We start from the raw sequence: 103,594 nt of genomic DNA, 5'->3' as shown, positions 1-103,594 counted from the left end.
ACTCTATCAGAAATACAGCAAAAAGAATAATGTATATCCTGTTCAATAAGGTGAACATAATATGTAGAACCAGGGTTTATGGTAGGACCAGGGTTTGTGGTAGACAGCATGGAGCTGATTCCTGTCAATCTTTTCACAAACTAATTCCTGCCAATGTGCCAGTTAATGCACCCAACTTGAAAATAGACAGCACAATGGTTAGCACTGCTGCCTCAGTGCCAGAGGAAAACACAGTAAAAAGTCTGACAACACCAGGTTTTAGTCCAACCGATTTATTTGATAATAGACTCACGAGCTTTCGAGGTTTCCCTCTTCGTCAGGTTTCGAAACCTCGAAAGCTTGTGAGTCTATTATCAAATAAATCGGTTGGACTAAAACCTGGTGTTGTCAGACTTTTTAAACTGTGTTAACGCCAGTCCAACGCCGGCATACCCACATCAGTGCCAGAGGCACAGGTTCAATTCTGGAGATGGGTGACTGTGTGGTGTTTGCACGTTCTCTGTTTGCGTGGGTTTCCTCTGGGTGCTCCCGTTTCCTTCCACAATCCAAAGACGTAAGAGTTAGGTTGATTGGGCCATGCTAAATTGCCCCTTCGTGTCCCAAGATGTGTAGGTTAGGGGGATTAACAGGGTGAATACATGGGGTTACAGGGATAGGGGCTGTGTGGAATGTTGTCAGTTCAGGCTTGATGAGCAGAATTGCCTCCTACTGCACAGTAGGGATTCTATTATTCTATGAGAATGCAATAGTGGGAAGCAAAACTTAAGGTATCATTGTTTATGGTGAAAACCTATTGACAGACAAGAGATTACATTTGAACATTTGTAAATTAAAACAAAACAAAATTCAGGTTAGCCAAGACCTGAGCTGATACTAGACTAAAATACTAATATATTGTTATTAATAAAGGAAAATCAATTATTTGCAAAGTTCAACAGGATTTCGGTGCAACAGTAAATGAAAGAACATAGTAACAACATTATTATGAGTACATAGAACTATCATTTGGTGAAGCTAAATTTTTAAAATATTTGAACTAGATTTTGAACAGGATTTTTTATTTGAAGTTATACTTTTAGATATACTGAAACTATTAAAGTCTGAAATATAATACTTATTTTTCCAAATTAGGCTCAGAAACAAAAAGTTTTTATAAACATCCTTATATCCTACTTAAGAACTTTGCAAGCACAACCCACAAATTCAGCATTACAATTTAAAACTGCCAACAACATTTATATCACACCTTTATTGTAAGAAATTGGCCCAAGGCATCTTACAAAAGAGTAAACAGACAAAAATCGATACTAAATAAAAATGACATTTTAGTCTGGGGTGACTAAAATGTTTGGTTAGTGGTAGGTTTTAAATGAGTGTCCTAACAACTGCAAAGGAAGAGAAATGTAAATGGGTATTTCAAAAGCTGGAACGTAGTCTCTAGAGGCACAAGCAGCTCATTCGGGACTCATGTATGGCTTCTAATCGTGATTAATAGGATTTGGTTACTTTTTCATTTCTTTTTTGCATCCATCTTACCCAAGTATTAGTATGCCCATCTCCTGTTTTCAGCATTTACTAACAACTTCAATCACCATAATAACTACAATTTCCTTTAAAAATGATCCATTAGTATCTACAAACATTTAAATAGATAATACATACAATAACATTTTTGTAGAAGAAATGCATTCATTTAACTATATTCATTATTATTGGCATTTGTTTGTAGCTCTTAAGATAGAAGATTTTTGACTAAATTTTTTTAAAAAATTGCCAATCACTGGCTTAGATAGTATTACATAAAGGCAGACAAGATTTGCTTTTCATACCATCAGGTCTCTCAAAGTGCCAATGAAATACCTTTTGAAGTATTGCCATCAGTAATGTAGGAAACCTGGCAGAAAATATGCATTCAATTTTCCGTAAACAGCAATTAGATAGTGACCAAATCTTATGATCTTTGTGATGTTGATAGAGGGATAACTGTTGATCAGGCCTCTGGGGGTAATCTTTCTGTTCCTCTTGAAACAGTGCCATGGGGATCTTTTATATTCACCTAAGCAGGCACCTGAAAAATACACCTCCAACAGTGTAGTGCTTCCCTCAGTACTTCACTGAAGCATCAGTTTTGTGCTCAAACCCTAGAGTGACTCAAGGGAAGTGTTCCCAACTGAGTCAGATGTGTCATGTGTCCAAGTTCAAATAGGCACAGTGAAATGATTTGGGGGGTGGGGGGGGGAAGAGGGAAGAGCATACCTAGAATTAAAACCTTCAGCCAAGTATTTTCTAATATTTGTAAATCATAGGGGAGTGAGAACTTAAAATGTTACACACTTTCTTGTTCTTTGCGTCATTTTTATTTCAACGAGGAGAAACTTTGAAGATTGTAATTAAGTCATTGCTTTTGCTTTTTGTGCTCTTTTCAGTAACCCTAGCATTCAGATTGGAGTCAATGGCATCACAGGCTAATAATATTGAGCACTCCATATTTTCCATTTCCTTTGCGAAGAGAACCATTGTATTATTAGATAGCTCTGGAGGTTCAATTACAGTGAAGTTACCAAACTCAGGGAAGGCCTGATTTTAAATATTTAGTGTAAATGCATACATATTTAAGTGTGAGCACAGGGATTGGAATTTAAATCTTTTTGTCTGCTCTTTGATGGAGTCTTCAGTTTATTAGTTTAATGAAACTTGTTGTCATATGCTACAATTAAATATAATCTATACAGCACAGTGTGTGCATGAAGTGTGCTTCAAATTCTTTACCGGTTACAATACTTAAAGATTTAAATGTTAAGATAACTGTTATGTTCCAAAAATGTATTCTGTATATTTATAAAAGACAATGTACAAACCAATGGAAGAAATTCTCTTCACTGAAAAGATTTATTGAAAAATAAATTTTTTTCCTGCTCATCAAAACTGTGGAAACAATTTCCAAGCTTGCAAGTGCAGCTTTCAAAGCACACCTTATTTCGATATATGCCACTTTTGCAAATATACAGGAAAACCGTTTTCTTACTTCACAACACTACGCATTTGGTTGAAATTTTGACTGCCATGAAATGTATATATAGTATTTTTACATAAGTTGATCAAGCAACTTTATTACCTTTGAAAAGGCACATAATTTACATTACATGGCATCTTAGCTACAGGAAATGTTTAATATTTACAAGCACAACACAAAAGCAAAGCAAGTTACAGAGCACCTAAAAAATTAAATTATGTTTTTTTATGTACAAATGTGCAAACTTGTTTGGATAAATCTGCTGTTAATGAGGTTTAGCTGCTGTAAATTAACTATATGTCACTGATATTTCATTTCCAAAAGCCATAATCTTTTTTTAAACCATAATCAATGTTTTCCTAAAAAAACATCCTTTACTACAAACATATATTCCTCAATCGTTGATCAACATACCTCATTCACATGATGGAAATCAATGAAACAACAATTCGGGGTACCAACATAATCGTTAAATTTTAAATATGAAATGAATATGTAAATTTGTGTATCAAATATTCTAAAGGATTTAAAATCATTTTTCAACAGCACCATTATAATTAATCAACCATCATGTTGATACCCCTTCAAGGTTTACGATATGATCAATACCAGTCAACTAAAAATAACCCTGTAGACAGTTTAAAAGCCACATTTGTCATTTAATCTGCAATAATTTCAGACCACTGTCAGCATGTAAAGAAAAATTGAACAGATACAATTTCAAAATAATTTTCCAAAACAGAACTTCAGCTACAATTATTTCTACCACATTTAGTGACTTTGTTAAATGTGGCCTGGCCTGATCACCTGCTCAAACACTTTGCTTCAATTAAATAATTTAGAGAGATGACTAGTTCTACTGAAGTTTTATAACCTATCCAAACAACTTGGTGAGAAGAATGCTGAATTGAAATTATATCATTTATTTGCTGTGTGGCTACAAGGGTTAATATCCTGCCTAAAATGTACACACTCCTGAGCCTGAAAAAAAAGTGCAAAAGGTATGAGACTCCACTTCATCTGTATAGTAAACATGATTATACAAACAAGAGGTTTTTAAAAAACAGTTTACATCAGGATATTTCTATACAAATTACAATAGCAATTATTTTTCGAACAGGAGGTTGCTACTTAAAATGCCCATTAAACTAATTTACTCATGGCCTGAAGTAAATCTAATTAGAATCAATTGACACTGGCTATAGAGGGCAGTTAGCTGATAATACTGCCAGCATGCTACTGATGCTCAATAAAGCCAAAAATACTAACAACATTTGTTATAAATATTTTCTGGGAATCCTATTTTATTTTCTAACAATTCAATTTTTTTGAAATTCAACCATTTAAATCAAAACTCAAGCCTTGATTTAAAACAACTAGTGTTACGTATTTCAAGCAGTTATTACTGCCAGCTACGGCAGCATATGACCTTTACTCTAAATAACGGACACGATTAGCCGTGTTTAAAAGGAAATCATGCCTGAAAGTACACCAACCAGGATTCTTTGCTTTCATTACAATGTTTCATTACTATGAACATTGTGGTGGATCTTTTCTGAACTGAAGTAAGCCATTTCATTGGGATTGTATATTTGGCTTTTTGCTGAACTGAAAGTAAACCAGATCTTACTAAACAGTCTCTTAGAACATGTTCATTAGCCAACTGGCATAAAATTGGTTTTTTAACTGATCTCAATTTTCCATTTGTAATGTGATTTTCTGAAATTAGAAAATTTACCAGTGTGCCCTCAATTTACACATGCTTATTAACCTTTCAAAAAAAGTTTCTGTTGTAGATGCCATTTAAGAAAACCTGAATAGTCCATCATGGTTTTGTTGCTTGTTTTTTTCCTTTGGCTAGATAACATTTCCTTCTTAACATATTCACTTGGGCCAAGTTTATTTATTCTCTTCAAATGAATACTGCACTTTTAAATAAGAACACATTTTCCTTCAATATCCTTTGTGAGGGATTCTTTCAAAAATTAATGACCAAATGTTTGGTCCTTATGAAGACCCACTGTCCCCTACCTTTATGCATGATCTAGTTTGCATGGGGATAAGCTATGCACATTCTGCTATACACATTCCTGACACAGGGCAACTTGTCCTTTCATATAGTCTCTGCACGGACAGATCCTTTTATAGTTTCCATTTGAACCTGCACAACTGAAGAGTAGCAAATCACTCTGGAAAAAGCAGCGTTTCTTGCTTTCATCATAAGCCGGAACGACAATATCATTCACAGATTCAAATGACAAGCATTCAATTCCAAACCTGGATGTAACAAAAAATATAACTTCATCAACTATGATTTACAATACACTTATGTTTACAAGTAATATTTCTGACAAGTCCTCTCAATGTATATCAGGGTGTTTGGTTTGGGGGGGGGGGGGGGGGGGGGGTGGTGGCACATTGGCACAGCTGTTAGCACTGCTGCCTCAGTGCCAGGGACCTGAGTTCAATTCCCAGCTTGGGTCACTGTTTGTGTGGAGTCTGCATGTTCTCCCCATGTTTGCATGGCTTTCTTCCAGGTGTTCTGGTTTTCTCCCACAGTCCGAAGACTCGCTGATTAGGTGCATTGGCTGTGGTAAATTCTCCCTCAGTGTACTTGAACAGGTGCTGGGGTGTGGCAACTAGGGAATTCTCACAGGAACTTGATTGCAGTGTTAACATAAGCCCTCTTGTGACAAATGAAAGTAGGCCAAAAATATTAATACTATTAATTGTATAACCTATTATTTGTTAGCCATTGTGAATGATGACTAAATACGGTAAATATTTTTCACTGAAGAAATTGGTGATTGAATTAACTAAGGTATTAATAGTTTCACCCAGTTTACTTCTATGTAGTAAATCTTCAACTGATTAAACATACTTACTTTTGCAAGTCACTGTCTTTGTTCAGATGTTGAAAGAAGGAAGGTTCACATATCAGCTTATTCTCTTGACAGATTTGCTTACAAGATTGCCTAGGAGCCGCAATTTTAACTTGGAGCACAGTCAACGGAGGCCACATTACTTGACCATGGCAGAAATCCTATAATAGAATTGAACATTGTGACTATCACAAGATAACCACAATATCTGCTCAAGTGTTTAGCAAAAAATATTTCTCCCACTGACAGGCAAAAATAATTAGGCAGGTGAGACTGAAAGCAGTAAATATTATCACCTTTAAATTGCTACATTTAAAAAGAAAAAGTGCTAACTTTTATTTTCAAGTGGATCAGTTTCATTTTAATATATACATAATTAAATTACTTTTGCATATTTGCTTTAAGTAGCAGCTAAGTCCGAATAACTTTTGTACTAGGGGCAAAGAAAAAGTCACCTCTACCCAATCAAGTGGTGGTATTTGCTTATGTGACAGACACTTGTGACAGCCACTCAATTATACTTCTAGCAGGAAAACAAGTGTATCTAGATGCAAAATGTTGATGCAGAACACCACCTGAAGTTTACTGTGGTTATGGAGGGAGATTCTTAGATAATAAGAACAGAATTAAAATAAGATTTCTGGATTAAAAATTTCTTTAAGCAAAATTAATAATGTCATGCTTTCAACTACAATTACAGAAGCCATTTTAGAACATAGAACATTACAGCGCAGTACAGGCCCTTCGGCCCTCGATGTTGCGCTGACCAGTGGAACCAATCTAATGACCCTCTAACCTAAACTATTCCAGTGTTATCCATATGCCTATCCACTGACCATTTGAATGCCCTTAAAGTTAGCGAGTCCACAACTGCTGCAGGCAGGGCATTCCACGACCTTACTACCCTCTGAGTAAAGAGCCTACCTTTGACATCCATCCTATAACTACCACCCCTTAATTTAAAGCTATGTCCCCTTGCGTTAGCCATCACCATCTGAGGTAAAAGGCTCACTGTCCACCCTATCCAATCCTTTGATCATCTTGTATGCCTCAATTAGGTCACCTTGTAACCTCCTTCTCTCTAATGAAAATAACCTCAAGTCCCTCAGCCTTTCCTCATAAGACCTTCCCACCATACCAGGCAACATCCTGGTAAACCTCCTCTGCACCCTTTCCAATGCCTCCACATCTTTCTTATAATGGGGCGACCAGAACTGTACACAATACTTGAAGTGCGGCCGCAGAGTTTTGTACAGTTGTAACATAACCTCATGGCTCCGAAAATCAATCCCTCTACCAATAAAAGCTAACACACCGTACACCTTCTTAACAACATTATCAAACTGGGTGCCAACTTTCAGGGAGCTATGCACATGTACCCTGAGATCTTGCTATTCGTCAACACTACTAAGAGTCCTTCCATTAGCCCTATATTCTGTACTCCTGTTACTCTTACCAAAGTGAATCACCTCACACTTTTCCGTATTAAACTCCATCTGCCACCTCTCGGCCCAGCTCTGCAGCTTATCTATGTCCTTCTGCAAACTGTAACATCCATCCTCACTGTCTACAACTCCTCCAACTTTGGTGTCGTCAGCAAATTTACTAATCCATCCTTCTACATCTTCATCTAGGTCATTTATAAAAATGACAAACAGCAGTGGCCCCAAAACAGATCCTTGAGGTACATCATTTTAACAGCTTTTATCAAGTATTTCAATCCATCCATTACAAAACAATGTAGCAAACATCTCAAGTGAATCTTATCACATTCCTATATTAATTACAACAGTGACTACAATTCAAAAGTATTTTCACTGCATCTTGGATATCCTGAAGTCATGAAAGATATTACATAAATCCAATTCAATTGTCATTATTGGCTCAATTGGTGCTACCAAGCCTGTTAGTGGTTTTATGACAGCTGATTTCAGTCTTGATCAATTGAGATGACAATATTGTAAAATGCACTTGCAAGGTATTAGCACCACAACCAGAAAAAAGTGAAGGTGATTCATAGCAAAGGAATTCATGTGACAAGATGGAGAGAAGACCAGACAATAGAAACAGATGAAATTACTACAGGACATGAAATGCTGAAGAGTCAAATTTGACCTGTGTTTAAAAGCTACAATCAAAAAGAAAAGACCGTTTAGGGGATGGGTAGAGTCTCTACTTCCTCATCTGCTGCTGACACCCATTCATTGAAATCAGGTGTGGAAAAAAGGTGCAAACACTGCCCAATTTTTAAAAAAATACAAATTAGATTATTCTGTAGTCCTTATATTTAGTGTGTGTTATCCTAGACATGACAACAATAATAACTAACGGCACTAAAGAAATGAGAAGGAAGGAGAAACAATGTAGGTATCAAATCTGGGGGAGAGATTGTGATAATGGCTTTGGATAGAAGAGTTTGAAAAAAAGTTGAAAAGGTGGTGAACAATTAATAAGCCAAAAGGCAACAACACAGGAACATTTAGATCAAAACAAGAGATGATGAGCCAGTGTGACAACTATAGGAATTGGGACGGTTGGGCTTGTTTACATTTTAAACTGCCACTTATTTTTTTAAGCTTGGCATGAATTAGTTTGGACAGTTTGAATGGCGGAGAGGAGTGGCGAGGAAAACATGTCAGCAGGCATTACAACACCATAAGCTTCTGCTCCATGGTATGGCAGTGGCTCTTGAAAGTTCCCACAAGCTTTAAAAGTTACAGATGTTGAAAAAGAGGTGCAAAAAAATCCATCATCTGTTGGCCCCAATTGATATTTAGCTACAAATAGGCAGAGCTTGCACCCTGGATGTTCATATAGTTGCACTGGACCTTGATTGAACTAATCAGTAGACCTTAAAAGGACTGCTACAGATTATTCAAGTAGTCGGCTCTGGAAACTTCTATATGCCCAAGAGCAGTAGGAATAAACTTTTGAGATCCACAAAGATTTCTGTGGAAATGGCTCAGTGCCTTCATTCTACGATACTGGGGGTTAGTATCTGATAGAAGCTTAAAGAGGCAGCTTTGCTAGTGATAATTTCAATAGATGGGTCATTGGGTTGGGGTGTGCTAGCTCAAGTTGGAGGATAACAACTTTATTGGAGCTAATCGTTCCGTTGCTCAGGTGGATTTTAGGAAGATTTTGAAAATGAGAAGAATCTCATGGACCTTAATGTACTTTCTTAAACCTCAAGGCAGGACTTTATGTAAACAGATAGATACACAAGCAAAATATCACAGATGACAGATGTCTGAAATAAAAACAAAAAATGCTGGAAATACTCAGCAGGTTTAGCAGCATCAGAGCTTGAGGTAGGTCACAGAACTGAAATGTTATCTCAAGTTCTCACTCCGCAGATACTACCAGACTAGTGATATCTTTGCTATTCTGTTTTCTGGCAAGATGAAATATTAGCATCAGTCACGGGAAAATAACCAATTCAGTTTTGGTTGGACAGTGGAAGTGTAGGAATTGTGGTTGTTTTTTTCTCTTGATCTTGAACTTCAGTAGCAATTTGAAAACAAGAACATACCTAATACACTGATTTTCTACTGTACGTGGAGCATGAAAGGGAGGGTGGACAGAGTATACAGCAGTTCCTGTTCTAAAGAATTATGGTTACTGAAGCACAAAGTCTTATTATCTCAGTTCATCAGAACAGAATGAGCTTCTTATTTTACAATTTAGAAATTGTTCTAGCCAAAGCTAGTATCCTGTTGGCAGCAGAATTGAAAAGGGAATTAATCATGCTCCTTTAAGGGGCTGCATTTCCATAAATAGATTTGGGAAATTTTGATAATTTGTTTCCAAATATTTTTAAACCATCATTTGGGTGAACTTAAGATTATTGCTCTGCCAAATAAAATAAAATTGCTATGTTCTTTTTGCTCCTAATTGCTGGAATATACCAATAGTCTGCTCTAGGAAAAATGGCATATGATAGCTTGCAATGTTGTACAGCTTCCTCATCAGCTGGTAGTTAGCCTGCTGAGTAAAGGAGGCAAGTTGCCAACAACGCTGAATGCTCTGTTCTCCTGCTTCTTGCCTTGGAAAGTCTACTCTAAGTATTGTCTAGTGGATAAAAAGACTAGACATTTTATCGACTGAAGTTTTGAAACAAAGCTCAAGGACAAAAACTTGTACAGACTCTGATAGGCCCCATTCATTCATTTAACAGATACCCCATGCAGGAAGTGCAGAGAAGAATGACTGAATGGGAGGTCTTATGGCCCAGTGGGCAGTGCCTCTGTCTCTGAGCTGGAAGCTCTGGGTTTGAGTCTGACTCCAGGTCAAGAAATCTAGATGGGCTAAGTAAGGTGCATTCAAAACCTGGCAAACAGGTAGTAGTAACCTGCAAATTCTTTCAATATGGTTACGGCAGGCACGCATTGCGCATGTACAACTGAGTCTAATGCTTCCAGAAAAAAGAAATAACATTATTCTCAATGCAAAATCTGAACCAATGGTGAGGCTAATGCTGTCACAAGGGAGGAACTTCGACAGCAACTTCCAGAATTTGCATAGTTAAAAATGGAATTGTTCCTCCAAAGGCAACATTATAACTATCTCACTGATAGATCTGGCACTGAAAACTAAGTAATTGCATGAAGTTGCTACACTAAAACCACTAAATACACAAGATCAGGACTGGTGCATTCAGGTGTAAATCAATTTTCATTGGTGCAATAAAAGTCAATTACTGTCAAAATCTCTCAAACACAAAATTTTAACCTAATTCCATCAGAATTGAACTCATGTTGGTCATTAAAACAAAATAATTTTAGTTTCTTTGTCCATTATCTTTCTCTATTTCACTTTCCATACATAATTTTATAATGGATTGAACATTCTAATTTATACTGTCTGATTTGGGCTGCTTAGTGAGGATTCTTCAATATAATGTTGTAGAACCACACTGTTGCTTGCCTTCTTTACAAATTCCTCAGATCCCAAGTAGAGGAAGTTACAATGTAAAGATCTTTAGGCATTGTACACAACCACGCAAACTCTTAAAAAGTTTGCATGACAAATGATAAATCAGCTTTATTCTTTCGCCACTGACTGCAAAATCCAGGCCATTATATAGGACTTGAGCTGAATAATATCATGGGAAATGTATTATTCCATTAAAAGGAACCTATTGCTCCCATTGCATATTTTGAACAAGTAAAACAATATTTTAGCCAAATAGAGCAATATTTACATTATCATGTAAATAGCTGATGATTCAGATACATTCATCACCATCCCTGGATATGCCCTGTCCCACAAGCAGGACAGACCCAGCAGAGATGGCAGCACAGTTGGGGAGGGAATCACCTTGGGAATCCTTAAAATTCCATGCCCATCACCATGATTGGCTTACTAACACCACTACTGAATGAGTCCTGAAGGATATAACTGCCAGGCTGGGCCTGCAACAGACAGTGAGGGAACCAAGAGACAAAAGACTTGATCTTGCCATCACCATATGTTGCAGATGCTTATGATCATGACAGCACTGGTAGAGTGACTATTACATAGCCCTTGTAGAGATGAAGACCCATTGAGGGTACAGCCCATTGCCACCACCATGCCAAATGGGATTGTTTCAGAACAGATTTAGCAGCTGGAAAATAGGCTTTCACAAGATTCTGTAAGCCATTAGCAGCAGCAGTACCACACTGAATGACAATTTGTAACATCATAGCCTACTATTTCCCTCATTTAATGATCAACAAGTTAGGTTCAATGAGGAGTGCAGGAGAGAATGTATCAAGCTTACCCAAAAATGAGGTACCAACATGCTGAGTCTACAAAAGGACTAAATTACACACCAAACAGCATACAACAGACATAAGGGATCCCACAATCAATGGGTCAGATCAAAGATTTGCAATCCTGCCACACTCAATCATGAATGGTGAGGACAATTAAACTAATATCGGAGGAGGTGGCTCCACAAGTAACCTCAATCTCAATGTTGGGGGAGCTCAGACACCAGCACCGAAGACAAAGCTAAAGCAAATGCAACCATTTTCAGCCACGCCTACCAAATCACTGGTTCATCTTGGCCTTCTCCTCGGATTACCAGTGGCATAAATATTAGTCTTCAACCAATTCCACACTGTCAAGCAGTAGCTGAAGGTACTAGGCCTTGACAACATCCCGGTAATAGTACCGAAGATTTCTCAGGAACTAGCTTTGCACCTACCAAAGCTGTTCCAGTACAGCTACAACACTGGCATCATTGACAATGAAAAATTGCTTAGATATGCCATGCACACAAAAAGACAGAGAATCCAACCAATTACCACCCTATCCATTCACTATCTGTAGCAAAGTAATGTTATTGACAGGGCCATCAAGCAGCAATATCAAGTTCACTAATGCTCAGTCTGGGTTCTGCCAGGGTCACAGTTCCTGACCTCATTACATCCTTGGACCAAATGAGGTGACTTCACTGGTGAGGCAAGAGTGACTGCTCTAGACATCAAGGCAGCATTTGATATTGACAGAGCTCCTTCCTGCCACACCAAATTGGGGGAGGGGGTACTGGGAGAGAGCATCTCCATCGGCTGGAGTCATACGAGGCAACAAAGACTGAAACAGGACCAAAGGCTTAGGCAAAAGTGGCAACTGAGGTTTGCACCACAGGAAGTGCCAGGCAATGACCATCTCTAACAAAAATGAATTTAACTATCTTCCCTTGATGTTCAACTGTATTATCATTGTCAAATCCCCCACTATCAACATCCTAGACAGAAGGCGGGGGGGATTACTACTGACCAGAAACAGCTAGACCTGTCCTACAAGCACTGGGGTTACAGGATCAGATCAGTTGCTGGCAATTCTGTGATGAATAACCACCCACCCCCACCCCCCAAATCTGTCCATCATCTACAAGGCATGTGTCATGACTGGAATGAAATTCTCTCCATTTGCCTTGATAAGTGCAGCTTCAACACAACCTAAATGCCACTCAGGACACAACAACTTGTTTGTTGTCAATGCTCTGGATCTTAGCTGGGATTTTTCATATTGCAGGAGGCAAGGCTGTTGGTAAATACTACCTTTTATATTGAACAGTATACTCCTTTTATACAATGCAGAATCAGTGTGAGGCTCTACATAGAGCTCTCCATTATCAGTTGCCATGTGATCTTATATCAGTCAAAACCCGGCTTGCAGGTGCAGCAGGTGGTCAGGAAGGCGAATGGGATGCTGGCCTTCATAGCAAGGGGGATTGAATATAAAAGTAGGGAGGTCTTGCTGCAGCTGTATAGGGCATTGGTGAGGCCGCAGCTGGAGTACTGTGTGCAGTTTTGGGCGCCGTACTTATGCAAGGATATTTAGGCCTTGGAGGGAGTGCAGAGGAGGTTTACTAGGCTGATGCCGGAGTTGAGGGGGTTGAGCTATGAGGAGAGGCTGAATAAATTAGGCTTCTACTCGTTAGAGTTTAGAAGAATGAGGGGAGATCTCATTGAGACGTATATGATGATGAAGGGGATGGATAGGATAGAGGTGGAGAGACTCTTCCTGCTCAGAAAGGATAGTAGGACTAGGGGGCACAGCCTCAAGATAAAGGGGGGGCGGTTTAGAACGGAGTTGAGGAGGAACTTCTTCACTCAAAGGGTGGCGAATCTCTGGCATTCTCTGCCCGTTGAAGTGGTGGAGGCTACCTCGCTAAATATTTTTAAGACGCAGGTTGATGGGTTTTTGATAAGAGAGGGGCTTAAGGGTTATGGGGTGAGGGCGGGAATGTGGAACTGAGCCACGACAGATCAGCCATGATCTTATTGAATGGCGGGGCAGGCTTGAGGGGCTGGATGGCCTACTCCTGCTCCTATTTCTTATTTAATCCATATTTACAACCCTTTACACTACTAGTACCACCCCATTCATCGTATCAAATATTCATTTTCTTCTCCGCCAGCACACTATGGCAGCATAAAGAAGATGCAGTGTAGCAACTCACTAAAGCTCCTTCAACAGCATCTTCCAATCCTGCGACCTCCACCACCTAAAAGGATAAGGGCAGCAGATGTGTGGAATTATGACCTGCAAGTTCTCTCAACCACGGACCATTCTAACTTGGAAATGTATCACCATTACTTCAGTATCCCTGGATCAAAATCTTGAAACTCTCATCCTAATAGCACTATAGGTATCCATTCACAAGATAAACTGCAGTAGTTCAAGGCAGAGATGCACTTTCTCAAGTGCAATTGGAATGAGCAGCCAATGCTGGCCTTGCCTGTAATGCTCACATCCCATGAAGGATTTTTAAAATGTCTTTAAAAATCCAAAACACAACTTGTAGTTGAATAACAACTTATATTTCATACATTCTTCACTTATCGTGCTAATATGGAGCAAAATGCAAAATATTGCAGAGGTTAAACATTCTCCATAGGTCAGGCAGCATTGGTGCAGGAAACAAAAGTTAGCATTTCAGCACAGGCTGTCTGTAATAATTTCCGAGGCCAGTATTCCATCATCAACACCCTTTATTTACAGTGAATAAAGCAATGCTTCTGTAGTCACAATACACTAGTCAAATCCTTGAGACATACAGCAATTGATCTGGATAGGGACAGCTGGTTTTAAACTCCTGACACTCCTTTCCTAATTGGCGAACCACCATTCACTCAATAGGAGAATTCATACTCTACAAGGCCCATGGGGAGATTGACTGACAAATCTCTATACCCTCCTTCGCTGTCATAAGAGTCAACACCTGAAATTGTAACTCCTCTGTTCTTCCCACAGTTGCAGCCTGACCTGAACATTTGTGTTTCATTTTATATATGCTCTTCGACATAAAGAGCATTTAATTTAGCTTTTCTGAAACCACATTATGAAAAATACAGCCTTTATTCAGATGGATGAATTAACAGATTTTTCGTTAAGTAGGAATACTGAGGAACAGCATGAACAGCTACAAATGAAAGCTTAAAATAGTTGAAATTTAAATATTCAAAAGAGTTGTGAAAGTAATTTTCAATATTTCATACATTCGTACAACATGCAAATGAAATAATTGTCATATCGGAACTCAATGAAAAACAATGAGTCCTTCTGAAGAGCATTTAAAGACTGTAATTATCTCAAACACTGTTCATTTAATTACAATAAAAATTCAGCCACCAATTTTATACTCAAAACAGAAACAGTGACTCATCTGATTAAGTAGTAATTTTCTAGGAGGATTTCACTTAAGTCAATATTTCTAGTTTGCATGGTAGAAGAAATATTACCTGATTTTCAATAAAAGCACTGACTCTCTGCAACATTCCTTCACAGTTGAATTCATAGGGCAAATATGGCTCAATCTATAAAAACGAGAAAAAAGTCTCTCTGATGAATACTGGCAGCAGCAAGCACAACCGGGTCAAGTTACCCACTGACAGATGTGGAAATAACTTATGCCCTCAGAAGAATATAATACTGTGACTATGGTTAATTTTATTTCTCATTTTGTACAACCCAAGGCTAGACAGAAGTGTCAGTGAAATAGCCCATTTGTCATATTGTGAAAAAACGTGTGCTAGAATATTAATGAGATGACGATTACATTTCAGTTAAGATCCTTTCAGCCAACAGAGAAAACAGTTTTCATTTCAGCTGACCAGCTGGATTTGAATCTTGATCCCAAAAGCAAAAGAATTGAAGGTCAATTTATTGCAGCCTCCAGTCGTATTGTATTTGACAGGTTTTTCTTCTCATCTATTCCTCTCAATTCACATGGCAGTGACATCCTCATGTAGCTCACCTAGAAAGCCTAGATGGATTATTTATCTGTTGAAACAGTAGAACAGAATCCTCTCCTATCCTCAGCCAATGTTCACACAGATGCATGTTGTGGCAGTGGGTCACCTCAGAGTGATTACACAGGAAACCTGGTTGAATTTTCTGTCCCTACCTTGCTGAAAATAAATGCATGGGTTCATATTCCATAGTTGGTGGACTGGAAATATGTAATCAAGCAGTTTCTTTCTATCTTCATATCATGTTAGGGCCATATCTTGTCACTGTTAACCTTAAAATCATATGGGCTATTTAGCAAGGATGAATTTACATTATAGAAATTATATACATTATAGAACATTACATCCTCAGGATTTGCTTCCCAGTGAATTACTTTTGAAGTGCAATCACTCATTATGTAGTGAAATGGAGTAGCCATTTTACACAGCAAAATTCAACAACAGCAAATGAGATGCATGACATGTTAATCAGTTTATGTTGTTTCTGGCTAGACTATTGGGAGAACTCCCTGCTCTTCTGAGTGTCATGAATTACAAACAGTAAAGAAAGCTATCAAAATAGTAAACTAATTTCCACTCAAGGATACATACAAACAAGGAGTAGACCACGCAGCCCCACAAGCCCTATCCTCCATTCAATAAAATCCTGGCTGATCTGATTATAACCTCAATTCCACAGTACCACCTACCCTCAATAACCTCTCAACCCCTTATTAATAATCTATCGTGACCTTAAAAATATTCAAAGGTTCTGCTTCTACTGCTTTTTGAGGAAGAGGGCTCCAAAGACTCTTGACATTCCAGAAAAAAATTCTCTCACCTGATTAAATAGGTGACACCCCTACTTATAGATTCTCCCATACGAAGAATCCAACATCACAGATCCACACTGTCAAGGCCCCTCTGGATCTCGTATACGTCAATCAAGTCACCTTTTATACTTCCAAACTCCAACAGTCACAAGCCTAGCTTATCCAACCTTTCCTCACATGACAACTCACCCATTCCATTCATCGATAAAACTGTCTCTGAACTGCTTCCAATGCATTTGCATCTTTTCTTAAATAAGGAGGCCCATACTATGCACAATACTCCAGATGTGGTCTCACTAATGCCCCTTATAACTGAAGCATAACTTTTCTATTTTTTATTCAACTCCCCTCACAACATATAATAATTACTTGTTATGCCAAATATTTTAAATTTCATACAAGTAAATTATTTGACTTATATACATTTTGTTTGCACAGTTCTACTGACTGAAAGTAATGTACCGTATACACAGAAATAAATGATTGATCTTGTACAAATACTCCACACATGACTTCTGGCCAAAATGTCATTTTTCATGCATTTCATGTACAAGTCAACCCTAAATTTTGGCCAAAAACCCAAACACATTTGCCACTGAAGTCAAACTCACTCTGGTACAAACCCATAGAATAACATGCCATTGAAGGCAGTTGTTCAGCTCTTCATATTTGTGCATGTCAACATGTGCTCTCAAGGCTATCACCTCACTGGTATGCATTGTGCTCCCACCCTTTTATATGGCAACATGATATCAAGGAGGAACCAGCTGACATGCAGTCCAGTTTAAATTTAAAAGTCAGATTGCAGAGCAGACAAATAATTGTGCAGTAGCTAAAGAATAAAATATCAGAGAACATTAGAGATTGGAAGAATCTCTCTCAGCAGTTTAAGCAGATGCCTAAGAATAAATGTGCAAACAGAGAAAAGCTTTGCAAGTGGCCACAGATAGAAAATAAGTCAAGATCACCAGAACGCATTTTCAGTTTCTTGTGGATCTATCCAAATTTTCACTGAAACAAGCAAGAAAATTAGGCACTGCATATTTCAAAGCCAGTCCTGGATTGTGTACTAGGTTTAAGAGGAGAAACAATTTTGTACTGTGACAGAAGATCAAGACTTCACCATCTCCCAGCAGAACTTGACGATGGGCTTATTGCATTTCAGCAGCTCATAAACATTGAGAAGAGTGGATACAGAATGGTGTGTATTGGGAACAAGAATGTGACTTCCCATGCAGTTTGACATGCCAGCCAGTCAAATGGCAGGAGGAAAATAAGAGAAAATAGTACGGGTGAAGACAACAGGCTGTAGAAAAACTGAAATTGTTTAAAATTTGCTCGATGAATTCAATGTATACAATCTCCATGGAGGTTATTTATTTAAATACAAATTAAATTTTGGCTACTTTTGTGCTATCTTTGGCAGGAACAGTCTCCAACCTGGCAACTCTTTGATGGGGAGATGATGGATTTCAAATATGACTCACTATTCTTTGGCTAACAAAGCTAAAATTTAACTGATTTGCAGTCTTCTTTCAACATGTACTTATTTTTCAGAGTTAATGTTAATATTACCTTCTGATTAAGAATGGCCTTCACTGCATGTTCCACCTCTACAGGGTCATCAATGTTAACAGTCCAGACATGAGGTTTCCCAATAAATACCTCAGCATATGGATGCTGTGAGGTTAACTGCAAGAACAAGTTGGGCTAGTTAGGGCGGTGGCAGAATTACAATAAAAAGCATAATAATTTGAATTTAGATAGTATCTTTTAAATGTAGTAAATCACAAACAAAATCTGGCACATAGGGAAACACTAGGACAAATGACCAAATCAGACTGAGGAGCAGCTTAATACAGGAAGCTGAATATTTGAAAGAAGTATAAATACCCAAAACCAAATTTAAACAAAATAGTGACATAGGTCTTTCAGTCCCTAAAATGTAGGTAGGATATACTATGGCTGAAGCAAGCATCTTTCCAGTGTATTTTTTTTTAAATACATCAGTTCAGAAACAATGGGTGACATCTGAGTTAGAAATTTTTGAGCTAGTGTTATCTAGACTTGCCACAACAGGGTTTTACAGATCATCTGACATCTAAGGGAACAAGGCAAGTAATTGTGCATTTCCTTAAAAAAAGCAAATTGAAGTATTCTGAAATGATACAAGTTTTGAATAAGGAAGCTAATTTTGAATGACAAATTCAATATTAAAATCAGGTATAGAAAGGAAAAGAAATAAATATTGGATTAAGAGCAAGGCATACAAGTAATATATATATTTAAAGTTTCTAATAATTAAAATCAAAGTGAATGTGTTATAAATAAGTTTGTGTCAGAAATGCTGACAGCAACTAATTCTTAACACATTAAAATGATATTTAGGCTCAATGCAACTTAGTGGGGCATATTTACTTCATACCTACAGTTTAGTAGTTTCACACCATTTAACGTATTTGAATGGAGATGCAATTTTTGAAGTTCATAGCGAATCTCCAACAGCAACTTCTCAATTTTCACATTTAATCACATAACTGACCTTGCCTGAAGAAGCTGTGTCATTTGTACTTAAATAATAGAGAGCCAAAATCTTTATCATTATTTTGACAGCAACTTTTGGGCCCTGTCATTCAATTAGATGTAAAAGGCATTTAGCAATTAAATGAACACATTTTAAAATAACTACTGAATTTATTATAATATAGATAGCTCCTTTCAAAGTTAAGTTCATTAATCACAAGTAAGCTTATGTTCATATTGTAATGAAATTACTGAAAATTTCTTAGTTGCCACATTCCAGTGCCTGTTTGGTTTTATTGAGGGAGAATTTAACATGGCCATGCATCTAACCTACATATCTTTGGACAAGCACACAACAGCATAGGCCAAATCCAACATTTCAAAGCTCCACTTTTTTTCCTAATCTCATGTAAATCTTACCTCTCTCAGTGTTGGCTTGCCTTTGAAAAATTCAGTGTTCTTACTACTTTTAGGTGGATTAAACCGCGGATTTAAGAAAGCGCATCCATTAGCAATGGCTTCTAGAGGAGCCGGTCCTTCGTATGGGAAACCAAGGCCAACAAACAACTGTAAGAACAAAACAGCAAGTTATTTCATCTCTGGTCATTCCTTTCAGAAAATGTTGTAAAGGACTTAAGTTTTAGAGAAATGGATTTTATACAAAACAAAAAAACATTAAAGAAAAAAGAAAAACAAAAAACATGAAATAAAACATTGAAGATAAAGAAAAGCATAATGTCTCTCAACAATATCAATTTGATCTTTAGAATTTCAGAGTGATCACAAACATACTTGGAACAATGAGGCAGACAAAATGACAAACGTTTGCTAGCCATTTTAAAGTAGGCCTTAATGCTAAAATTACAACAAGGGTCTTAACAGAAACTATTTTAAAAGTGTGCAGAAAATGCTATAGGGATGAAGTTTAAGCTAAAACACTATGCTGCAAAATCTGTAGAGATTTTCTTTAATTTCCAGGAGAGAAACTGCAAAATTGCAAATACACTTTGCACTCTATTGCTAAGGTTTTTTGAAAAATTTACAGTGACTCTCCTTTGTTCGTATTTCAGAGTTACTCTTCTCCCTCTTCCCCAGTTCATCTTCAGACTTTGTGTCCCTGAAACCAAACACATGTTTCTTGCAACCCTCCTAGTTATCCCATTCACAGTGTTTCTTCTACCCCTCCCTCCCCAAAGTAACATTATTTGGCCTCTCTCACCCTACAATTCACAAAGAACATTTTCAGACTCTTCCTCCCCTGTTCAGTGATACTGACAGTTTTCGCTAATTCTTGACTCAGTCATACCTGGAGTTGCTCCTTTAATGGTACTATAGCTATCCGGGAGTTAGAAGTGGTTTTAATGCTAACTTTTTCTAGGTATCCATTGCTCTAAGATCATAACCATTTGATGTTCAAGTTAAATCAAGTTTCAAATGGCTCCCGTTGCCTAATGGAAATTTTAACTTTCGTGTGCATTTGGGGCACCATCTCCCCTGCCCCAGAACTTGCAAGTTATCAGCCTATAGCCAATGCTTTTGTCAAACAAGAACAGTTTGTCTACAGAAGTCTTTTTTTAAAAAATCTATTATTGCCCGATATGTTTTTGAAGAATGAAGTACCAGTGCTATGGAACTTCTAATACACTGCTTCTGAGATCTGAGACTGAGTAAAGCCCCAGCTGCTCTGTCCGAAACATGTGCCTTAAAATTCAACCATATTGCATTAGCATGGATGGCAGCTCTGACACATTGTAAAATTGTACACCTAAGATTTGTTTTGTGACACCTAGGATTTGTATTGAAATAACAGAAAAATCATATTGGAAACTTTACAGCCAGCTAAAAAAGGACACTTTCAATCCATTAATCTGCGTTGGGGAATCCATGACCCAAAAGCATAGATATGTTCACACTGGTGCTCATTTACTTGGGAGTGTGAAAGGCTTGAATACTGCTTTGCTTCCTGTCTGCACAGTAGCATACTTTCTGGTGTGTTCTCATTCATGCACATATGAACGTACAGAATCATGCATATACAAAAGCAGCCAAATAAATAAAAATTGGCCTGTAAAATTTTAATTTTCTATATCTGCTTGCTATGTGTATACATCCATCATTTTTTCCTCAGCATTTTGAACATTAGAAGCAACAACACCGTGTCACTGTTTTGTTTTTGAATAAACAAAATTAGTCACAAGTACACAGTGTGATTAAGATCAGAAAACATGCATCAAAAAAATACAAGCTGTGATGCAACAAATTTTAAGAGGTCAGAGAAAAACAAAGAAAAGTGTTTAAAAGCTGTACTTGTGCAGAGAACAGAAGAAAACTTAAATTCATTGAACACTTTCCATGGTAGGTCTGACATTTACAAAATGTTTTTACACTTTACCCCATTATGAATACAAGAATTATCTATTTTTAAGCAAGTTTTTAGATCATATTAATAAATTCACCTAAATGCAATTTGAAATTTGGCTTACTTTCCAAAACATAGGAACTTAATTACTCCTATTGGCATAACACTTCTTTCCAAAATATGTTAAAAGATTCCTGTCTGTTGGTTTGTTTTGGATGCCAGATAAGGCATACTGATTTTGTGCCAAGGCTAGGATTGGATCCAATTAAGCACATCACTACAGATTTTCAGTTTTTGTGTGAAGGCCATATAGGAAGAAGCTCCCTTTTAGCACAATTGCAGAAGTTTAATTCATACCTTTTCAAATTTCCTTCTTTCAAATGCTTTCAATGTCAGTCAGCAAATGTTACATATGGGTTAGACAACATGGATTGCAATTTTATTAGTTGTTTGGCTTATTCCCATCTCATAAAAGGGGTGGCAAATTATATACTCTATTTAGTATGTATAGCACAGAAACAGAATCTTAAGGTTCAGTCCAACCTGCCTACGCCAGCATTTATGTTACACTTGAACCTCCTTCCAGCTTTCTTCATCTAAGCCTATCGTTGTTATCCTCTATTTCCTTCTTCCTCATATGTTCATCCAGCTTTTCTTTAAGCGCATCAACACTACTTGTTTCAGCTACTCTCTCTGGTAGCAAGTTTCACATTTTCACAACTCTTTGGACCAGTCTACCAGCCTCCTTTAGATCCTCACCAACTCAGTCTCTTCGATCTATGTGCGAGCTCCTATCCATATTCTGCATGGTAAAAACAAAGGGCAGGCCTTTGCTCTGCTTCAAGTACAAGAATAGCTGCCTCTATTTCCCTGATTCTTAGACTCACGTTGGGTCATGAGGTTCAGTGAAATCTTGGAAAAACTGTAATCCAATACCAGAACAGACAGCTATGGACTTTTACTTCTTAAAAGCTCTTTCATGCAACTTAACTCTCACGAATACACTGGTATTCAGGTTAAAATGCTAATTAGCTGACCTTTCGACCCCCCAACTCCATTCCAGCTTAGAGTTAAATGGACAGTTTAAAGTATAATAATTAATAAAACTTGACATTTCTAACACCTCCCTGAGTGTCCTGGAGACAATGTTTTCTCAGTCAGCACAGATACTCTAGATATTGTCCACAGGTGTGAATAACTTGCACCTTCTTCCCAATAAATCAACCTTCTTTTGAAGGAGCACTTTGAATAATTTAATTAGTCCATTACCAGATTGAAAGAAATATTGATTTGTCTGTATAGAATTGATAAGCCAAAAATGCTGCCATAAAAGCTTGCCTCACAGTCAATTTCCCATGATACTGATCATGGAGTTAAGGCCAAGTGCAGCCAGCAGGTGAAGTTCAGTTGGAGGACAAGGATAATTTTATCAGAGCATGCAGATGTAATTCAGTTTAATTTCATATGTCCTACCCTTTTGTTTTGATTTTTGTAAATTTTAATTTTTGTTGAAATTTTAACAAACTGTTATAAATTCATACTTTTACTAATGGTGGCATTACATTCATCGAGTCAACCAGTTTCAGAGAAGAGTCATAGATTCAAAACATTTCTTTGTGCACAGTTGCTGCCAGACCTACTGAGTTTTTCCAGCATTTTCTGTAGGTGGTGTTATCTGGATTATAAACTGAATTAAAAATTGAGGGAGAAATTATTGTACATAAAACATGTAAACTCAACACAGAGTTGGTGATTTTGGAATGAAGATGACAAGCAAAGCGCAAATAAATCTACTAGAGGATAGTATACTAAACAAAGGATTGATGATCTCAATTCTAACAGTCTGGATAATAGGGGATTATGACCTGTCCCTAATGACAGATGATGGAGGCTCTTCTATATTGTGAAACATGTATTGAAATATCACCACCTCTTTTTTCCAATTTCACAAAAGCCAAATCTTGGAATTTTTATTTTTTCCTTTTTCAAAATTAAAAATCTGCACAGAGGCTGTAGCTTAAAATGCCTTCAAATGTATTTCAGTTTTATTTGTAAAACAAGATAGTAATTTCTCCATGCAGGAAACCCTTCTTCACTCCCAAGTTGCATCTAAAATAAATTGTAATTATTCAAACTTTAACAGCCAAAACTCTCAAACTCTCATGCATTCTAAAGTTCGCACTACAAATAAAGTTCAACTCTAAAACAGCAACTCAGTGAGCTTATCAAATTGTGTACGTATCAGCTTTTAGTTCTAATACGAGTTTCTCAGTACCTTTTTCCTGGGACTTGTTTAGTATGTTTAGTGTGGCTTCTACGTTCCTCCCTCCCTTTCGCCTTGATTCATAATTATTTCTGGGATCTTGTTTGTAGGCTCTACAGTGAGGACACTAAAAATCTGTTTAACTTGTACACCATTTCCTTATTATCCATTACTAAATCCCCAATTCACTCTCCAGAAGACTAACACTCTTTACTTACTCTCTTTTTTAAAATATATGGCTTTCTCCCACACTAACTTCTCCCTATTATTCTTTATTCTTTGCTGTTTTTTTATATTCTGTCCATCTTCTCATCTACCTCTAATCTTCACAGAATAGTATGATTTTTCCTTCAAGTCATTCCCCAGCCTGATGTCACTTCCAAATGCATTGTCCCCTACTCACTTCAGCATTTTGAAAGGAATTACCTCTAATACTTTTGTACATGGCTCAGTCTCCTCCAACACTCACTGCCTTTTTTCAACAGCACCTTCACATGCAAGATGTAACACCTGTCCTTTCACCTCCTCCCTTTCCACCACCAAACACCCTAAAAGACTCCTTCCAAATTCAGCAGCAATTTACTTCTACATTTTTCAAATCAGTATACAGTATTCGCAGTTTACAAAGTGGTCTCTGTGTTGAGGCAACTAAATGTAGACTGGGCGATTGCTTTGCAGGACATCACTGTTCACAACACGGAGCTTCCTGTCACTTATTTCAATTCTCCACCTTTCTCCCTTTTTGTCCTTGTCCTGATTCTCATCTTTTAACTTGTCATTCCACAACTTTCTAGACACAGAGTTCAATGAACTTCAGTTGTAACATCTGCCCTCATCATAATGTATGTAATTATGTAGTATAATTATATAATTATAATTATATAATTATGTAGTCTACATAAATGACTTAGAAGAGGGAGTAGGTGGTGTGATCAGCAAGTTTGCTGATGACACCAAGATGGCAGGGTTGGCGGGTACAGAACTGGATTGTCAGGTGATACAACAGGATATAGATAGGTTGGTGCAGTGGGCAGATAGGTGGCAGATGGCATTTAATCCTGACAAATGCGAGGTGATGCATGTTGGAAGGAATAATGCAGAGAGGAGCTATGTGATAAAAGGTAGGCCGATTAGGAGTATAGACGTACAGAGACCTGGGAGTGCAGGTTCACAAATCCATGAAGGTTGAGTCACAAGTGGAGAACGTTGTTAGGAAGGCTTATGGGATGTTAGCCTTTATAGGAAGGGGCTTAGAGTATAAAAGCTGCCGTCTAATGCTTCAGTTATACAGAACGTTGGTTAGACCGCATTTGGAGTACTGCGTCCAGTTCTGGTCACCTTATTACCGGAAGGACGTGGAGTCTCTGGAAAGGGTGCAGAGGAGGTTTACCAGGATGTTGCCTGGCATGGGGGGACTGGGTTACGAGGAGAGACTGAAGAGACTGGGGCTATTCTCCTTGGAAAGGAGGAGATTGAGAGGGGACATGATAGAGGTATATAAGATACTGAAGGGAATAGATAGAGTTAATAGTGAGAGACTGCTCCCTAGACTGGGTACGAACACAAGAGGTCATCACTTAAGGGTGAGGGGGGGGGGGAGGTATAATTTGGAGGTAAGAGGAAGGTTCTTTACACAGAGAGTTGTGGGGGTCTGGAATGCGCTACCGAGTAGGGTGGTGGAGGCAGGAACGTTGGACTCGTTTAAGATGCAGTTAGATAGGCACATGAGTGAAACGAGAATGGAAGGATATGGTAGGGGCTATTAAATAGGGTTAAACCTCGGGAGACACCGGAAGGGCAGGCTGTATGATTAATATTTTTTGTCTTTATTCCACAGGTGGAGGTCCACCTCGTGTCAAGCGAGGGGCATGCACACGGCGGGTCGTGCGTGGGCTGCTCTTGGAAGTCCAGGAGTGGCCTAGTACTTCATGTCGGTGTGTGTGCTTGATCCTGGACCGATAGACGGGCTCCACAACAGCTCAGTGACTAGCACTGCTAGCTGTGCAGATACATGGATTTGGGCCTGTGTCTGTGGGAGTTTGCGCATTCTCCCTGTGGTTGCGTGGGTTTCCTCCGGGCGCTCCGGTTTCCTCCCACACCCCAAAGATGTGCTCTTAGGCTAATTGGTTTCCACCAAATTGACACTATTTCTTCCCTGAATCTGACTGAGTAGGGTCCCATTCGTAGACATGCAGGGTAGAATAGGTGTAGGGCGATGCGGCGGCGCGGGCTCGTTGGGCCGAAGGGCCTGTTTCCCATGCTGGGTTGTTCTTTGTTCTTTTTCTTTATCATGTTTAGTGTGGCTTTTTTGCATTTGATTTTTGCCTTGTTTCTTAATTGCTTTACTATGCATTTGGACAGCTGCGTATCCAACCATTCATGCCTTATCGAGGCATCGTTTGTTATTCATTACTGCTCCCTACGGCTTTTGAATAACACATATTTAATCAATTTCTCCTGCCCTCCAATCTGTCACAGATTTTTTCTTTTGTTCCCCTTCTCCACCACTCCCTTCCCTAATTGAAAAGGGAAATCAAGAGAAAAGGGAAACTATCAACTTCTTAAGGAAAGTAAGTCTGAAACCAAGATTGGAAAGATTCTGGGAGAACAAGGCTGGTTGAAACCATATAAAAAAAAGACAGAGCCAGAGTTCAGATGATGATCCCAAGTGGTGTGGTACAAGTAAGGGAGATTCGATCTTAAAGAGGACACAAGTTAAGTATACAGTTGTGTCTATTTTTGCTACTTGAAGATACCACTGGCAGTTCTATGCCAAACTGTCAAGTAGACTATAGAGAAGATTATGCTGACGTGTTCCATTTTTGGTGAAGACTGTCTCTATGGAACGCAAGTTCATTGTGTTCTGATGTCTGCTGGGGATCCTGCTAAAGCCCAGAAAGAGCTGGAATTTTTCATGAGGAAGACAGAATTTAAAGGACAGCAAGCCCTATTTTCCCATTACAACATACTAGTTTTTTGGTGCATCAAGTTGGGAGATGCACGTGTCAGCCATTTTGTGGGATTCACGCATGCGTGTCTCCCACCGCCAGAGAGCAGGCGCAGTCAAGACCACATTGGAATCTGGTGGGAAGATCAGGTAAGAGATTTTAATGTAATTTAAATGTCAGTACTGGGCCCAGGACTGAATTCTGCAGGCCCGATAGCATCTCCCACCTTGCCAGGAGTATTTCACTGACAGGATTGAGAGTAGCTCTCCACCTTTGGGGAACTAGTAGGAAACCCCCCATGGAATAAAGAAAGTGAGCAATCAGGATCCATCTGGGTATGGGCACAGTGCCAGCCTGTGCCTCCTGGCACCACCCAAGGGCCAAAGTGACCATGTCTTAGGAGGAGGCACGAGCGAGTGGCAGCATTGTCAGAGCCCTGGGCTCGCCAGCGATCAACTTGGCCAGCAAAAGGGGAGGCTGACAGATCATGGTCAATGCCAAACGCAGAAGCCTGGAAATGTCAGACTCTGCCGTGAATAGGTTCCATCCCCGAGCTTTTAATGATATTTACAATTGTGACCTCTGCATTGCACAGAGTGTGGGAAATTCAAATCTGAACTCCCACTGAAAAAACAATGATTTACACCATTTTTCCCGCCAATTCAGCACTTCAAATTTTTTTTTGGTCCATTGTGATGGAGTCTGATGCATGTTGAGTGGACTGACGAGCCAACTCAAAAATTGAGTTTGTTGTATCTGCCATTTAAGTCATAATTGAGAGTTCATAATTGACCACAATTTTCCTGTTAGTTCTTGGATAACAGGTTCTGATTCTGGGATTTAGAGTATTGATTGTTACAAGATATATTGGGATTTTCTGGTCCTGCCTGCTGTGGAAATCAGAGGGCAAGACCGATCTAATGGACCAACAAAATGTCTATTGGCTTTGGGCAGGAATTTCTAGTCCCATGGTGGGCAGGACTGGAAAATCTCACTCATTATATTTACTGTTTGCCTCTCATAGGGCAAAACATCTTTAGTTTTAAACCATAGAATCTTGTGGCTTTATTCTTTTAATAAATAACTAGGACTTTTGCATTTCTTCTTGAAAGAAAGTGGTCACACCGAGATAACACATTTTTACCTTTCCTTGGTTCTGATAAAAAGGTCATAATCTGGAAACACTTATTTTCTTTCCACAGGTAGCACCAAATCTGCTTGGTATTTCCAGCATTTTCTGTTTTTCAGATTTCCAGTATCTGTAATAATTTGCTTTTGCATAACAAAGGTTTTTTATAGAAGAAATGATTGATCATGTTGGAGTCAACAGGTATCACATGATGTGCACAACCCAGGAGGTGGAACGTTGGTTGGGATGTGGGACAATGGATGGAAAATTGGGTATAGCATAATCTTATTATGGTGCTTACTTATTATAATAGCACAGCAGCTTTTCGGTGTTCAGGTTGGTTTAGCATTATTACAGACATATAGCTTGGGCTAACACTTTAAAGTGGTCCATTATTGCATATCTTTTTCAGCCTAGTGTGAACCTCGCAAAATGAAAATGTAAGCTCAGAGAAAAGCGTATTTTCTGTACCCTGTTAATAATAGAAGAATTTTTGTATGTTTCCTTTGGTGTGGGATGAAGGTACAAAGGTTTTCAAGAATTATTTTTATATTGCAAGTGCATTAAATTTATTTCTGAAATACCATATGCAAATAAGATGCTGATTAGTGCCAAATATTAAATGAGTAAAGCTCAATTATAAAAAAATTAAAACAAATTGATAATAAAGGCAATATTTCCCCCATTTGTGGACTGCTTTTTCTCTCACTGATCTGCTTCTTTCAATATAATTTTGTAAATTCTGCAATGAAACCCGTTAAGAGTTCAATGTGGATCAGCACAATACTAAATCTTAGTATATTCATTACTTCTCTACGTAGAATACAAATCACTTACAACATCAAAATATCACACTATATACCTTTGTTTCTCTTAGGAGAAGCTGAAGGTCACGTCCACTCAGTATCCCATGGTTTTTCACATAGCTAGGAATATGGGCAGTGCTAGTTCCATGAACAGTGCCATGAACCTCTGTGTAACTGTGAATTATATCCAAGTAAGACCTTCTGTCCTGTGAAGGGGAAGAAAACCAGTCTGATTGAATGAAACAGAAAGCAAACTAAAATAATATCTCCTTGGCCATTAAAAGTGAAATCTTGCGAATTTATTGCAATAATTTTTGTATAGCTCCTGAACTTGAGGAATTTAAGTGAAAAATGCCTGGAATGCCATCCATGATTATAACTGAGACATTGTGAAACCAAGCAGCCAAATTGCACACAGCAATGTTCTTTCTATAAAGAAAAAGATGATAACAACCAGTTAAGGTGTTTATCTATGGAATAAGTATTAGCCATATACTGAAGAGAATGCCCCAGCTCTTCCTTGAAATAATGCCATGGATCCCTGGTATCCATTTGAGGGAGAAAGACAGCATCTTGGGCCAATGCATTTGAAAAACTAATTCCAACAGTACTGCACTCGAATGCTAAATCCTGGATTTTGTGTTTAAGTCTCTGGGGTGGAACACATCTAAGTCAGAGATGAAATTGCTATCACTGAAAAATGTGTACATCTGGGGCTGGATTTCCATCCTACAGAGATTTCCTGACATTGCAATCCCTCACCTACCCAACAGTCTAAATCTGGTGAAGGGTTTGATGGCAAGAGGTCTGGTCACTGCTGAAGCACAGTAAGTAGTCTCACAACACCAGATTAAAGTCCAGACTTCTTACTGTGTTTATCCCAGTCCAACACCGGCACCTTCACATCATGACTGCTGAAGCAGCCAGGTTAAACAATCTGCCTCTGTTGAGGTAATGTTGACACAGTAAGAAGTCTGACAACACCAGGTTTAAGTCCAACCAATTTATTTGATAGTTTGCCCTTTCGGGGCAAGCTTCCGGGGTTTGCCCTTCATCATTCACCTGACGAAGGGCAAACCCCAAAAGCTTGCGAGTTTACTATCAAATAAATTAGTTGGACTTAAACCTGGTGTTGTCAGACTTCTTACTGTGTTTACCCCAGTCCAACGTTGAGACAATCTCAAAAAAAATTACTTCCAAATTATGAGTGTATATATCAGCCCCTGGTCAAGTCTTTACCAAAATAAGTTTAATCAATGTCCAAAACAAATTATTCTAAAAAAATTGCACATATTTCACATCTGCACTCCCAAAGAATTTGTTGGTTTGTTTCATATAGAATAGAACACTACAGCACAAACAGGCCCTTCAGCCCACAAGTTGCGCCAATCATATCCATACCTACCAGGCCTATCTATAACTCTCAATCCCATGTACCCATCCAGGAGTCTTTTAAAAGACCCCAGCAATTTCACCTCTACCACCACCAATGGCAGCCGATTCCACACCACCACCGAATGAAAAACTTACCCCCGACATCATCTCCGAACCTGCTTCCGAGCACCTTAAACCTGTGTGCTCTTGTAGTGACCATTTCAGCCCTGGGAAATAGCCTCTGAAAATCCGCCCTACCTATACCTCTCAACATCTTATAACCCTCTATCAGGTTGCCTCTCAACCTTCGTCTCTCCAGGGAGAAGAGACCTAGCTCCCTCAACCTATCCTCATAAGGCATGCCTCCCAATCCAGGCAACATCCTTGTAAATCTCCTCTGCACCCTCAATAGCTTCCATATTCTTCTTATAGTGAGTCAACCAGAACTGTGCACAGTACTCCAAGTGGGATCTGACAAGGGTCCTAAAAAGTTTCAGCATTACCTCCCGACTCCTAAACTCAATCCCTTGATTAATGAGGGCTAGCACACAATACGCGTTCTTGACCACATCCTCCACCCGCGAGGCCGATTTAAGAGTCCTATGGACCCGGACCCCAAGGTCCTTCTGCTCCTCAACACAGCTAAGAGTCCTACCCTTGATATTGTACTCCTTCATCCCACTGGACCTGCCAAAATGGACCACTACACGTTTATCCGCGTTGAAGTCCATCTGCCACTTCTCCGCCCAGTCTTGCATCCTATCTATGTCTTGCTGAAACTTGTGACATCCCTCCAGACTATCCACAACACCACCAACCTTCGTGTCATCGGCAAACTTACTAACCCACCCCTCCACTTCCTCATCCAGGTCATTTATGAAAATGACCAACAGCAAGGGTCCTAGAACAGATCCCTGGGGCACTCCACTGGTGACCGAACTCCATGCAGGAAAAGACCCATCTCATGCCTAAGTAAATGGTTTAGGAAAAGTAATGAGGATTGATGTAACAACTTGCTCAAATTTCCAAGCAAGCAATGCTCATAAGTGGCAACAGCTGCCAAAATAAATTTATTTAAACAAACGTCTAGCTGGCAAGAATCATACAACTTTAAAAAAAGGATATTTAAGCAAATAGTTATTGCTATTCCTATGCTGGGGAACTCAAATTTGATGGAAAAACATTATAATGCTTCAAATTTACCAAGTATACTTGCTAAAATCACATGATTATGTATGATATCACCCACTGGGCCTTAGTTCGCCCATCCAAAAAAAGACACCTTCCTCGGTAGCATCTAATTACTACTTAAGAGTACATCTTTTCACTTCAATTACTCTGTCATGTACAAGTATATTATGAACTTTCAGTCAATTATTCTAAAGACTGGATGTACACCGTCTGTAAAAATGGCTACTGCAAATCATGTAGCCTTTGGCATTTTGAGGGTCTTAAGCAAATATCTAATTAAAATAGTCATTCATTGTAATTCAGAGAATTCATGCATCCCTTTAAAGATGAACCTGATACATTAAGTTTCAGGGTGAAACTGTATTTAATGACAAATGTGAATGGATCCTATCAACCTTCCATTGTCTGCCGATTGTCTAGCTTGGATGGGGGAAACTATATCAAACTCAAGGTGCCAAATGACTACACAGGATCATTAGAACCAACATATACCTGTGAAAGTCACATGATGGGAAACCATTTTGTTGTCTGTTAAAAACAAGCAGCTGAGTGTTCCAACAAAAACCATTGAACTAGCTGCCATCAGCAAGCAGCCAAATAAATTAACAGTTTGAAAAGTCAGGACCCCAACTGACAGGTCTCACAAATCTGTTTCATTTTTAAAGTTCACATGAGAACTAACCTCCAGGAAATTCAAGTACGAGAAACCTCACTGCCTGTTGAGAATCCTTGTTTAAGGCCTTCACTTCAACTTCAAAACATTGACTGCGTCTAAGAAACAACAGGCCTGCCACAAATGAAACATAATAAACTGTACCAGCAAATTACCTTCATCTGTATCTAATCTTTGCGCATGAGACACGAGTGAGTGAAATGTTGCACTAAATCCAGAGCATGTGATAGCAACTTATTTTTAAACTCTGAAAAAAAGGTTTGTTGTTGCAATTAGTTAATTGGGATACAGACTCCAAGGATAAGAAAAAACCACCTCTTACATACAAACATATTGATCACAGGCATTAAAAGAGGAACACAAATTCTGTGACAGCTAAGTTGATTGTTCATTGTCAACCTCCTGTTATTAGTCCCAAATGGGTGTTTGAATCCAGTTCTTTTCTTGTCAACAGATCTTACTTTGTGTAGATGAAGTGTGCATGGATTATCAGAAAGTATCCAATCAAGCATCTCAAGAGATTTGACTGCTGATCAGGAAACAAGAGTTGCTGGGATTGGAGACTGAAAATGTTCCACCCCAGAAGTTAATCCTCTTGGAATAGTCAGGTTAGTGGAGTGGGATAAGTAGTACAAGATGCATTTTAATACGGTGAAATGAGGTGCTGTAACATGTTGGGAGGAAAGAAGTTAGTAAGTTTAAGAAGGTGTACGCTGTCCTGGCCTTTATCAATTGAAGGATCGAGTTTAGGAGTCAGGAGATAATGCTACAGTTTTATAAGACCCTCTTGGAGTACTGTGCTCAGTTCTGGTCACCTCATTACAGGAGGGATGTGGAAGCTATTGAAAGGATGCAGGGGAGATTTACAAGGATGTTGCCTGGATTGGGTGGCATGCCTTTGAGAATAGGTTGAGGGAGCTTGGTCTTTTCTCTTTAGAGAGACGAAGGATGAGAGGTGACCTGATAGAAGCGTACAAGATGTTGAGAGGTATAGATCGGGTGGATGCTCAGAGGCTTTTTCCCAGGGCTGAAATGGTCGCTACGAGAGGACGTAGGTTTAAGGTGCTGGGCAGTAGGTACAGAGGTGATATCAGGGGTAAGTTTTTCACTCAGAGGGTAGTGGATGAGTGGAATCGGCTGCCGGTGGTGGTGGAGGCAAATTCAATAGGGTCTTTTAAGAGACTTCTGGATGAGTACATGGGACTTAATAGGATTGAGGGTTATAGGTAAGCCTAGTAGGTAGGGATATCATTGGCGCAACTTGTGGGCCGAAGGGCCTGTTCGTGCTGTAGTTTTTCTATGTTCTATGAAATACAAGAAATTGGATTATATGTTTAATGAAAAAAATGCTGAAGGACATGGATAAACAAATGAAGGAACTGAGATATTGAGTTCACTGAAAGGTTGAATGCTGGCAGCCATAAGGCACCACAAATTTATTTTACAAAATTAAGGTATAGAAGACGAGAAGAAAGAAATGATAAAATTATACAACATAACAGTTAAACCACAGTTCGAGCCCTGCATGCAGTTAAGTGTGATGTGTGAAACTTAAAAAATGTGATGTGCTCAGCAGTATTATAATTCAGGTCAGAAATGCCAAAGTATTTTATGAAGTCCACCTGGATCATAAGTTTTGCACTTTGATAAAAAGCACTCCTTACTGGACCTTTTGAATCATACTTGAAGTGAAACATGCTTACCCTAGCCAAATTCAAAATTTATTTCAGAATACAGTTAACGTGTACAAAAAAAATTAGCAATAACTTTTACCAATTACAAACAAAAACACTATGATATAGTACGACCCACAACAAATATATTTAAAATCTTGCAGCAGATTTTCCACTCTAGAAAGGCCAGGAACTTTGTTTCCGGCTAACAAAAGAATTTCCGAGGAGCAGAGGGATATTGCTTTCCAGCTTGATGTCCACCCCCTTCTAAACTAAAACTGCTGCCAGCAACCAAATTAAAAGTGAAACCTCGAATTCATCATGAAGAAAAAACTGTCCAAAATACACGACCTGCCAACCAGCCTTAATCCTAAAATGCAAGGTTAAAAACCAATCCCAAATACCTGATGTCCTTGGTAAAAATAAACAAAACCCTATGTAAGTCATTGAAGTAGCAATAAAGGGAGTACCCCAGAGAGCCCGGCAACAGTGGAAAAAGCTGAGGCTGAAAGAGCTGCAGAGAACAATTTAAAAAGATTTCTTAAAAGGTACACCAACATCACACAGATTCAACCAAAATGATGCAAGACAGGAACTACTTTTGAACAATTTAAAATTATACAGATAAGTGCAACCAAGAAATAAGACAAAGGATTAGGTTGGCTGAGGATGCATTTCAAAAATATTGTAGAATCCCACAGTGCAGAAAGAGGCCATTCGGCCCATCGAACCTGAGCCAACCACAATCCCACACAGGCCCTATCCCCACATCCCTACATATTTACCCACTAATCCCTCTAACCTACGAATCTGGGACACTAAGGGGCAATTTCAAATGGCCAATCAACCTAGCCCGCACATCTTTGGACTGTGGAAGGATACCAGAGCACCCGGAAGAAACCCACGCAGACACAGGGAGAATGTGCAAATTCCACACATACAGTGACCCGAGTCAGGGTTCGAATCCAGGTCCGTGAAGCAGCAATGCTAGCCACTGTTATGCTGGAATATGAAAAAGGTTACAAACTCAAAATTAGCTATGAAACAATGCTGTGAATCCTGGAATGCTGCATCACACCAATTTTGAAATGCAGAACAGTGTTGAATGATCAGCGAGGCAATGTTGCAGTGTTGTGGTTTTTGGTGCAAATAATGAGGATATCCCAGACAGTCACTAAAAGATGCTAATAAAATTGGGGACCAAAAGAACTCAACTGACCAAAATCAGGAAGGATAGTTAAAATGTCTTGGACAGGTAGTAAGAAATCATGATTTAAATAGACTGATGCTGAAGAGAAAGGTCAGTTTCAAGAGTGATCAAGGTAGATGAGCAATTTTTTTTTTTAAAAAGAGCCTCACAAATTGGACGAATCTACCACCAATGAAGATAATCAATGCCTCTTAAGATTAACAGTCACCAACATCCTTTTAGGGCATGATACCTGAAGAGGGATACAGAATGTCCAGCACTGAAATAGGCTATTTGGTTCAAATTATGCCAGTTATGTTCCACTTAAGCCGTCTCCAACTTCTCACAACTAAAATTGACCATCATAGCCATATACTCCTCCTTCCTCAGATACTTATCCAGCTTCTCTTTAAATGCATCTATACTATTCACTTCAATCACAACATTTGAAGGGACTTTTAATCCCGGAGCACAGAAGGTAAAAAGGATATTTTAGAATGTCAGAGTTTGATCACAAAATATAAAAAAAAACTTTGTCCTATCAATTATTTTAAATACCTTGATTACATCACTCAATATTCTAAACTTAAGAGCATTATTCTCCTAATTTAACTTTTGATTCTAACATTCTGATGTATCTGCTTTGTATCTCTTACAAAGCAGCAGTTTCTTTCTTGAGAACACAAAACTAAATATAATATTTCTGAGTCGACCATAAATAATCTGCTTTCAGAGTCTGACAGTGGGGGCAAAAAAAAAATCAATTTGAATATGTAAACAGCTTCCCATCTGCAATGGGTGGCCATTTAAAGTCCTTTCTGTCTGAAAATTGACTCAAATGAAAGTTGCGCAAATGAGTGCACTAGATTTTTCTTTGCCAGTTGCCTTTTATTTATGCGCAAAATTAGATACCAGCAATTGATAATTTCCCCCATGCACCAAGAATTTCAACATACTAGTAAAGGCAATAGAAAGCAGGCATATACAACGGCTCAGAATTTGTTTCTATTATGGCCAATCTAAGTTTTCAGTCAAACAAATTTAACTTGGTTAACAGTTCTTTTCAGTAAATATATTTACCTTCCAAAAATGATCCACCTTGCCATACACAAGAGACTGATTCTGTCTTTTGATATCATCAAGATGACTAATATCACTCGCATTGAGGTGTTGTTCAACCACAAATCCTAGGAAACTGTTGTCAGGTGTGTGAGCTGCAAATGCCAAATAGCACAGATTTTATAGTTTTATCTGAAATAGTTACCATAGTTTAGAAGAATCTGGCAAGGGTTATTTCAAGCTAGTAATTACCAGTTAACCCAAAAATATTCTTGGGCATTCTTGGCAATGCCAAACTTACTAACTAAATAATAAGTGCCTTTAGTGAAATTCAGATAGTACATTTAAAAAAAAACATGTAATACTGTGCAATAGAGACTGTTAACTTAAGCAATCCAAATACCAATAAAATCAACAGCAACTAAGAGTACTTAATCAGGAGCTCTGTAATAATTATTACAATTGTAAATAGGCCACGTCCCGAAAGCAACCAATACATTCAAGTCAAATCACCAGATCACTACATTCAAATCCCTCAATTCTTCTCTGCAGATCTGCCAAAACATTTATTTTAAATTCTATACGCTCAAGTGATAAACATTAAATGTACTACAGAAATACTCCATATCCTTCAAATCAGAAAGACCATTTTACCATGAGATACACAACTATACCAAATGCTACAGAACTAGCTTTAAAAAATATTTAAACATTATCTCATTCACATTTCATAAGAACATAAGAAATAGGAGGAGTAGGCCATCTGGCCCTTCGAGCCTGCCCCGCCATTCAATAAGATCATGGCTGATCTGTCGTGGCTCAGTTCCACATTCCCGCCCTCTCCCCATAACCCTTAATCCCCTCTCTTATCAAAAACTCAAAGATTTCATTCAAAGATTACCAACTTGCACATCAATAATACTTAATATGAACCCAATCAACCATGAGACATCTTTGAGAGAAAAGGCTATAAAATTAAGTGGAGAATGTGCAATGAGACCTGCATGCCCTCATATACCAGTTGCTAAAGGTAAGCGTGCAGGTGTAAGGCAGCAATTAATACGTTGGCCTTTTTTGTGAGAGATTAGAGTACAGGAGTAAGAATGCCTTGCTGCAATTATACAGGACCTTTGTGAAGCCACACCTGGGTTAGTGCATGCAATTTTGGATTCCTAATCTGAGGAAGGAATATATTGCTATGGAGGAGCGCATTGAAGATATACCAAACTGGATTAGGGAAGCCATTAATCTTCATGAAGTAATTGCAAACGACATGACTTTTGCTTTGAGAGATTTGGGCACTGTGATTTAATGCAGGCAAGTTATGGTAGGTCCAAGCTATGAACATTTAGGGACTTTTTATTGTGAAGCTCTGTTCCATTTCCAGGTGTCCGACTCAGTGTGGAGGCCAGGCTGATGCAAATACAGTAAAATTTCTTTGTGCCCTCTTCCCACAGGTGTGGGAGAATTCAATCCATCCTCTCTCAATATTGCTTCTCAAAACTACATACAATTATGGCATATGTATTTATCTGATTTGATTTGTGTGATCAAGATAAAACTAAACTAAACTAAAACTAACAAAAAATACTGGAAGTTAGGAACAGAGAAATTATGAGAAAATACAAAATTTCAAAAGAAGAGCTTTGGGTATCCAAGTAACAATTATAAGTTAGTGGGCAGGTAGAAAATACAATTAAAAAGTATAATCAAATGTTGGTCTCATACAAACGGTAGAAGTTATGCTAGTTACATAAGGCTCTGGTTGAATCCCATGTAGAGAACTGTAATCCGTTCTGGGCACTGAATGAGGAACACCAGAGGCCTGGACCAATGCTCTTGGGCACGAGTTAAAATCCTACATAGCACTGGTGAAATGTAAATTCAATTAAGTCAGAATAAAATGCTAATTTTAATAATAATGATCACGAGACTATAGTTTGGGTCATCAAAACCTATGTAGTTTATTAATGCCCTTCAAAAGGGGGAAAATCTACCATGCTTGACTGGTCTGCCTACTTCTGACTCCAGATCCACAGCCATGTGATTGACTCTCAACTGACTTCTGAAATAGTATCTACAATAGCAGATGTAGGGGAGGGGAAAATAGAGCATGCGAAGGTAGGAAATAGAGGAAGAGTGTAGTCCAACGGCAGTAGTTCCCCTCAATTCACCAAGTCCTTCAGTCAAGGAAGTGCTTGGTTAACTGAGTCTGGCCAATAGCTGTTATTCAATTTTTCCAAGTCCAATAAGGCTGTTAGCTCATTATCATATTTAAAGCTCTAACCTAGCTCCTTGGATCAATTTGCCCATCTTCCAGGCTCAGTTAAAGCCAGAAATGAGTGCCTTAGTGATGGTTAAGTCAGGCAACAGAATTCTGAGACTTTAACCATCTCCCCAATTGACCTAAACAAAACCCACTCCATTTTTCAAAGTTAAATCTCAGCACAGAGTTTGTAATCTGCAGGCAGCTTAAGAACAAAAGAACATTAGAAATAGGAGCAGGAGTAGGCCATCCAGCCCTTCGAGCCTGCCCCGCCATTCAATAAGATCATGGCTGATCTGTCGTGGCTCAGTTCCACATTCCCGCCCTCTCCCCATAACCCTTAATCCCCTCTCTTATCAAAAACCCATCAACCCGCTTCTTAAAAATATTTAGCGAGATAGCCTCCACCACTTCAACGGGCAGAGAATTCCAGAGATTCACCACCCTTTGAGTGAAGAAATTCTTCCTCAACTCCGTTCTAAACCGCCCCCCCCCCTTTATCTTGAGGCTGTGCCCCCTAGTCCTACTGTCCTTTCTGAGCAGGAAGAGTCTCTCCACCTCTATCCTATCCATCCCATTCATCATCTTACACGTCTCAATGAGATCTCCCCTCATTCTTCTAAACTCCAACGAGTACAAGCCTAGTTTATTCAGCCTCTCCTCATAGCTCAACCCCCTCAACTCCGGCATCAGCCTAGTAAACCTCCTCTGCACTCCCTCCAAGGCCAAAATATCCTTGCGCAAGTACGGCGCTCAAAACTGCACACAGTACTCCAGCTGCGGCCTCACCAATGCCCTATACAGCCGCAGCAAGACCTCCCTACTTTTATATACAATCCCCCTCGCTATGAAGGCCAGCATCCCATTCGCCTTCCTGACCACCTGCTGCACCTGCAAGCTGGGTTTTTGCGACTCATGCACAAGGACCCCGAGGTCCCTCTGCACCGTCGCCTGCTGCAGTTTTTCGCCACGTAAGTAATAGTCCTTCCTACCATTATTCCTACCAAAGTGGACCACCTCGCACTTGCCAACATTAAATTCCATTTGCCATTTCCTGGCCCATTCGCCCAGCCTACCTAGATCCTTCTGCAGACTTTCCACACCCTCCACACAATTTGCCGTTCCACCAATCTTGGTGTCATCAGCAAATTTCGACACCATACACTTGGTTCCCTCCTCCAGATCATCTATATAAATGGTAAATAGCTGAGGCCCCAGCACCGACCCCTGGGGCACTCCACTAGTCACCAACCGCCAATCCGAATAGCACCCATTGACCCCCACTCTCTGCCTCCTATTTGACAACCAATCCTCTATCCACGCTAACACCCTACCCCCAACTCCATGTCCCCTGACCTTCTGCAATAACCTCTTGTGAGGTACCTTGTCAAACGCCTTCTGAAAATCAAGACAGACCACATCCACCGGCTCTCCTCTATCCACCGCCCTAGACACATCCTCATAGAACTCCAGTAAATTTGTCAGACACGACTTCCCTTTAACGAAACCGTGCTGCGTCCACTCTATCAAGCAATTCCCCTCAAGATGGCTCGCTATTTCCTCCTTGATGACGGATTCTAACATTTTACCTACAACAGATGTTAAACTAACCGGCCTATAATTCCCTGCCTTTTGCCTGGCACCCTTCTTAAGCAACGGCGTAACATTAGCCGTTTTCCAATCTTCTGGCACTTCCCCGGAATCCAGCGACGTTTGGAAAATAACCACCAAGGCATCCACTATCACCTCCGCCATTTCTTTCAGAACCCTTGGATGCGTTCCATCCGGTCCTGGGGACTTGTCCACAATCAGCCCCTCCAGTCTGTCGAGCACCGCCTCTCTAGTAACAGTAATGTCACTGAGACCCTCCAGTCCTACCACCTTTCCATCGCTAACACCCGGCAAATTATTCACGTCCTCCTCCATGAAGTCCAAAACAAAAAAGTTATTCAAGACCTCAGCCATATCCCCATCCCCTACCACTAAGTCCCCCTTCTCATCCTCTAAGGGTCCAACGTTCACCCTAGCCAGCCTCTTCCTTTTTATATATTTATAAAAACTCTTGCTATCCTTTTTTATATTAAGCGCTAGCCCAGCTTCATAGTTTCTCCTACCCTTCTTTATCAACTTCTTTCTCAATCTTTGTTGACATTTAAACCTCTCCCAATCCTCTTCTCGCCCACTACTCTTAGCTACTCGAAACGCCTCCGCTTTTAATTTAACACTTTCCTTCACCTCCTTCGTTATCCACGGCTTATTACCTCTCCTCCTACTGTCCTTTTTGACCATTGGAATAAATTTCTGCTGAGCACCAAGAAAGATCTCCTTAAAGATCCTCCACTGTTCCTCAGCAGACCTACCTTCCAACGCGCTCCCCTAGTCCACATTCGCCAATTCTTCTCTCATCCTACCGTACTCCCCTCTGTTCAAACAAAGGACGCGTGTCCGGGAACCCACTTTCTCCTCCTCCTCCATCTGCACCAGAAACTCCACCATACAATGATCACTCTCCCCAAGAGGATCCTTCACCGCAAGGTCCCTAATTCTACCCGCCTCATTACATAACACCAGATCCAAGATAGCTCGCTCCCTCATCGGCTCCAACACACACTGTTCAAGGAAACTATCCCGGCAGCATTCCAAGAACTCCTCCTCGAGCCCACCACGTCCAACATGGGTCGACCAATCAATATGCAGATTGAAATCCCCCATAATTACGGCCGTCCCATTCCTGCACGCCGCACTTATTTGCGCGTTAACAGCCCGCCCCACCTCCAGATCATTATTCGGGGGCCTATAGACGACACCCACCAGCGTCTTCCTTCCTTTGCTGTTCCTAATCTCTACCCACAACGATTCCACGTTCTGTTCTTTGGTTCCTATATCATCCCTTGCTACCACCCTGATGCTATCCTTAATCAGCAGAGCTACGCCCCCGCCTTTTTCCTATCGCCTATCCTTCCTAAACACTTGATACCCCTGGACATTCAGCTCCCAGTCCCTATCACCTTGCAGCCACGTCTCTGTAATGGCCACCAGATTGTATCCATTTGTGCTGATCTGCGCCACCAGCTCATCCACTTTATTCTGAATGCTTCGTGCATTCAGATAAAGTGCCTTCATCCCAGCCTTCACTTGGACCCTATTTGCCGGAACGCCACTAACCATACTCACGCCCCCTACTCCCTTTATTATTGGGACATCCTCGGCCTCTACCCATACCTGTACCCTCTCCTTAACTCTAGACCCCGTAATGCCACCTACCCTTGCACCCCCCCCCCAATTAGTTTAAAGCCCTGTCTGCAGTCCTCTTTACACGATTCGTCAGGACTCTGGTCCCAGCCTGGTTCAGACCAACCCCATCCCACCCAATGCCCCATAAATGCAAACCCATTCCTCCCACACCACTCCCTGAGCCACCCATTCACTTCCTTAATCCTATCAACCCTACACCCGTCTGCACTCGGTTCAGGCAGTAGCCCAGGGATAACCACCTTGTTGATTCTACTTTTTAATTCCATTCCCAGCTTTTCATACTCCCTCCCCAGATCCTCAGTTCGCATTTTGCCTACGTCGTTGGCACCCACACGTACCACAACGACTGGATTCTCACCCTCCCACTCCAGGTTCCTCTGCAGCCCAGATGCGACATTCCGGACCCGAGCACCAGGCAGACAGCACACCCTTCTGTGCACTTTGTCATTGTGACAAAGGACAGTGTCAATACCCTTCACCCCACTATCCTCAATTACTACCACGTTCCTTTTCACCTTCTCTATGCCTATGTCCTACTGCATCACTGTACCGTGTGCAGTTTGCTCACCAACCTCACCTCCCTCGTTCTCGTCCAGACTGGAAGCAAGCACCTCAAACCTGTTATGCAGATTGAGAGGCTGAGGCCTCTGCTCCCCACCCCCCTTCCTCCTCTCAGCAGCCCCCTATTGTTGCTGACCTTTAGAGTTAGCCAGTCCAGGGGGGGTGGATGTCACTTGCACCCCATTGACAATGGCACCCTCTCTCCCCCTGATGAGCCTCAGTGTCTGTAGTTCAGAGGCCAGCTCCTCCTGATCTGGAGCTCCTCCAGCAACCTGCACTTACTGCAGACATGGTCACTGGGAAGGACCCTGAGCTAAGAAAACCAGCCGATTGATCAGAAACGTAGCAAGAATGATCCCGGATCTGAAGTATACATATTCTTTATAAGAACATATGTAAAACACCATTTATTTGATTACATGTTATGCAACAAATTTGGAACATTTGACAAGGATGCTTTCAAGATAGGAAAACTGATTTTATTCCTTGTGTATACATGCATATGTGGGGGTGAACATCAGAAATAGAATTTCTATTCTACACTGCTTGCTTACTTTTAATGTTTTGTTTCTCAACAGTTTCAGAATTTTGTAATCAAAACTCGGGCCTAGGCCAATTGCTATGCTTAAAGAAAGAACAAAATAATTGCGCAACATTCAACTGATTGACATGTTAAATCCTCTACCAATTTTCAATAATTTTAATCCCTAAATTGGCATCAAAATTTGAACTAAATTTGTGATCTGTTAGTGCCTGATGCTCTAGTATTGAATGTTTCACTATCTTCATATCATTTCACGCAGACAGAGAATCAAAAGATATCGTTACTTACGAAACATTGTGTAAAACTGCTGTGGGTTGAGGTTCCATTTACCCCATGGTGTCTTGTGACCCTTGGATTGAGCATACGGAGCACTGTTAAATTCTGGTTCTGTACCAAATGAATCCAGCACTCGAAGCATACACCTGGAGAAAAGGATGGAAGCATAGAACAGAGCACCAGAGAAGTGAGGTATAATCAGTGAGAAGCCAGGCACAATTGCATCAAAATTCTGTAACCACTCATGATGGAAGCGACATCTGCACTCCTAAAATTATGCAGATAGCATATTTATGTGCTAAGTGTGGTTTAATGCTGTTAACTGCCTCAAGAAACTTTTAATTAAGAAGCAAAAGTTGTGTTTGTTTGTAATACTTACATTGCTGGCAGCTCCCTATCAGGCCAATGCAGATGACTAATAAAGACGAATGCTGAAATGCTGTCTTCTAATATTTTGTGTTTTCTATTAGCTGAACCACTACTAGCATTAGTATTTATGCTCATTTCAAAGAAATGGAAACAAGAATATTGCTGTACAAGTGTGAAAATAGCAATCACTCTACTACTTAGCATGTTACATGGAAGTGAAAACAAGCACTGTTTTATTAAACCATTACCTTTGGCAGATGTGCTACTTAGTGAAAAGCACTTAGTTTCCCTCAACTATCTACAGCTAAGCAGAATTTGTATCTAAGGAATACTAGAATGAGAGGCACAGAAGGCACCATTCTGCCTATCCAAACCTTTGGAAGAGCTATTCAATTATTCCACTCCCCTGCTCTCCTCAAAGAGCTCTGCAAATGTTTTCACTTCAAATATTATCTCATTTTCTTTTGAAAGCTGTTGAAGCTGCTTCTACCACCTTTTCAGGCATGACTTTCCAGATAACCAGGTGAATTTTTCCCTCATGTTTTCTGGCTTTGTCAATTACTTATGTCTTGTTACAGACCCTCTGCTAACTAGAAACGGTTATTTATTCAAATGCAAACTTTTCCCAAACATTTTCAGCCATGGAACCCTCCCAATAGCACTGAAGGAACTAATGAAACATTATTTGTATTGGAGAATTAGAAATTATTGCACAATAGGTACAAGCATACAAAAACTAAGTTGAAAGAGGTTTCTATGCCTTGCAAATTACTTAAAAAGTTGCATTACTGAACAAATACTCCCCAGTATTACCTTTTGTCATTTCTTCTTCTCTCCCCCCCCCCCCGGAACCTCATACTTACCAGTTTTGCTTCAACAGTTCATTCTTATGCCTTGAGTTCTGCACATTATTTATTTCCTCACTTTAGGCCAGAGAATGAGGGAGGAAATTGCTGGGACCTTGCACAAAATCTTTGTATTCTCTTTAGTCAGAGGAGAGGTCCCAGAGGACTGGAGAACAGCCAATGTTGTTCCTTTGTTCAAGGGCAACTGGTATTAACCGGGAAAATCGGGCCACTGAGCCTTACGTCAGTGACAGGGAAAATATTGGAGAAGATTCTTAGGTACAGGATTTACTCACATTTGGAAATATATGGGCTTATTAGCGATAGGCAGCATGGCTGAGAAGGCAGCGTCTCACAAACTTGACTGAGTTTTTTGAGAACGTGCCAAAGACGATTGATGAGGGCAAGGTGGTGGGTGTTGTCTATATGGACTTGAGCAAGGTCTTTGACAAGATCCATCATGCAGGATGGCAGTGATATAGAAGGTGAAGTCACATGGGATCCATGATGAGCTGGTAAGATGGACACAGAACTGGATTGGTCATAGAAGACAGAAAGCAGCATTGGGTGTTTTTCTGACTGGAGATCTGATCAGTGATGTTCCACAGAGGTCACTGCTGGGACCCCTATTGTTTGTTATACATGAGTAAGGGGAATGTAGTTGGTCTGATAAATAAGTTTGCAGATGACAAATATTGGGGAGCTGTGAATAGCAAGAAGGATTGCCAGAGGATATGGATAGGTGGAGACTTGGGTGGAGAAATAGCAGATGAAATTTAATTCAGACAAGTGTGAGGTGATGTATTTTGGAAAGTCTAATACAGGAGGAAAGTATACAGCAAAACACTGAGAAGCATTAATATGGAGGGATCTATGCATACAGGTTCACAGTTCCCTGAAATTGGCAATACAAGTGTATAAAAAGGTGGTCAAGAAGGCGTATGCCATGCTTGCCTTCATCAGTATTATAGAACTTTAGTTAGGCTACATTTGGAATACATTGTTCAGTCTGATTGCCGCACTATTAGAAAGATGGAGGTTTTGGAAAGGGTACAGAAAAGGTTTACCAGGATGTTGCCTGGTTTGGAGGGTATTGGCTGTGAGGGGAAATTGGACAAAGTTGGTTAGCTTTCACTTGAAAGCGAGGGGCAACTTGATATGTTTCTAAAATTATGGAGGCAGGGATGGAATGGATAATCTGAGTCCTTTTCCCCCTCAGGTAGAAATATCAATTACTAGAGAACATTAAGGAGAAAGTTTAAAAAAGGAGATGAGAGGCAAGTTTGTTTCTTTTTTTGTTTTACACAGAGGGTGCGAAGTGCCTGGAATGCACTTCAGAGAAGGTGGTAGCAGCAGATACAAAGCAGCCTTTTAAGAGGCATCTTGATAGATACATGAACAGGCAGGGAATACAGGGACCACACAGAGGCAAAAGGTCTTTAGAAAGGCTTGATGGGCTGAAGGGTTTGCTATTGAGCTATACTGCTCATATGTTTTATTTTAACAAAGAGAACAGCGGCTTTGAATCAAAACGTATTCCAACAAAAAAATTAAGGAGTGAATAATTGCTTTTTTTCAAACACTATTGCCATAAGGTGGTGATGCAAATCATTAGCACCTCTTCCCAAAGACTCTGTTCAGCCATCAGTAAACAATTCTAAAGGTTGGGATTTTTTTTTTAGGAGCCGGTCTGAATGTTAATGCAGATCCAGAAGTGGGAGGCCATGGCCCTTCCCCTTCCCCTCTGACTTTGGGTTCTCAGATTTTATACCAACCAGTCAACTAAATCGCTTGAGTTAAGCATTGAGTGGGTGGCTGGATCTTCAGTTGACATGGAATGAAGTGCTGACACCACGTTTAAAGGGATGCCAGAACTGGAGCCCAGATGTCCTTTGCCTCAGCACTCCATCTTTCTCCAGCAGCCTCCGTGGGAATCCAGAGGAAAGATACATGTGTTGGCACGGCAAAGGTAGATCCTGCGTGGCTCTATGGTTCAGTGATGATTCCTTTTATGTTCGCCTCCAAGTTACTCAGGCAAGGCAAGAGGTTTACTTTTGCCAGAGACCAAAAGAGGAGACCTCCTCATCTAATCAAGTCTGGATGTAGATTGCAGACAACAATAGCAACTGTTTGGTTGCCCAAAGAACCTGGCTGCAGTATTGCAAGCATGTCGATGACCTTCTCCAACCTATAAAGGGCGAGTACCACAACTTTGGTTCCTGTGGGTCAGTGAGAGGGTGTAGATGTTGGAGAGAGAAAGCCCAACAAGTGGCAAGGGGTTACAGTTGCACCACTCCCTTGGAAAGGAATGTTGCAAGTCTTCAAATTGAGCACAAGCGCAGCACTGCTGTCCTTCACAAGGGTGCCCTGGGTGGTGTAATAACAGTCCATACCATTTAGCAGCAGAGCTAAGGGCTTGCATGAAAGTTGAAAAGGCATTGTGCCTTCTCCAGTCAGTCAACTAATATTTCTTCCTTGTTCCCACAGGAAAAGAGGAAACATGATGACAAGAAGTGCCTGAATTGGGGGCAGTATCTCAGGCCCACAGATAAAGGTTCTGGAGTGACCTGGGCATCATGGCAGCTGCAACATTGTAGCTGGGAGGCCAGAATTTTGTCACAAAAGGTTGAAGTAGCCTCATGCCTAGGCAAGGAGGAGTGATGTACATGTGCCGTCGAAAAGTATGTCACTGAAGTGAGGTACAGCTTCCTCCAAAAGCTCCAGTCTGGAGCGATGATGAGCACAGATCGTTTTGGCCTTCACAGGTCAACCATAAAACAGAGCAATCAGAGGAGGGAGGGAGGGACTCCACCAATGTAGATACCTATCAACGGGTATCTACACTTGCCAAGTGGATTCTAGCTCAGAACTTACGCAAGCAACACATATGCCCCTGACAGCTATTGGAGGCTGTAACCACAAGCCATTGACAATCAGGACTACGGAAGGCTAGGTTCATACTGAGCCCCAGGCTAATGATGCACCTCTATAGTCAAATGTGATGAGGCAGATGCTGCAAGTCCAGCATGATTTGTGTGCAGACCAGGCACAGCTTCTAGACAACATCTAGAACATCAGGTTACGAGGTGACCTGATTCAGGCATACAAGATGATCAAAGGATTGGATAGGGTGGACAGTGGGAGCCTTTTACCTCAGATGGTGATGGCTAACACAAGGGGGCATAGCTTTAAATTAAGGGGTGGTAATTATAGGACGGATGTCAGAGGTAGGTTCTTTACTCAGAGGATTGTAAGGTCGTGGAATGCCCTGCCTGCAGTTGTGGACTCGCCAACTTTAAGGGCGTTCAAATGGTCAATGGATAGGCATATGGATAACATTGGAATAGTTTAGGTTAGAGGGTCATTAGATTGGTTCCACTGGTCAGCGCAACAGAGGGCCGAAGGGCCTGTACTGCGCTGTAATGTTCTTATGTTCTATAAGATCTACAAACTTTGGTATTGGACAATTGCACCAGGACCATGAGCGTTACCATGATCTCCTTCTCAAACATGTACATGGTTTCTTAATCATGAGACTGTCAACACTCATTCTGCAGGCCAGTCAGTGGATGCTGGAGATACTTGCAGAGCTGCATAGTGAGTGTGTGCATAAGCTCTACGCAGCCGCAAGATGAGACGGAAGTAAAAAAAAAAGTGTCCCGCAAGGGACACGCGGTCATCTTCTGTTCTGTGCATTCATTGTGGATAGCAGCTTCTCAGCCTCTCCGTGAACATCTCTAGCTGTTATGACAGAGAATGGTCCCGATTTACTCATTACAGCTTGTGTGAAAGCTTTAAGTTAGGTTCTGTAGGATTTTTTTCTGCCAGTAACAACCATTAAAATATTAAACCTTGTAAGTTTAAATGCTGTGTATTGCCACATTATATTCCTAAAAATAAAATGTTAAAATGCAAAAGAAACATGCCATCACTCCTACTCTATCCCTCCTATCAGTCACATTCAACATCCCACTGGCTCTTGAGCAAGGGGTCAGGAAGCGAGTGGTAAGATATAGGAAGCAAACTACTGAGCGAGACCAGATTTGAGTTGTCATACATCTACAACCTCTCACATACATAGGAGAGTCATACACAGAAAGTAGAAGAGGCAGCTATTTGGTCCCTTGAGCTTGCTCCACCATCACCAAATTCAATACCCTGATCCTGCCTTCTTCCCCTATCTCTTGATCCTTTTAGCCTCAAGAGCTATATCTAATTCTTTCCTGGAATCACAGAGGCAAGCCACAGGCTGAAGCGGCAGTCAGTGGGTGGATGGCAAGTGGAAATGCTGGAGACAATCAGGAGGTGGGATGTGGAAGGTCAGGAAGGAGGCTGCTCCAGCATGGTGATTGAGTCACTTTTTTAAAATTCACTCATGGGACATGGACATAACTGGCTGGACATCATTTATTGCCCATCCCTAGTTGCCCTCTGAACAAGGACAACTAAGAGTCAACCACATTGCTGTGACTCTGGAGTCACCAGATCAGATAAGGACGGCAGATTTCCTTCCTTAAGGACTTCAGTGAACCAGATGGGTTTTTCCCGACGATCGGCAATGGTTTCATGGTCATCGTTAGATTCTTAATTGAAAATCTTTTCTCGAATTCAAATTCCACTATCTGCTGTACTGGGATTTGAACCCAGGTTCCCAGAGTATTAGCTGAGTTTCTGGATTAATAGTCTAGCAATAATACCACTAGGCCATTGCCTCCCCAGGACCTTAACGTATTCAGTGGCATGAAATGTTGCTAATGTGAACATAAATATCAACACCATTAAAAACACATTAAATGAAAAGGACTTGGGGCAACTTGAAGTGAGAATTTATTGTATGTGCAGTAGCTGCTCCCAGGACACTGAATACACAACTGCAGGATCTGTCAAATGGTGGTCACATGTTGAGACAATGAAATCACTTCCTGTTAACGAAGGCTGCCAAGAGCCTGGTAGACATGAGTGCATCCATTGATGGCAGATTCCTACAACTCTTTTAGCCTGGCTGTCTGCATCAGTTCAGTGATATACGTGCTAGCTCCTGAACAGGACAGTCATCACCTTGGTATATTCGTATATGGCTGGTTAGGAGGTGCCACCCATGTCTCCAGTAGTGCCTAGAATTATACATTTTTTCAAAAACTCTTTCATGGAACGTGAGTGTTGCTGGATAGTATCTATTGTCCATCTTCAATTGCCCTTGAGATGGTGGTGGTAAGTCGATTCCCTGAACCACTGCAGCCACACTCTCTCAATGCTGTTAGGAAGGATTTTGCTCTAACGACAGTGAAGGAATGGCAATACAGTAACAGTGTTCCCATGTGACTGCTGCCCTTGTCCCAAGTTAAGATTTTGGGAAGAGTTGCCGCAGTACATCTCATATGGGACACATACTATGCATTGGTGGAGAGCATGAATATTTAAGACGGTAGATAAGTGGGCTACCTTGTTCTGGATAGTGTTGTCAGATTTCTCTGTTGGAGTCACATTCAGCTGGACAAGTGCAGAGTATGCCATCACTCTGCTGACTTGTGTCTTATAGAAGGTGGACAAATGTCTCCTGCAGCTACAGTATTTATATGGCTGGGCAACTTCAGTTTCTGGTCAACCTCCAGGATGCTCATGGTGGGTAGGGTGTGAATTCAGCAAAGGTAATGCCACTGAATGTCATGGAGAAATAGTAAAATTCTCTTTCGCTGGAAATGGTAACTGCCAAGCAATCAAATGGCATATATGTTACAAATGAATCAGAGGCACAGAAATTTACAGACTTGGATGCCATTGGGATCAGATGACCACCTTTGCAGCCAGAATTCAACATGGCACAAAGATCAGTCATGGCCTCTCAGAAGTGGTAGGCTCTGTCAGCACTTCTGTTCTGGCATCTGCAGGTAGATCATTTTGTCTGGACAAAAAAAAAAGTTCTTATTTCTCCATGCTTGCACCTGCTTAAGCTGACTTCTGCAGTCTTTTGCTGCTTTCCCTCCATGAGAATGCCCATGAAGGTGGTCATGGAGTTGTTGCTGCTGCCTGATCCATGGGGTCACAACTCTCTCCCCCCTCATGAAAGAATGATGCAGTTCAGCATTGCTAGTCTGAGTGAGTCCTGCCAGTCGTGACTGCAACGCTGCCCACATGCTCTCATGCCCTTCTCAATTGATTGCTCCATGACCAAGATCAAGGGAACTTGACCCCAGATCAATGGTTTCCCAACTAATCACCTGCAAAATAAATCTGCCTTCCTACCCAAGGAAAAAAAAATGTCCAACTCCATTAACTACCATAATTACATAGATGCCACCTTTTTTGCTGCTCTTTAAAAGCTGATGATACTCTGAACCTTCTCCATGCATTCACTGTGGAATCTGGAGGGGTCAGCAAAATAATGCTCTATTAGCTTAGTAACAATGTTAATAGGCTTTAAACAGCTTAATTCAACAACATGAGCAGTGTTCCCACACAGGCACCCATCCACCAATTGTAAAATGGCATGAAAACATTGGGGAGTGGCCCAATGTCACCAAATGCAATTTTAAAGCCTCTTCCCCGCCAACTGTTTGAGACATAAAATCACAGCCTATGCTTCTGCTGCCGATCAGTATGGAAAGTCGTCAAACAAGGAAACATTAGTAGGCAGTTTATTTTACCGATCACAGAGAATGAAACTGGGACCAGTCATTTTGTGTCAAAGCCACAAGATGGAGCACTGCACTGATGCAAAATGCCATGTGTTGATGTGGATAGTGGTGGCAGTGATGCAAACAACAGCTGATCTTGTTTGCCTTGCCTATTCAAATCACACATTTGCAGAGACATTTCTGCAACAGCCTAGTCCACAAATATCACTCCACCCTGTTATGTTGGTATACAGCTCATAACAAGGAGAAGGCAGAGTACTTTTTCTTAAAAAAGGGTGTCAACTTATTGTGCAACCTGGATTTTGAAACTGTATGCAGTGGCCAAATTTGCAAGTCAAATTTAGGAGACACAGATTAGAAATTACAGACTAAGTAGACAAGATAAGCAAATCATCAGAACAAAAGCAAATTTAATACAAGCGAAAATACAAATGTCAGTAGAAGTATACTCCATGAATGGGATTGTAACAGTCAAATAAGAACAGAAAAAGGCAGGTGTCTTGGTAGGCTCAACATTAAACATGACATGCAAGTGTAGAGAAACAAATTAATGAAGTCAATACAACACTGAACTACAACAGTAAATGTAGAATGCAAGGTAATTGATCAAACTTGAGTGCTCTATCAGATTGCTACTGAATATAGCATGGGATTCCCGTCACAAAAGGAATATTTAGCAACCGAGGCAACCGAGAGAAGACCCACAAAGTTAACATCCAGTATCAATGAAATACAGGTTCAAACTCAAGATGGGGACATCAAGGTAGATAAAGAAATGCTTCTTACTAAGCATCATATTAAATTGATGATAGTCGTTGAGGCAAAATTAATGTAATCATGAAGTGAATGGCAATTTCTCTGGAATGATGAATCCAGATGGATAAAATGGTAATCAGCTTAAATATTGTGATTTTGTTACATAGTAAATGAAAAAGCATCCTTGACAAACAGGTGTATTAATTAATTCTGGTTTGTCATTCACTACAGACTATCCTGATTAGTTCTAAAACATGCGATTCCGGAAGACTTGCATACATTCAAATAAATGCAAAAGGATCAATAATTTGTTATTGATTACTCAAAATAATTTACTCTGATGCAGACACAACTAGTTTCCAGATTGTGCTCTTACAAAGCTGGAGAAAAGGTGCTTTTCAAATCCTTATCTTAAAAAAAATTTCAGAAGGAAATTGATCAGGAAGAGGACTGGGATATTAACATGTGACAACATTTTGACTTTGGGTATTTAGGAGTGAATATCTGAAGGTGTTCTCGCACTCACTGGCCCAAATTTTGGTGGTCCAGCAAGTAATATTTACAGTATTTGTTCATGGTTTCTGTTCTGACCCCCAGTGTCTCTACTATTGCATGGTCTCCTGGACCAAGCAATGGTAGAAACACTGCCATAAACTATTCTGAACATTGCATCGCAAAAACTGTCAAGCTAAGCAACATTTGACACCAAGCTCACAAAAGTCATTGCATTCTCCCTGCCCATAGTAGCACACAGTCTCTCCTGCCTACCATCCAGTCAACTGAAGCACTACTTTCTCACCATCCCCTCCCCCAAATCCCACTGAAAAATCATCTTTTCCAATTACCACTTCTCGTCACTCCTGACCGTTTGCTTGGAGACCTAACTCTCTTCCACATTCCAGCAGTTAAACCCAGATTGCAGCATACAGCCCATTGGATACCAAAGCAACAGGGGAGATATGGGAACGGGAGTAACAACTCATGGAACAGAGGAAAACAATTTGGTTGGGTATTTCATAGTCCAGACTTCAAACTGCAATCTGACCAGCCCAGGGATGCAGTATGTAAATATCACCGCAATAGCTGAACAGCAAGGAAACAATGCAGGGTAATACTTACTGATAATGAACCCAAGATGGACCAAGTGTTTTCTTAAATTGTGTCAAGCCAACAATATCAATATAGATTAGTTCCACTATCTTATCACCACGAGTAGGGCAACCTGACCTGTTACCCATCACTTTCTTCATTATCCTGTAAGAAAATACATGTTTGAAATACAATACACAAAGATTTTAAAAATCAGAAAATTTAAAGTAATCAGCATGTTCCCTACTGCATTACTTGCAAGATTAAGACATCAAAAATATCACTAGATTTCTACAAATCTAGGCAACAGGTTCCTCACCATGGCAAAACAGGGGCAAGAATACTAAACTACTGTTTTAACTAAAGAATGCAAAATTTGAATATTTTGCCAGCATTCTATTCTACTACTGCCACCTTTGCTCTCATTTTTGCTCTGTCAAAGATCACGATTGTCCATTTTGCTTCTGGCTGTTGTAAGTTTTTGCTGGAGTTTTTTTTTAAATGTTTCTCATCCCATAAGGTGTATGATTTAATTCTACAACACCTTCAGAAGTCTGACAATATTTGTTAGAAGCACAGGAACCGATTTAAAAAAAGAAATGCTACTTTCAACTAAAAAATTGTGCTTCGAGTACTGCCAAACAAAATACACAACATTTACATTTTTTTAAATAATCTACTTATGGTCACCATGGTCTTGTTGGATTTCTTTGGCAATGTTTGATTAACAACTGAAAAACTGAATAATATTGAATTTTGCAACTTCATTCAAGAAAAAAACATTCAAGAAACTGGACTCCATCCAAGATAATACAATTTGGTTGATTGGCAGTGTATCCACTACCTTAAAACATACATTCCTCCCAACATCAATACACAGTTGCAGTAGTGTGCACCATCTACAAGATATACTGCAGCAATTCACCAAGGCTCCTTCGACAGCAACCATCAAACCCACAATCTCTACCACCTTAAAAGAACAAGGTCAGCAGATGCATGGGAGCATCACACTGGTTTTCCCCTTCAAATCACACACTATCCCAACTTGGAATTACATCCCTGTTTCTTCATCATCGCTATGTCAAAATCCTAGATCTCTTCTAAAGAAACTGTGGGTGTAACAGTACTACATGGCCTGCAGCTGTTAAGAGATTGTTATCCTGACCTTCAAGGGCATTTAGGGATGGGCATTAAATGCTGGCCTAACCAGTGAGACAGGCATGAAGAAAGAGCAAAGGAATGCTAATAAGACATATTATGTGGTTTCACCTCAAAATCCTAGAATCACATTAATTACAATGTAAACCAGTAAAGAAGAAATCTTTTGGAAAGCCAAAGCATGACAAGTAATGTGAAGCAAAACCTTGAACACATTTTTCCCACTAATTCACAATATAATCAGTTTACCTAAGCCTAGCAGAAAAGTGAAAATAGAATGATTCTGCAACTACTGAGATTTGTACATGAAGTTGAAAGCACCATCTCAAAATGTTCTTATATCTCATAACAATGTAATTTAAGCAAGGTAGGCACTATTTAAAGCAATCTTTCCTGAACCAAAAGTAAGTTCAAACACTATTTTCAAAAATAAAATGATGGCATTAACATCGGTACAATATATACTGAACTGCGTTTTGAAGACACAGCACATCAAGAGTTGAGATATCAACAAACTAGGAATGGAAAAACACATAACACCATTAAAAAGAATTATAAAAATAAAATACTGTGGGCATGTTGGAATTGTGAAATTAAAAAAATACTAAACAAACACTCAAGTCAGGCAGCATTGATGGAATAAGAAAGTTTCTCTTCACAAAACGGTCTGATCTGCTGAATATTTCCAGCTTTTTCTGCTTTTATACAAATGGTACATTAAAAGTAAACACATTCTAAGTTTTATATTCTATAAGCAAGATTGATAGGACTTGGACAGAACATGGAAGGGTTTGTACAATATTTACAAATTGTTTCACTTTCAATGTGGTAGTTGTCCACAACGGACAGCAAATAAATTAAAATGAACTGAAATCCAAATGCTTTTTATCATGCCGTTTTAGCTACAGGAATCAGCTTTTCTTTCACTTGCAGGTTAAAGCAAAACAACATATCTTGCATCATCATCTGCTACTACTACATAGAATTATCACTAGAAACATGACTATTTTTACAAATCAATTCAGCATTATAACATGAACCAATATATTTTAAGAGTTTAGCATTCATGGCTTTAATGCACAACTTATGAAATTTTAGATCCTTACTCTTTTAATTCAGCTAGTGAGGCTGAAATTCTAATGTCATGGCCCAGTAGGTACAGAGTTGTAATCAAATCACTCCACTGTACTAATTCACCAAGAGGGCCACCACTAAAAGCGTTCTCTGCAATCTTAAATCCTGATTCCTTTGTCAAAAGGCCAAGATGGATAAGAATCTAAAAAATAAAAAAGTTAAACACCAATTACTGTACAATATTACCATTCCGTTCTTGAAAAATGATCACGTATCTAACATTTGCACTCAATTTGGCACAGAAATACACATACAGATCTGAGTATTTGCTTCAATTCAGATGACTTTTTTTTCACCCTAGCCCTACCCCTAAATTATTAGAATACAGCGGCTAATAATCATTTGTGAGCCAAGACAGCAAGTTGCAAGATGCTGTTTACCACGTTTATATAGGTGCTTCCATTAGAAATGTGAACATAGTTAAAACTAAATGATGAAAAGTACACAAAAAACACATTTCATGATAGCTAATGTTACATAGATATATAGGAACTGGGCAAATCAAAAATTAGAAATAATTTTGGGATCAAAGTGATCTCATCTGATAACTGTGTATTCTGAAAGGACTTGAACACTAGGTCACACAGATGAGGCTTTCAATGTTGGACAGAGAAAGCCAGCTTCAGTTTTTCCTGTAGCATTAAGAATTACAGAATTCTAAATAAAATAGGATTACAAGGCTTATGTTGTGAAGTTGTTCAAAATAATCAATGGTGACAATCAGTATAAACTATAACACCGCATTTAACTGAATGTTAAATCAAGGCGCAAGAGTAAAATGGAAGTCAAGGGGAAATCAGGGCAAAGCTCTATATAGTATATCAAGTAGTACAAAAGACGGATGCTGTTGTTGGAGATACTGTTGTTGTAGTACTGTATCTTAGGCCCAACCATCTTCAGCTACTTGACCTTCCTTCTATCATAGTCTGAAATGGGAATGTTTGTTGATTATTCCAGCATGACATTTCATTTGCGACTCCTCGATGATGAGGAATTCTGTGCTTCGATGTAGCAAGACCTGGACAACGTTCAGACTTGAGCTGTTACGTGGCAAGTGCCAGGCAACAATGATCTGTAATAAAAGGGAATCTAACTACCTCTCTTTCATTCAACAGCATTTCCATCATTGAAGATACCCATCATTCTGGGGGCCACCACTGACCAGATGCTTAATTTGTCCAGTGAGCAAAACATTGTGGCTACAAGAGCAGGTCAGAAACTGAGAATTTTATGGTGGATAGCTCACCTCCTGACCTCCCATAGTCAATTCACCAACTACAAGGCACAAGTCAGGAGTGTGAACGGATATTCTCCACTTGCCTGAGCAAATCCAAAACAAAGCAGCCCATCCATCTCTGATGCAAAGGCTTTAATGTGCATTGTCTACAAAATGCACTGCTGCAGCTCATCAAGCATCTTTCAAATTTGCAAACTCTATCACCTAGAACAAGTGCAACAGATGCTAGGGCAATAGGTGCATAACACCACGACCTGAAAGTTCCCCAAGTTACATACCATTCTGACGTGCTGTGTATTGCATTACTGTTATTTTGGAAATCCGTAACCAGTAGTATTGTGGGAGTACCTTCCCTACATGGGTGCAGCAATTCTAGAAAGCTGTGCACCACTGCCTTTTCAAGGACAAATACGGATAGGCAATAAATGCCACCCATATCTTACGAATGAATAAAAACAACTGACAGTCAATATTCCAGAACTGACCTTTTTACGTTTGATTTCTAAATTTTGTTTTTCTGCAAGTGATTTTACAGCTTCTATCCAGGCACTTGCCATTCGGTTTATTCTTAATCGCATCCATCGAAATTCATCATGTGCAGACATCATTTTAAATAGGTAATTGAAATCTGTTCGAATTTCAGCCTGTGATAAAGATAATAATTATTCAATTCTATATATTTTGGTATCTATCAGAACACATTTTATAGCTCCATATCATTTCTGTAGGAATTTGATATTGTGTGAAACAAAATACAGAGTTTAACCATCTTCAATATTTTCCCTACAGTTTCAGGCTATGAATGTGTGACAAAAATGAAACAATAACCTACTCTTTGAAAATTGTTCGAGTCAAATTTTTAGCTATGGCAAATGATGAGTAAAGGCAGCAAAGTTATCAGGAAAATCTTTCCAGAGTGTCAGAATGTCTGACTGATGACTGAAACAGGTATCTACCCTATTTCATATAACATGCATGCACTACTTTACCACTGTTGTATTGCTCAGTGTGATCTTGTTGAGAAATGGAAAAATCAGTGGCTCTATTAAACAATTTGTGATCTGCAAGTAGTATGCCCTGGTAGATGTACCAGATATAGCAATATCACACCCCTACCTACAAGGCACATGCCACACAGAAGTTCAATGCAACTGTGATCTACAGCGCTACTGACAAAGTCATTTTTACCCTAGAATGGATTTACAAATCTTTCTGCAGGAATGGACATAAAACTGTTATTGTATCCTTCAGATGTCACCTGTCTACAGATGTCTTTTGTTAGTGCTCTCTCATATCTGGACCTATCTAACGCATAAACAGTAGAGTCAAAAATGAGAGCCTAACCTGCAAGTACACCTCTGAAAGGTCTGCACTAAACCCTCTGTCTACAAAGTCAAAAAATCCATTGTGACATGCATGCAAACCAACATATCAAGATTAGCTGTACAAACAGCATAGTTTAAAAAAAATCTGTCAAATTGGCTCCACGAAGTTACACTAATGTTCTTATTAGCTGTTGGTAGGGTTTTGCGAGATGGCTGAGTACCGTCAGAAATTTCAGACAATACAAGACTCATGAAGCCATTGTTTCAGTTTAAAGACGTAACGTTCATTTTGACCAGCAGCCGCTAGTAGTTGTCAGTGTCTTAATGTCTAATGGTTTAAAAATCCTGACTAACCTATTAGGACTTTTCCCCTAAAAACCACCCCCTCTGCTTTCTGGCCATTGGCTAGCCAATAAAAAGGTATCTAAGGAAATATTTTAAAATCCTAAAAAGATGATTTGGCATTTTGATTTCTTTACCTTGATTGTCATCACTAATACTGCATTAGTTGTGCATAACTGCATTTAAATTTACAATCCCCACTAATGCTAAACTCATAAGGAAAAGTAATGTCGTCTCATGTAGGCTATTAAATAGATGTCTGACAGTACACATTCACATATGCCAGAGAGGCACTTGGTATTAGGGACATCTCATTGTCCACATGGATTGATACCACTGCTACTGCACCCCTAATGAACTTCGCTGCTGAACCCTTGATTTTACCCTCTCATGTTTGCTGTGGGGTTAGAGGATTGAATCTCTCCAAAGCTGAAGGGTTGAGGAAAGTACACCATTTACAAAGTGGGGAAAAAAATTAAAAATACCTCTGTTTATAGACAGGTGGTGGGGACCATTTTGAACTAAACCCCCTTCTGTCAGCGATACATGGGTTACAACAGGTGGCGAACAAAGAAATCAGTGCTGTTTTAAATTAAACCCCTGTTTAATTTGGTCCCCTTACAAATCCCTGTTTTCCCTCTAACCTTCATTGAGATGATAGTGACTAGCCTTGATATCAAAGCAGCACTTGACCAAGTGTGACATCAAGGCGTCCCAACAGTCAATGGAAATAGGAGAAGAAAACTCTGCTAGATGGAATCAAATCTAGCACAAAGGAAGGGTGCCATGGTTGTTGGAGGTCAAATCATCTCGGTCCCAGGATGTCATTACAGGACTCTCTCAGGGTAGTGTCCTATGTCAAATCAACTTCAACTGCTTCATCCATGTCCTTCCTTCCACCATAAGATAAGCCAGGATAATATCAGCCCAATATCTAGGCTTGGGCTGACAAGTGGCAAGTAACATTTGCGCCACAATATTTGCACCACACAACTGCCAGGAACAAAAAATAAGAACCTAACCATTGTCCCATGACATTTAATGGAATCACCATTGCTGAATGCCCCACTATCAACATTCTGGGGGATTACCACGGACCAGAAGCTGAACTGGATGAGCCATATAAATATTGTGACTACAAGAGTGATGGAATACTCTTCATTTGCCTGAATGAGTGCAGTTCCCAGAATACTAAGCATCCTGTTTGATTGGCACCCCATCCACAAACAAACATTCACTCCCTTCACCACCTATACACTGTGGGAGCAAAGTGTGCAAGAACTCATCAAGACTCCTCAGACAGCACTTTCCAAACCCACGACCACTATCATCTAGAAGATGAAGGGCAGCAGATACATGGACAAACCAATAGATGGAAGTGCCCCTCCAAGCCACTCACCATCCTGACTTGGAAATATGTCACCATTCCTTTACTGTTGCTGGGTCAAAAATCTAGGAACCCCCCTCCCTAATAGCACTGTGGCTATCTCTACCCCACCTGGACTGCAGTGGTTCAAGGTAGCAGCTCACTGCCACATTCTCGAGAGCAATTAAGGATGGGCAATAAATGCTGACCAAGCCAGCAATTCCCACATTCTATGAATAGAAAAAAAAGTTATTTTCAAACGAAACCCATTTGAATCTCAGTCATTATCTAAAAAAAAACACCATGTACCTGGCCCCCAGCAGCTTTCGAAATCTACTAAGGCTACCTATTTAATATTGGATACAGACTCCGATTCCATTAATCGGACATCAAACTTAAATTAGTTCTGAAGCCCAAGCTTCCATTCCACAGCTACCCATCAGTTTCTAACACACTCCACTGCTGACATCATATCCTTGATCTGCAGGTAGAGCCAACTGCTCACAATGAGACAGCTCAACAGCGATAACATACTGCAGTGTGTCAACAAGTTCTGCTCATTTAATCAACACTAACCAAATTCTGTTGGTCTGTCTCTTCTCGAGGACTTTTTGCTCTCCATGATAGAGGGGGACACCAATTTTCAACCTATCCTCAAGAAAAAAAATACATAAAAAAACAGGATGTCAGTAAAGTTCAACAAGAGGTAATACGCAACAAGTGACAAAAAATTTAGACAATTTGCAATGGCAGGATAATGAATATAAAATATATAAGCCATATAGAAACATCAAAAATGAAAACAGAAAGTTCTGTCCACAAATACTGTTAGACTTGAGATTTTCTAGTATTTCCTGTTTTCGTTTCAGATTCCAGCATCTGCAGTGCTTTGCCTTTATTATGGAAACATCCCACTTCGTTTCAAAACCTGTATGTACAATTTCTCTTATTTCTCTAGTTCCTCTTTTTTTTTACAGAATTTCACACTGCAACATTTACACATTTTCCTCTTTTTTAATGTCTCTACAATATGAAGTCTGATTCTTTGCCATGTTTCTCACATTAAGTTATCCACAATAATTTCACATGCATGCAATTCATTAGTCTAAGAGGATAACAAAAGCCACATTTTACTTAATTAAAGCATACACCCACTGACCTCACTGAGGTAAATAAAAAATGAGCATATGGACCCATCCACACCGTAGCTGGCGTAGCAAGGATCTGACCGCCACATAGTCTTCATCCACTAAAAACAAGACATACAAATACACAAGTCTGAATATAGAATTTAGATTCAGTAGAAAATTTATGAAGCAAATTACTTTAGGAAATCTTTAGCTCTGTTAAATGTTGTCTTATTTACCAAACACAAGACATATGATCATAAAATCTTATGTGCAAGAACCTCAGCCTCTCAAATTCCAGCTTTTCTTCCAAAAGAGATCGTGCTTTTGGTCCATTTATTCTGCTAGGAAGCCAACCTTGCATTTAATGATTCAAGTATTCCTGACTGATTAGCACATTCCCAAATTCTTAAAATTTGTGATTTGCTGACTGAACTATTGTGAACTTCTGCAGTTCAGTTTGAAATCGTATTCCAAAATTACCTTAAGATATGCTGGTTAGGTGCATTAGGCATGCCAAATGCTCCCTCAAATGTACCCAAACAGGTGCTCGAAAGTGACAACTTGTGAATTTTCACAGTAACTTCATTGCAGTGTTAATGTAAGCCTACTTGTGACACTAACAAACAAACTTCTGGGGATCTAGGTTTGAATCCCATCATGGCAGATGGTGGAATTTAAACTCAATTTTAAAAAATCTGAAATTAAGAATCTACTGGTGATCATGAAACCATTGTTGATTGTCAGAAAAATCCATCTGGTTCACTAATGTCCTTTAGGGAAGGAAATCTGCTACCTTTACTTGGTCTGACCTACATGTGACTCCAAAGTCACAGCAATGTGGTTGACTTCAACTGCCCTCTGAACAAAGGCAACTAGGGATGGACAATAAATGCTGACCCAGCCAGTGACACCCATGTCCCACGAATGAATTAAAAAAAAACTGAGGCAAAATCCTGACCAGCAGAGACACAATCTGCTTGTGAGGACAACAGATCCCAAAACCTGATAATCCCACATTTAATGTATGAATGCAAAAAGGAGGGCAATGTTGCAAACCATCTTCGTGTTTTGAATGTGTGTAAAATAATGTAACCCTCTGATTTTACCCTCTCTCATCTGCTGTGGGGTTAGAGGATTGAACTCTCCAAAGCTGAATGGTTGAGGAAAGTACACCATTTACAAAGTGGGGAAATAAGTTAAAATTACCTCTGTTTATAGATGGGTGGTGGGGGCCATTTTTAAATTAAACTCCCTTCTGTGAGTGATACATGGGTTACAACAGTGGTGCAAGAAGAAATCAGGGCTATTTTAAACTAAACCCATCAGTGATACACGGGTTGAAATGCCATAGTGTTTCTAGTTTCTTCAGAATTATTTTGTTGAGGCAAAAGTTTAGTTTTCAAATCCCACTTGGAACACAATCCATGGTGCAATTCAAACATAGTACTAATGACATACTGCACGGTCAGGGCTGTCAGCTTTTCTAACATATTAAACTGAGGTATTGTCTACTTTTTCCATGGAGGCGCACAACAACTCATACATGATCACAATCCTACTTTTATCTGGCAATTACTGCCTGAAATTATCTGCTTATTCATTTAACAGTGGATCTTGGGTGTATAAATATTGTTCGTGTTACTTACCTTCATAACAGCAATCATGGGTAACTTTTTTTTTAAAAAGTCATTGAATTTAGCTGGTTGTTAAAGCTTCCCAAGTGCAAAGTTTTTGCATCAAGGCTATCCTTATTCTAGGTTGAAAAGTTTTCTGTTCCAGTTACACATATAATTTCCAAATATACACAATATTACAGACAGGGCAAGAGAGCTGAAATCACTGTTCCCTTCCCAAATGTCCATAATCAGTGAACTTTTTTGACAGAAGACTGGTTGCAGATGACTCAAATAACCAGCAACAGGCTTTCAAGGTTTTAAACAAAAAAAATTTAAAATTATCCAACCCAAAACTGAATGCTACACTCTCAGAATTGCACACAAACACGCTCAAGAAAAATACAGTTGGAGATAACAGTGGACTTTTACAAGTTATAAAGAACTTATGGGAGTACCCAAGGAATTTTATCCAAAACAATGCAAGAGAGAAGATATCGTGTGCAGGAAAGAAATTTAGAATATATTGTGTAAATTTTAATGTTAAAGTTTGAAAATATAACTTAATTTCTCCAAATAGATTTAGTTTCACCTTCAATTTGCTCTCACAGTGAGGGAAGCCATCCATAGGAGGCAATTCACACTGTTCTTGGGCTCCATTAATTAGATCTGCAGAGAAAAAACAGAAGCAGCACAAGTATCAGGGAAAAGGTTCAAATATTCCAGGTTACCTTATCTACTGGATTATAATACAAATCACCACAATTGATTTCCACATGCAACAACAAATTTGAGAACATCACTGCACAAGTTACTCCAAATACAAGGAAGGCATCAATCTAGAAATATAGAAAACTAAAACACTAAGCACAGTTAGCTACAGCTCTATTAGCCCTGAACCTGTAGTTACCATACCAACTGTAATCAACACAGTAACATAATGGAAGTACATTTTCAGTGCTCTCAGGCAATTAAAACATATTGATTCAAGTATTTATATGGACAAAAGTTTCTGAATATTGTAAAAATAGAGTGAACATTGGTTAAGAATCATAATTTGACAAATCTCAGGTTTCTACCAGTTAGTTGGTTAATCTTTTTCATAGGAATCATAGAAACCCTACAGTGCAGAAACAGCCCATTCAGTCCATCGAGTCTGCACCGACCACAATCCTACCCAGGCCCTACTCCCATATCCCTACACATTTACCCACTAATTCCTCTAAACTACGCATCTCAAGACACTAAGGGGCAATTTTAGCACGGCCAATCAACCAAACCGCACATCTTCGGACTGTGGGAGGAAACTGGAGCAGCAGAAGGAAACCCACACAGACACAAGGAGAACGAGCAAACTCCACACAGTGACCCAAGCTGGGAATTGAACTCAGGTCCTTGGAGCTGCAAAGCAGCAGCGCTAACCACTGTGCTACCGGGTCGCCTGTTTCTGTCCGAGAAACGGAAAATTTAGAAGCATATCACAGCAGTCAAAATTTGAAATCGAATGATAGGGACATTATAAAAATTGAAGAAAATATGAAAATGTTACACGGGCAGCATCAGCTGTTTTCTCCCCCCTATATTTACTAAGTGCTAAGGGTCAGATCAGAAACTCAAGGTATTTTATGAAGTTGGCCTAGGCCCCAACTTCTACATTTTGATTTTGGCATTAGGGTGAGCATAGCATTTCACTCCAGGTGTGATTCGAGTGACCCACTAGGAAGCTTTTATCAAAACAAACCTCAAGAACACAATGTTACAAAAAATTAATATAACTTTAAACAACTAAAATACTTAAACTGGACAAAGTATAACTCTTACCAACTAGGTATCTCTATTGTTCCAATTTAGCAGTATCCCCCATAGACGTGAATTCCTTCATTAGAAACAGATAGGACAGAAACCAAAAGATGCTTACATAGATACTAAATCTCCAGCCTTCTGACACTTCTGGAGAATGATCCAGCCACTTGTCTTCTAATTCTCATGCAGCAACTTTCAGAGAAAGCTCTACCCCCACACAGTAGATTGAGGAAAAGACTCACTTCTTGGCAGATTCCAGTCTCCACTTCAAACAGCGAGATACGGAGAAAGAAACATCTCTCTAAAGAGCCCAAGAACTATAAAAACCTAGCTGAATGTAGTCATACGACATGATCATCAACCTAATCAAGCCTCATCCTGACATACCCAGGGCAAAACAAAAAAAAATCCAGAATTATTTTAGGTTGAAACAAATATGGTAGAATTTAAGATCAATTATGCTGCAACAGAAACAATAGTGCTGCTGATCCAGCCAAAATAGCTCCAATAAAATGGAAGGGACTAGTAAACAAACTCAGCACAGAAACATGACTAGAATACATTTATTAAAGGCATAGTATTATCACACGAAGCAGCCTCTGGATAATGCATGGAAGTATAAACATGCTTTCAGGAGTATAATGATTCGGGGGGGGCGGAGCTGACAATTATAGAAAATATAACAAAAGCAAAAACAAAAAAAAGCACCAAGTTAAAAGGACAAACACAACTCAATTATTTACAAATTGGACACAAAAATGAAAAAATGGTCCCAAAACTATTCCAACTACAGGCAATTTTCCAAAATAATTTTAAGTGTCCTAAAAGTCCAAAAAGTGGAGAATGTTCCACACCAAGTTTTTGGGGTGAATTCAGCACTACAATCTTCCTACATCAGTTTTACAGACAATGGAAGGGGGGTGAGGAGCAGATGCCTCAGCCTCTCAATCTGCATAACAGGTTTGAGGTTCTTGCTTCTGGTCTGGACGAGAACGAGAGAGGTGAGGTTGGTGAGCAAACTGCACATGGTACAGTGATGCAGCAGGACATAGGCAAAGAGAAGGTGAAAAGGAACGTAGTAGTAATTGGGGATAGTGGGGTTAAGGGTATTGACACTGTCCTTTGTCACAATGACAAAGTGCACAGAAGGGTGTGCTGTCTGCCTGGTGCTCGGGTCCGGGATGTCACATGTGGGCTGCAGAGGAACCTGGAATGGGAGGGTGAGAATCCGGTCGTTGTGGTACATGTGGGTGCCAACGACGTAGGCAAAATGCGAACTGAGGATCTGGGGAGGGAGTATGAAAAGCTGGGAATGGAATTAAAAAGTAGAACCGACAAGGTGGTTATCTCTGGGCTACTGCCTGAACCAAGTGCAGACGGGCGTAAGGTTGATAAGATTAAGGAGGTGAATGGGTGGCTCAGGGATTGGTGTGGGAGGAATGGGTTTGAATTTATGGGGCATTGGCATCAGTATTGGGGTAGGTGGGACCTGTTTGGGCAAGATGGGGTTGGTCTGAACCGTGCTGGGACCAGAGTCCTGGCGAATCATGTAAATAGGACAGTAGACAGGGCTTTAAACTAATTGGGGGGGGGGGGGGCAGGCGGGCGGTGTGTGTGTGTGTGTGTGTGTGTGTGTGTGTGTGTGTGTGTGTGTGTGTGTGCGCGCGCGCGCGCGCGCGCGCGTGCGCGAAGGTAGGTACCATTACGGGGTCTAAAGTTAAGGACACGTTTCAGGTAAGGGAAGAGGCCGAGGATGTCCCAATAATAAAGGGAGTAGGGGGCGTGAGTGTGGTTGGTGGTGTTCTGGCAAATAGGGTCCAAGTGAAGGCTGGGATGAAGGCACTTTATCTGAATGCACGAAGCATTCGGAATAAAGTGGATAAGCTGGTGGCGCAGATCAGCACAAATGGATATGATCTGGTGGCCATTACAGAGACGTGGCTGCAAGGTGACAGGGACTGGGAGATGAATGTACAGGGCTATCAAGTGTTTAGGAAGGATAGGCGAGAGGAAAAAGGTGGGGGCGTAGCTCTGCTGATTAAGGATAGCATCAGGGTGGTAGCAAGGGATGATATAGGAACCAAAGAGCAGAATGTGGAATCGTTGTGGGTGGAGATTAGGAACAGCAAAGGAAGGAAGACGCTGGTGGGTGTCGTCTATAGGCCCCCGAATAATGATCTGGAGGTGGGGCGGGCTGTTAACGCGCAAATAAGTGCGGCGTGCAGGAATGGAATAGCCATAGTTATGGGAGATTTCAATCTGCATATTGATTGGCCGACCCATGTTGGATGCGGTAGGCTCGAGGAGGAGTTCTTGGAATGCTGCCGGGATAGTTTCCTTGAACAGTGTGTGTTGGAGCCGACGAGGGAGCGAGCTATCTTGGATCTGGTGTTATGTAATGAGGCGGGTAGAATTAGGGACCTTGCGGTGAAGGATCCTCTTGGGGAGAGTGATCATTGTATGGTGGAGTTTCTGGTGCAGATGGAGGAGGAGGAGAAAGTGGGTTCCCGGACACGCGTCCTTTGTTTGAACAGAGGGGAGTACGGTAGGATGAGAGAAGAATCGGCGAATGTGGACTTGGGGAGCGCGTTGGAAGGTAGGTCTGCTGAGGAGCAGTGGAGGATCTTTAAGGAGATCTTTCTTGGTGCTCAGCAGAAATTTATTCCGATGGTTAAAAAGGACCGTAGGAGGAGAGGTAATAAGCCGTGGATAACAAAGGAGGTGAAGGAAAGTGTTAAATTAAAAGCGGAGGTGTTTAGAGTAGCTAAGAGTAGTGGGCGAGAAGAGGATTGGGAGAGGTTTAAATGTCAACAAAGATTGACAAAGAAGTTGATAAAGAAGGGTAGGAGAAACTATGAAGCTGGGCTAGCGCTTAATATAAAAAAGAATAGCAAGAGTTTTTATAAATAATATAAAAAGGAAGAGGCTGGCTAGGGTGAATGTTGGACCCTTAGAGGATGAGAGGCGGGACTCAGTGGTAGGGGACAGGGAAATGGCTGAGGTCTTGAATAACTTTTTTGTTTTGGTCTTCATGGAGGAAGACGTGAATAATTTGCCGGGTGTTAGCGATGGAAAGGTGGTAGGACTGGAGGGTCTCAATGACATTATTGTTACTAGAGAGGCGGTGCTCGACAGACTGGAGGGGCTGATTGTGGACAAGTCCCCAGGACCGGATGGAATGCATCCGAGGGTTCTGAAAGAAATGGCGGAGGTGATAGTGGATGCCTTGGTGGTTATTTTCCAAACGTCGCTGGATTCCGGGGAAGTGCCAGAAGATTGGAAAACGGCTAATGTTACGCCGTTGTTTAAGAAGGGTGCCAGGCAAAAGGCAGGGAATTATAGGCCGGTTAGTTTAACATCTGTTGTAGGTAAAATGTTAGAATCAGTCATCAAGGAGGAAATAGCGAGCCATCTTGAGGGGAATTGCTTGATAGAGCAGACACAGCACGGTTTCGTTAAGGGGAAGTCGTGTCTGACAAATTTATTGGAGTTCTATGAGGATGTGTCTAGGGCGGTGGATAGAGGAGAGCCGGTGGATGTGGTCTGTCTTGATTTTCAGAAGGCGTTTGACAAGGTACCTCACAAGAGGTTATTGCAGAAGGTCAGGGGACATGGAGTTGGGGGTAGGGTGTTAGCGTGGATAGAGGATTGGTTGTCAAATAGGAGGCAGAGAGTGGGGTCAATGGGTGCTATTCGGATTGGCGGTTGGTGACTAGTGGAGTGCCCCAGGGGTCGGTGCTGGGGCCTCAGCTATTTACCATTTATATAGATGATCTGGAAGAGGGAACCAAGCGTATGGTGTCGAAATTTGCTGATGACACCAAGATTGGTGGAACGGCAAACTGCGCGGAGAGTCTGCAGAAGGATCTAGATAGGCTGGGCGAATGGGCCAGGAAATGGCAAATGGAATTTAATGTTGGCAAGTGCGAGGTGGTCCACTTTGGTAGGATGGACTATTACTTACGGGGCGAAAAACTGTAGCAGGCGACGGTGCAGAGGGACCTCGGGGTCCTTGTGCATGAGTCGCAAAAACCCAGCTTGCAGGTGCAGTAGGTGGTCAGGAAGGCTAATGGGATGCTGGCCTTCATAGCGAGGGAGATTGAATATAAAAGTAGGGAGGTCTTGCTGCGGCTGTATAGGGCATTGGTGAGGCCGCAGCTGGAGTACTGTGTGCAGTTTTGGTCGCCGTACTTACGCAAGGATATTTTGGCCTTGGAGGGAGTGCAGAGGAGGTTTACTAGGCTGATACCGGAGTTGAGGGGGTTGAGCTATGAGGAGAGGCTGAATAAACTAGGCTTGTACTCGTTAGAGTTTAGAAGAATGAGGGGAGATCTCATTGAGACGTATAAGATGATGAATGGGATGGATAGGATAGAGGTGGAGAGGCTCTTCCCACTCAGAAAGGACAGTAGGACCAGGGGGCACAGCTTCAAGATAAAGGGGGGGGCGGTTTAGAACAGAGTTGAGGAGGAACTTCTTCACTCAAAGGGTGGTGAATCTCTGGAATTCTCTGCCCATTGAGGTGGTGGAGGCTGCCTTGCTAAATATTTTTAAGACGCGGGTTGATGGGTTTTTGATAAGTGAGGGGATTAAGGGTTATGGGGAGAGGGCGGGAATGTGGAACTGAGACACAACAGATCAGCCATGATCTTATTGAATGGCAGGGCAGGCTCGAGGGGCTGGATGGCCTATTCCTGCTCCTATTTCTTATGTTCTTATGTTCTTACACCGATATTTGCACCAGTAAGGGAATGCTAGGAAATCCACTGCAGACTGCCTGGGACGTCATTGCCCAAGATACCAGGCACTCACTGAACCATGAGAGCCCCTCCCCCAAATCAATAAGTGGCTGCATGCTTTCTCTCCATACCAACATGGGTCACCAGCATCAGGACTCTCCAGATAAATCCATTAGTGGACTCCCAACACAACACCCCCCCCCCCATATCTTTGTGCATACACCCCCACCCAGACCCCATTCCCCTTGGCACTACCCTGGCATACTTAGTGCCCAACTAGGTACTGCCAGGGTGCCCACTGCGCAGCCATGCTCCGATGACCCAGGGGCTTCAACAGCCACCAATCCCTCCAGCATAACCATGACGCTTGGGTGGAGACCAGCAGTGATTGTCAGCATGACATCTCACTGGCAAGGGATAAGATTCTGGGAGGCCAGAAGATGCCAGCGGGAGCAAGAAAGTCATATTATTTCTATACAAATAGACTTTGTGCCCAAACAAGGCCAAGAGAAAATGCCCACAATCTTCCTGGCTTGCTATGCCAAACAATCAACACGGTGAGCAGTAAGACCACATCTGTTTGAGGGAAAGGAGCTATAACAAGGAAAATCAGAATCCCTACAAGCAGGAGGCCACCATTTGGCCCATGAGGTCTTTCCCAATACTTTGTTAGAGCATCTTACCCATGCCCTCTTCCCACCCTAATCCCATAATTGTGCATATTTCCCATGGCTAACCCATCTAACCTACACATCTTTGGACACTAAGGAGCAATTCAGCAGGCCAATCCACCTAACTGCACCTCATTGCACAGTGAGGGGAAACTGGAGCACTTGGATGAAACTTAGAGACACAGAGAGAACATGCAAACTCCACACAGTCAGTCAATCAAGGCTGAAATTGAACCCGGACCCCTGGTGCTATGAGGCAGCAGTGCTAACCAATGTGCCACTGTAAAGAATAGATTCATTTGAAAATAAAGGAATTTTAAATTCTATTACACCTTGAGTAGATAATACTATGCGCACAGAACATTTTAAAAAGTTAAATGCCTAGTCCCTATGATATAAAGCATATAGTAGCTTACTTTCCACCATCTTAAAATTTATGACAAGGTACAGAAACAGAAACAGGCCCTTCGGCCCTCGATGTTGTGCCTAGCCGAACCCAAGATGAAGCTATCCCACTCCTCATCATTTTGGTGTTCCATGTGCCTGTCCAATAACTGCTTGAAAGTTCCTAAAGTGTCCGACTCCACTATCACAGCAGGCATTCCACGCCTCAACCACTGAGTAAAGAATCTATCTTGGACATCCCTCTTACATCTCCCACCATGAACTTTATAGTTATGCCCCCTAGCAACAGCTACATCCACCCAAGGAAATAGACTCTACACGTCCACTCTATCTATCCCCCTCATCATCTTATAAATCTCTATTAAGTCACCTCTCATCCTCCTCCACTCCAAAGAAAAAAAGCCCCAGCTCCCTCAACCTTTCTTCATAAGACTTACCCTCCAAACCAGGCAGCATCCTGGTAAATCTCCTCTGCACTCTCTCCAATGCTTCCACATCCTTCTTATAGTGAGGTGACCAGTACTGCACACAATATTCCAAATGTGGTCTCACCAAAGTCCTGTATAGTTGCAACATAATCCCACAACTCAAACTCAAATCCCGTTAATAAATGCTAACACACTAAGTCTTAGACACCGCTCTATCCACTTGAGTGGCAACCTTCAGAGATGTGTGTATGAACCCTAAGATTTCTCTGTTTCTCCACATTCCTCAGAACCCTGCCGTTGACCCTATAATCCACGTCCTACCAAAGTGAATCACCTTGCACTTATCAGGATTAAGCTCCATCTGCCACTCTTCTGCCCAGCTCTGCATCCTATCAATGTCTCTTTGCAGCCTACAAGAGCCCTCCACCTCATTCACTACTCCACCAATCTTGGATGTCATCAGCAAATTTACTAACCCACTCTTCAGCCCCCTCTTCCAAGTCACTGATAAAAATCACAAATAGCAGAGAACGCAGCACTGGCCCCTGTGGTGCACTGCTGATGACTGGCCTCCAGTCTGAAAATTTTCCCCCCACCATCACCCTCTGTCTAACAGCCAGTTACAGGAAGGCAGAAAGTTGCAGTGTGTTGTGTCCAGCCAAACTAATTTATGAAATTTCACAAAATCATGCTGTTTAACTTACTTCATGGCCCTGATTTTACTAGCACGCCTGTCTCAAAAGGCATTCCCCGTTGGCCTTGGGCACAATCTTATGAGCCTTAGACAGGCGTGCCGGTAAAATTCTAACCCATGTCTCAACTTCCGGCAAGAACGATTCCCCGTTCTTCCTTACCACCATCACAATCCCAACTCACTTGCTAAAGATACAATCACCTGAAGCTACTGATTTCAGGAGCACTGAATGACATAACCTAAGCTGCTGATGCACCTCAGCAGACTGAGGGAATCACACTGTGCACACATATACAATTCTTGGGCGGACAGTTTAAAGGTCTGATTGCCAGTCTTTCCCTGCCCAGGCTGCTGCATGATTTCCTACGATAGTAGAATCAGATGGCAGGAACCACAGAGACTTGGTTTGCTTGCCCTTGTGCTGATTTTTACATGGTTTACTTAGAGCTTCTCACAGCAGGTGTAAAACCTGCTGAGCAGTGCAACTCTTAAATGAAGCAGTGAGTGTATCAAAGCACAACAGCAACTAAAATAACATCCAATGTTAACATTGCCCATCATGGTAATGTCCAACCCTGTTCCAACACTGCTCAGAATTCCTCCAAAGTTCACCTCTGCAGTCTAGTCACAGATCACCCTACAACGTTTATTCACCTTCTGGCAATGCTCACCACCCTCCTCCCTGTAGTATTCAACCCCACTCCCATGGCCTGTGCTCACCCACTCTCAAAGCCCCATTTTTTGTTCATCTGATGTTGAAAGATTCATAGAGTCAGAGGTTTACAGCATGGAAACATGCCCTTCAGCCCAATGTCCTTACTGCCCTTCTTAAAAAATCCTTAAGCTAATCCCAACTGCCCACAATTGGCCCACAATTCCTCTATACCCACTGTACCCATGTAACTATCTAAATGCTTTTTAAAAGATAAAATTATACCCGCCTCTACTACCACCTCTGGCAGCTTGTTCCAGACACTCACCACCCTCTGAAAAAACTGCCCCTCTGGACACTTTTGTATCTCTCCCCTCTCACCTTAAAGCTATACCCTCTCGATTTAGGCTCCCCTACCTTTGTGAAAAGATATTGAGTATCTACCTCATCTATGTCCCTCAATATTTTATAGACCCCTGTAAGGTCACCCCTCAGCCTTCTACGCTCTAGAGGAAAAAGTCCCAGTCCATTCAGCCTCTCCTTATAACTCAATCCATCAAGTCCCGGTAGCATCCTAGTAAATTTTTTTGCACTCTTTCTATAATAGGATGACCAGAATTGCACACAGTATTCCAAGGGTGGCCTTACCAATGTCTTGTACAATTTCAACAAGACATCCCAACTCCTGTATTCAATGTTCTGACCAATGAAACCAAGCATGCCGATTGCCTTCTTCACCACTCTGTCCACCTGTGACTCCACTTTCAAGGAGCTGTGAACATGTACCCCGAGACCTCGTTGTTCTGTAATTCTCTCCAACGCCCTACCATTAACTGAGTAAGTTCTGCCCTTATTCAGTCTACCAAAATGCATCACCTCTCATTTTGTCTAAATTAAACTCCAACTACCATTCGTCAGCCCACTGGCCCAAATGATTAAGATCCTGCTGCAATCCAAGATAACCTTCTTCACTGTCCACTATGGCACCAATCTTGGTGTCATCTGCAAATTTACTAACCATGCCCCCTATATTCTCATCCAAATCATTAATATAAATGACAAATAACAGTGGGCCCAGCACTGATCCCTGAGGCACACCATTGGCACAGGCCTCCAGTTTGAAAAACAGCTCTCTACAACCCCCTCTAGCTTTTGTCAAGCCAATTTTGTATCCATTTAGATACCTCACCCTGGATCCCATGAAATTTAACTTTATGCAACAACCTATCATGCGGTACCTAGTCAAAGGCCTTGCTAAAGTCCACGTAGACATCAACTGCACTGCCCTCATCTACCTTCTTGGTTACCCCTTCAAAAAAAAAACTCGGTCAAATTTGAAAGACATGATTTTCCAACCTCAAACTGGTGCTGACTCTCCCTATTCAGTCCTTGCATCCCTAAATGCCTGTAGATGCTGTCTCTCAAAATACCTTCCAACAATTTATCCACCACAGATAATGAGGATCATTGGCCTGCAGTTCCCAGGCTTTTTCCTGAGCCCTTTTTAAACAAAGGCACAACATTTGCCACTCTTCAATCTTCAGGCACCTCACCCATCACCATCATCAAGGAGTGAGGGATAAAAGTTCGAATACCATGGCTGTTGGGTTGAGCATTAATGGAGAAGGGAACAGGGCTGTGCAACATTAGGGCTGATAACACTTAATCCAGTGCAATCAAATGAACTGACAGATCTTAAGGACATACCTTCAGTTCATGACCAAAGGGCATGGCTGCATTGAAAGTACACTCGCCATTTGGCCTCCTGACCCTGTTCATCGCTGTATCCTTGACGGAGCTGATATCAGAAGATTCAAAGTTTCAAGTCTAAAGTGCTAAGGCAGATAGTTAGCAGAAGGTGCAACCTCTCCACTGCTGCCTGGAAGATTCACTTGCAGATATTGGTTCTTCAGAACTCCCCAGTCAGGGAGTTACTTAATAATCCATTCAAGTTACTAAAACTTCTCCAGAGTCAGTCCAGTATTTGATTGCAATGTTCTAATGCACTTCTCTGGTCCAGAGATGCACAAGTGCAAATGAGGACTGCATGGGAGGAGCAGGGAAAGGGAGTGAATTTCCTGGAGGAAAATTCTGGGAATTAAAAGAAAATGCAAATTTATCAAAGGGAACTTCAAAAAGACCTTCAATACTAAAAAGGGGCCTAATCCTATTCCAATGTTCAAATATTTCAGGCTGATATTTTCTGGTTACTTTCTACCAAAGAAAATTAAGTGCTGTGCAGTGCAAGTGATTTATATACAAAACAAATAAATTATATCCTTACCTGCCACATTAACTTTCTCAACAGTGCCAGAGCTGGGGCTCACAGTAGTAGTAGCATTAGTAGAATTTATTCCTGTCCCATTTGAAATCATCAGGTTGTCCACTTTAGATTCCAATTTTCCAAGACGCTGCAAAATATTGTCAAGGAGGACAGCCAATGTTTTCTTCAAATCTGGAAAATATTTTATACAAATTAATTTCACCCATTAGCAAATTTGATTTAATGAACAAATCTTTACACTTTCACAGTAGGGTCATGTGATCCACAGCAGAAGAACAAGGAACAAAAACAGGCTGGGAAACAGACCCTTCTGCCCAATGAGCCCGCGCCGCCATTTTAACATTACCAGTCCCCCCTCCACCCATGACCCTCATCTACGATTATGGCATTCCACATCGAGGGAAACTAATTTAGGGACAATTTATTACCTCCAATCAGCCTAATAGCACATCTTTGGGGTGTGGGAGGAAACCAGAGCACCCGGAGAAAACCCACGCAAGCACGGGGAGAATGTGCAAACTCCCACAGACACTGGCCCAAATCCATGTGTCTGCACAGCAAACAGTGATAGTCACTGAGCTGTCGTGTTGCCCAGCATCTGGTCCAGTTTAAGCGCACACTAACGACATGAAGCACTAGGCTACTCTCAAACATCCAAGAGCAGCCCTAGCACGACCCATCGCATGTGTGCCCCTCATTGGGCAACAAGGCAGACCGACTTAAAACCTGTGAAGGAAAGTGCTCAGTATTCCAGGGAGAATCTAAGTCAATGTTTATGTTGTGACAAAGTTAACCACCGTTTGCATGCATTGCAGCTGATTTGCCAGATTCACATTATAAGTATTAGAACACAGAACACTACAGCACAAACAGGCCCTACGGCCTACAAGTTGAGCCGATCAGATCTATGCAGCCAATTCCACTCACTCACCACCCTCTGAGTGGAAAACTTACCCCTAACATCTCCCCTGTACTTGCTTCCCAAAGTCGGAGGAGTGGTAGATAGTGAAGAGGGGTGTCATAGTTTACAGAGATACTTGGACAAGTTGCAGAGCTGGGCCGAGAGGTGGCAGATGGAGTTTAATGTGGAAAAGTGTGTGAGGTAATTCACTTTGGCAGGAATAACAGATGTGTAGAGTATAGGGCTAACGGCAGGACTCTGAATAGTGTTGATGAACAGAGGGATCTAGGTGTATATGTGCATAGATCCCTGAAAGTTGGAAATCAAGTCGATAAGGTTATTAGGAAGGCATATGGTGTCTTGGCATTTATTGGTAGGGGGATTGAATTTAGGAGCCGCAACATCATGTTGCAGCTTTACAAAACTCTGGTGTGGCCGCACTTGGAATATTGTGTACAGTTCTGGTCCCCACATTATAGGAAGGATGTGGAGGCATTGGAGAGGGTGCAGAGGTGGTTTACCAGGATGTTGCCTGGTATGGAGGGAAGGTCCTACGAGGAGAGACTGAGGGATTTGAGGTTGTTTTCGTTAGAAAGGCGGCAGCTAAGAGAAGACCTTATTGAAACGTACAAGATGATTAGAGGTTTAGATAGGGTGGACAGTGATAGCCTTTTTCCTTGGATGGAGAGCGCTAGCACGAGGGGACATAGCTTTAAATTAAGGGGTGGTAGTTATAGGACGGATGTCAGAAGTAGGTTCTTTACCCAGAGGGTGGTGAGGGAATGGAGTGCCCTGCCTGCTGCAGTTGTAGATGCGCCAAGTTTGGGGGTGTTTAAGAGGTCCGTGGATAGGTTTATGGATGGAAAGGGATTGGTTTAGGTTAGAGGGTCATTGCTTTTTTCTTAATTGGTTGGCGCAACATCGAGGGCCAAAGGGCCTGTTCTGCGCTGTAATGTTCTATGTTCCCAGCACCTTAAACCTGTGTCCTCTCGTAGTGACCATTTCAGCCCTGGGAAATAGCCTCCGAGAATCCACCCTATCTATTCCTCTCAACATTTTATAAACTTCTATCAGGTTGCCTCTCAACCTTCGTCTCTCCAGGGAGAGGAGCCCTAGCTCCCTCACCTAAGGCATGCCTCCCAATCCAGGCAACATCCTTGTAAATCTCCTCTGCACCCTCTCAATAGCTTCCACATCCTTCCTGTAGTGAGGTGACCAGAACTGCGCACAGTACTCCAAGTGGGGTCTGACAAGGGTCTTATAAAGTCGCAGCATTACCTATTAAATCAATTAATAAAACCTATTCTAGGTTTTAATCTGCTTTAAATGTTCCAAACTCCTAATTGAAGAGGGAGGATCAGGTGATGCAGATGGAGTAACAGCAAAAAAAAATTTGGTGACACTTAACATTTTGGTCAGCTTGACCTATTCTAAAAACTAACTGAGGTTTTACATTTCTTCTTTCTTCTACTCATACTGATGTAGAAGCCAATTCAGATCAAAATCTTGAGTATGAAATGATAATTCGATCAAGAGCAAAGATGCTGCATAGCAGTCAAGACTCAAGCATAATCTCAACCAAGAATAGAGATGCAACATTACTTAAAAAAAAATTTTGTCACATTTTCAGCAGTGATGCAATACCGTTCTCGCACAACAGTTCTTAACAGATCTATTAGTTAAATTCACCAATTCTAAAGTGAATTTAATTTGGCAAGTGGCAAAACCATCACCACTATAATTAATGTCACACCAGCTGCAGTACAGTAGATGGTGGGAATCAATATTTTCAGCAACTATACAGACGCACAGATTTTCCTCTGTAGAATTGGGAGATTTGCACGTTTCTACACGAGTTTTGCCAGCAATTTAGGATAATTTCCTGCAGAAATCAAGATAAAGGCAGAGTATAAAAGGTTATCGCTTTCAAAGCATGGTGCAATCATGGCACATTACCTGCCCAGCCATGTTGGTCTAACATTATTTAGACTAGTTACTAATTTAGGTAAACGAATAGTTGGTGACAGTTTCTAAGTTGGGAGACAGAAATATAACATATCAACTACTGCAGAGAAACAAAAGAATTAAAAGCCACATCTCTTTTATCCCTCTGCAGCAAATTTCTACTTGCAAATTCCTGACTTAGCACTAGGTTAAAGTAGCATTCATTGCTTCTCCATGACATGCTGGAAAATTCTGTCTATTTCGAATTTATGATTCACACCCAAGCTACAAATACCAAGTAAGCTTCTTGCTACAATAGTTACCACTTATTTAGGCAACCACTTTTAATTGGTTGACAGATAACTATCATTGGCAGACAATTTCTATTGGTATTTTAACTAGCTTGCAATTTTTTTTGTAGTTTTATTGTTCTAAGTCATATTCTAGCTGTTAATCTGTATAGCTTGAGAAATACTTAGCGATCCCACTTTCATCAAACTCCCACCTTAACACACAGTTCACTAAGTACTCAAACACAAAGCTATACTGATTTGCTATATATTACCTATTTCTTTCATCACTACACTGACTTTTGAGCTCCCAATCTTAGGAAAAAAGAGACAAAAAAACTCTCCTTGTAGTTCACAGGGTGTGTATGCTCCATCAGAACAAAAGGTTATCTACACACACACACAGTTATAATCAGTCCACATAATGCAAACATTTCCTTCTGTTTCAAGAAAAGCAAACAAGCTAATATTGAATTCAAAAACAATCTCACTCAAAGACTAATTATCATTTAAGCTGCAGTAAATTAGAAGTTCACACTGGACAAAAAAAGATTTTCATCACAGCTTCTCCATAACAAGTACAGGGTCAACTCCACAACATATATTTGCTTTCTCTGCAAAAACATTCTGGATTAATGGACATAGATTCCCATAAGAAAATCCCTACCAAGTATCACAATCACCAACTTCTCACCTTTTCTGAAGCCCCCAAGGAATAACATACGCTCATTTAATAAGGGAACAACATATGTTTACTTTAATAGAACATTCAGCATCCCTGGAAGTTCAAAAGTAACAAAATTGCAAAATCAAGTTTTTTTAAAAATGCAGCTTTGATCGTGTATGGGCACAGCTCATAGAGAGGATAGGCAAAGTAATGAGAGTTTAGGCCTGTACTGCAGAGAGAAAAAACTAACTTCATCATTCATCACATGCAGATAGGGCTTAAAAATTGCAGTTTGGATTTCACAAGAGTAAAGCAGCTAGAAGATTTCCTGGCTTAACTCTACAGGAATCCTCAATCTTGTGGCAAAGAAAATAACTACAGTAGATTACAAATGTTGAGAAAGTAACCAGAACAAGGAACTGAGGGATTGACAGTCAAGAAACAGAAAATCAAAGTTTTACCTCAGAATAGCTGGAACTGGAGAGCATTAAAAGTAGCTTCCAGAGGACTGTTGGCACACATTTGGGTGGACCCTACCACTACAGGGGTAAGGATATCATACCATAGGAGAATCCTCAAGAGAAGAAAGAAATCCAGGGGCATAACGTGGGGTTTTAAGCTATCATGTTACCTTGATCAAATGCGTTTAATTTGTTTTATATATAAAGTCTGTGTTTTGCTTAGAAACATGAAAACTGGTGGCTTAGTCACTGGGCGTTCAAATCTCTTTCTTCAAATGTTAGCAGTCCCAACAGGATTGTAACAAGGTCAAATACTTCTAATGTTTACTTACTAGTACTGCAGAAAATGCATATTAATTTTTTATGTTATTTACATGGTCATACCAGATAAATTGTAAAAATGCATGGCAACAGTAATAAAAAAATAACAAAATATGTAGCCATATTCTTAATATTCTATATAGTATTATCCTAATTCAAACAGACAATAAATATTTTCATAATGGAGTGGTTTCAAGAATTGATATGAACATATGAATTAGGAGCAAAAACAGGCCACTCAGTCCTTCAAACCTACACCATCGTTCAATGAGTTAATGGCTGTTCTGATTTTGACATCAACTCCACATTCCTGCAAACCTCAATACCTTTCAATCCCTTGCTCATCGATAAACTACCAGTACCTTAAAACTATTTAAAGATCTGCTTCCCCTGCCTTTTGCAGAAGTCTGCTCCAAAGACTCAACCCTCTAAGGTTTCTCATCTCCCTCCTAAACGGAGGAGGATCCTCATTTTTGAAAATGGTGCAATACTAGATTCTCCTACAAGAGGAAGCATTCTCTCCACGTCAACCCTGTCAAGGCCCCTCAGGATCACCTATGTCTCAATCCAGTCGCCTCCTACACTTCTAGAGTCCAGCAGATACAAGCCTAACCTGTCCAACCCATCCTCAAATGGCAACCCGCCTCTTGGCCTAGCAAACCATCTGAACTCCATTTATATCCTTCTTTAAATGAGGCCCATACTGTACACAGTACTCCAGATGTGTCTCACCAATGTCCTGTACAAAGAAAACATAACCTCCTGCTTTTGCATTCAATTCTCCTGGCAATAAATGAAATATTCTATTAGTTTTCCAAATCATTTTCTGTACCTGAATGCTGGCCTTTGGACTCACCATTTAACCATGCTTTCTTATCCTTCCTGCTAACATAGGCATTTCCACACTTTCTCACCTACCCTACCTAGTTGTAGCCTCCTTATGTCTTTTTCACACCTTACTATCCTAGTTTTGTGTCATTAGTAATTTTAGCAACCATATCTCTGGTCCCTTTATCCAAGTAATTTATAGAGTGTAAAAAAGTTGAGGCTCTAGCACTGATCCCTTTAACACATCACTTATTACACCCTACCAATCAGAAGACAGACCATTTTATGCTTGCTTTCAGTTTTCTGTTAGCTAACCAATCTTCTATCCATGCCAACATGTTGTTATATCCTGCACCATGAAGTATTATTTTCCCCTCAGTAACCTCTGATATGGCACTTTATCAAATGCCTTCTGGGAACCCAAGTACCTGTACATCCATTTAGTTCCACTTGATCCACAACATATCAGTTCTCCAAAGAACTATAATTAATTAATTGAACAGGATTTCCCTTTCACAAAACCATCCTGACTACCCTGAATTTTTCTAAGTGCCCTGCTATACTTTTATAATCTAATATTTTCCCTATGACAACATGATGTTAAACTAATTCACTTGTAGATTCCCACTTCCCATCCCTCTCCCTTTTTGGAGTAAAGGAGTTATAATTGCTATTTTCCAATCTAATGGCACCATCCTCAACTCCAGGGACTTTCGGAAAATAAAACCAACACACCAACCATTTCATTTATTTCAAGACCATAGAATGAAGTGCATCAGGACCCAGGGACTTTTCAGTCCAATGATCTAACAATTTGTTCAATACCACTTCCTTGGCACTGGCAATTCTCCCTCCCTTCCATTTCCTGCTTGAGAGGATGCTAGAAGGCAAGATATAATACTAAGTAGAGTATTGTTTCCACTGTTTGACAAAATGACATTTAAAATTGCAATTAATTATTTTTATGACAAAGAATTAAAGGGAACATTCAAAAGAAATTCTTTACAATAGGTGATTAGAATGCAAAATGTTTTGCTTCTAACCTCAGCTGAAGTAGAATTCATAAAATGTTAAAAGAGGAATTAGACAAAGCTGCCTGAAAAGATTGGGGTTCAACCATATTCGGACAAGACTAGATGGCTCATGAAAAATACAGACATATTTGGGATTTTGTACTGTAATACTTAGATTCTAAGAATATACTCAAAATGTTTGTAAATCAAAACGAAATGCCACTGAATAAATAAATATAATGTACAGACTTAGGTCTTCCTGGGCCACATGAATGCATATACAGACCACATAAAATCAGAGGTTTAAATTTTTATATAACCACAAGCTGCTAGTATGGGTAAATCTTAGCATTAGCTCTGCAGCCTCAATATTGGATAAATTCAAACAGCTTTTTACAAAATGTCAGCCCTTTGAAATTTAAAACAGATAAATAAATACAAAAAACAACTAAGTTACTGTTGTGGACTCCATAATGACATAGACACTCCTTTATTTAGACATTATACTCAAAGACAAATGTGCCAAGTCATCACTCATTTGACATCTTTTGTAATATGGGTTTGCCAGATTTAGTACGGCAACTAGAGGATGTCACAGTAATTTCATTGCAGTATTAATGTAAGCCTAGTCATGACACTAATAAAATAAAATTAAAATCAATGCAACCATTTTATCTCGTCTTTCCCATTACACATTTTAATGTGACATTTCTGAAATCTGCTAATAAAAATCAAGATTCGGTGTCAAAAATTCTGCGAACAGTTTCTATTTTGGGTACAATTGGGAAGTGTTTTGAAAGGTGGTTTGCCTCACTCGGACTTAGGAGGACTAAAAGGCACCATGAAATACCCATGGCAGGCAGGATTAAGAAGCATTCCAAGGCTTTTTATGCTTATACACAGAGGAAAAGAGTAGCAAAGGAAAGGGTGGTTCCACTCAAGGACAGTGGACAGAATGTGTGAGTGGAGCCAGATGAGATTCTTAATGAGTACTTTGCATCAGAATTCACAAAGGAGAAAGATGTGGTAGGTGGGGTGTATAGACATTCTAGGACACATCGAGATAAAAAAAAGGAAGGTTCTATTGGAGGTTTTGAAAAACATTAAAAGGTAGCCAAGTCCCCAGAGCCAGATAGGGTCTCTCCCAGGATACTGAGAGGGGTGGGGGAAGAAATTGCTGACATCTTGGCCAAAATCTTTGCATCCCCGTTAGCCATGGGTGAAGCACCAAAAAAGATTGGAGAGTAGCTAAAATTGTTCCACTATTTAACAAGGGCAGAAGAGACAATCCAGGAAATTGCAGATCTGTGAGCCTTACATTAATGGTGGGGAAATTATTGGAGAAGATTCTTAGGGACAGGATATAATTACATCTGGAAGGAGAATAGTGATAGGCAGCATGGGCTTTGTGAAGGAGAGGTTGAGTCTAACGAACTTGATTGAGTTCTTTGAGAAAGTAACAAGAAAAATTGATTAGGGCAGGGCAATGAATGTTGTATATGTACACTTTAGCAAAGCTCTCAATAAGGTTCCTCATGACAGGCTGATACAGGTGGTGAAAAACTGGCTTGGACATTCAAAGCAGAGAGTAGCACTGGAAGAGTACTTTTCTGACTGGAGGTCTGTGACAAGTGGTGTTCCATAAGGATTAGTCCTGGGGCCTCTGTTGTTTATATTATACATAAATGATTTAGAAGAAAATGCAAGTTGTCTGATTAGTAAATCTGCAGATGATACAAAAATTGGGAGAGTAGCAGAGAGTGAGGAGACTTGTCAGAGGATACAGCAGGATATAAAATCGACTGGAGACCTCAGCCAAAAGGTGACAGATGGAATTTAACCATTACAAATGAGAGGTGACGTGATTCAGAAGGTCCAATGCAGAAGCAAAGAAAATAGTAAAATGGTAGAGCCCTTAGAAATATTAGCGTCCAGGAGAATCTAAGCATGTAGATCCACAGTTCCCAGAAGGTGGCAACTCAGGTGGACAAGGTGGTCAGGAAGGCATATGGCATGCTGGCCTTTATTGGCTGGGACAATGAGTATAGGAATTGGAAAATTATGTTGCAGCTGTATGAGACTTCGGTTAGGCTGCATTTGGAGTATTGTGTACAATTCTGGTCACTGTACTACCAGAAGGATGCTGATGAATTGAAAAAAAGGTGTAGAGATTTACCAGTATGTTGTCTGGTTTGAAGGGTACGGAGTAGGAACTAAGTTTGAACAAACTTGGATTGTTTTCACTGGAGCGGAGGATGAAGGAGGATCTAATACAGGTTTACAAGATTATGACAAGCTTGGATAGAGTGGATAGTCAGAGTTGTTTTCCTAGTCGAAGGGGCAATTACTTGATCATAGGTTGTAAGTGAGAAGAGGTAAGTTTAAAAAAGATGTCAGGAGCAAGTTTTTCACGGACGGTGTTGAATGCCTGGAACGCACTGCTGGAGGGGGTGTTGAAAGCAGACTCTATAACTTTAGAGAGGCAGCTGGATAGATAGATGAATAGGCAAGGAAGAGAGGGATATGGACCAAGTAGAGGCAAGAAAGTATTAGATTAGAAAGGCATCTGTGACAGCGCAGATTTGGTGGGCCAAAGGGCATGTTCCTGTGCTGTACTGTTCTTTGTTCAATTTCTGCATCACTAAAAATACAAATCTACCATAAACAAGCTTAGGCTAAAGTTTTTTAAAATTCCTACTAAGAGTGGCAACTAAATGAGGCTTGATTAACACATCAGAATAGGGTTTACACAAAAATATGCATTTTGCAATACTTAAGTACAAAACTATTTCAGCTATATGGAGATACGTTGACAATCTTGCGTCCAAAGGAATCCAGCTTAATTAATTTAAGCAAAAAAGGTTTGCAAACAATAATTAACAAAAATTCCCAATTAACAGTAATCAATTCACCCTGGGAGCAGGATCAGTTTTGAGGGCAGGACTTGCTTCTTTGCAGTGGTTTCTTTCAGGTAATTAGTGTCCAAAAACCAGCACATTGGGCAGGAATTCTTAAGTTTCTGTTTATAGTAATTCATTTTCAAGAAAATGAATGTTTAGTATTCCCTAAACTCAAACGATCTTGAAAAACAGTGACATTGTTGTATTGTCTTAATCTCAGTGAACTGTTGAATCTGGCGACAGTTCAAATCCAGGTAGCAAATTTACAATAATCTCAACTCAAATTTCAAAAAATGATTTTCTTCATGCTTAAAATCGGGGTAATTCTGAAACTGGTTTGAGAATAAAAAGCAAAGTTGAACATAATTTCACTGGAAGCAAAGATTAAATGGAGACATTATGCAAGAATAGAAAAAGACCAAGTTGTATACTTCTTCAGCAGGTATTGCAAAACTTTTCAGCAAAAATCTTCTGATCTGTAACCTGAATCTTCTTCAGCTCATGATCTAATTGATTTGTCTCATAAGTATTGAATATAGAAGTGTTCTGATGAAAAGGTCACTGTGACATGAAACATAACTTAGTTTTTACTGGTACTGCCTAACTTATTGATTATTTCTAGTATTGTTTTGTTTCCTTGTATATGAGAAAATAACTTATGGTCACCAGACAAGGGACACTCATTTTCCATGCTCTGGGTACCAAATTCTAGTCTTCAGAAATGGGTTTGACTTCACTAAACTGCGTTCAGTTATTGATTGCATTTTCTGAAATATATTAAAATAGGCTATGCACATGCAATCTAATTTAAGCATTTCTACCTTTCAACAGCTCCATAATTGCAGCCCAGAAAAATAATGAAAGGATCAAATCTCCAAAAAGAGTGACAAAACTAGCATTTATCAACTTCAAAACAATCCTAAATCCATTCATCATGTGACCAAATACCCTCAAAGATGAGCCACCCTCTTGTCACAAGCAAATTATTGTACAGAGTTCCATCAAGCATGGAAGGAAAGTCTGTCTGTTGGAGACTCATTCTCTAACACCAAGAGAATCTGGACTGTAGAAGATAAATAGTGTCAAGTATGTGACAAAATAGTTCTTCAATGGATAGAAAACAAACGTGAGTCAATAGTAACTGATATTAACAGTTTAGTTAGAATAATACTATTGAGGGTGGGAGGGAAATATGAATAATATTTTAGGAGAGAATCCACATTACCAAACATGCTAAATCATATCCTCACAAAAATAAGGCCTAGATGAGCAATTAATTGCCAATAGGCACAGAATATCCTTTCATCTGTGTTTGAAACAAAGATCTTAATACGAAATAATGTGAATGAGTTGAGCAGCAACACACATTGGACCTCGGGGGAGACCAAAATGGATCATCCACTTGGCACTTCAAACTGAGGATTGTTGCAGACAAACTTCTGCATTAATGTGCCATGTCTTGCCATCATTCAGGATGGAATATTTATCGAGCCTTCTCCTCCAATTTGTTGATTAATTACCCTTATACACAACTTGATGTAGCAGTACTGCAGAACATTGGATTTGATCTGTTGGCTGTAGAATCACTTAGTTCTGTCTACAGCATGTCCATCTGTTGTTTAGCATGTTTGTAATACTGTGTTGCAGCTTCACCAAACTGATCTCTCATTTTCAGATCAGCCTTCTGCTGCTCCTGGCATTCTCACCCAAACTCCTCACTGAATTAGGGTTGGTCCCTTGGCTTCATGGTACTAGCAATGCAAGATGTGTCAGACCATGAGATTAGAAATTGAGTATAATTAATGGCTCAAAGCTTCACTTATGATGCCCAATTCTGAGCTGCTACATCAGATCTGAATCTATCACACTTATCACAATGGTAGTGTGAAGATGGAATTTGTCTCCACAAGGAGACAAATAGGAGTGTGATCACTCCTATCCATACCTTCGTGAAGGGACGAATCTACAACAGGTTAAATCAACAGGCTGGAGGTCAAGTAGGTTTTTCCCTTTTGTTGGTTCTTACACCACCTGTTGCACCAATACTAGCGGATATCATCTTCAGGACTCAGGCAGATCAGTCAACAGTAGCTACCAAGCTACTTTGGCTGACTGATAAGATCTACCCCACCACCCGCCCGGAGTACATTGTGACCTTGCTACCCTCAGTGCATTGTCTCAGTAGTGTCCAAAATGCAGGAGTACTAATTCTTCAGCTGAGGAAGGGTGTAGATGGTAATCAGCAGGCATTTCCTTGCCTATGTTTGACCCAAGGTCACATATGCTGGCCTAGATTTGAGATTTTATTTGCACTAACATGGGAACAAAAAGATGATGCTGCTACCCTAACTGTACTGGGAAGTCAGATGACTGTATTAGAAGGAAGTATCTCAATTACTCTGTAATTGTAGGGCAAGTAATCAAGGAGTCACTGAGAGCCAGATTTCATTATTTCTACATTCTTCCATTAACATTTCTATGACAAGGTTAAAAAGTGCCATTGCTGTCTGAGGAAGCCTGAACTCTTGGGATCCTCCCCATCAGAAACATACTGACCTTGACAGCTAAGGTTCTGATCTAATGAATGAGATGGTTGTAAGAACATTATGATAGTTGTGACATGATAAGGAGCACAGCTTCAAGCAAGGCAGCGTGTTAAGTTTAAGGCAATGTGTGCAATTAGCTAGATCCGATAAATTAACCCTTACAACTATTGATTAACAATTTTCAACTGTCAACAACATTGGCTAAAACGGGATTATAACACCTTAAGGGTATTAAAAAAAGAAATTATCTTCATGGCACCAAGTAAGGAAAAATTGGTTTAGGTATTTGGAGACAGTTGAAGGTTTCTCCAACTTGTTTGTGGTAATAGGCACAGGCAGTTAAGTTACTCTTGGCTTGCGTGGATACCAAGGAAGGTGTGGTGCTCTTCAGAGTCAGCTGAGAGTTATTTGGTGCAATTAGTTGAGCTAGTTGTCTTGTTTCTTTTGGATTGATCATTCATTTGAAAGCATAAATATACTTTACCCTTATTTTCTCTTAGTTAGTTAAGTTTTTTTCAGCAATACTTTAAGTTCTATACTCCCAAACAACTAAGAACTAAAAACGTCGAAGCTTTTCATCTTGCACTCAATAGGACAGATTTTCAAGAATACCAAACCTCAAGGGAATAACAATTTATATTCCATCAGAAAAGGGGGCTGATTGGCTGGCAAAAGTGGACTGATTGTTAGAGGCGTTGCTATGGAGAACGCATGAAGAAATAATTGATTGCCAAACTTTTATTTAAATTAAAACCAGGCAAGTCAACACTGGTCAAGACATTGCACTTAGGGATGGGCTATTCTTATTTTTAGTTAGTTGATTAATAAGTCTTGGTTGATGATTGTATTTCTTTATTTTGTTTCTACTCAAACTTTTTATATTATTTGTCAATTGAGTCATTGCTTTATGATTATATCTCTGCAGAACTATATCCATTTAAAACTGGTAATTTGGGTTCTAGTAATTCAGCACGCAATATCAAATCTTAAATTTATTAAATATCCTTTAAAAACTTAAAGCCATGATACTGCACAAACTCCAGAGTCAATTCTGAGGACTCCCAAGTCACTGCTTCCCAAATTTATACTAATGTATCACCACCTCTGATTGGTCTGTTCTGCCAGTGGGATAGATCATAACCAGGGATGGTGACAGAGGACTCAGACATTGGCAGTATGGAATTGTTTTGCAATTATGACTGACAGGCTGTTGATTTACTGTTCTGTATGGCAATTTTTTTTCACAAGTTCCCAGGAGCACATCTATATCTTCATCACAACCAACACCTAGGTCAATGCATTCCAGATAAATCACGGTGCAAAAGTGTGTGTGAACTGCATCAGTTTTTCCAGGTGTGCTCTGCACCGCAATTTAAAAACACTCAAGTTGCTTTTTTTAATTGGAAAGACTGGCAGTGGCAGAAAGGTGCCCCAATCTCAGTACCTGGGAGACCCCCCTCAACCCCATGGACAATTGAGCCCTCTCTCTCCCCCGCCTCCCCCTTCACTGGTAGATGTTCTCCCCCCATCCTGAGACAGGTCACCTGCATCAAGACACCAGGACCCTCCCGATAGGTCCTCTGGCTGACCGATATGCCACCTCCCCATTATGCACGACCCTTAAAATGCACCCCTCCCCGCTCCACCATTTCCCTGACCTGCCCTCCTTCACAATCCAACCCTGCACCACCCACCCACCGCACAATCCTGTCACTGAGCCCACCCAGGCCTCAGCCCACAGACACTGCCAGGGTGTCTGGTAGGCATTATCCAACCATGCCTCTGATCACCCAGGGGCTTGGATGGTCTTCAAGCCCAGCAGCATTACCAGCTCATCAGGTCTGTGCTAGTGCAGACCAGTAATGATTTGCACCAGCGTGACATCTCACCAGTGAGGTGGGAAGCATCTGATCTCCCTAATGATATTGAAATCCAGTCACTCATGCTAATAAGCTTTGTGCCCTTTTCTGGGCAAGAAGCGATGCACGCCACTCACAAGGGGCAAGCAGGTAGCTAGGTTGGATTTTTAGCATGCTATTTTCCCAGCTCACCATGTTGATCATTGGGCACAACAACGTGGTAAAATAACACCCATAAAATTAATGCTATAGCTTGATGGCCTTTCAAACCTGAAATAAATTGTTTCTCTCTAGAGACCTGTTGAGTATTTGCTGTACATTTATATCTAACCTGAAACTTAAACACTTGAATGCCAATAATTTGAAGTGATAAACTTCATGTAATACCCTGCAGTTCATAAAAGGAATCAGTAGCAATGACTGCCTTAGCCAAAAATGCTAACACTGAATTTCATCAAAATATGAACAAGAGTTAAATTTGAGGGGGAGGTTTTATTTTCCTTTAACATTTCATGGGATGTGGACATTGCTGGCAAAGCCAGCATTTGATGTCCATCCCAATTGCCCTTGAATTGACAACATTTTAGGCCATTCCAGAGGGTGGTTGACAACCATGTTGCTGTGGGTCTGGAGCATAAGAACATAAGAAATAGGAATGGGTAAGAACATAAGAAATAGGAGCAGGAGTAGGCCATCTAGCCCTTCGAGCCTGCCCCGCCATTCAATAAGATCATGGCTGATCTGTCGTGGCTCAGTTCCACATTCCTGCCCTCTCCCCATAACCCTTAATCCCCTCGCTTATCAAAAACCCATCAACCCGCGTCTTAAAAATATTTAGCAAGGCAGCCTCCACCACCTCAACGGGCAGAGAATTCCAGAGATTCACCACCCTTTGAGTGAAGAAGTTCCTCCTCAACTCCGTTCTAAACCGCCCCCCTTTTATCTTGAGGCTGTGCCCCCTAGTCCTACTGTCCTTTCTGAGCGGGAAGAGTCTCTCCACGGCAAATTTCCTTCTTTATAGGACATTAGTGAGCCAGATGGGTTCTAATGACAATTGATGATGGTTTCATGGCTGCCATTACTGAGGTTATTTCAAATTCCATCAGCTGGAATTCAAAGCCATATACCAGGGCATTTGTCTGGGCTTCTAGATTAATAGTCCAGTGACATGACAGGAAGCAGGTGAGGTAGTGGTAAAGACAGTGAACTGCCCTTGACTAAGAGTGGGATCAAGGAGCCCTGGCAAAATTGAAGTCAATGGGAATCTGGGGAAAATGCTACTGGTTGGAGTCATACCAAGCACAAAAGAAAAATGGCTGCGGTTGTCGAAAGCCAAATCATCTTAGTCACAGGATACTGTTGCAGGGGTTTTTCAGGGTAATGTCCTCGGACCAACCATGTTCAGCTGCTTTAATCAGTTCCATCATAAGGTCAGAAGAGGAAATATTTGCTGATGATTGCACAATATTCAATACAATTCGCAACAACTCCAATACTAAAGCAGTGTGTACCAACACACAGTAAGACCTAGCAACATTCAGGCCTGGGCTGATAAGTGGCAAGTAACAGTCACACCACACAAATCCCAGGCAACGACCACCTTCAATGAGAGAGAACCTAACTAATTCTTCTGGATATTCCATGGCATTACCACTGAGTCACTCACCAACATCATTCTGGGGGTTACCACTGACCAGGAACTAGACAGGACTGTAATTCCTTTTCCAACACCATGGGTATAGCTATACATGGAGTACAGCAATTCAAGGTGGCAACTCACCATCTTCAATGGCAAATGTTAGGGACCAGATCAGAAACTCCAGGATATATTATGAAGTTAGCCTAGACCTCAACTTTTAGATTTTAACATTAGTATGAGCATAATGTATGAGCATTCTAGGTATGATTCCACTAACCCACTGGTAAGCCTTTATCAAAGCAAACTTGATTTAACAACACAGTTACAATACAATAAAGAATTAGCATAACTTTTATCAATTGAAATATTTAAACAAGATAATTCTTAACATCTAGTTATCGCTATAGTTCCAATTTGAGCAATATCCCACAGACATAAATCCTCTTTTGAATCAGTTAGCACAAATCATATAGGCGCATAGGTTTACAGCCTTTTAATCCCTCAGGACAAAAATACAGAAAGAAACATGTCTTCTGACTCCCATATAGCAGCTTCCAGAGAAAGATCTACGTTCAAACAGCAAAACCTCAGAGGGACATTTTCTGGTGGGTCCCAACCTCCAGAGAAGAAGGCACAGAGCAAGTTCTATGGGTCCCAAGCAGCAATTAAGCTTATGTTTCTCTGAGCTGAGCCCCAACAGTCAGTCAATCAACCCTACTCTGACCTTACGGGAGAAAACAATTAACATTGCTGCATTAGCTCAGATCCAAACGAATGTTCCAGCAATTAAGATAAATTATGCTTCTACAGTATCAACATGCAAACTGCCAGTTATAGACAAAATGGCACTGGTAAATAGAACTGACTCAAGTATTTGCGGCATGTTTCCTGTGCAGAATTTATTTCTTAAAAGCATAGTATCATCACAGATGGGCAAATGCTGGCCTTCCAATGATGCCCTTATACCATAACAGATTAAAATGAATGTTTTCTTATAAAAGTATCAGTGAAGGGCTGCATGTACACTGGACAAACGCCCTTCCATCAGGAAAAAGAGCCAGAAGTCTAAAAACATGTACCAACCAACTCAAGAACAACTTCTGTCATGCTGCTATCAGACTTTTGAATGGGCCCCATCACATACTAAGCTGATCTTGCTCCTCACCCTATCAGTAACTATATATGCAGCACTCTATGTTGCACCCTATCCTTCCCTTTCCCCTATGCACTCTCTGGACAGCATGTTTTATCTGTATAGCTCACAAAGTATTTTTTTTCCACTATATCCCAACACATGTGACAATAGTAAATCAAATCATGATTATGGCATGGTGAGCTGAAATTGCAGTTTCAGATTACACTGAAGCTGGCCAGGAAGACCTAAGACTGCTGTATGATGGCTTAATATCACTGGGCTGGCTTCACATTGATTTGCAGACACGAATCCTTGGTCTCGTTTTGAATGCAGCTCGGATTAAGTGATGGGAAGGTTAAATCCACACCACTTGTTATAGGCAAAATAAAATATAAGAAAATTCTATGAAGTTAAAAACACAAAAAAAGGCATAAATTTTAGAGACTATTAAAATGAGTAACCTACCATATGCAGTCATTGTGCCAACATACGGCCCATCAGCAACATTTTGGTTTTCTTCTGCTAATGCTTTGATGTAGCGTTTACTGAGATCCAGAATCTGCTCGCGAAGCATAGTACTGCTTTCGTGTTGGGTCCGTTGTTGGATGGTAAAGTGCAAAAGCATCATTCCCCATATGAATCCAAATGTTACCAGAAAAAATCCTAGTTTTTGTGAGGATAACTTCCACACATGAAAGGACGCCATTGTTTTCAGCAGTGAAGTTATTTTGGAGTGAAATATGCATAAATCAAGTACATGATTTTATTGATTATGTACCCAGGTTAACCTGTTCATATTTGTAAAGCTCTTTTTAAGAAAATCATCTTCAGTCAGGCAAGCCAGATACATCTATATCGTTCATGTCCACCCTAGGGGGAAAGAGAAGAAAATAATGTTTTACAAAATATCATTGTTCACAGAAAACGGTTTGAGGTCGAAGCAAAAAAAAATTTTTTAAATTGAATAAGAACTGTATCCAATTATTTGTTATGAAAGATGTACACAAGTTCCTGTAATAGAACGCAAGGGAACATTAGACAGCAATGAAATAAACTTAAGAAATCAGCAACAGTTTGATAATTATACCAATATTTAATTTCCCTCAGGAAAAAAAAAATCAGAAAACTGCTTCTCTAGCCAAGTTGGCATGACAGTTACTAAAAATGACAACTGTCAGTGGTATTTCAATATCTAAATACAACTAGGATATACCCAATTATAGTAAGGTGCTGCATTTTTTCACCATCCAAAATGCACAATCTACTTTCACATTGTTTTTTGGTCTCTGCAAAATTACTTGCAAACTTAGCAAGCAAAATAACATCTTCAAAGTAGCAGGAAAATAATAATTTGTGCTTAATGTTTATTACTTTCTTCTATGGGTGGCATGGAATCACTGAAAAGAATCATGTTTTGTGCTGCTAAATTCAGATTATGAATTAACAAGTTACTAACTTATTTGTAAAATCGCTGGCCTCCACAGATTTGGCATTTTTGAAATTTGCTGGTGACCTGTGTTTTTTTTAAACTTTGGCTCAAGGAGTAACAAATTACACACTTTCAGCAACAATTAAAACTAGAGGTGATTTTAAACTCCTTACCTCAGTGGAAGATGAAAGTGAATCAGCTACCTATTTTACATCTTGCTAATCTGGTTTTTTTTAAGTAAAAATGGGCAGACAATCCAGTACTTGAGCCGTTTAAATAGAATTACCCACTTTACTTCTATACATTTTAATTATGGAATTAAGTCTACTCTTACCCAAATTCCTATTTGTTGAATTGGACATGTTGATAAGTTATTGGATAATTCGTTTTTTTCAAAATAAATCAGCAGGAAAACAGCCTCGTTTGAAATTATTGGATTTTTAGCAGTGTTTTGTCTCAGCTTCTCAGGATTGAGCAACAATTGAGTGTGCTCAGGTTCAAGATCAATATAAAGCTTGATGAAGAATCACTCATGTGTTCAAGGTATTAGTGAAATTTTTCAGTAGATCTTTGATTTATTATTGTCACATCTATTTGTATAGAGAGTGACAAGTATTGTTTCTTGTGCACTATGCAAAGAATACCATACATAGAGAAGGAAAGGAGAATGCAGAATGTGTTGTTACAGTCATAGGTAGGATGTAGAGAAAGATCAACTTAATACGAGATAGGTCCGTCCAAAAATCTGATGGTAGCAGGGAAGAGTTGTTGTTGCATCAATTGGTATGTGTCCTCAGACTTTTTCCCAACAGAGTGGCAGAAGAGTATGTGCGGAGTGCGTTGGACCCTTAGTTATGCTGGCTGCTTTGCCAAGACAGCAGGGAGTGTCAATAGGTGGGAGGCTGATTTGAGTGATGGACTGGGCTTCGTTCATGATCCTTCATAGCCTTGGACAAGACAGGAGCCATATCAAGCTGTGATACAACCAGAAAGAACGCTTTCTATGGTGCATCTGTAAAAGTTGGAGAGTCGTACCTGACATGCTAAGTTCCCTTAGTCTTCTAAGTAGAAGCATTGGTGGGTTTTCTTAACTCTAGTGTCGGCACGGAGGGACCAGGACAGGTTGCTGGTGATCTGGACATCTAAAAACTTGAAACTCTTGACTATTTCTACTAGATCTTATTCAATCTTATAAATCATTAAATATATTGAGTTAAACTTCACAGAACGGTAACGGCACTAACAGAATATAAGAAATAGGAGTAGGCTACATAAATCCTTAAACATGCTCTTCCATTCTATATAATCATGGCTGATTATTGATCTCAACTCCACTTTCCCATCTGCTCCCTTTATCCCTGGACTCCAGGTTAAAAATCTGTCTATTGATGAAATATGCACAGCCCTCTGGGCTGGATAACCCCAAAGATTCACATCCCTTTCAGTGAAGAAATTTCTCAACATCTCAGTTCTAAGCGATTATACTGTGCCCCAGTATTGTTGAGCTCCCAGTGAGAATGAACCTCAACTGGCAACTGCATCAAACCCCAAAAATGAAATCAGTTCTTATTCTTCTGAACACCAGAGGATACAAGTTCAATTTACTCAGCCTCTCATTAAAAGGCAATGTGCTCATTCCAGGAACTAATCAATTAAATCCCACTCGACTCCAATGCAAATACATCCTTCCTTAACATGAAGATGAAAACTTCACACTATTCCTGATAATGGTTTCAACCAAAGCCCTGAACAATTTCAGTATCCTTATTCTTATGCCCCACTCCCTAATTGCTTGTTACACCTGTATGCCCTCTTTCTGCATTCATTGTACAAGGATACCCATCTGAACATTTACAAGGTTTGTGCCTTAAAAAAAAAATCTGCTTTTCTATTCTTATCACCAAAGTGAATAACCCTACACTTCCCATGTTATGCTCCATGTGCCACCTTGTTGCCCATTCGTTTAACTGATCTCTGCAGCCTACAAGACCACAAAATGCATGTCCTTCTCCCAGGCTACATTCCCACCCAGTTTTCTATCGTCATCAGCAAACTCAGACAGAATACTCTACTTCTTCATCCAAGTCATTAATATGGGTCATAAATAGGCAAAGTTCTAGTGTTGGCCCTCGCAGCACACAAGTCACAGCTTACCAACCTGAAAGTGTCCAGTTTATCCTACTCTTCTTTCTGTTCATAAGCTACTCTATCAATATATTATTCCAACCTTCTTGAGCCTTTATTCTCTGTATTAACAGTTTAAAAATCTTTTGGAAATCCAGGTAACTATATTCACTAGTTTCTCTTTATCTACCTATGTAAAATTGGTCTTAAGTACATTTAGATCTTCCATAAGGGATTTCAGCATGTTCTTAATGACTGACATCAGACTAAATCATGACCTTAGTAACTGCTTTCTGGAATTGCAGAGTTACATTTGTTAGCTTCTAGAACATCCCGAGTGGAAATTAAGGAATTTTGCAACATCATAATCTCTGTAGTTCCTCTCAAGAATCTTAGGATAATGGCCAGATCCCAGGGGTTCCATCAGGATTTTAGTCCCTTGAATTTTCTATGCTAACATTAATTATCAACTTCCCCATTCTTACAGAATAGAAATGGGTAATCTCCAATAAGTGGTGCCTTCAACTATGAAGACAGACATGTTGTTCAATGTCTCCACAATTTCTCATACCCCATGATATAGGTCTTGTCTTTGCCTCCAAGACCAAATATTTTAGTTATTCTCTTTTACAAATCTCTTGCAATCTATTTTATGTTCCTTGCTCATTTATTAATTGCATTTTCCACATTTAGTCAACTTTTGGGTGATCCTTAACTGGTGTTACTACTGAACAAATCAGATTCTAGGGTAGAACTAGGTCTGATGGATTGTAACTTCTTTTTTAGAAACAAAGTGGCTATTGAATAGTCACATTGACGATGCGCTTTTAAAGAAAATATGCAGTACATCACAATACTCTTCCGCCCACATATACACAAGAGATTCATAAGTCTCTCTTGCTCATAGTAAGTAAAAAACATGTAGATGGATATACCACACTTCAAAACAAAGTAACAGATGCCACCCCAACCAAATGCTATGGATCGCTCACCAACTCATCTTGTCTCACTGGAACGCTTGCATTTCACACAAAGGTTTCCAATCTTCGTTCTTGAAGGACATATCTTGGATCTTTCTCCCAAATTAGACTTCAATATCTTCAACAAGGATCCAGCTCCAGGATTTCAAACTCTCTTTCTGATGTTCCTCTCCCATGGATCTCTGCACAGAAGGCAAAGCTTGAATGCATGTATTCTACCCCTCAAACTCAGCCATGCCAACAGATAACCACTGCTTCACAGGCCCATAGAGTTAGACCTTCAGCTGTTTCCTTGGCTCTTCTGGCTTCTCAAGCTTATTGCAGCTTTCTCTTTAATTTGGATTCTTTTCCTCAGCTCCTTACTTTAACTTCATTGACCAGAATCATACTGTGCAGAAGAGGCCCTTTGGCCCATGTGTCCACACGGACATTAGAGACACCAAAACTCCCACCTAATTCCATCTGCCAGTACTTGAACAATAGCCCTGAGTGTTGTGATGTGCTAAGTGCTCACCCAGCTACTTTTTTAAAAGGTGGTGAAACAACCCTGCCTCTGCCAGGCAGCACATTCTGGACTGTTATTACCTTTCGGGTGAAAGACATTTTTCCCTCACATCCCTCCCCTAAACCCCCTGCCCCTCATCTTGAACCCATGTCCCCTAGTGACTGACCCTTCAACTAAAAGGAACAGCTGTAACTTATTCACTCTGTCCATGTCTTTCATAATCTTATGCACCTCAATGAGGTCAGCCCTCAGTATTCTCTGTTCCAACAAAAACAACCACACCTATCTAACCTCTTTTCATAACTTAAATGTTCCAGCCCAGTCAGCATCCTGGTGAATCTCCTCTGCACCCCTTTTGGTGCAATCACATCCTTCCAATAATGTGGTAACCAGAACCACACACAGTATTCTAGTGATGGCTTCAAAGTTCTGTACAATTTCAACACGACTTCCCTGCTTTTGTAATCTATTCCTCGATTGATAAAGGCAAGTGTTCCATAGGCCTTTTTCACCATCCTACTACCATGCCCTTTCGCTTTCAGAGATCTGTGGACAAAGACACCATAGTCGCTTTTGTTCCACAGATTCTCCTAGTGTCCTACTATTCACTGAATACTTCCTTATCAAGTTACTCCTTCCAAAGTGTAACACCTCACTTTTTTCAGGGTTAAATTCCATTTACTGCTTACCTACCATTCCATCTATATCTTCTTGTAGTCCAAGGCATTCTATCTCACTGTTAACCACCTGTCCAATCTTTGTGCCACCTGCAAACTTACTAATCTTATCCCCCCCCCGCCCCCAACATTGTCAATGTTATTTATGTAATGAACGAATAACAGGGGGCCCACAGATCCCTGTGGCATGCTACTGGACACTGGTTTCTGAGTCACTAAAACAACCATCTGTCATTACCCTCTGTCTCCTACAACTGAGCCAATTTTGAATCCACTTTATTAAGTTACCCAGTATCTCATGTGAATTTACTTTCTTTACAAGTCTATCATATGGGACCTTGTCAAAGGCTCTGTGGAAATCCAAACTACATTAACTGCACTACCCTCACCTACACACCTGGTCACCTTCTCAAAAAATTTCAAATTTGTTAGGCATGACTTCCCTTTGACGAAGCCATGCTACTAACCCTGATCAAACTTTGTCTCTCCAAGTGGAGATAGTTTCTCTACCCATTGACATGAGACTCATTGGTCTGTAGTTTCCTGGCTTATCTCCACAACCCTTCTTAAATAGGGGAACCACATTAGCTGTTCTCCTACTACGGCCAGAGACAAATTGAAAATTTGGGTTCGAGCTGCTGCAATCTCCTCCCCTACCTCCCACAGCAGCCTAGGGCACAATTCATCTGGACTTGGAGTTTATCCACTTTTAAAGATTGCCAACGCCTCCAATTCCTTGGCCGTCCCCATGTCAATTTGCTCAAGCACCCCACAGTCTCTTTGCCTGAATTCCAAACCATAATCCTCATTCTCTTGAGTGAAGACGGATTTGAAATTTTCATTCACTCTACCACGTCCTCTGGCTGCACCCACAGATTGCCCTCTCTTTCCTCTTCCCATTGGATATGCTCATAGAATATCTTGGGATTTTCTACTTTTACCAGCCAAAGCGCTCTCATATCCCCTTCTTGCATTCCTAATTGCTTTCTTAATCATCACCCTGCACTTTCTACACCTCACTAACGCCTCCACTGATTTGTTCCCCTTGAACCTTTTTAAAAAGCCTCTCTTTTCCTTTTCACTATATCTTGAATATCTCTAGTCATCCATAGTCTTGGCTTGTTATTTCTACCTGTCACCTTAGGAGGCAACATATTGGGCTTGCACCCTCCCCATTTCTTGAGTGTCCCCCCCACCCCACTGCCCTTCTGTAGATTTCCCCATTAGTACCTATTCCTAGTGCCTTGGCTAGATCCTGCCTTATTTTACTAAAATCCGCTCTCCCTCAATCCAAAGCTTTTTTTTGCAGCTTGTCTATTTCCTTGCCCATAATGAGCTTAAAAGTGAATCCATTCCAGATTCCCTGTCATTTGATTTAACTTAAAAAAGGTCTTCCGAGACCCTTTCTCCATTTCCTGTAGTACATGTTTCCTGCAATTCCCTCTCCCAGTAGGCTACTGACAAGTTGGTATCTTTCTTGAGATCCAGAACATACTTGACATTTGTTATTTTAACTCTGGTGCAATTCATCTAGACTTTTTTTTCCTTAGCAATCTGCTAGTATATCCAAGTTATAACTTTCTCTCCACCTTATAGTATAATCACCTACTGACCTCTGATACTGTTTATCAATGCCTGCCTGGGTCCCACATTGCTAAGCATCAGCCTACTTTTTAAAATAAAATGTTGTTTTAACTTCCCTACATTATTCACTCCTAGATTAAAAACTAATTAAAATGCAAGTGTACTAACAAATACTCACATAAGGCAACTTTAAAAAAAGTGAATGCAAAACACAGAAAAAAAACAAAAAAGTTGCAAACTGGAGTTTTAAGTTAACTATTACTGTTTCCCAATACTGGTTTCTAAAATACTCTTGATCTTCATGCTCGCTTATTCTTTGCCACATAAGCCTCTTTTAATCTAATACTAATTTCAGCTGAACATGTACTTCAACCTTTTAAAATACTTTCAAGGTTCATCCATATTCAGACATAATTCTTGGTCAACAAGTCTTCAAATTGACTGCGAATCACGGGTAATTTTCAAATTTGTCAACTGCACTGAACAAAAGCAAGCATAAATACTAAAATGTCCATATTGCTCCCCACAGTAGATAATGTCTAAGCACTTTATGTAGACAGAGTAGGGGATATTATTTTGAAAGAAGATTGAAAGCATAAAAGGAATTCTTTAACAAGCTTTTGAAAACAAGATGAAAAGGCTAAAAGGATTTTTGAAGGGAGATCCAAAGAACATGCATCAAGTCCAGATAAATGGTGATTTCCTACATACCAGGTCAGTTTAAAGGCAAAAATGGTTTGCTGAAGCCACTCCAGTAAACATTCACGTAACATTTTGCACTGGCCTAGTTCACTCTCAGGAACGAGCTGCTACGAACTTATTCCTAGAGTGAAGTTGAACTTCAAAGCATAGCTTGACTGGCCATGCACAGGCATGGAAAATCAGTGGTCAAGGCTTTGGAACAGAGGGAGAAAAAAATTGCCAAATTCTGTTAAAGAAGTCAGACAGTGACAGCAAGAGCTCAGTACAAACAAGGGCAATTATGAACCTTAAAACTGCATTTCATAAGCCAAAAAAGATTGTGTCAAACACTTTGTTCTTTTCTGTGCGTGTCAGCTGCGGCTCAGTGCTTATCCCTCAGTTGCGGCTCAGTGGTTATCACTCAGTTGAGTCACAAATTTGAGTTCAAATCACACGACAGGGTTTAAGCAGAAGCAGTAATGCTGAAATTTCAATACACTACTGAGGGATAGCTGCATTATTGGAGGTGCCATCTTTCAGATGAGACATTAAACAGAAAGATTCCTCTAGCATTACTGCAAAGGGAGTTATCCCTGGGTGTTCTGATCAATATTCACCCCTCAAATCATCACCATAAAAACACCAGATTATCCAGCTATTACCGTATAGCAGTTTGCAGAACTCTGCTGTGCGCAAAATTGCCTGTTTCTTCACTACTTCAGTAACTACATTTCGCAAGTAGTTTATTTACTACAAAGGAGACTAGGTGAACACGAGAGAAAACAGTAGAAATATACACTGAAAGGCTGAGGTGAAATAGATCAAATTGTGTCAGCAGATTAAAAGCAATTAAAAACTCTAAGCAGAAAAAAAATCAGATGCATACAAGATATCCTAGTCATCTGGCTGCAAAAGCATTCAGAAAAAATTGAAGGGATTTCTGTAAGCTGAGCTATGCCGTCATCAGGCAAGAGCACAATTCAGTTATTTAAAATCAACAGATGCAATGCCACTTAAGTTGGGATAACTACCCAGGCAATAATTGGCAAAATGCCAGCGTCCAAGGAATAGCCAATACTCCAGAATTTTAAGATGCAAACTGGAATGTGAAGTCAGTCCCATGTGCCTTTTTCATAGCAATTTTGGGTAATCTGGCTGCCAAAATAACTAATCTTGATGCTTTGAAGTATTTTAATTGCAGGCTAATCAAATGTTTCAATTTCATTTTAAGGTTAGTACAACTTATACATTGTTAAACCCTGAAGTTCAACTGTTGCGATGACCATTTTGCACTATACAGCTGTTCATCTCCAACTATAACCTCCATTTATACAGCATATATAAGGTTGTAAAACATCTCAACACACTTCACAGGAGCGTTCTCAAACAAATCTGACATTAGAACAGATGATAAAAACTTGGTTGTGCAGGCAAACTTAAGGAGTGTCTTAAGGGAGAGTGAAAGAATGAGGTCCTGGGATAAAATTCTAGAGATTGGGACTAGAAAGCTGAAAACATGGCTGCCAACTGTGAGGCAACAGAAATGAAGGATGCAGAAGCCAGAGTTGAAGCAGACTTGAGGCCTGTAAGTGAGAAAGATCAGGCATGGGGCAAAGCCATGATAAAACCGGATGTGATTTTTAGATAAGGTACTACTGAACCAAAAGCCATTACAACTCAGTGAGCACAGGTGAATAGAAATTGATAAGAGTCAGGATGCAGACAGCAGAGCTTTGGACAGCTGGATGAGTAAAGTCTGGAGGCAGCAAAAGCAGGGTTCTAAGCTGGTTGGTCAGCAAACCTTCCTTCTAGCTACAGAACATCCACAATTCAAAAATGTTAATGCATATACACATCATGGATTACTCTTGATCCTAAATTTAACAATTTTCAGTGCAATCAAAGCAGAATACATGATTAGTAGGAAAGTATCAATGTTGAGGAATAAACTATTTTAAAAATACATTAACATCTCAGATCAGTTACAAACCAAAACAAAATGCTAGAAAATCTCAGGCCTGACAGCTTTTTTGGAGAGAGAATCGAGCCAATGTTTTGAGTCAGATGATCCAGCTCTGACAAAGGGTCATCCTGACTCAAAATATCATTTTGACTTGAACGTTGGCTCTAGTCTCTCACCACAGATGCTATCATACCTGCCAAGATTTACCAGCATTTTCTGGTTTTAGTGTCAAATTCCAGCATCTGCAGTATTGTATTTTTATCAGTTACAAACCAGTTTGCCCTATCTTTTCTCAAAGTGGTTTAACATAATTGTTCCAACACTGAAGTACAAACAAAAAATTATAAGTTTTTGGAAGGCTGTAAGGCTAGACGTTATTACAGAGATAGGGAGGCATGAAACCATACACCACAAAGGAAGGGAATGTTTAATTTTCAAAACTGCTGAACCAAGGAACTAATGTAGGTCAGTCAGCATTGTAGTGATGGGTGAATTAGGATGTGGACAGCAGAGTTTTGTATGAGTTCAATTTTGTGCAGGGTGGACGATGAGCTGAGTTCGAGATCAAAGAATATTTCCACTGTAACGCTGGTAATTCTATTTTCCACACTAGCTACATTAATGACCTCAGAGCAAGACTACCAATAAATGTCAGCTTTGACTTGTGGTTTATGCCCACTGGTTGAGACAAGAAAAATATTCCACACTTGGACAACGGCAGTTGGCTAAGATTTTCCAGCATTTTCTTTTTTGGTTTCAGTTGGCAGAAGACATCTTTTTGCTCCTTCAGCTTGAACCACGTTTGAGTTTTGCCTTTAAACCTTTCACAAATGAATTATATTTTGCATAGGGCACACACACACGCCATGTGATTCGGATAAGCATTTCAATCCGATTTCGGGCTTTCCACAAAATTCACGTCCGGTGTTTCGGTTCTCCTTTCATTGATCAGGCTATCTTGTAACCTTCCAACTAACTGTGCTGCAGACATCTAATACTTTAGGGGAGGTGGTGGTGGCGTTTGGCTTAATACACACAACAAAAACAAAATTTCTTTGTACCTAGTAACCTTGGAGAGCTCTTTTTCTCATGATCCGACCGCGGTGCGAATACTCAACTTAGACGCTCGGGGCAGAGAGAGAGGGGCGCTCCTTTTGTGTTGTTTGCAAATTAATGATAAAATAAGAAAAGGCGTCAGTTCCAACATGAGATTGCCAGCAGTCTTGGGCGAACCCTACACCACCTCCTCTTCCTCCTCCCCTTATCACAAATAAAAACTGCCTCGCCCACCCTGGCAGACACCAATTACTCGACTGGCAACACATGTTGCCAGAAGATATTTCAGAGCGAGAGAAAGAGAGAGAAAGACAAAGTAACCGTGTTTTGAGGGGGAGAGGGAACCTTGCAGATAAACAGTGAGAGAGGGGGATGCAAACAAGGGGAGGGTTACAGCCCTGCTTCATCAACCTCACCTGGGAGGCGATCTCTCGCTATCACTCTCATTTAAAACACCGCCGCAGGTCTTTTATTTTAATACCTACCCAAAGTTAATTGAAGTTTAACAGCCGCTCGTGGTAATTCCTTTGCCTGGCGAGTGTTGTGATGTTAAGGTTTTTGAACTGGTTCCTCACAGCATCAGCGCAGTGCCGATCCCAGCCACAGCCTCTCCCCTCTCTCTCCCTCGCCAGCCCCCCCTTTAAAAGCGCTCGAGCACAATCAGCCAAGCAGCGCCGCTGAGCATGCGCCGGTGCTCGCGCTCTCCAACCGCCGCCCCCCTCGCGAGGAGCTTTCCAGTCGGTCGGTTAGTCGGGAGGATGGCGGAGTAGCTGTCTGCCGTCTCTCTACTCCATTCTTACCTAAGCCACCGCTGCTTACCCTCATCCGGCATCCTTTTCAGTCGTTCTCTTGTTCCCTCCTCTCCCTCCCTTTGCATCCCTCATGTTCCAGAAGGGGGGGTGGGAGGGAAAAAAGTCCAGTTCTTTGGGCCAGCCGGCCTCCAGGCTCGAGCAAAACGCCCCGGGGTCCTCCCTCCGCTACTTTTAGCTCTCTCGCTTTCTGCCTGCGTCCATTTAGGCCTCCGCTGCAACAAAAAAAATACGGGTGCTGGATGGTGGGGGGAAGGGCAAACACTGCCACCCGTTGGTAGAGATGAGTTCCTTCAGGTCAATGCGCTCCCTCCACACCGCAGCTTTGTGGCTGCCGTCATCGCTGCACACAATAAAGGCACTGTACTGTGCAAGTGTGAAATGATAGCTTTTTTAAAAAATCACTGCAGGAATAAAAAGGATAAATCACACCCAGATGATGTTGATTTTTGACATCTCGGATTGAAGGATTGTCTTAAAATAAACACACTGCCAGAATACAATAGCATATTTAAGAAAAACGATTTCACTCCTTACTCTCCCCCGCACCCCACCAGAAAACTTAACGCCAGCAAAACATTCACCTCTGCGGAGATGCAAAATCTTACCTTCAGTGGTCCGTATGACTCACTCATTCGTAGAGTAATCTGGAACAAGAAGGTCATTCAGCCCGCTGAAACGGTTTCCAATCCCGTCTCCTGATAGATCGTCTGCCAAAATCTTTTGCTTCTGCTCAAATTTGAAGATTTCTTGCATATAGTTACCTGTGTGCTACCTAAAGATAAAAACAGCCAAATGAAATTTTCAAGGCATGGAACTAATAATACTATTTCACAAAATAATACATATTTTAACATTGCAATTAGCATTTTATATAAATATTCAGCATTGCCTGTGTAGTTGTTACTACATTTAGAGCAACTTGTATTTATATAGCGGCTTCCATGGAACAAAACATCCCAAGGCAATTTACGGAGTGTTATAAAACAAAATATGAAACACATATAGAAAATAGAAACACGAGTAAGGCCATTCAACCCTTCGAGCCAGCTCCGCTATTCATTTTGATGGTAACTGATCAAACAACCTGTCCTTGTTTCCCTTCATATTCTTTGATTCCTTTAACCCCAAGAGCTATCTCTAACTCCTCCTTGAAAGCAAGCCATATAAGAGACCAAATACAGAAAATGCTGGAAAATCTCAGCAGGTTTGACAGCATCTGTGGAGAGAGAACAGAGCTAACCTTTTGAGTCTGAATGACTCTTCGTCATGTAAGGGGATATTAAAACAAATGGCTGGGTTTTCAGGAAGAGGGATCAAGATAGAGAGGTGCAGAGTTTTCAGGAGGTGGTGATTAGATTGGTGTTGCCAGTATGATTTCACAGCATGTTAATGAGAAAAAGAGTCAAGGAATGATCCTTCGGGATACCAGAGGTAATAGTGTGGAATGGGAAGAAAAACCAGTGATGGCAGTTCTCTTGCTACAGTTAGGTAGAAATGAATGGAATCAGGTGAGTGCAGTCCCACCCACCTGACCCACAGTGAAATTAATTATTTTATTTTTTGCTCATGGGATGTGAGTGCTGCTGGCAAGGGCAGCATTATTGCCCATCCAGTACTGGATGAGCAGAAATTTCCTATAATTAAACATTGAGAAGGCCCAAGCTATTGCCTTCAGACCCTGCTACAACCTCCGACGCTACGACAACGGATTAATGAACATCACTCGACAATCACCAGGCAAGACTGTTCCCTTCCTGTTGGCGAACACTTCAGTGGTCACAGGCATTCAGCCTCTGACCTTCGGGTAAGCGTTCTCCAAGGCGGCCTTCACGACACATGACAGCGCAGAGTCGCTGAGCAGAGACTGATAGCCAAGTTCCACACACGTGAGGACGGTCTCAACAGGGATCTTGGGTTCATCTCGCACTATCTGTAACCCCCGTGACTTGCCCGTGTTTGCAAAACCTCACTCACTGTGCTGTCTGGAGACAATACACACCTCTTTAAACTGTGATCAGTGCTCCTTCCACACACATTGTCAGCCACTTTAGGACTTGAA

The 103,594-nt window shown here is 40.5% G+C and overlaps 1 protein-coding gene across 6 annotated transcripts; it reads right to left on the bottom strand.

The window, feature by feature from the left end:
• Positions 1-407: 407 nt before the first annotated feature.
• mgat5 (alpha-1,6-mannosylglycoprotein 6-beta-N-acetylglucosaminyltransferase) lies at positions 408-101,953 on the bottom strand. 6 transcript variants are annotated; one of them, XM_080199324.1, is made up of 18 exons: positions 101,524-101,953; positions 94,270-94,439; positions 90,190-90,594; positions 73,221-73,391; positions 62,137-62,213; positions 59,961-60,050; positions 59,378-59,449; positions 56,254-56,412; positions 54,504-54,673; positions 52,270-52,404; positions 42,558-42,691; positions 35,665-35,798; positions 28,541-28,690; positions 19,400-19,546; positions 18,032-18,148; positions 15,135-15,209; positions 5,899-6,056; positions 408-5,290 (listed from the first exon to the last, which is right to left on the bottom strand). In XM_080199324.1, the coding sequence occupies exons 3-18, from the start codon at positions 90,428-90,430 to the stop codon at positions 5,092-5,094; spliced, it is 2,229 nt and encodes a 742-aa protein (XP_080055450.1). In that variant the 5' UTR covers positions 90,431-90,594; positions 94,270-94,439; positions 101,524-101,953; the 3' UTR covers positions 408-5,091. The 6 variants fall into 6 exon arrangements, with proteins under 6 accessions (XP_080055450.1, XP_080055451.1, XP_080055449.1 ...); XM_080199325.1 differs by having other exon boundaries at positions 101,543-101,953; XM_080199323.1 differs by lacking the exon at positions 101,524-101,953 and adding an exon at positions 101,209-101,494.
• Between the last annotated feature and the right edge of the window lie 1,641 nt (positions 101,954-103,594).

The sequence above is a fragment of the Carcharhinus amblyrhynchos genome, chromosome 11 (assembly GCF_965287045.1).
Source record: "Carcharhinus amblyrhynchos chromosome 11, sCarAmb.v2.hapA, whole genome shotgun sequence".
Classification (NCBI taxonomy): Eukaryota; Metazoa; Chordata; class Chondrichthyes; order Carcharhiniformes; family Carcharhinidae; genus Carcharhinus; species Carcharhinus amblyrhynchos.
The sequence above is the reverse complement of the archived record's forward strand: the minus strand, read 5'-3'. Positions and strand labels throughout refer to the sequence as shown.

Bases quoted from the DNA above. Each gene is read 5' to 3' on its own strand.
- mgat5 (XM_080199324.1), bottom strand. From the start codon at position 90,430: ATGGCGTCCTTTCATGTGTGGAAGTTATCCTCACAAAAACTAGGATTT. The intron at 19,547-28,540 runs GTATATAGTGTG...TTGTTCTTACAG, and splicing joins TTCTCCTAAGAGAAACAAAG to TTGTTTGTTGGCCTTGGTTT. The intron at 18,149-19,399 runs GTAAGATTTACA...TTGTTCTTGCAG, and splicing joins GCAAGCCAACACTGAGAGAG to TTAACCTCACAGCATCCATA.